Raw genomic sequence first — 144,179 nt, forward strand, 5'->3', positions numbered from 1 at the left:
ACCAGCTTCTTTCTATTCAAAATGTTGTGGTTTTTTTTTATGTATTTATAAAAAGGATTTCTACAATTCATTTTAGATATTGTACAACCTCACGACTGCAAACAACTTGCACTTGCACTTTCTTCAAATCCATCTTTGCTTCTAACTTGTCCATAACCAGACCTTTCAGAGTACGTCCACCGAACAAAAAGCGACGGCTGTAATCAAATTCTTTGAGATGTGGCTGTCTGAAATTAGAAATGAAAGTTTTTCAAGTTTTCCGAGAGAGAGTTCACTGTTGAAAGCTAACTGCTGTGTGGTTATTTTACTGTATGACACAGGCAGACAAATGGATCCCCTTTGTCTGTCCAACATTTTAACAAAGTTTCTATGAAGCTGTGTCTCTCAGTGAATATACTATCGTCTCTGATGTGTAAGATGATTTTTCCTCCTTTGTTGCCTGCTGTATAGAGACAGGTTTAAGTGCCTTGGTGGAACTCACATTCACCTCCATGTTCGGCACTCTCCCATGGCCTCTTCTCCATTTTCGGCAGCCAGAAAAAAGCATGTCATTGTGAACCCTGACCCTACCCTGATCCACATCCACTCTCCACCAGGAAGCCAAACACATGCCTGAACAATTAACTCCTGCACTGCCATCAATTTAGCCTAGAGGGAAGAAAAGATTGAGTCACCCAGGTTCAGGCACAAAAAATGGGTAAAAACATATGGATAAAAGGGTTTTCTTGATAAAGAGCGAGTGAAAAATGTTTTTCAGTTTGCTGCAAAGTAACTGTCACTGGAGTGACAAGGAGACACTATTGAGAGCCTCCGTTCATTCAGCCAATTTGTCTGAACTGTTCAACAAAGAATTACAAGGAGTCACGGGGGTTATGTTTATCCTGAGACCAGAAGCTGCCTTAAAAGCCACAGTGAATTTAAGCGGCAAGTGCGTCTGCTTCATAAACTTGTGATGTTGGCTCTCCGTATTGATTCTTGCTCAATGCAGCAGCCGATGGTCAGCAGGAGGCCGATGGCAGCGTGACCCCGCTGTCTGTTCATGTCACACTGAATCAGCTCCAGCTCTTTAATGGGGCTCTGACTCGTAAATTACACCCTTGGATTAAAAAGGAAACGCCGGCACAGTCTTAACCGCTCATCAAACTAATTTCAATTTCACCGTGGTGGCTGAAGTAACTCATCACTTTGAGAATATACAACAGGGTCAACTCTCAAATATTAATGTGATCTACCAGTCACTAATGAGTCAAGGACGCTGAGATCCCCTCACAGGGATCAACTGGTTTCACTGTATAAACCACAGTCAATTTCCCAGTAGTTTTCAAAATGTAATTGCCATTAAATCTGTGTTTAATCACCTTGCTTTGTAAAAGTCCCCAGCATCAGTGTGAGCTGGCAACAGTCTCCTCCATGCAAGGACATTACACTAACCGCTGTTGGCAGAACACCTTTTTTTGGGGGGGCAGTCTCTGTTAAGGGATGGAGGGATGAAAATGTCACATAATGAGTAACAAACGATTGAAGCCAAAGTTCCACATGCCTGTACAGCTCAACAACGGGCAGCAAAACTTGTTTTGTGTGATTTTACGTTTAAAAAAACTGTTCAAATAAATGACATCTACAAACACCTTTTACAACAAAAAATTCCAGCAAAAAACAGGTTTAGCATTGCGCTGTGTAATACCGTTCATTCAATTAAATTGTGTTTAAGTATTTAGTTGAAGAAAAATAGTTTTTTCTCTAAATGTTAAGATTTCTAGGCAAAAAAACAATGAAGCCATAATTCGGGAATGAAGGCCCACGGACCGTCTTGGGTTTCAGCACCAACTATTTCAACATCCGGCTCTGTCCCTGGATGAATGATAGGGACTGATTTCAATGTATTATTATGTTATTTATTCTTTATTCACTGTTTTTTTTGTGTATTTTAGGAATATTGTTCATATTTTAATTGGGGAGATAATATCGTCTATATCAAAACAAAGAAGGATCGTTAGAATGCCATTGTACAAACTGAAATGTGTGAGCTCATGTATCTGGACTTCTTTATGTGTCAGAAATGAGCAAATAGTCTGGTTATGAATGTGGTTATAGGTTTAGGCTTAGAAAAAGATGATGATATGTCCTCTTAATGTTGTCCTGTTTGGTCTCACCCTGGTCTTGAATCGTGGTCTGAACGTCACTGCTCTGTAGAGGAGTTGGGGACGATGTTACTTTGAGGGACAATGAAAACGGTCACTTTGCAAATGTTGACGTGACAATTTGGTACATTTAAACATATTTTCTTTCAAATCCAACACTCACTTTTGTCTCTTGATGGTTTTCACTTCATTTCCTGGCACGCACTGATCGTTATATAATATCAACAGTGTTAACAGTGACAACACTGCTTGCGTTGAATGTCCACAGCCTGTGCACCTCCGCTCTCTGAATCCCTTTCAATTGCTTTCTCTTTTCTTCTCCTTTCCCCTTCAACTCCCCACCCTCTTTGTCTTCTGACCCCTTCCCCCACCGCCTGCCAATTAATGCCAATCAGGCCAGCGGTGGACTGATGTGGTGGGGGGGTTTGGGACTGGGACCACCTGGCTATCGCTCACAGCTGGCCTCTCCTCTCTACCTGTCAGGACCAGGCCTCTCAGCACCCAGGGTTCTACACTCTGGAGGAGCTGGAAGGCTGCGCCGCAGACGGAGTGTTGACTATGGTTTATTAATGACATTTTCTTTCACTGTGTGTGTGTGTGTGTGATCGTTTTTCTTTCAGGTTTCTCACTTTTCTTTCTGTCTTTCTTTTGACGTTTTTTGACAAGTGCCAGATTATTTTTGAGACAGTTCTGTTTTTAATACAGGATTACAATTAGGATAAATTGTACATGTTGTGTTGAATGTTTATTTTTCCTGTCACCAGCAGGGTCACTGATGTAAAAACACAGCAGAAGCTAGACCCAGAAACCCCTGTGTGTCCATATGAGGTGCACATTATTCTCTAGTCATACAATAGAATAGAATAGAATAGAATAGAATAGAATAGAATAGAATAGATCTTTATTGTCATTGCACACTAAATTGGATACAGTCCTACCAGTGCAATATCTGCTTTTATAAAAACACAGGGGTGTCAAACTTGCGGCCCGTGGGCCACATGCAGCCCTTCAATCGATTTCATGCGGCCCGGCCACTTAAATTATTGATTCACTTTGCATCATGAATGTTTTTTAGAGCGTGAACTTTATATATCATTCTGTGTGCAAACAAACACTTTTATTTTGAAATGATGCAACATATCGTCAAGATGGAATATTGTGGTTTCATTTTAAAGTTTATTTTGCCCACCCCTTCTAAACGGTTGTGGGGGGTTTTTGTTGACTTGCCCCCACCTGACCAGACATGAACCTCATGTGGCCCCCAGGCCATTTGTATTTGAGACCCCTGGTATAAGCTATGCTTAGAAAAAAAACACAAATCTCTAAAAACATTGTATTACAAAGTCCCTTTAAACAGCATTTAGGACACATTTGTAGAATGCAGAGTGAGGGGCGTGTCACATGCAGGGCGTCTTTTGTGTGTACAGAAAAACAATTTGGTCTCAGACGCACGCGCGCACACACAAATGACACCCGCGCGTTGCAACGTGTCTTTTTCTGGGTGTATCCTCATCGCGCTGTGATGAGTTGGAATGCAGCGACTGATAAGTAGGTGAAACTTTGTCTTCTGAAGTTTGTCTCCTGAATCTGTAGTGGTGAAAGTCAATTGTCTCCCAGATTGCGCTTGTTGTGTTTTCCATGCTTGTTTTTAGGCACTGCGTTCAAATGAGCCCTGACACAGTTCCTTTGTGTCATAAAAACATGAATCCTTCCAGGTCCAGGTGGCCAGAGAGTAACGTAGTGAAAACAAGGCTCAGAGAGGATCAATATAAACATGAACTGTGTCATTATTTCTTTCACAATTACACGCTATGATCACTAGGCAGCCATGTTCTTAGGAAGAGTAAGTGTTTGTGACTTGACACATGATGGGCTCTATGTGTGTGTGTGTGTGTAAGAGGGAGAGATGACAACTGAAGTTGTCCTAGCATAGTGCCTCGCAACTGTCTCACTGTCACCCGGGAGTCTCCTGCAGTCGTCCATTCTGAAAGTCAAGATCCTTGTAGAAATTGTGCCTGATCTCTGTGTTTAATAATGCATCTTCATTTCTTTCTTTTTTTTTCTGTAATGTAAAAAAGCTGGCTTTTAGTAGCGTTAGTGGGACAGTAATGCCACCTGACAATCACTCCCCACAGTCTTGACTGTGGCCTGCAGGAAGAGAGACAGACTCCTTGTGATTGACAAGGACAAAAAGAGGAGTCGTCCCACTTCTGTTTTTGAATTGTCAACCGCAGTCATGGGATTTGAGAATGAAGGATGAAACTGTGACTTTGACTAGAAGAAACAAAGGGCTTGAGCATGACATGTGTGATTACATTATCCAGGAAAGTCATTTAGGGCGCCAAGGTAAGAGGCAGTCTCAACAGGACTTTCAATTATTTATAACAGTGGAGAGAGTGGGTACCTTCAAGGCCAAACAGCTTACCGCCACTTCAAGGAAGATGTATTCTCAGATACTTCCACAACGTCAACCGGGTAGAGTCACAGTGAAATGCTTTAAAGGGAGAGTTCGGGGTATTTGAAGTGTGGTTTCATGAGACACTTGTACCCCATTCCTCATGGGTTTGCATATCCTGGGTATATGTTCAGTGTGAAAGGGGTTACAGTCAGTGCTGGCTGTGCAGTGTGTGTGCACAGACCGTCCTGAGACACAGACGCTCATTCTCAGCGAAACTAAAGGAAAACTGCAACTGGTTAAGTCACATATCCTAGAAATAGGTTTCATCCAGAGGTGGAGGGAGTACCGAAATATTCTACTCAAGTAAAAGTACCACTATTTTTGATAGTACTGGTCTAAAAATGTAGCTTGTTTAAAATGTACTCGGAGTAAAGGTTACTTAGTTACTTTTTTATCAAGGTTCTTTCTTGTGTCATGCAAAAAGGGCAAGGGGACACAAATTTGTCCTCACTTTGTCACTCACTCAGGGACCTTAATTAGCAACAATTCACCTGTCCTCTGTCCTCATCATTCACCTGTCACCTTTTTTTTTACTCAGTATCGGATGTGATTTAAAACGTAGCGATTTGATTTAAAGTCAATTTTTAAAATGTAAAATTGACTTTAAAAAGTACAAGTACACAAAAAAACCTACTCAATTTCAGTATAACAAGTAAATGTAATTCATTACTTTCCACCTCTGGTTTCATCTCACCCGAAGACAGCCTTTTCTGCCTGGAAACTGAAACGTGTGTAAGACACTCACTCACTCTCCCACACCAAAGTCTGCAGACAGAATCAACACTGTTGCCTTGTTTAGTGAGTTTGTGTCACTCAGGCAAATCTGAGTAAAAGAGTTCAAAATCACAAAATAACACATTTTAACTCTGTGGTATAGACACAGCACTGGATTGACCCCTCCTGTGAGCAGTGATGTGCAGGGAATATGTGCTTTACACAAACTTAACTTTCAGCCAGAAAAGGCCAGATATGTTCTCAGGGTATGGATAAGTGCTAGTGAGCCTCCATAATCTCAGGCTGGTTTTCAGCACAGGTGGCAGACGCAGGAAACCTCATACAGCCACAATTTTTAAGAAAAAACTGTACACGTCCAACTTCATAAGATTAAAACCCCACCTGATGTCGACCTATCACGACACTGACAGACCACAATGTTCCAATCAATAAAAGCGTAACACAGTCCCAATATGAAGCCTGTGGACACTTAACTACAGCAGCCTGACGTATTGTTGTTGTTGTTATTTTAAAAAAAACAGCCTATTACCTTTGAAATCCAGCACATTTTCAACACGTGGGTTTCATTCAATAGCTGCTGGGGAGGTGAATATGTACCCCGCTGCTTCCATTCTTAGCTCAATGATTAAGTCCCATGGTTATTATGCCTCACTTACACTGGGCAGGGGAAAAACACGCAGCTTGGGAGTAAAGTTCAGTATGGAGATGTAGTGGTGTAGCCTTACTAAGAATAAGAAATACACCCACACACACATACACAGTATACATGCTGCAAGGACCAACGCATTATCATTAAATGAACACAGTGAAAACATACAGTCATTTAAATGCGGGAGAAACAAACCCTTCACCTTTGCAGTTATATTTAATCTACATCATTCAATAATCCCAAATGGTCTGTTTGTGCACTGGAATTTACCTGGTATAATGATTATAACCCCATTTTGCCAAATTTTAATGATTAACCAAGTCAATAAGGGTTTAAAAATTACGAGCCAAACGCACAATTACACGCATACTGTCCTTAAGTGGTAATGCAGGCAGGATTGTATGCGGAGTATGTGAACTTCTGTCCTCTCGTCAGAGTGGGACCTCTGTCTCAGTGTTTTCAAACTAAAGCTGAACAAATCACACATTTTGTTAAATGCGTTTCTTCCTTTGGCGCCCACTGCTGTCAACATCTTTGCGATATGATATGATTACGATGCACTTTATTGTCCCTGATGGAATTTTTCTGTTTTGGGCTGAGCCGTGTTAACATACATCTCAATCAATACATGAAAGCTACACACGTCACGGTTAATAATTACATAAATGCAATAAGAACATCACAGCAGCATGCAGATCAGATCCCTCATCCTCCTCCTCCTCCTCCTCCTCCTCCTCCTCTGTGGCTCTTGCTGAGGTTTCCCTCATATTTTTCCCAATCAAAGGGTTTTTTGGTGGAGCTGTTCTTTACCCAAACTGAGGGTCTGTGGACAGAAGACGTCACTGCATGTAAAGATTGTCGTGAGGAAATCTATACACACAAGGCCACCAAAAGGCAAATCTGTGAATTTGGGCTTTACAGATAAAAAACAAAAAACAGATTTTTATTTCAGCTGATTAAAAACAACCCAGTATGGCTCTCATATTTATATTTGATTAATTAGTCAGATTATGAAAAAAATCCAATTTTAAATCTAATCACACTTGCCGTGGAATATTTTATTTGTTCTGATGAGATAAAATAAGGACAGATATCTTCTATTAGCACATCTGTAGTGTTTAAGATGCATGGCACAGAGACATACTGTCCCAAATATAAATACATCTATAACAGAAAAAGAGAATAACAGACGGCTGTGTATTTACTGTGAATCTTACTCACACTGGGTGAATACACAGCAGGAAGAGTGAGATTGTTTCGTGCCTATTTATCCCCAATTTACTTTCTTTTATTTGTATGATGTGATTTGTGTAACTGCTGGATGAATCCCGATGGGACACACGCACACTCTCACACACACACACACACACACTCTAAAGCCATGCTCGGTGGGCTGCAAATACAGTGTGAGCGGATGTGAAAAGTATCGCTGGCACAGTCGCACACTCTTACTGCGAGTAGCATCGCGGACAGACACCCATACCAGATGCCATGTTTGCCCTGAGCTCAGAGGCATCACCGCGAGGGGGGAAAAGCCAGTGCGGGGAAATAAGCACCTGTCATGTGCCAACTGAAGTGTTAAGTGCACAAATTGTGGAGGCGAGGGTGATGTTTCCGCAGGGGTGACAGCTCTGGGTCTGGGTGCCATGTCAGGCCCTGGCATATCATGCAGACCCCTTCATTTTCCCTCTAGCCCACCCTGGACCCCACCGCTTGCTGAGGGGCACAGTGGCAACTATTATTTACTGGATGTCTGCCTCATTTCCTCATATTCATCCTGGCTGGCCCTCACAGTGCCACGGGGGGTTTGTTGCACCCTCCTCCCTCTTGTGTCATTGCTGAGGGGCGACGGTGGCAAAACAATCTCTGGCGAAACATTTAGATCATTTATTCAGCGCGCCGGGTGTCAGCCGCAAACCAAATTGCCCACGTTTGTGTGCGCCGAGGTCCTCGCCGCGTGCCTCTCCCTTCAGGTTGAGCATGAATGCGAGCCATGCAAGGTGTATCGGGCTGGGTGTCAGAGGGCCTTTTCACAAACTAACACTAATGCCACGTGAAGGTCTTCCTGTGAACAGTGTGAAAGTGCAAAATGTATGATAAATTGAGCGTGCCGGGGGAGCTTTACGGCTGTGAGGCTCTGTGGCTGGTCGCAGGCATTGTTATGACTGTGGCTATTTAGGATCATGGGAGTTGACAGTGTGCTACTGGCAGCCATGTAAGCCAGATTTATCCAAACTGTGTGAGCAAGAGGGAGAAACACACAAGTTTCGAAAGAATTCAACGGAACTTCAAGGACACCAGAAAACACCAGTGACCCAGGTTACAAAAAAAGCCTTATCTGAAAAAGGTGACAGTGCCTCAGAAATGCCCTCTTTCATTCATCTGACCACCTGTTGTCAGAGGTTTGAATAAAGGAAGACGTGGAGCCTGTTCGCAGACAAATAGCACGAGAGACGGCAGGTAATCGTTTTAGGGCTAATGGTTTCCTGATGTTGAAATAGCAGGACATGACACTCGCTCAGCAGTCCACAAATATCTACAGGAGACAGATGAGGAACCCTCGTGCATTTGTCTTTGCCTTTGCTGCCACCCACTGTACAAACTCCTCTACCCAAAGCATCATCAAGATCATTTTTGAGATTGATAATTATACATATACAATATGTGAGAACAATGTGTTGTTCAAGCACTTTACATTACGTGATTGTATCTATCATTGCTGTACTTTTAACCATGTTTCCTATTTAACTGTTTTTATCTATCTATCTATCTATCTATCTATCTATCTATCTATCTATCGATTTTCTATCTATCTATCTATCTATCTATCTATCTATCTATCTATCTATCTATCTATCTATCTATCTACCTATCTATCTATCTATCTATCTATCTATCTATCTATCTATCTATCTATTTCTATCTATCTATCTATCTATCTATCTATCTATCTATCTATCTATCTATCTATCTATCTATATCTATCTATCTATCTATCTATCTATCTATCTATCTATCTATCTATCTATCTATCTAGCTATCTAGCTATCTATCTATGTCTCAAAACATGGCTAATACTAAATATGTTCATAAGCAATATAAATTTGTTTGCATGTATCACATCATTAAATTAAGTCATATATAATATGCTTGCTTAGTGTTTTAAGTGCTTTAATTACAGTTGTTAATGTTGTTATTTACTTAATTTTTGAATCTGTAAATTCTTTTTGCAGTATCACAATGGAATATTGTGTTATAATTCTTAATTTTATTTAGTTTTCCTCCTCCTGACCAGACTAGACGCTCGTTATTGGCCCTCAGATCATTTCAGTTTGAGGTTGACCCCTGCTTACCATTTTTCGTCATAGACTTCATGTGTGAAGTTTTGTGTTCGTGTGCCACCTACTGGAACACTGTGAAACTGCAAATAAGATTCTCCAAATAATACAAGACAGATTTAAAAAGTAAAACACAATATAATTGAATTTATAAGGTATATTATAGAGTGGCTATACTTGTTTAAAGGCCAAGTCCAGAAGAGATGGATATGTGTGGTTTAAACAAACATTTCAGGCCTAATGGCATTTTTGTTTTGCACTGGTAAAAATCAATCATAATAATACAGTAGTAATAATAATTTGTATTGTTATTAATAATAATTATTATTGAGAAATATGAACACTAGTTGGTTTTGGTTTTTTTTGGATTACGTCATAAATAGTAAATATAATAAACTATATAGGTCAGCATCATTTTCATTGTTTAATTCAAAGATCGGAAGTTAGATTTTTCAACACTAACAGGGTTTACGTTACAGGTAATGTTCAACTTTAGCCATTCTCGAAGACGTTTACACATGAATTTGTGCGTAAGCGGAGGGGGGGAGCGCTTCCAGGCCCCGTTTTCCGCTTTTTTCTTTTTTTTTTCTCTCTCTCGCTCTCTTTTTTAATTATTTATTTCCCGAGTAAACTGCAGTGTTGATATAAAAACACTGATGGTGGATAATTTACAGGGCCCCGGGGAGATTTCAGGATTATAAGGTCATCTTTCTCTCAGCTGCTGCTCTGAATCCAAAGACATGGCTCGACCACGGCCGCGGGAATACAAGGCGGGAGACCTGGTTTTCGCTAAGATGAAGGGATACCCGCACTGGCCAGCGAGGGTGAGTGCGAGCTGCGGCCGGGCTGTGAGCGCAGGGAGGCGGGGTTGATTTACACCACGCAGCCGCTGCTTCGCTGGAGGAGCGGGGGAAGAGATGCTGCCTGCCCGGGCTCCACGGCCACATTATTTCATCTGCGTGTTTGTTCCACGCTGTAATCTGCTGTGAGCCTTTGTTTCCCAGCAGGTGGAGTCTGAATGTAGACATTTTAAATCATAACTGTTATGACTAGTGTTATTATTAGTATTATTACAGCCACACTCTCGATTTATTCAGCTCTGATTTGAGTTGTAACGTCATTGTTATTTATTCATATTTGTTTTACTAAACAGGTCAGTGTGTGTGTGTGTGTTTGTGTGTGTGTGTGTTTCTGCATTTAGCTGTCAGTCATGGAATAAATGAGCCAGTGGTTGACCTCAAGTAACCCATCTGTCTGTATTTGCCATAAAAGATGCTACAGTACACTTACACCACAGCCCTTGACCTCTGTCATATTCTCTGTCATCGTCCACGAGCCATGTTAGATCAATTTAAACGTGTGGAATTAACAATTACAGATATCCACATCATAATCTCTACCAGTGGTGGACATACTCTTATCTATAATTCGTGTTTGACCAGGCAGAATGAAGGTTAAATTTATATATAAAGATGTCTATAACCTGATAATACATGTCTACAGTAAAATAATGACTATCCCTAATTACACGTTGAGATATCTATAGCTTCACATTGAATATAGTAAAAACAGATCATTTTACATATTGAAAAAGAACAATACAGATTTCTTGAGGTCATTTTAAGGTAACTCTAACTTAATGTATAGTCAATGTAGTGGCATCTGGAACTTAATTGTAGATATTTCAAACTGGAAGTATGGATAGTCATAGTTTAGATGACAAACCTGCATGTTCTCCCCGTGACGTGCATGTTCTCTGGGTTCTCCGGCTTCCTCCCATGGTCCAAAAAAACATGCAGAGGTTTATTGAACACTCACAGGTGTGAGTGTGAGAGTGAAGGATTTTTTGGGCTCTATACATTGGCCCCACGATGGACTGGCAAGGCGACCTGTCCAGGGTTGTGACCCTCACTTTTCGCCCCTATGTCTGCTGGGATTGGCACCAGCTGATGATGAATGAATGAGCACAAACCCCCGTGCTACGTCATCTAAAATGACAATTGTGGGTGGAAAGACTGACGCGTATCCGAAATGTCCGGAAAGCAGCCTGCCATAATGGATTTGCCATCATTGTTTAGTACATTATCTCAGGCCTGTATCATCCAGGGTAATGTACTGCAGGTCCGCAGCATTATATGTCGAGTGAGTAAGATGATAAATATTCATATCAATAACAGTTGGTATTTATGTTGTCCGTCCAGATTGATGAGCTTCCAGAGGGCGCAGTCAAACCACCTGCCAACAAGTACCCCATCTTCTTCTTCGGGACCCATGAAACGTAAGCACCTGTTTTTTTTTGTAGCAGCATGCTGTTGTTTACATGGGAAACAGCTGTTTATTGAAGGTTATACAGTCTCTGCTCTACTTGAAAAAAACTCATTTTAGCATTACACTTAAACACACTTATATATATATAAGTATATAGCAATAATAATGCATTTTATAGGTAGGTCTAGTGTGTAAGAATCTCTGTAAAGTACAAAATAAGGCTTATTCTAAGGCTACATAACAAATGAATTTATACTTATACAAACAGCATAGTCACTTTCTGTCAATAAAACCCTAAATGTTACACACCTTTTTCATAGTCTCAAAGATGCGTTACAGTTTAAAATCTCAAATATGAAAACTACACAACATTATTTACACATTAAAATACAGTGGAGTATCATGGCCACGCATTTTTTTTTGCAGTCCTCGAGATTATATTTGAAATTTGAGAACATTATTCACGAAACTTGGAGTTTAATCTCGACATGTCACGTTTAAAAAGGGGTGGGGGGTTGGTTATGCCGGACGTCACTCCAGGAGTTGGTCTCAACTGAAATAGTATGATTTGACCCTGGAGGTGAATGGATGAACTTCCTGTGGAAATGCAAGAGCCAATTCAAAAATGTGGACAAATGGATGAATTGATGGATAATTCTTCTCGGCACAATAAAAAAAAACATAGCGTGAATAAAAGTAAAGTCAAGAAATGTCATTGTCAAGAAAAATGTTGGTTTGACAGTGTTTACCTCAGCCGACATCATCCGCTCCAAATATTGATGAATACCTGAACTCGGAAAATGAAACATGACACTACCTCTGTGTGCGCAAATACGTTTTTTATATAATAAATGAATTGCCTAAAAGCAGTGCCCTCTCTTTGTGTGTTGCTCCGGTTTAGCAGAAGTGGTAAATGTCTCTTTCGCTTCTGTAGTGCATTCTTAGGCCCCAAGGATCTCCTGCCCTACAAAGAGTACAAAGACAAATTTGGCAAGTCCAACAAGAGGAAAGGCTTCAACGAGGGCCTGTGGGAGATCGAGAACAACCCCAGAGTCAAGTTCACGGGTTATCAGGTCAGTAGGTGTTATCGGGTCACGAAAGCTGCCGGTAAAGGACGGATCTGGGGACGTAGATAAAAGAAAATAAATGGTTAGGCTGTAGCAGCAGGTCCAGATCTTTTTAAAGACACAGTTGTTTATCTTGTCAGATGGGCTGTTTGAAGCAGATAATGCCTGACTATGAAAGCTGGAGTCATTTGTGTCAACTTTCAGTCTCACATGTATAAATTAGAGGTGAGACTTGCTGTGTAAGTCTCAGCATTTCCTTCTTTTAGTTCTTCAAAACAAATGTTTGACATATGTTTTTTTTTTTTTTCTGCCTTCACACAGGCCATCCAGCAGCAGAGTTCCTCAGAAACAGAGGAAGGGGGGAACGCGGCTGACGGCAGCAGTGAGGGCGAGGAAGGCGACTCTGTCGAGGAAGGAGACGACAAGGAAAAGCTGAAGGAAGACAAGACCGGATCCAAGCGGAAAAAGACGGCCTCCGCCAAGGTACTGTACTTCAGCGAGTGAGAATAAATCTATCAGGTTGACTTTACGATAAAGATTGACATCGTCAAGTAGCACGTGAAGGCCCACGCGATTGGTGGGGTGGTTAGCACTCAAGAAGACCCAGGTTCATGGCCTTTCTGCATGGAGTTTGCATGTTCTCCCCGTGTGTGTGGGTTTTGAAACATGCAGTATGGGGATTAGGTAAATTGGACACTCTAAATTGACCGTAAGTGTGGGAGTGAATGGTTGTTTGTCTCTATGTGTCCCTGTGATGGACTGTCCAGGGTGTCCACCTCTGCCTTTCTGCGACCCTCAGAAGATACAATGGATGGAAGTTGCACATGCACAACTTATCTTGGTGAACTCACTCTCAATATTCGCTTCACAGCAGTTGATGGACGCACATGAATGCGCGTTTCCTTCCAGACGTGGATCAGGATTCAGGATTTGTATTAATACACATGGTGTATTAAATTGAGGCGACTTTGACGGGCCGTATCTCGGTCATTTCTCCACCTTTTTGGACGGAATCAACGGTGTAGCGTTGCCCCGGACCTGAATTTTCCCCGTCCTTCCTGCTTTTTTCGGCCCTCGAAAAACCCTAGACGCGCTGGTTCTCGGGACTGGGCCGAGCGCCGACCATGGAGTGCAGTGCATTGACACTCTAGTGTGAAACTGAGCGAGCCAGTCAGCGTTATTTCCTCTCTGAGTGTTCTCTCTAGTTCATTTCGACTTCAAAGACACTGTATTGGTCGTAAACAGCAGGGTTGGGTTATCACCACTGACGGTTTGAGTCCGCGTCTGATGATGATTTGATACTGATACGGTTTTGGGATATTTCACTTCCAGTGTCAGCTTTGCTTTGGATGTAAATGAGATGATTGGAGAACTAAAATCTTCTTTCTTCATCATTTTAAATCAGAAATGAAATCAAACAGTTGCCCTTGGGCTTGGTGGTGCTCTCAGTAGAAGGTTTATGTTTAAATGTTTTTTTAAATAGGATAAAGCAGTCGATTTCTTTATTTTTTGTGCTATTTCTCCATATTGTGTGAACCCAGACTTGTCAGTTTCTCATATAAACTCTCTCCCACTCGTCTTTATTGATCATCAGTCACGTCTGGATCGTCTGTATTCACACGTCCTCAGAATTCAGTGTTTTGGGGAGGGCGCGCTGCAGAGCTGAGCACTGCTACACTGTGTTACTGTAATAGTGCAGAAGCCATCACTGCTGTAAATGGGAGCAGGTTGAAAGAGTCAAACGTGTCCTGCTCATCACTTAGCAACCACTGTTGCCTGGCAACTGGGCTCCATTACGCACAGCACATGTGGTGCATCTGAAGGAATGTGACGCCGTCCGGGGCGGTGTGTGTGTGTGTGTGTGTGTACATGTATCAATAGCTTTGTGAGGACCAGGTACAACACTACCTTTGTATGGTCATTTTGTCCGACTTCAGATAACGGTTAACGAATGTAATATGTCTATGATGTGTCCTCACTAAGAGATAAACACAAGTTTGTGTGTGTGTACTTGTGTGTGCATTTCTGTGAAGACCAAACATTGAATAAACCTTACAGAATGAGGACATTTTTGGAAAGTGGGGACATTTTGAGGGTTAATAACTGGTTTCAGAGTTAGGGTTAGAATTGGGTTTAGGTTAGGAATGGGCGTTTAGTTGTGATGGTTAAGGTCAGGGTAAAGGGATAGCGAAATCATTATGTCCATGAGGGTCCTCACTGTGAATGCTGTGCAAATGTATATGTGTGTGTGTGCAAGGAGTGCACAGTGGAACTGGATTAAACGTGATCATCACTGTTGATATAAGTGTTCATTGACAATCGCTCACTTGCCTTTCACCCCCAGCCTCCTCACACACATACACACATTCACTGCTGTGTCGAAGCAAAAAACTGCAGCTTTTCTACTACTTTACATAGTGTGGCCCACCAGCACAGATGTTAACAACCCCCTGGGTTGATATGTCTCTCCTTTCTGTCCCTGCATGTGTGATGGTTTGCAGGTGTATGGCTGTGGGTGTTTAGGTGGATCCTGGGAGCTGATTGGTCCTGCAGTATAAGAGGCCTGATCGTCCCTGCTCACAGTCAGACTGTCAGCAGATGTCTCATGCTTGTTTTAATAAACCTTTCAAATGGTTTGTTTCCTTTGTTGCTGGTAGTTTATTGGGAGTTTGGAAACGGTTGTGGTCATATATATGATATAGTCATTGAAAACATGGCCATCAGTGGGGGACACAAGGCATTTGGGCTAGTAACCGGAGGGTCACTGGTTCAAATCCCAGCACAGGTCAAGGCCTGGGATGCCCCTGAGCAAGGCATGCAATCCTCCACTGCTCCTGCACCCTGCTTGTGTGTGTTCACTTCACTATGTGTAATAAGAATGGTTTAAAAGCTCATTCTAATTCAAGGAAAAACCTTTAGCCCCTTAACTATAAACATGTTCTAAAAGTTGCATTACTTTGCCATCATCCACACGGCAGTGTAGTGGTTAGCACTTTCGCTTTGCAGCGAGAAGACCCGGGTTCGAGCCCCGGTTGGAACAAGGGCCTTTCTGCATGGAGTTTGCATGTTCTCCCTGTGTGTGCGTGGGTTCTCTCCGGGTACTCCGGCTTCCTCCCACAGTCCAAAAACATGCAATGTGGGGAATAGGTAAATTGGACACTCTAAATTGACCGTAGGAGTGAGTGTGAGAGTGAATGGTTGTTTGTCTCTATCTGTGTGTGGCCCTGCGATGGACTGGCGAACTGTCCAGGGTGTACCCCGCCTATCGCCCGATGTAGCTGAGATTGGCACAGCACCCCCCCGCGACCCTCTGGTGGAGGATAAAGCGGTTAGATGATGACTGACTGACTGACTTTGCCATCATAAGAAGTGTTACAGCCTTAATATATTTGTCATTTTTGTCCAGTAAATCCATTCACAGTACATTTTCTCCACACTGATTTCTGATCACCCCCTTCTCACTTTGTTTTGTTCGTTGCAACCGATATTTTTATTCTCTGTTAGAATCGAGAATCGTGGCAGCACGCGTTGCGGCATCTTGATCTGTGTGTGTCCGTTGCAGAAATCCTCCAAGCTGTCCAGGATCTCATCTGCAGAGGATGACATGGAGAAGGACAGCAAAGACGATGACCAGAGGAGTGGCTCAGAGGGAGGAGACCCCGACAATGACATCATCAAAAACACCACCGACTGTAAGGTGGGACTCAACCTGACTTTGTTTGTTCTCTACTAATGCATATATATATATATAGGAATACAGAAAAAAAATATTGGATGTCCCATAATCTGTCCCAAAATCTCACTTTTTAATTCAATTGCAGCCAAGAGGTACAGTAAATATTATTATATATTATATGACATATTAAACAAGGGACAATAGATTCAATATTCTGTCACTTATACAATAATATGTACTATATACATATATATGTATACTGTATGATTCTGATACGTGATCATTTAAAAAAATATATAAAAATAAACTATTTTCAGGGCCAATTATTGCATCATTTTCCTGCCTTCTTACCATTTCTTGTTTTACCATCGCTGTTGAATATATACAACAGAATATGAACTTGCTAGGAAAACTACTCTGACAGATTGATTTTTAATTAAAGGGATGGGTTGATGTTTGCCTTGGAGACAGCATCACTGTCTAAAAGACAGGAAGCTGAAGATGCGGAGTGACCAGGATGGCCTGGAGTAAAGATGAGGGACAGCTCAGACTGAAAAGTTTGGAAAAAATAGAGAGGGCAAGGTTGAGATGATTTGGTCACGGATAATGATTATATTGGATGATGAGGATGGAGCTGCTGGGCTGGAGGAAAAGAGGGGAAAGATCACAGAGAAGGTTCATGGATGTAACATTACAGTTACAGTTGGTGTAACAGAAGAGGACACAAGATGCAGGCAGATGATCCACTATCTGTTTAGCACCAGTTCTCCATACCCATTCCACTGATTCTAATAATAACTGTGTCTTTGTCGTTGTGTCTCCCCAGAACCAGCTGCTCATAGAAGAACACTGAGTGAAGAAAACATGAAAGGGAAATCCTTCCTTGTAGCTGCCATGTTGGAGAGATTAATCCACAACATGAACTCTCATCAGCACCGTGTTCTGGCTGCTGCCATCGTCACCCCCTCCTCTCTGTCCAACTCTTGAGTATGTACTTGTAAGAAAGATGCACCCATACTAATACTGATACCAGTGGATACCAGGGTAAAAAAGGGCATTATAACAATCTGTTGTTTTGTTCTGTGATTCTGAATCCTTGTTTATATTTTTAAAGGGCTGTTTCACCCATTTTTTTTTCCACTTGGTCAAATGAAGGATAAACTTAAAATCATTAGGATGCTGCTGTTTTTGTTTGTTTAATTCAACCATTTTTTTATTATTTATACTATATATATAAACATATATATAATTATATTATATTTGCTATTTATTTATTTTATTTTTTTACTCTTGTCAGAATCTTGGCAGTAAAGAGCAGCGTAGGGCTTTTATTTCCTTTGAAGGAAGTGATGTTCAGTTCCTCTGTTGTTGTGACCACTGTCTCATGATCAAATAACACATTTATCTCTGAAAATTAGTAAAAAAAAAAAGGGGTGGAGTGGCCCTTCAATTACATTTTACTGTTATTTAAGGTCCAAAACTCACAATTTCAGCCACAATGTCACTGGTATTCATCCACATGCCTGTCATCATCTTGTGTTATTATAGAACAGATTGATTATTGTTTGTGGGTCATTTTAACCGTAGTTTGTAAATCAAATCTGTGTTGTGGTAAGCCGTACAGTATTGGTGCACTTCTACCGTGTGTGACATGATATAACATCCTCATGATGACACGATGGTCATGTCGCACGTACATTGCACAGAGAAGAGGAGGTCGGTCGTTGGCAGCTCATCTTCTTCCCAACCCGCCATAAAAACCACAGTGTAGATAACATCAGTCAGTATTTATAACAATGCACACATTGATATCATGTCGCTCACGGTCACATGTCACTGTGTACAAACACATTTGATAAGAACTCCATATAAATATGTATTCATAAATATGCGTCCTCCTACTGTCTATGATACATGTTGGGTATTGCGGTGTACTGATGACTCTATAGTTGTAGCTTGAAATTTCTTTTTTTTTTTTTACGAGAATAATTACAGGGAGGGACTTCTGGAATAGATTGTAACCATTTATCGTTATCCATCACACTATGTTACCCTTTTATGTAACCACAAAAAGATGAATGGAAATACATAGATAGATGTGAAAGAAGTGTTGTGCACAACTGGGTTACAGGTTGTAACTAAATATTAACAATATATATGTATATTTTACTTTGGCTGTAGGATATAGGTCCACTATTCTACTTGAACTGCTCTAGGTAACGGAAAACGTGACACATCTGTTCTTCTGTGTATCTGTGAAATAGATCCTTTTTATATAGGCATGCTCTGCTGTTGTGCTCCATGTCATTCTTTTTTCTTCTTTTTTTTTGAAAGGGTCAGTGAAAGAATACACATTCCACTTTTTAGTTGCCTTGTCTCAGTGTTTAAAGTGATAGTCAAGGTTTTTTGAATTGTAGCTGTATGAGTGACTGACATAGTGCGGACTACAGTGTGCGCACATAGTACCTGATGTGCCCCTTTGCACTCAGGAAAATGAAGTTTGTTAAATGTTCACTCTACGGCACCAAAGCCCATAGAGAAAATCTGTGTTTTTAGCTTGAGGGGGACAACGGAGTTTCTGGTCTACTGCTGCCTTGTTGGTTAAGTGTGGGTCACTTGAGTATATCTGAACAAAGGATTTGAAAAACATAAATCACAAAATAATGCATTTGAATTATAGATGGAGGCAGCTGTGACTCAACAGCCTCTGCAGGGTGCAATGTAACATTGCTAGTTTTCTCTATGGACTTTGGTGTGGGAAGTAAGAGGATTATAAAACAAAGCAAACTTGGAAATGGCTGCTTAATAGCACAATAGAGTCCAACATAGTCAGAGGGTGTTATAGACTTACGTTGTATTTTATAGGGTGAGTGGCTAAAATCTGTGACGGTAAGAACCACACTTGTTTTGTAAGGACACTGCAGCCTGTGAAGACATCTCACAGTATCATCATGCAATGTTGCATTTTGCAGTTGACATAGATCGATAACACCGGACAACTTTGACAGTGGCCTTTACTTTGCTTCACTGTTGTCATGAGAATACTTTTTTTTTTCCTGATGACTGCTGAATAAGAATATGTAAAGTCATCTTTTACATGTGTTGTGTTCATGTTAGGATCTTATTTGCATTTTTAAGGTTTGTAACTTAAAGTAAAATGTTTTTGTTGTTTATGGATGAGACTTTTACAATAAACTACTTGGAATGCATACAAGGTTGTGCTGCTCATCACACACACATCTTATATCTCTACTGAGATACACATACAGTATAAAGGATTCCTGTGGGTGGTGCCAGGGAAAAGGCCTTTAGACAGTGGTTCCATGATCTTATACACATCACCTACAAAGCCACCAGCTCATAAACATTACTATGGTACCTGGTGTAGTCTTCTGCTGCTGTAGACCATGTTGTGTGTTCAGATGTGGCTACAATCTATGTATCATTTCAAACCACCCTGGATATTTCCCTCTGCCCTCTGGCATCAACAACCCATATTTATCAGGAGAACTGGATATTTCTCCTGTTTTGACAATTCTCTTGTTGTGCTTGAGAATCCCAGTAGATAAACAGTTTCTGAACTACTCGGTCCAGATGGCTCACCACCAACAACTATACCACATTCAAAATAAGGTAAATACATTTATATATATATATATGTATATATATATATATATATACATGTATGTGTATATATGTATATATAACGTCTTAGATATATGAAATTAGAGACAATCTACAATGACAAACCATATACACACGAATGGCAAAAGTGACATCATTCTGACTAGTCAAAACTGAATTGCAGATTTCTGAAACTGTAGTTTTGACTAGTAAGAATGACGTCACAGATATCTACAACTACAATTCACTCTAGTCACGATAATGAAATTACGACTAGTCACAAATGACGTCACACATCTGTAACGCTAATTCCAGATTGGCAATTAATGTTAAAAAGGCTTGCCATATGCGCAGTCTGCGCTGTCTAAGCGCAGCGTTGGTCCTCGTTGTTACTGCGCGCGCCCTGACGCCTGCGCAGTAGATACCGAGATATTGGGCGCTGAAAAGGAAGGACCCTTGTCCAGCGGGGAAACAACTACTCTACTACCAGCCAGAGCAGCAGCTGCAGCAGCAGCTTTAACTGGAATTCACGTGTATTTCGTTACTTTGCTCTCGAGCATCGTAACACAGTGCAGTGTGTGAAACATGGCTGATAAAGAGGGTAGGTTCACAGGAGCTATGAGCGTATACTGCGGTGGCCCGTGTTCCTCGCGTGTCGCTCTGTGTACTTAGCATCCTAACTCAGGCATGGGTGCTAGCAGGACATGCTACGTCCTGTCAGGAGGCTAACTTGCTTTTCTTCAGCGTGTTTGCTGCTGTGTAGTTTAACTGTTGTCGGAGAGCGTCGTGTTTGACCCAGTCTGTCTACGCCCCGTGCACATACCAGTATTTGCACTACACCAAATGTAACTTATTTCAACTTCGCACATTGTGTGTTGTTTCGCTGACACAGCCGTCTTCTCCTAAACACACCACAGTGGCTGGTGGCGAGAATTACATGCGCCCTCTGAACCCATGTGATGAAAACAGTCCTCCTGCTGCCAGTCTTTAGTAGTCTTTAATCACAAATGGCAGTAAATTAAATATTAAACCTTGCTTATATCCTAGCTTTAGATAGTTAGGTGTAAGGAGAGATTTTTAAGAGAAGCACCTGGCAGGACGTTGCTGTTTTTCATGACAGACATTTTGACAGGTGTTAATGATCAAATTAATATTGGCTGAGTTACATTTAGCTTCCTCACTTTCAGGTCTCCTGATGACTCGATGTCCTGGCTTGCATTCTTAACTGAGCAATGTACAACAAAACTTAAATGAAGTGTTCAAAAATAGTTTTTGATGCTATACGATTTGGGGAAATATACAAAAAATATCCAGTGTAATGCATTTAAAACGTAATAAAGCATTAACATAGCAGCAGTACAGATAGAAATACAATTCTCTTCACTATCAATATAATCAAGGTTCAATACATAATTGGACCTTGTCTCAGATTTGTGAATACATTTTTGCCATTTTCTGATTGTTAAATTTAAAACCACAGGTAACTGGTTTCTTCCACTTTCACTCGATAGTGAAAATGCATTTATGACAATTGCAAACCAAAAATTATTGCTGAACTTGAGATTGTGTGAATCACAACATTGGTAGCGATACCCAGCCTGACTCTAATTTGCAGATTTATTTTAAATTAACCATGTCGTTCTGTTCAAGTGTACGATGATGCGGTGGAAGAAAGGGTCATCAATGAAGAGTACAAGATCTGGAAGAAAAACACACCTTTCCTCTATGACCTGGTGATGACTCATGCTCTTGAGTGGCCCAGTCTCACTGTCCAGTGGCTCCCAGATGTCCGCAGGTATTTGCAATGTCTCCACTTCACTCACCCTCTAATGGCACTTTTCCATTATACACTTCTACGGCTCTACTCGGGTTATTACTCGTAATATAGTAAAAGTCTAATGACGTTAACAGGTGTTTATGTCCGTGCTTTTTAAAAGTATTGAGCACTGGGATGGGTATCATTCACTGAGGCTGATACTGGTATGGCCTATTCTGATACTCTGAAATTCTGGCACTATTACCTATATTCCTATAGAGTGCTCCACAATTTTGTCTGATATGAAGACTTACGTACGTACTAACGTAAATAAAGCAGCTCAGAGGTCAATCATAGCCACCTAATGCTGACAGATTCATCATCTCAAGCAGATTTTTGGGTGTCAGAAAATGCTACACAACATGAATTTCCATAGCATTGTTTATTATTGCTTATTGATATAAGCATTGTGTCAAGTTACAGTGACATGAAACATGTATTGTGTGAAGGATTACAAGCAAAAGTTAATTTGCAATTCCTGTCCCTGACTTTTCTATGTAAAAGGTCCTTCTATAAATATAAATAAGCACTTTGTGCTTGTTTTCTTTTACCAACCTGCTGCTTCTATAAGGCTGCTACTAACAGTGAGTTTTTAATATATGTACATGTACTATGTTGTCGTAGTATTAACTTTATCCTCTTATTCACATCTTGTGGATGTTTGCAGGCCGGAAGGGAAAGACTACGCTGTCCACAGGCTGGTTTTAGGGACCCATACATCAGATGAACAGAACCACCTTGTGATTGCCAGTGTCCAGGTGCCAAACGATGACGCCCAGTTTGATGCCTCGCACTATGACAGCGAAAAAGGAGGTAAATGCAACTTGTCATCCTGCAGTAGAATACGTTTATCATATATCACATGTTTGTTTGATCCCCCCCTGCTTTGCCAGTAAAGAAAAGAGGAAAAAACCTGAGAGACATAATATAGGTACCCATATTCCTCCTGTAACTGAAACTGTGTTATTCTGTCTTCCAGCAGGTATGTGGATGGATACCCTGCTGTGTATGTTTGTTGCCCTATGTGCAGTATGTATGTATGCATGTATGCATGTGCAGTAATGTGTCCACTCAACAATTTTAAGGTAAATTACAACCTATACCCTGATTATACTCAAATCACTAATAGTAATAGGTTTGAGTGATTAAAAAATACATTAATTTGGTCTTTCCCCTGAAAACGGGCTCACTTTTCTTTTCCTTGTGTGACAAAAGTCTGTTTGCTCAACCCTACACAATAATAGTCTCCACCTTCCTTAAAACCCTAACTTTATTTATACTGGATTTTATTCTCTTGTCAGAGTTTGGTGGATTTGGTTCAGTAAGCGGGAAAATAGAGATCGAGATCAAGATCAACCACGAGGGAGAGGTGAACCGAGCCCGCTACATGCCCCAGAACCCCTTCATCATCGCCACCAAGACTCCTACGTCTGACGTTCTGGTCTTTGACTACACTAAGCACCCGTCTAAGCCAGGTTGAGTCACTGCTGTGCTATGCGCAACACAATGGTCCCACTTCAGTGAATCATACAATAATAGGTCAATCTGAAATGATTTGTTCGTTGCAGACCCCAGTGGAGAATGTAGTCCTGACCTGAGGCTGAAAGGTCACCAAAAAGAAGGATATGGTCTTTCCTGGAATCCCAACCTCAGCGGAAACCTTCTCAGTGCCTCTGATGACCACGTAAGTGACCAGGCCTGGAAGGATTCAGGGTATTCATTCACTTTTTGTTTGTCCAGAGAAGATCTGAGCATCATAAACATGAGCTCAAACTAGGGCTGCAACTCGATGTTGTGTTGTAAGTGAGCAGAATGTAAGCATGCTTTTGCTCACATTCTCTCATGCTGTTTGTCACCTGTCTGGGTATTTGCTGAAATCAAAAATCTGCCATGGTAACATTAGTTTATGATTAACGGTTTATGAGAAACGGCTTTCGCAGTAATACCTGTACATGTATGAAATGATGTTTGTCAATGTTTTCACTTTTCTGCTGACGCCATATCAATCATATAATTGCACACAGTTGCCTGATCCAGATTGATAAAGCATTACACCCCTAGATGTTCAGCAATGCATCAGTTTCACAGATTATAGCCGCATGGTGATTTACAAGTGTTGCATTCTCCTCCAGACCATCTGTCTGTGGGACATTGGCGGTGGCCCAAAGGAAGGTAAGATACTGGATGCTAAGACCATCTTCACCGGACACACCGCAGTGGTAGAAGACGTTTCCTGGCATTTGCTCCATGAATCCCTGTTTGGCTCAGTGGCTGACGACCAGAAGCTCATGATGTAAGTGGTCGATACCATTACCGATAATCTGAAAATGTAAATGTAATAGTCGTAATGTAATATACATACATACATACATACATACATATTTATATATTTATTTATTTATGTACGTATGTTTGTTCATGAAAGCAGATTGAAACTTTTCCTTTTGTGATGTGATGCACTATCCTACAATTAAAGTGTACATATGTCCATACACTTAGATACCAACAGCAAAAGGAAAAAACAGAAGCAAAGCAAAAAGAAACATGTATCATATTAATAACCTATAAAAGGTCGTAGGCTGAAAGTGAGCTTATCAGCACCTACGCTTATCAGCGACAGCACTCTACCTCACAATTCTACAATGCTGATAGCAACTATAACCTTCTCAAGTAATATATAATTTCCTTTAAAAAAGTATAATATTTATCAAGTGTATTTTATCTATTGCTATGTTAAAACAGTGGATGATATTACATGTCCTGAATTCATCCTCAAAACTGAGGCACAGCTTCTCAATTTTAATACACAAAGTTTATGTTTGTTGTTTCATTCTACAAACTCTACATGCAAAAACTAAGGGGAATAAAAAAAGAAAAAGCCAAAAGAACAATCACAGTCTAAGGCACCAAGACATTTAACCACAGAAGTGAAGCTTGTGTTTGTGGAGGATGTACTATCCACGACAATGCTGCCACGTGATTGGCGTTTTAGATTGTGCAGCTCTTCCTAATGAAGTGCTGAGTGAGGTTATGTAATGCTACTCCTTTGTCCCCCACCAGATGGGACACTCGATCCAATAACACATCCAAAGCCAGCCATGCAGTAGATGCTCACACTGCTGAGGTCAACTGTCTGAGCTTCAACCCGTACAGCGAGTTCATTCTCGCCACCGGTTCTGCTGACAAGGTAGAGAAGGCACACAGAACAAACGCTCTCAGCTCTGAAAAGACAATAGCGATGTTCAATTTGTACATGGAAAAAAATAGATATATTTAATGCAATGCTGCTTTTGTGATTTCAGACGGTTGCATTGTGGGATCTAAGGAACCTGAAACTGAAGCTCCACTCCTTTGAGTCGCACAAAGATGAAATCTTCCAGGTAACATTTACTACTACTGCTGCCAAATGTTTTTCCAACATAGTATATCTGAACCTGTATATTTTTACACTTCGCACTAAGTATTTGGGCAGTGGATATATTAAATAAATAAAAATAACGTATACTCAATGCTGCTGAACATTACATTAACCTGCCATCATCACCACTGTGTTTTTCAGAGAATTGGGTAGAGACAGCCCGCCATTTCCTTTTTGTCTTTCCAAATATACTGTCCGTAATCAGGGTATTTTTTTTATTCCAAATAATAGTAGATATGAGCTTATTTAGGTCCTTTAAAAAAGGATTTAGAGATAAAGACTGGGATTGCTTGCAACAGAAATACAATTTTTTTACTGAGTTGATCCTTCCGGTAAGTGACAATGGGAGGGTTGACCATCTCTCCGTGTCCTGTTTGGCCTTGTTAAACACTATTTTGAAACTGCTGTCAAACAATTCCCTGTACTTGTAAGTGACACAAACACCCAAGTTAGTAAAGTTATCCTTACTAACAGAGAGTGGAGGGAAGTCCTGGACTGACATGGCTTTGTCATTTACGCCTTTAGTCAAATTATCGCCACTGTGTTTTTCCATCAGGTACAATGGTCTCCTCACAATGAGACAATCCTGGCCTCCAGCGGCACTGACCGACGCCTCAACGTCTGGGATCTCAGGTAAAGTCTTTTTTTATCCATAGGTTTCCATGAAACAGTGAAATCAGGACTTTTCAGAGATGTTGACTAATTGAACAGTAAATATATACTCTGAATAATATACTGGTATGAACAGCGGCCGTCAAAGTTATGTATTAATACAGAAAAATGATTGTGCCAATTAATCACACTCAACGATGACACTTATGTGTCATCCTTGGTGACAGTGACATGATGTATAGGTTCATTTTCAAAAGCAAAGAAATAAAGAGTCATTCCAGCCCTCCTCTGCCACTACACTACATTATTGCATATCATCCAAGCAACAATACAAAATGATGATTTACTTGTGTGATTTAAAAGGCTGTTGAATTGTGAGATTAGACTTGAGTACAGTAAAGATTGACTTTGAGAGTGGACTCTGTTTCTCTTTCTATAGTAAAATTGGGGAGGAGCAGTCAGCAGAAGATGCTGAGGACGGCCCACCAGAACTTCTGGTAAGTGTCATGATTAAAACTGAGATCACTGAGATATCCCCCTCCGACCATTCACGAGTCATCAGGTCCAAATAAACAGCTAAAACACTGTTCTTGGACTAATAACGATGATCTGGTTAGTCATTCTGCACCTGGTCAGGTAAGTTATTCTGGTAAAAAGCATCCACAATAAATATCATGTATCATATATATCATATAATGGTAAATAGAATAGAACTTGATCGGGATAATCGGGACATGGAATTTTCTTATTTGCGTCATTTTTAAAGCACCAAGCATTCTCTTACTGACTCGCCTGTTTTTCTGTCCTTCCATCAGTTCATCCATGGTGGCCACACCGCCAAGATCTCCGACTTCACCTGGAATCCCAACGAACCGTGGGTCATCTGCTCGGTGTCAGAGGACAACATCATGCAAGTCTGGCAGATGGTGAGTCGAGGGCAGCAGCCTTCCTCTTAAAGATGATCTATCTAGCTATGAGAGGGGGCACATGTGGCTAACCCTGTTGCCTCACAGCAAGAAGGTTGCGAGTTTGCATGTTCCGGGTTCTTTGGCTTCCGCCCGCAGTCCAAAAACATGCAGAGGTTAATCGAACACTCTAAATTGCCAGCAGGTGTGAGTGTGTGTGTGAGTTAATGGTTGTTGATACCTCACCCTTTGCCCTGTGTCAGCTGGGATTGGCACTGGCAGCCCCGTGACCCTCGTGTGACAGGTTATGGATGGTAATGAGAGACTCATTGCCTTCTCCTCTTTTAATGCTTGGTGGTATACTGGTTCATACCGAAACCAGTATTTGTTTTATGATATACATTTTTTCGCCTGTCTCCCCACACTAGCAGTACGCTTATGACATGATCTTTGTTGTACACGATGGTTAAAGGGGCGGTTTCATGCCACACGTCTCATTTGTGAACATGGGCGTAGAAATGAATTTGCGGCCCGTGACACATGCAGCATGAACCAGGCCTTAGATTCTCCTGCTGTTGTAAACTTGTACTAGTCAGTCAGTGTTGTTCCCCCACTACCCTCTCCAAACCACTTGTTTGAACCGTGTAAGCAGCCATATTAATATTCCATGTTTCCCCCTCCCCCTCCTCCTCCTCCCAGGCGGAGAACATCTACAACGACGAGGAACCGGACAACACGCCTGCATCAGAGCTGGAGGCTCAGGCATCATAAGCAGCCCTGCAAAAATCTGTCAGAACACCATCTCCCTCTTCTCTTTCCTGATCTCTAAGCCCTGCCCCTCCATGACTTGTCCCTCCTCTCTCATCTTCAGTCCAGTGCAAAATGTAAAATGTTCTCGCCACATGAATGAACAGCGTGGAGAGTCACAGATACGGTGTGGACGACAGGCCGCTGCTTTCAGGCTCTTCTTGCTTACTCTTCATCACCTCGGCCCAGGTACCTAAAGCACGCGAGCCCATGACTAGATACGATCTCAAATGTCGCTCCGCCTCCAGTGTCTGGGGGTTGGGAGCAGAGAAATAATCCTCCATTCATGTCAGAGAGTTTAAAGAAAAGATAAGTGTTCTTTTTCATTTGGACTCATGAGGAGACAGGAAACCAGTGAATAGGCTTCTGTGAAGACGTAAATATAGAAAGGAAACCTGCACAATTGAAATGTACCCGAACACTGCTTTAAAGATACCTGAACTGCCCTTCTACCTGATTAATTTTCCCACCTGTTGAGCTGGTACTGCCATATTTACTGCCGATCTTAAAGAAACATTCCCCGTCGTGTTGGTTCTTGGTCGTCAGGTACATTTAAAGAGTGGTTGTGTGAGGACCTGACACAGACATGTGACTGTTGTCTGCAGCAGGAATAGATCCAGTTAGCAGTCGAATGACTGCAATTTAAACATGTTTTATCAGCTCTGATTGGGAGAAATGTGAACATGCTAACTTCACCATCTATGACTTCATTTTGGCATGTTTGTTCTTTTCTTGCTGGAGGGAAAAAACATCCATCTCCTCTTCTGGTAATAGAGAGAAAAGTGTTTTACGTATATTTAACAGTATTCTCACATATAACTGAGAACCAGTCTGAGACAAAGATGCCTGATCATAATTATTTTAACTTTCACATTACACTCTTCCTGACTGGGGATCTATGTTTGTAAACCACTCGCTCTCCCGCAATTTAGTCCACAGAGATAATCTGTGTTATTAAACTCACAAGGAAACAGGAACTGCAGGATTATTACTACTGCCTCTTTTGGCAAGTTTGTGTTTTTTAGGTCAATTTAGGAATAGGGTGAGATGGAGGCAGATGATAGCAGTGTCCCTAAAACGGAGAAGCCAAAAGAGGTAAAAGAAGTGTTTTTTAGGTCAATTTAGGAATAGGGTGAGATGGAGGCAGATGATAGCAGTGTCCCTAAAAGGGAGAAGCCGAAAGAGGTAAAATAAGTGTTTTTTAGGTAAATGCATAAAGATTTCAAAGATCAGTGTCGCAAAGAAGGGGGAGTAGCAGTGTGAGTGTTTACAAAGCAACAGAAACCCTCACTGTCTAACGTTTTACCTACATGAGGGTCATGGGAGTCTGGAGCCAACCCCAGCTGACGTAGGGTGAAAGGCGCGGTACATGCAGGTCTCCAGTCCAGGCCATCACAGGGCAAACAACCATTTACTCTCACGATCACACTTACGCTTGTCCAATTAACGCGTGTGTGTTTTTGGACTGTGGGTGAAATCCCACATGCACACAGAAATGCCTTTGGTCGAGCCAGGATTCACACTGGTGACCTTCTTGTTGTGAGGCGGATTCACACTGGTGACCTTCTTGGTGTGAGGCAACAGTGCTAGGCACTTCTCTGGTGTGTGGCCTGCGACAGAAAGTCGGTGTCGCTTCTGTATCAGTACCTCACACAACCACACTTCATAAAACCATAATTATCTCTTTTTTTAACTCAGTATGTGGCTCAATTGAGGCGCGGGGCTCCGTTACTTTCTTCTTTTTCTCGTTACATGTTCTTGTTGAAAATGGCCTTGTATTGTGTCCTGCTCCACAATATACAATAAAACTTTTGTAACTTTTCAAAACTTAAGTTTGTCATTAATGTAAAACATTTAAGTTCTCCATAAGACATTACATTCACAAAAAAGAAATCCAAAGTAAAAATACAACTGCAAATTCTACAAAATGTTTATTGAAAAGAAAGACAGGGTTATAAGAACATTGTACAATCAAAGAGGGTGTGGGCCTTATTTTTTTGTTTTATATATATAAGTAAAAATAAAGCTTTCTGAAGCTGTGATGACTTGCTCCTCTTCTTTCACAGTTAGTCTCACCTACAGAGGTAGATTATGACATTACCTGAGAGTCAGTCTGGGACAACAAAGAGGGAACTAATGAGAGTGAGAGCGAGAGAAAGGTGTTTACTGCGGACACAAAAGCCGACCCGGTGTGCTCACATCTGCACACAAATGTGAAATCGAATGCATAAGTCTGTTAGTGTATACATTTGTTTCACAGAAAAATAATTAACCACCGTTTCTGTGTTTTCAAAGGAGTGACGCCATTAATCCCGAACAAGGTTCAGTCATCGCAGTAACAAGCATTTCTCTTTGTCTTACACGTCTTCTCATCACTGACCGCAAGTAACAGAGCAGCGATGAAGAATGAAATGAAACAAAAGGAGTGTGTGTGTGTTTCAGGCGAGCACTGAAGTCTGAACTTCGAGAGCACATGTCTGCAGAAGTCACTCCGAACATGTGTGGATGCAAATATCTGCAGAAGTGACTGGAGATGATCCTGCCAGCTGCCTGGTCTCGTCTGATAATGCTCTGACTGAGCTCATCTAAGAACGCAAGCAGCAGGATTATCCACAACAAGCGTCCTGCCTCCTGCATGCTCAAGCTAGGCTCCACCCCCTCGCCTGGATCCTCGTGAACACATCTCATCCAGACCTAAATCCCACTGCATTTATCATGAACTCTGGAGAATGTATGGACCCAATTCTCCAGACACTATCTCAACTGCTTCACAGTATCTGACCCCCGTCAAGGATCGACATCCTACATTCACCATCAACAGCAGCAGCAGTAGTAGTTTCTTAGAAGACAGTTCCTATTAATATCACAAGAAAACAAAATCAAACCCCCCCGTTCTTCCAGAAAGAGTTCATAAAGGTCCATTAACCTCATGTATGAATGTGTTAACATGATTTATATGAAATCATTAGAGCACTTCGCGCCTAAAAGTGATAGTTGAGACATTACACAATTATCGATAAACATTCACTGCATCTCTCGTCTCCAGAGGAAAAATAGGCAAAACAAAGTGTGACGAACACCTGCATCACAACTGTCATAATGACCAGGACTTATTCAAACTGATTAGATAGAAGGGGCTTTTGTTTGACAGTACCTATGAATGTCTGTCTGTATCCTAATGGCTTCACTTTCCACAGGTGCCTTTTTTCACCAGTGTTGGGATGAGAAATGCAAGAGACATCAGTATGCAGGCGATTGCCTCGATCATCCCTTGTGACTGAATGGAAATATTCTCATGTAATGAGAGGAGCTGTCGTTTCCCCCACCATGTGAGTATTTCAATTACCAGCAGATGAAACTCAACATAAAGCTTTTTCTCTAGCGATTCTGCCTACAGTACTGCAGCTTTACCACTTCTGTAGTGGTTCAAACTCATAACTAACCCACTGCACATATTACACCTTCATGTCACACTAGGTTTTTTCTCTCAGTGTCAACGTATGCTGGAAACCAATCCAATCGAAGATAATTTGATGCGAGTTAATCTCAGCGGTGCAATGTTCAACATGCTGCCTCATTTAAATATACTGTAGAATACTAATTTCTCAAGCACTGGTCACTCGAGCTGTTGCATTTCAGCACCAAATTAATTAAATTACGGTCGTTCACACGGTGTTTAGGAGACTCTACGCGCCATATTCACAACCTGTTAAGCACTTTGGTTTTCTCAAAGCTCCCAAATAGACAATCCAACCATCACACCAACTTTGCTCCCACGATTGGTCAGCTGTGAGGACACGACAAAGAAGACAGGGTTTGGACTTCACGCTCACTCTTAGCTCAATCGCTTCTGATGCTTTTCATACACACACACACACACACTACTTTATGCCACGGTCTCGTTTTCCCGCAGCAGCCAAATTGACATGTCCTAGCAGGAAAATGCACAGGTGTATAGTAATAACCATTAACGACAAATGACAGTGTTGACAGTGAGCCAGCATGCATCACCGAAGAGAGTCAGCTAAATGGAACGCGGCCATTTACTCGTGTACTTTTCCTACTGAGACACAACAAGACTGCCATGAGAAATGTCTATAAAATACAGAGTTAGTGTTATCTCAACGTGAATAGCAGCTTAGCAGTGGTCCAACACTTCAAAGGACCAGTGTGTAGGATTTAGTGGCATCTATGGGCAAAGTTGCATATTGCACCCTACTGAATATCTTTTGCCTCATGCTTTCAATCCGTGTATATATGTATGTATGGTGGCCAACTTGAAAAGCTTTCCAAAGAACCAGTGTTTAATTTGGAGAAGTTAATGAAAACACAACCGCTCTCAATTTTTAGGGAAAAGTAGATGAATGAAAATTGTTATTATTAATTTGTCTGTTCTTAGATTGCCCCAAATTTTACACACTGGACCTGTACAATGATGACTTATTGTACACACTAAGTCATCATTATTTATTTTATAAGGACATGCAGATTAGTCTTGACATTGGTGTATGAAAAAAATCCCTGCTGCCACCACAGACATTAAATGAACTAACATGACAGTCACACCAGGCGACCGTTCACTTCAGTTGATTGAGTTCAAATATCTGAATTGGCATTGAGATCCTTCCAACATCAGAGTGAGCTAGCAAGACCGGGCAAAGATGTCGAGGGCCTGTGAGAATTCTAAGAAATCTTTCTCCCACCAACTTCTGAAAATGTGTTAAGTCACTTGATTCAAGCTGTTAACTTAGACTAAGAACAGTTAACTCTAGCATTGTGGTGGTCCAGTTGTGTTTACTTAAGTCAAGCAAGTAAACACAAATGATCCGGCTACTTAAGTCATGCAAGTAACAACTTGAACGCATTGTAAGGCTTCACTGACATGTGAGATGTGACCACAGGGACCTAGTGTGTGATGGACAGTTATGAAAATACAGTTATGGTAGAAAATGGGAGTAGAAAGTGTTCGCCACAGAAACCAATCTTAAGAACCAATGCAAAATGAGGGCAATTTCTTAGAACAAAATCCTTGATAGAGTCACTTTATTCTTCTTAAATGATTACACAAAAGATATGGGCTCCGTTTCCTGGAGAGGCAAGTGTAGACTTAAAAAAAAGAAAGAAAATCTATATCTCCATTGAAGATGGTTTGTCTGGCTAGTTGTGGAACTAGGCTGGACGCATGTGGAGCCATCTGATCACATCCTTCTCACCTACACACACACACACACAGAGAGAGCGAGGGGTTGGCTCAGTCCTGCTGTGTGGTCGGGGTTTCTGCGAGCCGACTGCTCGTCGTAGCAGTCATGGGTTCGTCAGCGGCAGACGGTGAGGAGTCACATTCAGGTGGTCTGGGAGCTTGGTGGACACCCTCCGTCTCCTGTCCGTCTCCCTGTGTGAGGCCCTCCTCTTGCTCCTCTTGCTCCTCCTCCTCTGAGGGCTCTGGCTGCTGGGTCTCCTGAGCCACTGTGGTCCCTTTATCTCCCTCCTCCTGTAGGACGCTGAGCCGGTTGTTGAGGTCGTTCCTCTCCTTCTGCAGAGCTCTGCACAGCCTCTCCAGCAGCTCCAGCTTCCCCTGCAAGGCCTTGAAGTGGCCGTCACGCAGAGTTTTCTACAACACAAGTGTTTCATTAGCGTCAAAGATGATCTTTTTAGTGTTAGTGACATTTGTGTAGATCTGTCAGAAACAAAGATTTTGTCTGTAGAATAAGACGTGTATAGGTCAGGACAATATTTAATCTAATCTGGTAATTTGACACACATTTTGGCTTCAAGAAATACTGTGAAATTGTTTGAAAATTGCAGAGAAAAGAATGGTTAATGAACGTCACCTCCTCTGCCATCTGCAGCAGGGCCTGGTTGTTACTCTCCCACTTGGTCTTCCACTGTGTCGTTTCCTTCTCTAGCTTCTTGATCTTCTTGGTCATCTGCAGGTCAATACAGACACGTATGAATGAGACGTGGCGAGTTGAAATTTGAGGGCATCAAGTCTGTGACCCACAGCTGATTAATTCTCACCTTTTCCATCTCTTGTCTGAATGTGGTGAAGACCTCGTTGCTTTTAGCCAGAGTGCTCTGGAACTCCTCAAACTTGTCCATGTACAGTGAGAGCTAAGAGAAGAAACACATCATCATGTTCATGATCTTTTCACGACTCACCTGTCCGTGTGTGTGCATGTGGGTGTATATTCACCTGCTGTTTGAGCTGTGTCTCCTGCTCCTTCATCAGCTCACACTTGCGTCTGGACTCAGTGGCGTCCTTCAGAAGCTGCAGCATCAGCAACACACACACACACTCAGTACCAATATGATCCCACACACAGAAGACGTGTTGTGCTCTACTACAAATGGATGACTGTTGTTTGACGGCACAGCAATCAATGCAGAAAAGAAAAAACAAACACAGCAGATGAACTTACAAAGTCTCTCTCCCTCTGCTGCTTCTCCTCCACTTCTTTCATCATCTCAGTGATTCTCTGCAGCTTGGCGTCCATCAACTGCTGCTGCAGCTCCTTGTGCTTGAACACTTTGTCTATGTGCTGCAAGAGACACACACATGTCATCTCCATCAAGCTTTCACATGTGATGTAAAGATCTCTTCCCTACTTTTCTTTTCTTACCTCCTCTCTCAGCTCATACTGCTCGATGAGCTTCTTGAGCTTCTCAGCCAATTCCATGTTCTCCTGCCTCAGCTTGGTGTTGTGGGAGCTGTGCTGCTCCATCTGCACCTCAATGTCACTCAAGGTCATCTGGAAGTGCAGCATGGCCTCCTTCCGCTGCTCCTCATACTCCCTGGACCGCTGAGCGTTTTCCTCCTGTCAGGTGACAAAAAGAGAGATGAGGTGAAGACAGATGAATTTGAAAATTAATATCAGAATCTGGAGGCTAATTTGCCCAAGAGGGACTTTATGTTAGTGAAATAAATACCAACATGTAGCTTAATTACCATGTTCAGGATGCACACTGAATAGAGGGATGTTTAGTTGTATGAGAATGTATCTACTGCTCTTTAAAACACCATCTATAGAACACCTTTTAAAACAGAGTTTAGAAAGTGCTTTGACAGACCAGGGTGAGGAAATCACGACAACGTAAAGCCTAGTTTATACAAGCCACAGCTTGTCTAATGTAAAAGAATCACTCACCAGAAATGACATCCTCACAGGACTACTTTGCATTACACAAGCTTAAGCAAGTATTTATTTAAGCGAGACAAATATGAAACGCAGGGCTCCAATTATTGTTGTGGCAATCGTTTTTGCACCTAAAGAATTTTGAATTATCTTGGATTATAATCATGTGCCTGCAACATGCACAATTAACATGTCTGAGATGTCTCTATTGGACTGCAAAGACAATCACTGAGATGATTTTAAGGAGTAAATATCAAAGTCAAACAGTGACCATGTCAAAAACCAGTTGACACACAGAAAGTTGTTTGTGCAAAAAATGTGGTTCACTCATCTGTCTAAAACAGCATTAAATACTTCATAATTAACTCTTCAGATGCACTGACAGCAAATTTCTACTGAGACACTGCACCACCACCTGACAGCAAACATCTGAAATATAAGCTTTCATCTGATGCAACGTAATCCAGAATCATCTACAGCAGATGGTATTCCAGTAATGTGATGCTCAGAATGTACGACATGTAAAGAGGCCTGGCTAAAGACGACTGTGACACTGATGATTAATGGGCTGATGTTTACCTTCAGTGTTTTGTTGTGCCTCTGCAGCTCCCTACAGAGGCTCTCCAGCTTGCTACGTGCGAGGATGGCCTTGCTGTGCTCCCCTTGTAGATGGACCTTCTCTTTCACAATTTGAGCCTGCTTCTTCTGCAGGGCTTTTAGTCGCTTCTGCATGCAGCGGCTCTCTTCCAGCTGGACACATACAAAGAACGCTATAGTCTGATTTCAGGTACGTAACATCACTTCTGATACTTAACTAAAATGATTGGAGATCCTATTTGTTTTTAAATTAAATGCAGATATTACACTCACCAGGTCCGCATACTTCTTGCACAGAGCAGCCAGTTTCTCTTCCGGAGTGGCTAAAGAGTTCAGGGCCTGCATCAGCAGAACAACCTCCTTCCCTGGAACATCATCCAAACAAAGACACATTCAAGAAGACGCGTCGAAGCATATGTCAACAAAAATACCCGTCATCACATCTGTGCAATGCGAAGCTTGTCTCAGAGTTCTTACCAAAAGCTTTGTCCTCTACAGTCTTGGGGTCGCCACCGGGATCAAGCTCAGCTTCCACCAAGTCACTGGGACTGTCCTCTCTGCCTGGAGTTTCCCCCCTCTCCTCCTCAGCGCAGCACAAGCCCAAACCAAACTCAGCAACCTCCTCCTGATATGCACAAAACATGTGTCCAACTTTAAAACAGCTCAGAGGCTTTTTCAGACAAGTAGTAGTACAGGTTTCATGTATCTGTGGAGTGATGACATGTTAATGCTGCAGGCTTGAAAGGTTCTCATGGTTTCATCAGCACAACATTTTGTAAAAAGAAGCAGCATGCTCAGGGAGAGGACTGATCTATTTTTAATCTCTTCCAGGACTCTGATTTTAAATAGATATTTAGCTGTTTACAAACTGTTGATACTAAAAACATTGTACTGTAATTTTAAAATAATATATAAATAATTAGGAAGTAGCAATCAATCATAATGTCCCCACTGGCAGCCATGTTGGTATGCTGGGCATGGACATCTATGTTTGTAGGGTGGATCCCACCAAACACAAGCGACCACACACAATCAGACAAGGTGATAGGTTGTTTACCTGACTAGGGCTGTCCAGTTCGGGTGGAGATTCACTGCCTCCCACTATTCTTCTGGTCGCCACATCGATCTCACAAACTTCTGCTGTCTCCATTAGTCCTGATCACAAGCTACAGATCCACAGTAACTGTTAGATGATGTATAAAGGGACTACGGCAGTTAAAACATCATATACTACATCAAATGATAAGACACGGTAGCTGAATTGTCTGTCTAACTCCATGTACATTCAACAGGAGCCAGCAAAAGACTCCACCACGTGTGTATGGAGCGGCAGGAGCAGCGTGGACGTGCAGCCTGAGTGAAACATGTCAGTGCTGCGCAATCCCCCCATCATGAGAGCATTTAACGTCAACTAACATTGTACAATTTACCCTCGGTTTATGAACCCACTCGAAACAACATAAATGTAGTATATCGAGGCGGCTCCTACTGCCTCACGTTGTCATTTGTCTCAGGCCTACAAACACTTGACTTGTACCTTATTTTTGCGATAATTACTTAGCTTTAGCCTCGCACCAGCTCTCGTACTAGTTAAAAATTTCAACAGGTTGAAGAGACACTGCGCCACAATGGACTAGAGCAAACGATAACGAAAGTTATACGTAATGTAACTTGTTTGGGGGATTCACTAGTGTGTAAGGATACATGTTAATGTAACCGAAAGCAAAATTACGTACTGATGTTGGTGACTACGGGTTGTCACATACTAACAGAAGACTTCACTGTACGTTTATGTCAGTATTAGTATGTTACTGTAATGGACGCTGTATATCGAAGCACAAGTACGTAGTTGGCTCCTGTGTTACTTGTTGTTCAACCAATCTTAAAATCCGACAAAAAATTAAAACGCGTTCTCGTTACAAATGTAATGTCCCACCAGGCAGTTGTAGGACAAACGAGTTTAAATAAATGTTTCATGTCACATTTACGTTACCTTCCTGTTCTCTGGTGGCGCTACCGCTAGCTGTGGTTAGCCAACTTCAAAAAGTGGGGGGAAATACAGGTCTACGCACAGAGTGATGAACACCACTTGGGCCGAATGACAAACGCCTCGCTTTACAATTGCAAGTGTTTTCTGTAAGACATGTGCCTGCAACTGCGCTGGATATAATCAACGGAGCATTTGCTGTGACGTTCCCTCAACTCACGTCAGGTTAGCTAATTAGCTTTAGCACGGCAAGCACCCCATTGTTTACCCCCTATTCATAAACCACGACACGCATTTTCGGAACAGTCAGACAAGGCAATGCAAAGAATGACAGGGTTTGAAAGTAAAGTGCAACTGAGTAACACAGGCTGACATTTAGATTGATGTTGTTAGCAGGGCTTATCCCGTGCTAACTAGCTGATAGCTAGCCCTGTTGGATAACACCAGAAGTGAACTTTACTTCGTCAAATGCGGATTGTGTGCTGGGAGACGACACGGTGACACACGCGGCTCGTTTGGCAGCAGAAGGTCCCACACTGGGATATAATCGTCTGAAATCCCCACACGATACGAAACCAGTAAATGAAACGTGGAGATGGCATAAAGTGCTGCGTTTTACCTGTGTGTTTTCACTGTGGATGGGAACACGGTATCAAGCTAGCTGGCACCGAAAGAAAACGGGTCAGATATCCGGTTTAATTATTTCACAATAAAATATCAATATAGGATTATACTTGAAGTGTTACATTTTATTATTATTTTATTATATATTTTTATATATTATATATTTTTTAAACCACTTGTGGAATATACGCTTTTTTATTAATCTAGAGAACTTGTGTCAGGTCTGTGGACCTAATTTTACAGGTGTCACTGGATGATTTCATCTTAAATTAACAGTGGAACCTATCTCTTGTTATTGATTATTGATCAGACTTGGCTTTGATTAAAAGTTGTGGTGGCTCACAGAAGATTTACACTGGGCCAGACCATTCTTCAATTTGGCAATGGCTGATACAACAGTTTATTTATTTAGTTTTTGCTCCATTTCTATTTTGGGGGTTCTCGTAATTAGGTAATTTGTGGTATTAATATTTCTAAATTAAAAAGGTAAAATATCTGCTTCATAGATTCACTCTTGTCCTTGGATTTTATATGTATGTATATATATACATATACATACTGTATGTGTGTATATATATATTTACTGTATTTAATCCTCATCACATATCACTTTTATTTAAGCTTACTTTCCTCTCCATACGTTGTTAATATCCCACAGTCATCTTCAGTGGTTAGCTGTAGGCAACTGCATTAGCTTCAGTCAAAGTAAAGACTTTTGGGTAAGTTTAAAAATGTACATTTTAAAGCAAATACTGTACCCAATTGCACAAATTGAAGTGCACCATCACATGCCTCAGGCTTTAACGTTTTTTGGAACACTTTTAATTTGACGGCAGGATCCTCATAATTCTAGTCATTATTGGTGTGAGCTTGATGCAGCTGAAGTCAACAACGAAAACAAAGTCCTCTGAGCTCCTCTTTCACAGGAGACAGGGAAGTCAAAGACAGGAGAAAGAAAAACAGCCAGAGCATCATTTACAAAGCTAAATACTGCTAAGAATGAACAGCCATTTTATCATTTTAAGTCATGCAAAGGGAGAACGGTTGGGAGAGGTGTTAAAGAGTAAGGGAAGCAGGTAAGGAAAGGGAGAGGATTTTGTGTTTGGAATCCTTTCAATACCTTGTTGTTTATGTTTAACATGGTGAATAAACTTAATAATTCTCACTTTAAATGCTTAAGTATGTGTAATTTTCATACTCAATATGAAATGAAATATAGTCATTCTTTGCAGAGTTACTGGCACTTTTACTCAAGTGTGATTCTCCACTTCTCCACACAGCACTGGTCCTGCACCATATTATTTGTGTTTTAACATCTTTTGTGACTGACACTAGAATATAAAATATCACATAGTGGATGCTTTCACACAGTAAAGTAAAGTAAAAAAATATTTTATTTTTTTTACAATTTTTGCCAATAGACTATGACCTTTTTTTAAATCAGGCTTTCCTATAACTACAATCAGACACATCTACAAAATACTGACACATCCTATTTTACCCAAAGCCAGAAAAATTAGATGAGCACCTTCCTTTTTTTTAGAAATCAACCTTGGAGGTAGAATTAAACAACTTCCAGTTATCACACTATATGAATACATACAATACAAATTCGGGCTTCATTGGACTTTTTTTATCCATACACTCAATATTTGTCATAGTTATACATTAAAATTCATTGTCATTGTGCTTATCACGTAAACTACTTTGAGTTTGCAGCACAGTCACAAATTAAACAACTTATTTTTTAGATAGATAGATAGATAGATAAAATGGAAAATGTAATGAAGAGCAAGAGTGCAGAGTTGTTATTGAGTCTGATGTTTGTGGGGATGAAGGAGCTCCTGAACCAACTCAGTCCTGCAACGTCGTGATGGGAGACGTCGGCTGCGATTGCTTTTCTGTCGAGCCAGGATTCAGTGCAAGGGATGATTGTCACAGTCCAGGAGATGCTCTGTACGTTGGCATCGCTCCTCCACACTCCCTGAGGACATATTAAGACTTCAGGAAACTCTGTAAGTCAATAAAGCAAGACTGAGCTAAACTACAGGAGCTACTAAACGTAAAAGTTGGATCCTGCAGCACAAACATTCCAGTGCTTTTTTTTAACGATGGTTTCCAAGAATTCTTTCCGTCTAGTAGACAAGCTGTTTGTGAGTTTTTTCCTTTTTGAAACATGGGGATTATTACAAACACCGGACAAGACAGGCGCCCCTCCCAGATGTTGTTATAATCTAGATTTAAATTTGTATTTGTACAAATTTGACAAAGTTGTTTATTTGCATTTGTTGGTATAAGTACTGTGTTGTTCACACTTTTTGTTTTGCCATCAGAGGGCGCCAGTGATGTGTTTAGTTTTCTCAGCTGACAAAATCTTTTGAGATTGTGTTGTTATCAGCAGCAGGTGCCTGGTCTTTAGTTATCAAGGATGATCCAATCATATCTTTAGTTTAGGGTTTTCATCAGATTTGCTATTTTTTATTATACCATAATCAATGTAGGCTTGTGTCAGTGTCTTATTTTATTGTAGAAAAAGTGACTTAAATGGTATAAATGTAAATTTAAAAATGAGAAAGTTAAGGGAAGGTGCTCACTATCAAAATATCTGGATTTGTGATGCGATGATGTACCAAGTTAAAATGCAACTGTCGCCTTGGATAATGTAATTAATGAAGGCACAAAATAAATAAATAAAAGTTTTGTGGAATTTGATAAATCGGCAAAAGTCTGAGATTTAAATCTGGATTCTCAGTAAAAATATCAAAATTTGAAAGAAAAAAAAGAAAAAAATTGGAAGAATTAGGGCTGAAACTAATGATTATTTTCATAATTTGCTTTATATGTTGATTATTTATTATCAATTAGTCTGTAAATTGTCAGAAAATAATTCACAATATTCACATTTAAGAAGCAGAAAAATCAGAAAGCTTGTTTTACTCAGTGAAAAAACACTCAAACCGATTAATCGAATAATCATTGCAGCTCTAGTAAAAGTTCTAAAAGAAAAAATACACCAAATCTGGGCTATAAATCTGATTTTTAAAATATTGCTACAGTAAATCTACATTTTTTTCAAGTCACACAAATAAAAATAAGTCTGTCAAAACAATTCTGTCAAAAATGTTCTTTTTTTCTTCACTTGACCCAAATCATCGGCTGTAAATCATGAAAATAGCTTCGAGACTTAAAATAACACTTTTTAAATTTGGCTTTCCGTGGCAGCTGTAGTTGTAATTTTAACTGGGCGGTCTCTGCTCATTCAGCCTATCAGCGCATGGCTGTGTGCGGGCAGTGGCACCTGATTGGTTCAAAGCCGTCACTTGTTGTCATATCGACCGCTGATTGGTCGGTCGGATTGTCCAAACGCTGCAACGCCCGCCCATTTTCTCTCCTCTGCGAGAACGTCGCTCGTCATCCAGAGCAGAGGGAAGGGGAAAGAAGGAGAGAAAACAGCGGAAAGACAAGGGGGAGCTGGCGGAGGTTTGGTGAGAGAGAATAGGAAACTCCCGAGCTACTTCACCGGGAGAAAGACACACCGTCCAGGGGAGATACGTCCAGTCGTCGCCGGTGCTGCCTTCACGGTACGTTCGCCTGTGCTTCTGTTGAGCCTGTTAGTTTGACTGAGCTTCTGCTGTGAGACACACGGGTGTCATGTGGCACCGCGAAAATCATAACGTTCGTCTGTGTTTCAGCACGCGCACGATGCATTGGTATGTGTCTTTGTTTATGAGTAATATTTATAATACGGATATTTGTGAATGGCTGTTTACTTTGTTGTGGTGGTGTCTCGTGTTTGTCAGATGCCTTGTTGCTCCGTGCAGCCTCTGAAGTTTACACACCGTGGCTCTTCGTTTCTTTACTCGTTGACCCCCTTCTATGTGGAATATTGAACTCATTTTTGAGGATTATTAATTAACCTGCGTTGGGTGAATGTAGTCTGTAGTAGACGACGTGGACATTTTCTTGTCGAGACTATCCTGACCACGATAATTGCGATTCACAATATTATTGCCATCATTTGGGAAATCAATTCTGCGTTGAAACTTTTGAAATGGCTCTCAAATACTCTTTACATTGAGATATAAACCCTTTTTATATGTGGAAAGAAAATGAAGGTATTTGGTGGTTGTGGTGCATAATGACAGTGAGCATCCATAACGTTGTATTTCAGCTATTTCTGGATCTAATCATTCATTATGTCAAAAGATGTGCACAAAAATGTGGATGAATTCCACCCCTAGCTTGTAGTATATCTTAAAGTTAAGGAACCTGATTGATTCCTGCAAGTGCACACTGCATGTCATACTGTAGTTCCCTTATTCTACACACACTAAAAAGACAGATCTTTGCTTGAACTTTCATGTCACTGTTCTCATGATACTCTCATGTCTAACAGAAGCATGTCGTCAGAGCAGTGTGAACCGTGGATTGAAGCGTAGCCGCTGGAATCAGTTCCACCAAAAAATGCAGGAGATAAAAATGTGTTAATATGTGGAATGTGACACGTTCCCTCCCTGTGGAAGACAGCCCACCAATAAACTGAGTAAACCAACTTTGATGATTGGAAATGTGCTGAGGTGTTGACTTCACGGTTGAGGCGGTCCTGGATCGGCATCATGTGGGGTGTGTTGTCATATAAGACAGGGTTTTTGCCCCATTCTGTGCCCACACTGCAGTAAAACACACATTCTGCTACTTCCTTAATATAATTCAGAGTAAATTGAAAAATGTTTGCATTCTGGACTTTTGTTCCTTCAACGTTAGCCCCGCTTTGTACTTGACCTCATTTTGCACAGCCCTGTGTAAAAAAAGAAAAGAAAAAACGAGAAAGCACCACAGGAAGTCCTGCACTTCTCCTAAATAAATGCAATAATTAACCTCCCACTTCATAGAAATTCATGGCAAAAGAATCCCATCTGAAAAGACTTGAGATGTTTGTGCAGTGCATTCCAGCAGCAGGAGAGGAGCATTTGTCAGCATTTGGTTTTGATTTATGTGGTGGGTTATTCTGGGTGGCTGTATCCCAGTGAGGTACCACAGGTTTAGACGGATGCTGTCCTTTTGTTGCTGTCACTGAAACGGCTTCTAATTCTGATTAGATGCAGATTCCTTCACCCTGACACAGGCCCATCAGTCTCCGCTGGAGAGCTTATGTACATATTTGCACTCACGGAAAGAAAGACTTGACCTTTCAGCTGGAGTCACTTCCTGGGTGATCGGATTGCTTGTGGAAGACTACAGCTCTTAACATGCTGCTCATCCACTCTGCACACACTATGGAAGTGGTTAAAGGGATTTAAAGGGATTTGGTTTTTGTATTTCGTTCTGTGCCTATGCCTCCTTAAGATATACATTGTGAATATCGCTGTTGCTTTCTCTTATCATTAGACAGCCCTTTGTCAACTTAAAGTTCTATAGATTAAATTAGACATGGGACATAGAGCTGCTGGTCTACTGCTACCTTGTTTGGTAAGTTTGTGTCACTGAGACCTTGTTCAGATGGCCAGAACTATTATATATGTTTTTTAGTCTGAACTGCAAAAAACACAGAACACCCTTTATTGTTATTGTTGTTATTATTATTGTTGTTTTTGTGCCTGGAACACCTCACCAGGGAGTTGTCCAGGAGGCATCCTAACCAGATGCCCCAGCCACCTCATCTGGCTCCTCTTGATGCAGAGGACCTATCTCTAAGGGAGAGTCCAGACACCCTGGACACCGTTGTATCTGCAATCACGTTCTTTGGGTCACTACCCACAGCTCATGACCATAGGTGAGGGGAGGGACGTACATCGACAGAGGCGTCTCAGTCTGAATGCTCTGATTTGCCAATTTAGATTTCAAATTGTCTTGTGTCTTAACGTTGTGCACAATAATGACAACTCTAAACATGACTTCATGACAGAACTAGGGCTGCAACTGAGGATTTTTCTCACAATCTGTCCATTATTTTACCAATTAGTCGAGTACTCGTCTGGTTTGTAAAATGTCAGAAAATGTTGAAAAATGTTGATTGGTGTTTACCAAACACCGGAAATCATGAGAATCTCGAATATCTTGTTTTGTCAACAAAACAAAATTGGTCAGTTTTAAGGATTTCTTTGTTCTATGGAGCAAGAAAAACAGAAAATATTGAAGCTTTAGTTGACGATTCATTTAGTAATCATTGAATTGCATAATCCCAAGACAGAAGATTGCAAAATACTAGTTACCAGTCTTCTGGGTAGCATGAGGTACTAACTGTGTCAGTATGGTTCTGTGGGGTATGTACAACCACTCTTAAAAAAACATGAACTATCCCTTTTAATAATGTCTGAGCACTTGGAAAACACAAAGTCTGTGAATAGTCTGGATACCACAGAAATATTCTATTATATCTGAATATTTGATGATAAAGGTGTTCAGGATTATTGGGAAGTTCTCGGAGGGGAGGGGAGGGGGGCACACTGTCCTGAGATTTCCCGGAGCAGACAACACCATCTGTTTTGCTTCTTGTGGCTGTTTGCTTTGTCGGTGTGATGACCCGGCCAGTCTGCACACTGTTCTCTCTTCATCACCTCTCTCACACACACAACCCCTTCTCCATTTTATTCAGTTGAGTCTCCATTATTTATCTCTTGTCTCTTTTTTTTTTTTTGTAAATTAACACACAGGCGTGCGCACAGGCCTCAGATGGCTGTGTGACTTTGGTGTGTGGTTGTCATGGAAACAAAAGAGTTTCTGAGGCAATAGAAGAGGGAATGAGAGCCATGTGCTCCTTGTTCAGACACCACGTCTGATCTCTTTCCCTCTGTGCCGTGTCACAGACTGTTCTGCTGTTTGTTCACAATGGAACTCGGGCTCCTTCTGTCACAAATGTTATGATACGAGCAGATTTTCTTCAATAACTATGTACAGTCTGAAAGACAAAAAAACAACTGTACACAGATGTTTTTGTTTTTGTCAGCCAGGCCTCTGAACACTTGGGAAGAAAAGACCTGAAGTACTTTCCAAACGCTCCAGTAGTTTAAGCAAAAAATAGATAAGATAGTCCTTTATTAGTGCCATAATGGGGGAATTATGCAAAACATTGCATGTTCACTTCCATGAATATAGGAAATGGAATAGAATATACAATATCAACATTATCTAAGCAAAATCTGTATATTTACAGTATACACATTGCGAGATATTGCACTGATATGAAATTACAGTGGTTATATTGCACATAGGATGAGTAACGTGTGACATTTGGTCTACTGTGAGAGCAGTGGGGAGGAACGACCTGTGATATTGCACACATTAAGGATGTTTCAGTCTGTCACTGAAGGAGTTGCCCAGTGCTGTGATGGTGTCCTGCAGGGGGTGGGACATGTTGTCCATCAGAGATAATAGCTTGGCTATAATTCTCCTCTCTCCCCCAAAAAAGCCAGCTTGGTACTGGGATGCCCTTTTTTTTGTAGTGCCAGATAATAAGAGGCATCTTGACATGCTCGCGTGTCTGTAGTTAGCTCTAGCCCACATCCAGAGTGCTCTCTGTGCCGGTTCCAAGCCTGGATAAATGGAAGGGTTGCGTCAGGCAGGGAATCCGGCCTAAAATCTCTGCCAAATCAAATATGAGGTGGATCACTCTGGTGACCCCTAAAGAGAGGGAGAACCTAAAAAGAACCAGACCAGGCAATGTCAGATCCTTTATGGCAATGGTTTTCAAAGACCCTGGAAGACCCTGTTGCACGTTGCTAGTGAGTCTGAAAAGTTTCCAAATAATACCCTTACAAATGAATTTAGAGTACAACGAATTGTAAAAGAATGTTTCATTTGCAATCTCTCTTTTTTTTTAAAAAAATAGTTCATATTATTCAAGGTAAAATATGTGAGGGGGTTCTGAGATCAGCTGGCAGGGGAGAAATGTGCCTCCCCTTCCAGCATCACGTCGCTCGACCTGATCATCCTGACCGCACGTTTCGATTCCTACTCGAAGTGAGCACCTAACACTTGTTCAAAATAGTCAGGACACCGGCTTCAGTCATTTTTGCTGCCGAACACGATGTCGATACTGACCGAGAGGCTTTTCCACCATTACAAAAATGTGTCCAGCAGACCCTTTGTTTTGTCAGTCTTCCTGTGCGGAATATCAACATCCTCTTGTGTGTCACTCCACCCAACGAAACTCAGGCCAGAGCAGAGAGGTCAGGCCTTTCTTCTGCCTCTGTCTGCATCACTCTGGCCCGTCATTAATTTCGGTCTGCCCAGACAACCGTCTCTTCTACATCTGTTGAAGAAGGCAAAATTCTTACCGTAGAACCACATGAGACTCCCCGAGAACTAAACTCCTGAGCTGTGGTAAGAATGCAGTCCTATTTGCTCTGCTGCACTCAGAAGCATTTAGTATGTAACTGACAGCAGGTCTGCCAGGCTGACAGTGTACCTTCAGTCATTGCGCCTGCTTAAACACATTCCAATTCCCTCACATTTGTTTAGATTGCTCCCAGCATCTCCTGTCTCTCTGCAACGCTCTTCCTCTTTTGCTTTCTTAACACTCCCTAAGGCTCAGGACACACCGCCACGGTTTGCACGTGTCCGGTTAAAAAAAAAAAGATACACACACCACATCGACTGCAGCCGACAATCGTGTACAATCGAGTACAGCGCAAACCAGCTCGCCGTGACATTTCAACAGCTGCTTGCTGGTAATTCTGATATGTCAACACTGTGAGCGCCATAGGTGTTTTTATAGCAACAGATTGTTGCTTGTTGACGACACAGGTTTTAAACACATGCTGAAAGAGAGTCCTGTTTCAAAGTTGCTGCAAAAGCCATTCATAAACAGACACAAGCACGAGTTCACACAAATACAGGCATTTCTGCGCATGGTGTACATTATCTGTACATATTATTTTGTATTTCTTCTTGGACAATATTTTACATTGTAGTAGAAATGTTCTAAATGCTGCACGTTAATGGATATTTATTGGACTAAAATGAATATTTTTGATGACTATTTCATCAATATGCCATACTTTCAGTTTAGAAACGCCATAGTACGTGCAATTAAACGTGTTTAATTCAAAGGGAAAAGTTTTGGGGGAAAGCAGTTAAGAGTTTTACGATCCTGATTTTCTCTGTTCTGCCATTTACTTTATATCCGGAGTGAAGATTTGCCACATTTACCATTGTTGCTCTCGCTGGTCAACATATACTGTACATAGCCCAAAACATGACAATGATAATGCTGGCTTTGTATGGAATTTAACTTTGTCCAATATTTGAGCCAGTGAGTTTGACAAGTATCGGCTTACCCATCATAAAATATCTTAATCCCAGTACACCTTCCACCACCTCTCTCTCTCTCTCTGTCTCTCATGATTCATCAGACCAGGCTATGAAACCCATTATTGACCTGTGCATGTGTTTTATAGACCTTAACTGTTAAGGTCTGAGGGATGTGTTGTTTGAGTGCGTGTGCTGTGTTTTGCGCTAATGTAAATTGTTCCTAACACGTCTGCTCTTCTGTTTTGGTTCAGGGAGTTTAGTGTACAGAAAGCGCCTGTTTAGACTCAGCCGAGTGCTCTATTAGCCATTAAAGGAATGGGATTAAAGTAATTACAGTAACTTGTGAGGAAAAATGCTGCACTTTCAAACATCCCAGTGCTTTTAATAAAATGTCCCACATCCATGTGCACCTGACCTCACAATAAAAGGCATTCAAATTTGCACTATTTCGATGCACTCAACCAAATGTGTGTAACTCCTGTATTTCATGGCCGCATACAGCTCAATCTGATCCTAAGTGGTACAGACTAGTAAACCCACTGCATAATAACCCAGCGACAAATGTTTCCTGTTTTCCTGAAAACTCACATTTTAACAGCCTGAGGCATTTTGAGAGAAAGAAACACAATTTCACTTACAGAGTCCTCATAGAACTGTGTTGTGGTCAGAATACAAGCCAGTGAAGCAGCATTTCATATGATGTAAACTCTTTCTTTTACTTATTCCCGAAACCTGTCGCCTCATAGCTTTTAGAAATGCATCGATTTGTTTTAGGAAAAGTAACTGCAGCATTTTGAAGTGGACCAACGACAGTATTTTTCTGCCTTTTTCCAACGCTGACAGCATGAGTTTAGTCCACTCTGATCCTGACCAGCTCACCAGGGAGCATGAATGGCTTCGCCAACTCACCATTTAAAGTGTGTCTTTGAAGCTGATGTTATTTATTTTACAGAGAGGCAGCTAAACGGACTGCTGTTTCCTCAAAGCTGTCCACATTTCATTCATCTCTGCAGAAGCTGCTGCGCAAACACACACACACATACACAAGTGATAGAGATGTGTGATTTTTTTTTTGTCTTGAGCTCGAGTGAAGAAGAGTTTAGCAGTTCTGACAGCAGTAGTTGTAGGCATCTCGTCTCGGGTGTGACATGCCTTTTTGTTCCAAGGTCATCTGGGATTAGTTCTAGCTCTTGCTTGGTACCTGGCCAGAGCAGGTCCTAAAAAGTACCAGTTAACAGGTACGGTCACTAATGGAAAAGCAAAAAGAAAACGAGCCGAGTCGTGGTGGAACTGTGTAGTGAAAAAGCGACATTAGTGTCTGATACAAAAAACCCCCCACCAAACTATCCCTTTAACCTTCACACACACTTTTAGTGTAGTGGTTGTAGTAGTGAAGAGATCTGCACTGTGAGTGTAGGCAGTCTTTTATTCTTGGAGATAGTGTGTTTCCATCTGTGTGTGTGTGTGTGTGTCTATGTTTAGCTGTGTTTGTTTAGTATGTGGTAATTATGGCTGGAAGCAGAGTTAGAGTTGGGGCAAGCAGAGGAATGCCTTTGGTCTGCTCCTGTCACTGAGATTTAACGATGGGCTTTTGAAAAGCTCAAAGCAGCGTGTGGGTGTGTTTGGTGACGTACGTGTTTTGGTATGAGTGCACGTTTTTGGATCGATCACTTATGTGCGCGTGCGTGAGAAGGAAGCGCGGAGCACTGAGATCTTGACCTCGGAAGCTTCCTTTTACGAGGACACTAACACATACAACAGACACGCGCTCCTATAACACACACATACAGCCAGCCATCTTGTTTGGGTGCTGCTGGTGGCCTCAAGGTGATGCGTCTTCCAGATGTGGTGAATAGGAGCAGCAGATGGCCGTGGTGGGTGGAGTAAGGGGACTTATTTGATTCCTCTCGCTGACAGTTGGGGGTCACAGCCGTCCTGTTCTCAGGCCTAGTTTTCATCTGGAAGGAAAATATCTATCAATCCAAATTCTTGAGGGCTCTCAATAACTTTTTTTATATGATACCTAAAATGTATTTACATGGATATTAACAGTAAAGTATGATATTGTTTGTTTGTCTCTAGGATTACGCAAACTTTTGTAGGCGTGGGACGCGACCCATGGGCAAAACCATTTAATGTTGAAGTGGATCTTCTCTGTGTGATTTTTTTCTTTTCGGGGTCAAACCCGTGTTCAAAATCTCTGTGTAGTTTGACATCTGTTGTGCAGTGTCAGGGTTCTTACAGTAAATGTGGGAGAAAATATCACAATATCCCCACAACACTTGAAACAATCGGGGGCCTGTGAGGTTACGGTGAATAAATATACAGTCTGTGTCTGTGACTGCAGTGTCTGTGAGTATGTTTATGTGTGTTAGAACAGTGTTTTGTGGCATAAGTGACGGGAAGGGAGGCAGAAAAGAGAGTGGCAAGTTACCATCAATCAGTACACTGAAATTGTGATATTTTGCAGGTATTTTTTGATGTTACAACTGAATATTAAACTTTTTGTTGGTTAGCATAATAAAGTCAATCAATTCTTCAGTGCAGTGTTGTGATAATATCGTATCACGACTTAAATAGCGCGTTAATATTTTATCATGGTTGTCTCTGGCGATTCCCACAACAGAGTAAACCTCTCCGCACGGCTCATGCTTCTGCAACATTCAAGCATTAGAAAATGTGGCGTTCGAGAATATGTTCAGTTCACTTTCACTATCAGCTGACATGGTCTGGCTTTGATGTGTGTGTCTGTGGAGACATTGCATTGACACATGCGAATGTGGCCACATGTGTCCTCAAACCTCTGAATGTGTAAGATTCTGGACTCGCTGTCCAGAGGAAGATGTAAACTATGTCTAAATGGGGTCCTAAAGTGTCCCAAATATGGTGACTGATTGTTTAAGTAAAATAAGTAGTAGTCTCTTTTTCCATAGACTGAGCTTCCCCTTTGATGGCTATTCATTAATATATTTTTTTTACTTCCTATCTGGATACAGGCGGATCCTGGAATGCTTTGTCCATAGTTTTATATACAGTCTCAGTGCTCTCCTTATCTAGTATGAGCACACAGTGGTAATGGGTGTGACGGCATCCCCACCCAGTGTGGTCACAAATTGACTTGTGGCTTTAATGCTCAATTGCCTCTTTTGTTACTTCACAACACCAAGTACCACAAGCATTAACTATCTGTCTCAGAAATCATATAAAAGGGTTCTCTCTCAGGTTCCCTAATCTTACTCTGCTCCCACAATATCTCATTCATCATGGCTTGCACCATAAGTTTTTTACTTTCTTTTTTGTTTACTCCGCAACAGAACTAGGGGTGGAGTGGCGCAGTGGTTAAGACCGGTACCCTGTGCGTGAAAGACGTCATTATCGCAATGGTCGCAAGTTCGACTCCACCCCTGGCTGATTGTACTCAGTTCCATTAGAAATGGAATAATAAATAAAAGTGTCCACGAAATGACATGTAATGTAATGTAACTACTGTTGCTGCTGTGTAGTCATTAAATGGTTAATAAACATCACATCTGCTTTGCACCGGGACAGGACTGTTGTTGCTTAATGTAGTTTTAAATTTGAACCAGTGGAATACTTGTGTGGATCAGCATAAAATATTAAATCAGATTGTGAAAGTGGCATAGCTTCAATTTAAATATGTGAATGTAGTACATATTATATGTGCATAAAGTCATCAAAGTTTGTGTGGCATGGGTTTGGTATATTGTGAGGTGATGGGACTGTTTTTTAAAATATAATAAGTAGCATAGCCATTATTATAGTACCTGGTACTTAAATGTCCTGGTATTTTGCTGTGCAATCGTGACTAAAGCAAATTAAAAGTACCTGAACTGTTGGATTTAATGCGATGAGACTTTATGAGCTGTTGTGGAGACTGGTCGGCTGAAATAAAATGCTGGAGCACATCCAGGTATGTTGAGCCCGGCAAGCCCAACTGGGAAGGTTCTAGTATTTTCACAGAGCACTATCTCCAAAGCAGTAAACTTTCTAGAGCTAAAGAATTGACCTGGGATTTCCAGTTCCTGGTTGCTGTGGTGGAAACGAAATAGTTCTGAATGCCGGCTCTTGTTATCTGGTCCTAGTTCTTCTTGTGGTGTGTTCCATGCAAATGTTGCAGCTGAAATCTGCCAATGCAGTGGTCAGCTTTAATTGCTGTTAGTTTTTGGCCTGGCGTGTCCCAGACTCTAGATATAATTAAGAGACCTTTTTAAAACAAAGAGAGTGATTAATATGTCCGTCCAGCCGTGAGGATCCATAATGGCAGTGGGATTGAATGGTAATTGAAAAGCCTGCTGCGTGCAGAGCAAGCAAGACGGCGTGTGCTGTCATTTTTTCGACAGAGTGCAGAGACCTGTTTGAAATCTAGTCCTATTGCGATGGCAGTCTGATGTGATGTGAACGTTGGCAGCAGGTGAAGGGCGGAGAGACAGTGATGTATGGCCTCAGCCCTGACCTTTCTGCCCCACCTGCCCAAAATGCTTCATTAATCTGAAAGCAGTGGGTAATTGATTGCCCCTCAGAGGGCCCTTGCACACTCATCTGCATGCTCCGCTTGACATCTGTGTTTACAGCTCGACACTACTTAAGACTATTAAACTCGCTCTAGTGGAAACTCCCCCGTTTTGTTGTGCCTTTTTTATGCAGCCTTTTCAAGGTGGGAATGAGCTACATCAATGCACTCCATGGAATTGTTTTGGATTCTGAAAAGTGGGGATTGCAAGTAGGGGGGCGGGTTGTTAGGGTTTCATCAATACTGCTTATCGATACAAATACTTGTCAATACTCGCATTGGTGCGTCTCTTTATTTTTGTGCTGAGGATGCCTGAATGAAGAGGAAGAGTGTCCTCCCTGCCTCACCACCACAGGGGCAGACTCTTGGGTTAAAACCACATGACTCCACTGTGGTGAAGCTGCTGTAAAAACCTTAACATTAAGCGTCCCTGTGACATCAGCTGTTTTTCTTCCCTGGAGTGATTTTTCCCTCCTTTTAGCGATGGCTAAGGGGGTGGACTGACTTCTGTGGCTGCTGTTTTACTGACATTGTCAATGGGATTATTCAGCAGAAACACAAGTTCTTAAAAGTGATGCTGGGGTGCTGTACGGTCTCACTTTTATCGAGTAATTGAGTGTTTTGTGGGGTTGCAAGTTATTAGTTGCTCATTTTGAGTGAGCCTGAACCTTTTAGAGATGGCCTGACACGGTGGCTGGAGACTAAACAATGCAGTGCAATCTCAAATGTAATCACCTGACACTGGCAGCTTCACTGTCATTGGGGGGCACTTGGAAATCTAAAGTGAGATACCTCAGGAACCAGTAGCAAGTTAGTACTGTTTCTTGACACCCGTCCCTAATGAGAAGATGATATCATTATTTTATCATTGCACACATGGACACAGTTCACTAGTTCACTGTCATGAGTCCGGTGACAGGTGCACAGTGTGAAAGAGAGCTTCTTCCATATCCCTTGCACACTGCTGCAGCCAGGTAATACAACTCTGGCTGTTTCTGTGTGTGCTAATAATTTAATTAATGAATTAACAATTAACAGCGTAATGGCACGCAAGCCACTGTGCATGCATCTGTCACACAGCACTGGAGCAAAATGCTACGCTATGATCTCAATGGGAACTGTAAAGGATGTTTCGGTCCATTTTGAAGCTGTACTGGGACAAATTAGACAATGATGGGAAAGTGTAATAAACTTTGCAGGTTTTAGTAGTTTTTCAAGATGTGCCATGACAGCAGTTTTGTGTATCTATATGTTGTCCATTTTCTCTCTCCATCCAGCTGATGGAGGAGAAGGTACAGGAGAAGAGTAGTGCACATTTGAGGTGGTGGCCCAGTTTGGAAGTTTTTAAACTGACTGCATAAGCTCCCATGTGTCCACGTGTTGCAGTGTAAGCTTTTTTTTTTTTGCCTGATTTGATTGCATTACTAAGTGCTTTGATCCCCATTAGAGGACGGTAAGCCCCTCCACCTTTCTGTGTCCAGTTTGCCCCTTAGCGTTATATCACAGACTGTGAACGCCTGCTTCCCCGGGGAGAAAAGATTAGAACCAGACAAATTCCTGGTCATCTCAGAGTCTTCAGTCAAATAAAACCTATACTGACGCAATGTTTGGCCGACTTTGGCTGTTTTGTTTTTTGCGCAGACATCTTAAACTGCTAAATGCTGTGTCTCAGTCCCGTGTTTATGTTGTTGATCAAGATCATCTTCCACCCATGATGCTGTTTATACATGATGTCATCTCATCACAGGCTTCTGGATGTGTGGCTAATCTGAAGAAAGCACACTTTTAAGGAGGATGTTTTTGGGGAGGCTGTTTCAGTCGGACACACAAGTGCAGCGCAGCATCAGATAAATTAGGACTTCATTGATTTGGAACGCGGCTCTAGAGGAACCTCAGAATAAAAACTTAAAGCTGTAAATTTGTACAAAAGGCTCCTTTTTAATGTATTATTTGGAGAGAGATGGACGCAGGGAGGGAGGGAGAGAAAAATGCAGATTTTGACTGCAAATCATTCATTGATTCAAACAATATTTACTGCAGTGGTTCTGTGGTATCTAAATAATATGTATTAAAGCATTTTGTTGCATCAGCACAAGCAAGCAGAAGCAAAGCACTTACTGATTGTTCAGCAATGATTCAAAATCATCCTAGAGAGAATTATGATGCATCTAAGGATTCAGTGCTCACACGTGTCAGTATAGAGTTAACCTGTTCTCAATCTTCCCAAAGATGCTATTTGCTCCACCTGTTCCTGAAGTCTCACATACATGTACAAGTGACAGTGAGAGTAGTGAAACTGTCCTTTTGTTCCTGTATCTTCTCCTCCTTTGTCACTCGACTTCACATATATTCATCCTCTCTCCACTGCTCGGTGCTTCTCACTTTTGGTGAATAAATCATGGAAATGTTACCCTGCAGCGTCAGCCTTGGCAACCAGAAGAATTTCAAATGGGTCCTTGAAGTCGTTTGCTCCGATGCCTTGGACACTGATGGTGCTTTTACACCGGCCAGCGCTGGCATGGCTTCTGTTTGTGCTCTAGTCCAGTTTTTAGGAAACCTTGGTGCTCCCAAACTAAACCGAGCAAAAGTTCCACCGCTCTACATTATCAATGAGAGGTTTTGCTCTATGCACAACACAAGGAGACGTAAACAAGACGTTGTCAACATCGCAGTGAGCTTCTGTGTGCTGAAATTCAGGGGTTCCCAAAATCGCCACTAAACATTCTGCCGCTGTGGAAACCGCTGCATGGTCTTCGTTTTCTCTGCCTTTTCTTTTTATGATGTTTCTCACATCGACAGCTTACATTGACACACCCTCTAATGACTGAATAAAGGTTTGCAAGGAAAAACAAAGTACATTTTGGTCCCCACTTGGAAACAACTTTAAAGGCTCCGAACCAATTTGTTCTTGGTGTGGAAGCACCAGCCGGTTCAGAATTTGGTTTGGGAATGGGAACTGTGCCAGAGCTATGCCGCTTAATCCTTTGTAGCAGCAGTATAAGTTGACCATGTGTGTTTTTATGTGTGTTTGTAACCTCTTTAGGACCAGCCCTGGTATAAACACTGACCTTGTCAGGACCGGTAGACCAAAGCCTGGTCGTAATGAGGCAGAACCTCATTTCTGAGGAAGTGGTTGAGTTGAGGGCTTAGATATGAATTGTGGTTTGGGTTAAGTTTAAGGTTAGAGTTAGGGGTAATACTTTGTTTCTGGGCTGTCCAAGTGAGTGGAAATGAATGCGGTGTTCTAAGAAGAAAAGCTGCGCTAACCTGTGTGTGTGTTTGTGTGAGAGAGGAAAAAAGAGGGAGAGCCAGAAAGAGAGGAAGAGTCATCATTCAGGAATGTAGTGTATAATTTGCCATAGTGGAGTCCTCTGCTTCAACAACACCTGGGGCCCCATATATTCAGTGTGTGCACACTGTTAGTATGAGTGTTGAAGTTAGAGCAGAGAGCAGCAGGTCCCTTTTTTATTTTTGTGGATGAGCTTGTCCTGCCACTGTTTCACATTGAGTGTGATTTTTCATTGTAGCATCAAAGCTCTCTTGTATTGTTTCCACCCTTGTTTGGCTGCAGACCTGCACACTTTGCATCCACATGCATGGTCTCTGCTGCAGCTGTATGTGCATGTCAGCTCCCTCAACGTGCATTAGAATGTGTCAATCAATCCTCCCTGTGTGGGCTACTAACACAAACACGACTGCCGCCACTGAATGCTCAATGTCAAACCTGTTGAGCTGGCTTAATTGTTAATATAAAATGATATGGTTGCAAAGAGCGACTTTTTTTTAACTTTAAAACTCTGAAATCTTTATTAACCTGCTAACAAGCAGACTGCACTCTTTATTGTGGTTGTGCATATGGTCTGGGTGAATGTGGCCCATGTGATCATGTGATTGATAGCTACAATAAAACTCGCTAGTCTTGGCAGATGACACCAAGTGTTTTTTTTGCATGTCTTACCATTGTGTTGCTGCTTTGTTTGATTTTCATTGCTTGGCAGCTGTTAGCCACGAGCTACAGAGAATAGAGCATGTAACGTTCTATCAATCTAAGACAAAAAACGAGACGTTATTGGACAGACTGCATAACTACATAACTCACTGAGCTCTCTCCAAACAGTCTCCGCAGAATTGCGCACTAAAAATTTGGACTCCACTTCGACCTTGGGTTTAAATACGTCTCATACTTTTACTGCACTCTTGTACTTCAAAATTGTGTATAGCCAGGATTTCTTTTAAAACAGGCAAAACCACTGCAAGACTATTTACACCAGGTAGAAGCAGACGCTGAACTCAAATGTGCACACAGATCATGGGAGGTTTTATTTTTTTCTTAACCTGCCTCAAACCAGCAATTTGGATTCAGACTGAACAAAGACGCATGCAGGAGAAGAACTGAAGCCTGAAACGCCTCTGGCTCACAATACTGCTTTTAGCTCAGGGAGCATTTATGAATCTGGTTATTGAGCCAGTCTTGGAGCTGTACAGTCGCTCATAGAGCTGCATCAAGAACGAGATGATGTGGATGAAACGGCAGCTCATGGAAACACCTCAGTTGTGATGTAGGCATGGGCTTTTAAACATTTTAAAGTTATAACCCAGTAATCGAACAGCAAAGGTACCAAAACTCTTAAAATGTTCTATTGTGTATGATATACTGTATGATTTGGATCATGGATTATTTGGTGGTGATTCATGTGCTTTAATCCCCGTGCAGTCGAATGACCACCTCATCCCACTGTGTTTATGTCTATCTGATTACATCTTTTATATCTAAATGTTCTTTAATTTACAAACGATGAATATACCCCTTATTTTGCACGTTGTGATTGAGGACATTTGAATCATGACTTTAAATCTGTTACATGTCTCGTTCTTGCAGTTCAAATATCTCTGATCTTTCAGTTTCATCGTATAACTAGAGATAATTCAGCCCAATGAGTCGCCTCACAGAGCCAAGTGTTTACAAGTCTACATATTTTAGTTAAGGGGATGAAAAACTCTCTCGCTGTGCTTTGAAGTTTGTAAATCTGTGCCTTGGAAAGGAAAGAGGTTTGATGTAGAGGTTTTGGAGCCAAACCTGACATGATTAGACTTATGGAGAAGTACTGGTGAATCGTATTTTTCATTATAATGGGAGGTCTTTGGTTAAAAAGAAAACAAAACAAACCTTTTGTATGTATATCAGAAGATGTATCAGTCAATTAATCCTGTAAATACGTCAGAATCTAGCTATTATCTTACGGTAAGGAGTTTACAAAGCTGAAGACAGAGAGTGACTGCATTAATGAGAGATAATATAATATGTCAGTTGCCCCATGAACCACGTGATGTCTGCATGTGAGTGTCTCCACTCTCCACTTAGACGACTTTGGTTTGAGCATCATGGACGAGTTAGTTGTCCAACACTACGTCACTGCTGTGGAAACATGCTGATTTAGTCCAAGTGAAAAATAACTCGGAGGGGGAGCTTTGCAATATTTGCCAAAAAAATAAGGCATACAGTGAACAGAAGGCAATTAGATTATTTTTATCAATTTGGTTTTAGTTAATTGTCCGCCAGATTTCCCTGATTGTGACCTAGTTCTCTAGGGTTCCTAAGTCTGAGCGGGGCAGAGTGCCCAGCATGTAAAAGAGTGTGGAATCACAGGCGCAGTTCATGAACTTCTGAAGTAAGGCTTTGATGCAGATCATGTGACATATGTTTCATATTTCTATGGTGTGTGATGTTAGTGTAGACGGCTACAGATTAATCCAAGGGACTAACTCGATCGTGGTCCAAAATCAGTTGGAAAGGATATGTGTTTGTGTTAGACTGGAACATTTGATGAAAGGCCAAACTCTAACTGAAGTGTATCTGTCAGATCAGTGTAACGCTGAGTTATCACATTCCTAATGTAGAATTTCTCAACTTCCACTACAGGTATTACACTTAAAGATGAAATGATGATAAAGTAGCTTTGATTTTAAAAACTGTTAAAATAGTAGTACTTCACAGACTTATACTAAAGGGATAATTCAGTTTTTTTCAAGTGTGGTGGTATGAGACACTGACACGTTTTCAGTACTGACCATTGAGACATGGGGGCTTGCTCTAGATGAAATTTGGGACATAAGGAAAAACTGATTTTTAGCAACTTATAAGAAGCCTAATATCTAGAATAGAATAGACGTACTTTATTAATCCCAAACTGGGAAATTATATCGTAGCAGCAGCAAGACACACAATATATATATATATATATATATATATATATATATATATATATATATATAGGGAGGCGTTCCTTTGTTCATTCTATTTGTTCAACAGCCTGATGAAAAAGGATCTAATCTTATCAAGTCTTTTAGTGTCATTGGTTCTGATGCTGTTCCCCCAGCACACGGCAGCGAAGAAGATGGTACTAGCAACCACAGACTGGTAAAAGATCTCCAGCATCTTGTTGCATGCATTTATCTATGCCTGCTTAAAGCTTAAAGTCTGCTTACCAACAAATGGTATAAAAGAAGTAACGAAGAATGCCAACAAACGGTGGTGAGAGCAGTCTGAGCTATGAAAACTCCTTTCTCTCTCCAGGAGCTGTTGAGATATTTCTGCCTCTGGCTTCACATGGAGTGAAACAACAACACACCTCAGTAGAGGCCTTCTCTTCACTAACGCACTACATCACTACCACTCCTGTTCTCATCCCCTTGTCCCTTTTACTGCTCCCTGACTTGAGACGTGCATTCCCCGCTCCTTGTATCATCTGCACTGATGTAATTCACTCAGCAGCCTTCAGACCTCCATCACATGGGGGTGGGGAGGGGGAAGCCAGAGGAGGGGAGGACTTGATTCATGTTTCACACAGGCTCCCTACGGGATACATATAGCTGCCGTTGGATAAAAAGCTTTCATCTCCACGAAGTGAGCTGACAAAGGGAGTCACATTTACCTTGTAACAGCCGTTTAGAGTTGCAATCACAGCAGGGTTATGCGCAAGCGTCTAGGGATGAACAGAGAAATAAGAATAACCACGATGGGAGTAGTGTTTCATACAACAAATGCACAGCATCATGCGTTTTTTGACAACTGAATGCCGTCTGCAGATTTAACTGAGGTCTTGTAGATGTACTTCAGTATCAGTATTAACTCTCGTCCTCTTGGACACGCCCATTCCAGATAGTCCTAGATTAATTATGTTTCTATTTTAATGTGTAACGAGCTACGAGGTGGTTAACGTCAAATTAACGGAGTATGAGTATATTTACTTAAAAAAGTATATTTGTTTATTATTTAAAAGTATAACTTTTAAATAATGTAGTAGAGTAAAAGAAAAAACTCAAGTTAAGTACAGATCCTCAAAAAAACTACCTAAGTAGTGTACATCTGCTTCATTACTATCCACCTCTAAAAACTCAGCAGTCAGCTGTTTACCAGCTGTTTACCAGCTGCATTTTGCTCATAGCGGATAGTTGACTCGCAGCTGATGGGAACCAATCACGTAACGGCAACTGTGTTTCTACCATTTAAGACAATAAAAAAAATTACTCCATGGTTTTAAAACCAAAACTGAGGCCAAAGCATTTTCAAACTTCTGGGTTTTTTTTTGTGTTTTGTTGAAAAGGTGGCCGTGTGAACTACAGGGAGAGCCTGGAGCAAAGTGAATGTAGCCCTAGAGAGAACAACACATGTTGATGAACACACGTTAGGGTGCACACACACACGCACTAGAGCAGTGGCGAAATCCTTTAGTATCAGGATGCTGTATCTCTTAACGGTCACAGTCACGTAAATCTGTGACATGAACACACAAGCCCCCTGTGGTGTGTTTGTGTTGTTGACCGTGACCATTCTGTTCAGACCCACTGACTGATGCTCAGTCCAAAAAAATAAGGTGTTTGCATTGACTAGTGAAATAAATAGTTGTGTGTGTGTGTGTGTGTGTGTGTGTGTGTGGGGCTGACTGATGAGCTACAACTACAAATGTTGAATCTATGAGTTGAAGTGGAACATTATTCATTGTTTGGGCTGTATAACATATGGTCAGTGAGGGCAGATGTTCTGTCAAAGAGTTTATTACCCCCACGGCCTGATCCACTGGTTGGCTGAGCAGTTAATGGGCTCTGTGATGATGACAGAGGGTGGGGTTCATGTGGAGGTTGGGCAAATAAAGGAGAGAACGGGCAGAGAGACGGAGGAACAATGAAAGTAAAAGTCGAGTCTACAGAAAAGTGATACGGGCCGAGGAGAAAACGAGTTGTGCTTTGTGATTTATCTATTTATTTACACTGAGACATTTACACGCTGATCTGGTTTCCCAAATATGCACCGACATCGTGACTGTTTACAAAAATAAAATTGTGTTTTTAACAAGTCTGGCTGTACAGACGTGTCTGCTCACAGTGTGCTTGTGTTTGAGCTTGAATGAATCAAAGCCCAGATCACGCTGCTGTAACATCTGTTTTTAAATCATTTGGAAAAATGAATCATCATTTTGGTGTGTCGATGGCTAAACATGAATTAACATATGTGAGTGCTGGGAAGTGTAAAAAAAGAGTGTTTAACTACTGCTGGTGAGAAGGAGGTTTAGAATTCATCTTGAGGACAGATTGGGCTCATGAATGAAGCCACGTGTCCTTAAATCATCTCTGAATCGTGTTGTTCAGGATGCATTTGGAGTATTCTGACCTGTACTTGGCACAATGTGGCTTTTATATTGTCAGTCTTAGTTGGAAAAGGCAGATAAATTGGTAAACATACTGTATTCATCAGATTGTGTAGGTGTGTAATGTTTATTAGGTGTGTGTTGACCTTTGAGATGCTCATTTCTACTCGAATCATTGGAATCAATAATCAAAAAGATTTGTTCACTGAATCGTTCAGTACTTCCTTCTGATACAGTCACTGAACTGAAATACGGCGGACTCATCTGTTAAATATTGAGATTTTAGACAAGATTTCCTTGCCTAATGTTGGAGATTAACACGTTTTCAGGATTTTTCAGTCTTTTTAACTGATCTACAGTTCGGCATTGTTCTGTTTGACCCGTGTGTCGGACGTCACTATGACCAATCAGTCTGTTGACGTCACATTTTACTATCGGCTCCGCTCGCTCCGAACCTTGCTTGAGCAGGTATCAAAAAAAGGTACTATCTCCCCGAGCTGAGCTGAGTAGTGCGGGAACTGTATGATGGAAAAGTGCCATATGCTCTGCTGCTGCCAGTGGGTGTGTGTGTTTTTTTGAGGTATGAGGAGTTGACGAGCCAGTGCTGCTGCACACCATTTAAGCCCGACCTCTGTCTCACTCCTGCCGGCGCTCCCAGTTCATCTTTCATATATTTGTTTTCTTCTTCACTTACATAACACCATATTTCCACACACACTTGCACTACTGATATTATAGATGAATCCAACTCCATTCAATACATTTATTTATAACTTTTTTTTTTTCAAATGAATTATTGTCATATTGAAACTTTTCCCATTCTTTGTTGTTGCCTTTGAGTCGGATTATGACACTGTATTCAAACACACTTCAAAGTTTGGATTCTCTCTATGAGAGAGTCATATTTCTGGTGTTGTGACTTTGTTTATCAGTTTTTGCACTGTGGTTAGTTGTTGTTTTACTTGTTGTGTTTTCCTCCTGTGTATATTCTTTGTTTGCTTCCTGTTTTCATTTCTGTAGTTTTCACGTCGAGGGTCTTTCCCGTAGCTTTGCTTCCTGCCCTCATGTGATCATCACCTTTGTCCTGTTAGGTTCCCCCTCCATTGTGTGTTTAATGTTGTTAAAGTGTTAATTACATCTTTTTAAGTCTTGGTGCAGAACTCTAAACTCCATGAGACTGGTATAATAGGACACTGGTATATACTGTATTGCAGTGATCCATGCTAGAGTCACTGCCAGCTTCTTTCAGTGGTTTTAATGTTGTAGTTGTGTGTTTTGTTAAGAGTGACGCAATAGACTGTTTGAAAGCAAAATCCAGTTAGAGAAGCCTAGCGTAGACACATCTGTTGAAATCTAATTTGAATCACATTTCAAATCACCTCCAAATGTGGCTTGAGTCAAATTTGGAAAAACTCACGTTCTATGTTTCTTGTTTTGTTTTTCTTTTCTTTTCTTTTTTTTTTTGCTTTCCAGACAAAAAAAAACAACCTAGATACAAATCTGGAAATGAAACTGCTGGTCAAGGCCTTTGTGTCCAGATTCTGTGCTGGATATTTGGGTCTTGTTCTTGTAAAGAAACATCACAGAGAGTGTGGACTTGTAGTAATCGGTGTTTCTTCATTTGAAATGTCAGTGTATGTAACGCAAAATAATTTTTTCATTTATTTTGTGCTTTGGGATTCCACTTTCTTTCACTTATTTGTGATATTTCATGCTTCAAATGATGCACACAGGAAGTATGGAGCTGCTCTGCGTGGGGAATCTGTGGGTCCATGCCATCAACACAATCATGATGGCATGGGACTTCCCCAGATCAGTCAGTTAATGAGATCACGTTGTGGCTGCTGCAACTACGTGACTCAGTGGAGCTCAGGTCTTTATCTGTTTTATTTAATTTCTAGAAGTTTAAATTGTATATAAATAGGATTTATCACATGGTATCACGTTTTCAATCATATGACTGAATGACAGAGGCCAAGAAGAGCAATGTGTCAGGCTTGATTGAGATCTTTGTAGATGTGTTTGGCATTATTTTTTTTTGATTAAGAAGATTAACTTGCTTTCATTAAGTGATACAGAAATCTTTATTAATAAATTATAGAGTGTCAGAGGACACTGTGAAGTATATTAAAACAAGTGCAAAATAGAACAAAGAACAAAATATAAGCCATAATAAATGCAAAATAAACAAAGCTGAAGTCAGTTACATTCCGAAGTGTCTGACGTAACGGTATAAAAGACATTCACTCCAGCGTTCAGCAGCTTTATTGACGATAGGAATGAATGACTTACAGTGATTGTTTGTCTTCCTGTGAGTCTGCAGGTAACACCACACTGAGACGGCATCATCATGATTAATAATTCATTTTCAAGTCACACAGTTTCTGTCCTTCATGGCCAAACAATTCAACAAATAAATTAACAAGTGAGCAAGCTCTCAATGTCCCCCCCCCCAGGGATCAATAAAGTATCTCTGATTCTGATGTGTGACCAGTAGACTGTACACAGAATTGATTTAGAAATACCAAAGGAACTGATCTTAAGTAACAAACTGATTCGATGTTGGACCCCTTTTTATAACTGACTCATTGTTGAATTTGAGATGCAAGTCAAACATGCTGCCCAGGTACTTGTAGTCCACAAGTTCAATTTGGAATAAACCTTATCCTTTCTAAAATAAATCGCTCCTTAAGTTCCTTAGTTTTGGACACAACTACATACTGTTTACCGTACATAGAAAGAGGTGAGTATGTCATCCTCTCCTGCCATCAGCTGCTTATGCTAAACCTGCTTCATTTCCTCTATTTTCTCCGGGTTCCCTGCAAGTGGTTCCCACAGTTGCAAAGCTCCCCTGCCTCTTCTGGAGGGAAGGAGGGAGGAGACGGCAGGGGGAGGGGGAGGGGGAGGGGAACAGGAAGGACCTGAGCTTTTCTTGGCCCAGAGAGTTTGAGGCCAGATGCACCACAACCAGAAATGGGATTTTTATTTTCCTTGAATGTCTCAACCCAGACCTGGCTCTGACCAGGGGCATAAGATCAAAGTTTGCCCACACATCCCGGCGGGGGAATTCAGTCGTTAAAACACACATGGGTTTTATTAAGGAAAACATAAACAGAAAGGCGATATGTCACCAGAGATTATTCTAACACTGTAGAGTATTATGAAGAAACATGTAAAAAAATCAAATGTATGAAACACAAGTGATCGCCACTTCTATTACTTAAGAGGCCGTTAAGCAATAGAAATAGTTGTGAGTCTTGCTCATCAGCTCCAGCTTTCAAATATGTATGAACTCCACCAAGGAAGTTATGTTTTTGGCCATTTGTGAACAGCAGTACTCCAAAAGCAAAGGCTGAGTTTGGATGACATTTTCCGGGGATGTAGGTTACGGCCAAAGGAAGAAATGATCAACATTTGGTGGTTAGGATTCTTTTTGTCGCCACTGTGGGACCTGAGCAGCCTTGGCAGAGGTTTGCTCTCTTGTCTAACGTTGGAGCTGCAATGATATTCACTTCATCAATTGATTCACCAACTGTTCAATGGATTCATTAGAGTGTTTTTAAATTATAACCATCTGCCAAACATACAATTTTTATATTGTTGGTTTTTGTATAAAACAAGACGGATAAATTGGCAGATAATTAATTATGAATTAGCCCTAGTTTACACACAGTGGTCGGAGTGCAGAGCATCTTAAATTTTAGATTATTTATTCCAATCGTGACTGTAGGCCTGCAACGATTAATCAATTATTAACTGATTTACTTAATTGATCGCCAACTATTTTGATCAGTGTATTTCTTTAAAAAAAGAGAGAGGTTCTGAGATTCCAGCCTCCTAAATGTGTTCAAGTTTCTTTGCTCCACTATAACAACTAAATAGTTAATTTTCACCAGATTAATTGAAAATGAAAATACATTTATTGCACATTTGTTTTCGTCTCCAGTATGGCTGATTGTCAGGTCACATGACGGTAACCTACAGTATGTACATAAATGTGTTAAGTTTTATTTTCTTCTATTTTCTTATGTTTCTTCTTTTTTTCTTTTTCTCCAGGCTGATCTGTGCCTGAAGAGGACGAGGATGCTCTCCTGAATATTCCCCCACTCACTGCCATTCTTTCATCCTATTTGACCACTGCCTTCATCATGAACCACACTCCGAGCCCCCACCTGTCCGATGGTGGGAAGTCGACTGGAGGGGCGCTGCTGTGCAGCCTGGGTCTGGGGTCCGACAGAGGGATCCGCTCCCCGGACAGCCTTGCCCACACCCCCAGCCCCACAGGAGGAACCCCCAGCTCCAGTCCTCCGCTGCTGCTGTCGCCTGGGCTCGGAGGCTTTGGGATGGGATCCCTCGGGGCCATGGGTGACGGAGCTGGAGCCGACTGGGAGAGCAGGGAGGAGCTAAGGCTCAGGGAGCTGGAGGAGGCTCGGGCCCGAGCGGCCCAGATGGAGAAGACTATGAGATGGTGGTCAGACTGTACTGCCAACTGGAGAGAGAAGTGGAGCAAGGTACGCTGCCGGTTATTACGGCACGGAGAGGAAATGCTGAACAGCTGTGTGTTACTGCACCGGTGTCACATTCGGATAATATAGCACAAAACTCAGTCACTACACTACACCCCCACCCCCCTTATCTCACAAAAAAATCCATGTCTGGATCACCAACAAAATCTAATAACTTCTGAACCCAGGAAATTTCATCCAAATCCGTTCTTTACTTTGAGTGATGAAAACAGACAAACGCTGCAAAACACACAACATCCTCGGTGGAGAGAATTACTAGTTAAATATCAATGAGTTGACACACTGACAAGTGTCTTTGGGAGTAATTTCTGGTGTCATACTGTATATGAGGGGCGCAGTAGGACATTGTCTTGATGAGTTTCCTGCATAACAGCAGAAGAATCTCCCTGGAGGAGGGAGTGGAGCCTGGCGTGAACTTACAAGGGGCAGGACTCTCACTTATTCCCTTGGTTGTGGATTATCCAGAGTTACTCCTGACGTGTTCTCACATATAAACTCACTCAGACATTATGTGGAGATTTGACAGTAGAATATCTGGAGTGACTTCTGTGGAGATTTGAATTCACACGGAATATAATACAGCCCCTTTGTTCGTATGTCTTTAAGCAGAGAGAATAATCCCTCTCTACTTCTTCATTACATGCTCTTGTATGTCATCCAAACTACTTTAAAGTAAACGTAATACGTGAGATTATGTGTGTGAGAATGATTCATTGCCTTGGTATCGCCTTGTCTGATCCACATAAACTCAGAATTGTCGTATTTCTACCAATAGGGAACTGTTAATCAACGATCATGTCCTTTCTGAATCATTACTCACTCGTTCCTTAGTAACTAAACACACAATTTATTGTCAACAGTTTTCATTTCTGGAAAATCAAGTGTAATGGACATTTATATATATGGTTTGGTTCTAGTGAAATTACAGCAGCACAGTTAGTTGAGTTCTGGAAAATATGCTGGTTTTGGTTTACTACAGACAACGTCAACAAACACTTCAGGTATCAAAGAGGAACATGTTGAAGATGCTCGTCTTCGGACCGGTTGTGTGTCCTGTAATGATTGGTGCGACTGTCTACTCAACAGGTTCGTGCGGAGCGCAACCGAGCACGAGACGAGGTTCGCCAGCTCAGACAGCGGCTGGACACCCTCACCAAAGAGCTGACCAGTGTGCGGCGGGAGCGGCAGGAGCTGGCCTCTGAGAATGAAACTCTGAAGCAGCAGACACTGTGTCTCCATGGTGACCACACGGCTCCACCGCCATCCACCACTTCTCCCTCTTACTCCCCTGCACATCAATGTGGTGCGTCCTCCTCTCCATCTATTCCTCTCTCCTCTCCGGCGTCCTCCTCCTCTTCCTCTCAGGTTCACAGTGACGGCAAGCTGGACAGGGTGGGTGAGGCTCCACCGGGGTCTCCAGAACCAGAACCAGTACGGGATGTGGACTTGGAGAGAGAACGGCTAGGTCAGCAACAGGTGAGTCTGCCCTGCTGTGTACATTTATATTAGAATTACTGAGTGTGTAATTGTGAGGAAATGACACAACTCGGTTGTTTTGCGTATTTGTTTAATCTCTGCTGTTAGAAAGGTGAGGCTGTCGAGATAAGCATGGTGGGCTTAACGCGAGTAAAGTTCAAAACAGAAGTGATCAGGTCCGAGTTGTAGATTAAAACATTTGCACAGGGAACAAGAGACCTTGACCCTTGCGTCGCTAACGGACGCTGTGACCCGAGGCTCGCTGAATCTAGGACAGCTGTGTGCTGATAAAAGCACGAAGAGTAGGTGTGAGATGGAGGGTGGGGGGGTTGTCCTATTTAAGAGACGCCGGTGCTATCGCTTCCCAGGTACACACACTTATCATGTTGGCATGTCCCTGAGGGATCAGTGTTACTGCAGTGTGCTTCCTTCTCTGTCGGCTAAACCTGAAGCATATCTGGTTCTTCACGATCTAACCGGGCCTGAGCTATTGAGACTGTTAATGTAGCATAAATATTAAAGCTGCAGCGTGTAACTTTTAAATATGAATTAGTGCCCATAACATTTTAGCCGCCGTCCAATGGGAGTATCGGCTCCACACGACTCTCGGTATAGAGTCGTTTGTCAGCTGGCGACGTTCCTGCGCCGTGCACAGGAAGTGTGTTTCACCTCACAGCGCACGGTGGAGGAAGCGCAACAGCTACAGTACACCTTGCTCGTAAATCTAGACTCTGGGACGTTTGCGTGAAAACACCCGGAAGTTTCCACGAAAAGTTTCACAAGTGGATTTTACTGCTAAAAATAAACGGGGACATTCAGCAGTGTGACATGATAAATGTGTCTCTTGCAACTGGGTAGCAGATGGGTGAAGTGAGGGTGGTGCATGATCACCTAGATATACTTCATGCAGAGATGTTGGTTTGTTTTGGTATTCACTCAGAAATAATGAATAAAGGGGAAATGGGAAAGGAGAAAAATGCACCCTTCTCCTATGTGCTCTCTTGTCAAAGCTCTGTCCTCAAAACACATGAACCCGCACTACATGACAAGTGCACGAGGCAGAGCGGAGGAGAGAGAGTGCTGTTACTGAGAGTTTCACTGATACTGACTACATCATGTCTGAGTCACTATGTAGGAAAACATAAAACATTATCATAAAGAATCGCACAGGTGAGCAGTTCACTTTGTACCAGGTACACCAGGTTAATCCCATCTGTTCACTCCATGTTTATTACAAAATTGCAAGGACTATTGATGGAGATCGATCGAAGTGGAGTTCAACAAATAAAGATAAGGTGTGTTTAATGATGCTTTTCCAGCTACACACTCGACTCTGCTCGGTTGTTGTTTTTTTTTTTTGCTTTCCCATTAGCGGGTTTCCCAGTACCTGGTACTCTTTTAGTACCTGTTCTGATGAGGTTCCATGTCAGCTGAGCCGATACTAAATGAGACATCGACAGACCACCAGCCACTGATTGGCAGATTGTCGTCTCTGGACTGTCATGAGCGTGACGTCCAACACGGGAATCAAACCGAACAATGCCGAGATGAAATGATAGAAATCCTGTACATGCTTTTTTGGAAATTTCCAAAATCTCTGTATTTAACAGAAGAGTCTGGTGTATTTTTGACAGCACTGCAGAAAGCCAGCGATCGCGAGCCTATCAGACGGAGTCATGCACAGTACAAGTACTGAACTACAAGTCACTCGTTTGTGTGTGTGTGTGTCACGTCGTGTATATAAAACGAGGTTGCGGCAGTTCCGTGCTATGATGACTCCGCCCACGCTGAGGTGGTACCAGAGTAATGATACCAAACCAAGAAGAGTCGTGCGTGGGTGGGAACTGTGTTGTGGAAAAGCACCATTAGAAACTAATTTGGCTCCACCACTGCCTGTTAGTTGGCAGTTGCAACACACACACACACACACACACATAAAAACACACACCCATGTGTATATGAGCTTTGTCGTGTAACCTCATAATGAAAGTGCCCTTGATTAAAATGGCATCTTTGCCTGTCAAACTTGACCTTCAGCTAGCACTGGCATGGCTACCATGGTAACGTATATACAGTACAGGCAGTATGTGTTCACACACACACACACACGTGTCTCTCGACACTGGTTAGGTCATTCATAGACATAATGTATTCTCTAGCGCCTTAGTCTAACCTTAAACCTAATTATAACCCTCAAAAAGCCCGTAAGATATTTGAGGACCTGCTGGAATGTCCTTATAAAGTCAAAATGTCCTCGCAACAGTGGGTTTGAGCCAAAGTGATGTCCTCACAGTGTAAGAAAGACATGTACACACGCACATGGCGGCATGTGGTGTTCTCAGTGTGTGTGTGTGTGTGTGTGTGTGTGTGTGTGTGTGTGTGTGTGTGTGTGTGTGTGTGTGTGTGTGTGTGTCAGTGGCAGCAGAGGTGGTCTTGTTGGACGGGAAGCAAACTGTTGCTCACACACGACACAGTCTCATTTCCTGTCTCGCTCCATTGTTCTGGTTCTCACACACATTGAGTGCTTCCACATGTGGCTCGCTGGATGCTGTGCTCTGTTGTCACCACCACCAGTTAAACGCTGGGTCCCTCTGCTGGGGGATCCTTGAAATGACAGCAGCACCCTCACTTCCCAGGTTTCCATATGGGATGCAGTCACTCGACGCGTCCGTTGCACTGATGAGAATTCATGTTGAGCCATCCTGATGATTTTCACATGATTTTTCGTCGTTTTCTGTGTTGGAAAACATGTTGTACGCCTGCTTTGTAGTAAATTCTGAAAGGTTGTTTTCATCCCAAAGCATTCAGAACATTCTGGAACCACAGGCTGCAGAATAAGCTAAAGCAATGCTTCACAGCCACGGGTCATCTGATTTTCATCATGTCAGACTCGATCCCTGTTGCTGCGTCTGTTGAGCAACATGTTGCACATTTCCTTGAAGAAGTGGAACCAAGTGTTCTCATGTTGTGTCGCCCAGATGAAAGTTGATGAAAAGTGTGAACTTTACTGTTATTGCAATAGGCCAGTGGCAGGTTTATTTTGTCTACACTTACTAGGTGTCTTTTTAAAAATCAATGTACTGTATTGTTTTTGCCATGCTGACTGTGCAGCTGATGGATGCCACAGTATATCTATTGAGCAACATGTTTACCACACAGCATCCCCTACTGGCTTTTAAAGCCTTAGAGAATTGACAAATTATATTTAAAATTAAAAATTAAAAAAAAAAGTCAACATTGGCAGAGATTTTTGAAATGGAATGTTTGCTTCACGTCATTTGTTGTGTATGAAGTGTATTAAAATTAGATTAATTTTTTTATCAATCGAAACACAAACTATTTTTCTCGCAGTCTGCCAACTTCTCCGTTTCATACCTGAAGAAATGACTGATATTAACACAAAGGCAGCACTAAAGAGCGCTGTGTTTCTCTTTAAGCATCAATCTTATTTTTCACCACAGATATCTGTCCAGCGCTCACTGACAGAACTTAATACATATGTAGGAGTCTTAAAGGCAGCATGATGATTATCTTAAAGAACGATTTGGAGCCTGTGGGAAGCAGACCTCACCGTTTCACATCTGGCAAACGCAATGAAAGATACGGGGCGGGAAAAGCATTTGGATTTGTGCTGTTGCCAAAGCAGACAGATTTACTGTGTGGACACAAGTAAATGTTCTCCATTTCCAATCTAATATCTATTAAGGCCATTGAATAAAATGGACCATGAGAATGTTTTGGTCATGACTCGAGAACCCACCCAAGAGTTTGAGGCTGCGCTGCCATGAAAGCTGTCTGGCAGAAACCTTAAATGGTCCACTCGGTGAAACGGTTTGATTTGCAGCCGTGGTTTGAGCAACCGAAAACGGTGACGACAAAGGAAAGAAATATTGATTCACAAGAGACAAAAGCATCTCATGAAGTGGTTTTGTTTGAGACGGATGAAAGGGAAGATTTCGTCCCTGCTCGTGTTTTGTAAGGATGTTTTATTGTTGTATTCTGGTCTCATTAGTCCTCACTCTGTCTGTCTCTGACAGGACATGGAGCTGCTGGAGTCTGTCCTGCGAACCAGGCCCCCAGCTGCCGACAGCGGCGGAGGTGTTCATGTGGCCAGCTCGCGCTCATCCTGCAGTCTGAGCCGACAGGAGCGCAACCGGCAACTATGGGAGGACGTCAGCACGGTGGAAGAAGACTCTGGCAAACTCAACGTCCTGCAGCTCCGCCTGGATGAGTCCCAGAAAGTCTTGCTGAAGGAGAGAGAGTAAGGGAGAGAACTATGTTTAACTGTGTCACATGTGAAGATGAAAATTTAGTCCATCCGACTTCTTTTGGCTAATGTTTTTTGTTTTTTCATTCACACGCCAGCCTGTTTGCAGCCATTTCACTAAACTAGTACAGTGTTGATATTGCCACTGTCTCTATTCACCTGAAACTCAGCATTCTGAGAAGTCATTTGACAGTGGTTTGAACCTAACAGCTCATAGATGTGAAAATAAAGCATCTACTTTACATTTTGGACACATTTAAGATCCAAATCATTTAGACAACATGAACTCACTGATGGTCTCTCTTACAGTTGTTCAGTGTTTCACAGAACAACAAACACAGACACTGATTTATGTTGAAATGTATATTATTGAAGGGATAGTTATGGTTGTTTTTTGTTTTTTTTAAGTGTAATTGTACAAGCTTCAGTCTAACAATGATAAAAAGTGGTAAACATGATAATGGATATTGCAGACGTAAGAAAACATGGGATTATTAGGTGACCCTTTTGTTAAGTGGCTAAAATCTGTTTTCCTTGTGTCCCCGCTGGCAGTTGTGTGACACACTGTCACAGTATGTCACACAACTGCACCTGAATAATACTCTTTTAATACCAGGCCCAGGACATAATGGCAGTTTGTAGAATCTGGCTGGTATTAAAGTTGTCAAGAGAAAAGTGTTTCTCTTAGGAACTGTACTACGATTCTTTAAGATCCTGTGAAAATCCAGTTGCTGACTTGGTATAATCACCGCTCAGGCACCAGAGCAGTTTGACTGAGGACCAGAAAATACTAATGTGTGCTGCTGCTGCTGCTGTGTCTTCCCCAGAGACAAGCTCGCTCTGAGTAAGAGCATCGAGAGGCTGGAGGGTGAACTCAGTCAGTGGAAACTTAAATATGAGGAGCTCAGCAAGAGCAGGCAGGAAGCCCTCAAGCAGGTGAGACATGTGTTTGCCACTCTCATACAATATGTTTATATCACTGAGAATACACACCACTGAGATTCACACTCTCACCCACTGGGACGTTTGTCTCATCAAATAAGACAGCCTGTTTGGTCCCTATGCTTATGCAGTAGGCCTCCACACCTTACATTCCAGGGAGTGCTATAATAAGTCAAAATGAATAGAAAGGTAACGGGGAACAAAGGTAGCAATGATGTAATGTGTTTTGTCGCTTGGTTTATTTTTAGGGCCTAGTTTATAATAACAGATGTGTCCGAGTAATGGGCTGTACTTCCTCCGCACCTGCGACGACATACTATTTTACTTTAACACACAGGTGTTTGGGATCTGGAGCACTCGCACTGCTTTGTTTGTATTTTATTGGTCTTGTAGATTTGGCGTGCATCTCGTAAACAAATCTGAAACTGGTTATAGCTCAAACGGAACATTGTCTATGTTAAAAGCTAATACATGCAACCACATCCACTCTTATTCAAAGAAAGATCTACAACCAGGAGTTCATTGCTGACAGTTTGCTCCACATGACTTCATACAGCACTCACTTATGTTTTACAGATGGGACAGAATGTCATTTGTTGCAAATTGCTCTCACAATAAGACGATCTTGGTGAATTTCTAGCATCAGGATTATCGTCAATGAGAGAAACTGTTTCACTTCAGGGACCTTAAAACGTGATTTTTGCATCAAGTTTCACAATTCAATCATATTGATCTTATGTATGATTTTTTTTATCACATTAAAGTAAGGTTTACGGGATTTCACTGTGTTTTTTTGTAGCCATTTTAAGAGATTAAAGCAGATTTTTTTGTAATCGCGATAATACGTCTTGGTCAGGACAATTTTCATATTGCCTGTCCAGGGGTAAAAGATCAATAGCTGCCCTGAGGTAAAAGTGTGAATGGTTCTTTCATTAGACCCTATATTTTTACGGTGTGATAGCACACACTATATATACACTCCTTTATCCGTCTTACTCTTTTGTCTTTGTCGCTACGATTGTCTCATTACCCACACTGAAGTGTTCAGACTGAAGACCTGGAGTGACAGAAATTGTTTTGGCAGAGTTTCTCCACTTGAGGGCAGTCCAGCCCTGTAAAGAGGGGTGATAATGAAAGGGCCTGCAGGATAACAAGATCAGTTTTGATAAAAACCAGCAATGGAATTGATGTGTGGATGGTGATAATGAGCGCTGTGAAGAAAAGCGGCATTGAGGAGGCGATGATTAACGCAAGGGTCAAGGGTCAAGTGCTGAGTGTTCAGAGCAGGGAGACGTGGAGATTCAATAACCGCAGGCAGAGGTTCTAGATACGTCAACATCAGCCTCATGTCTTTTCTGAGGCTAGAACAATAACAATAATAATCATTTATTGATGTCGCTCTTTTAACATCAATATACAAAGCAAAAAACAGGACACTTAAGGAGTGAAACAAAGCAAAGTCACAACATTCAGAAATAAAAAGCAAAACAGAAATAAAAAAAAAAAGTATATAATAATGATGATAATATATAATAAACAAGATAAAAGCCCAACATTGTCTGGAGTGTGTAGTTTACAACGGGAACATTTCCCGTGCCTTCAGGTGAGGAGCTGGCGTCTGGCCTGACCATGCAGGAGGCGGAACACTCACTGTGAATTATCCACTTGAGCTCCCTTTGGATATTTTCTGGAAACTAGACCAGGAAGCTGGCTGTCCCGAAAATGTCAATACCAACTCCTGCGGACATTTGTATTCTCACAAATGGCCTCAGTGGACGATCTCTGGAGAGAGAGAGTGGACTTTGGTGCTTGAATGAAAACATTTTCATGTTGTCTTTGATAAAAACAAAAACACCTGTGTCCTTCATTTTAAATACAAATGAAGGTTAATAGTTGTCCTGTTCATCTGTATGAATCAGTATTTGACACAGAGTTGAATTTCCATTATTGGGTTCATGATGAATGGAAAAAAATTTTTAGTATTTCATGTGAGAGACTTGAAAATGCTTTCTCGCTGTGGTCCTAGTGGTTTATTTTGAAATGCCACCAGGGGGAGCCTGTGTCTTTTCAGTCATTTTAGAACTGCAAGCTTCTTGGTTTTCACTTCATATGTTCCCAGAGATCATCACTACATAATTACACAAAGACTCGTCACTACGTTATATAACATGAGTGCTTCTTTCTAATCAAACTTATAATGCATCTATTATTTCCTTTTGTTATATGTGAAATAAATAAATAAAGACCCAAAAACCCAGTAGTACTGAGTGTTTCCGTGGGTTGTGTCACTTCAGCTCCACTAAACACCCGTGAAGGTCATGGTGACAAACTTTTGTCTTTTGTTTTTTGTCTTCCTCACGTTCCAGGTCAATCTGCTGAAGGAAATGCACCAGGATGAACTCGGCCGCATATCTGAAGACCTGGAGGACGAGCTGGGAGCGCGCACCAGCATGGACAAAAAACTAGCTGAACTGCGAGCTGAGGTGAGGAGAGCAGAGAAAGCAGTAGTTCAGGGGATGGTTCAGTGTGTGGTTGTATGAGGCTCTGACTCATTGACGCCACTTATTTTGCCAAGTATGATTCCAGCGTGCTGCCTCTGCCAAGAACCCTGCCTGAGACGCATATGCTTGCTCTCACTGAAAACATGACTGTCAGGGAAAAGAAACACAAACATTAGCCACTCCACAAAACAACGACCCAGTCTGTATTTGATTATTAGACAGCTTTTTTCTGAATGGAACCTGAAGTTTGTAAACCACATACACTCCTGGACCAAAGTCCATTGAGAAAATCAACATTTTTAGCACCCTTGTTGCTTTTACTCCTGCCTCATTTGGCAAATGTGTGTCCTTTATGTAAATGCTGATGAAATATTTTAAACACTGAAGTCACAAAATAACACGTTGAAATTCAGTGACAGGGGCAGCAGTGGATTAACAACTTCTGTGTGCTGTGAATTAAAATTAGCAAACAAATCTAAGTTCCTAGTCAAAGATGAAGCCACAAGCATTATCTCAAAAATATCGCAGACTATGGCAGGTGTACAGCTTATGATGTGAGTTTTTTTGCTAAATTGCTAAAAAACTATAACAAACCCGAACCGAGCCTTTAAGAGGTGTAGTTAACCTCTTAACCGCTTAACCAGAGGTGTTCATCACTGAGGGTGTCTGAGGGACCGCACTAACAGTCCCTTCCCCTCCTTCAGATGGAGAGGCTGCAGGTGGAGAATGCTGCAGAGTGGGGGCGCAGAGAGCGCCTCGAAACAGAGAAACTGGCCTTGGAGAGGGACAACAAGAAGCTGCGTGCGCAAGTCGAAGACCTGGAGGAGCAACTGGCTAAGAAGCGCCGGCAGGCTGCCTCTGCGCTCGACACAGATCTGAAGGCCATTCAGAGCGAGCTGTTTGAAAGAAACAAGGTGGGCGGGTCTACTTTCAGACATCCCAGTGCTTTCACTGTGTTTATGTTTCTAGCAAAAGCTGCTGCCTTCTTAAAAAAAAAGTTAAGTCCAGTCAATTTTATTTATAACATTACAACACTTACACAATTAGCCTTGAAGGGCTTTACAGTCACCCTATGTCCTTAGACCAGTAGGTGGTGTCACATGTCCAGAAACCAGTTCATCAGATAAACTAACTAAACATCACACTTACCAAGAGAGGAAAGTGAAGAAGAGAAAAAGAACAACCTTTAAGTTATGAAAGAACGCGTCGAATTTGATTAAAAACCTTCATCTTCTTGACATAGTCGACACCGACATGAAAACAATGAAATAGAAATGGACAGATTTAGTTTATTTTTTTCACTATAGTACAACAGCTGTGTGTGTGTTTGTGTGATAGTGAAGATAAATCTGTGTAGTGGCATAGTGATGCCTAAAAAAACCCTGGCTGCAGTTGAAGACGAGTCTGCTATCAATCAACCAAGTGTGCATCCAGTGTCTTAATCGCTTGTCCTGTTTCTCATTCTCTGTCCGGATCAATACCGTGGTTTTAACACTACACACGGAGCACAATCAATCTTTCCCTCTGTCTTGGCTCAAACACACAAACACACACGCACACAAAGTATACAATTCTGCTGTCTTTCACCCACCGTTTTCTTGAATTACTAATGACAGAAATGACAGATTTTGGACAGGTGTGTGTGTGTGTGTGCGTGCGGGACATTTTAGGGTTAGAATTGGGTTTTGGTTAGGGTACGGGTTTAGGTTAGGCACTTAGTTGTGATGGTTAAGTTTAGGGTAAGGGGCTAAGGAATGCATTACGTTAATGATGTGTCCTCACTAAGACATAAAAACAAGTTTGTGTGTGTGTGGTGGTCTCTCTTTCTTCTGACAGTACTAGCAAGGACAATATGTGTGTGTTATTGTTTGTTAATGTAAATGGCTCCATTACCATTTGCCCCATGGGGTTATTTATGAGGCTTTCAGGGTTTATTTAATGTTGCAATTAGCAACACACACACACACAGGAAACTCTCAGGGTGAGTTAGCTCAGAGGTAAGAAGATGATTAGGGTAAAAGGATGGAAGTTGAGGGGGATGAACTGGGAGTCATGTTCACCATGTTTGGGAGAAAAGTCCACATTTATCTCACTTTATCTCACTCCATAGAGAAATCAGCAGTTCTATATGACCGCTCACAGGAGTCGATCCTCTGTTGCTTCTGTCAGTAAGTTCAAATGATTTAAATGTTAAATTTACATCTCCGTAACTGACACAAACGTACCAAACGAGGTGAGAGAAGACCAGCAGCTCCTGTGGACTAAAAGCAATCTGTTTTTTTTTGTTGTGTGTGTCTTTGTTGGCAAACATATTTCAACTGAGAACAAGCCTTTTTGTCTCGGGCTGGTTCTCAGCACACAGCGGGCGCATGAACTACACCTTTTTAAGTGTTCTGTTTTTCTTAACTTTAACAACAGCTTTGTTGTTCAGCGACAAAGGAACTTAGTGTGCTGACTCAGATGAAAACATCATGACATAATATGCCACACATCACCACATGGGGGTGATAAAAAAAATTATCCACCACAATAGTCATTTCTTCTATAAAAAAATGTTAATGTGCAAGAGATAATTGTTACTATTGACTGATAAGAACCAGAGTTACATTGAAAGACTTAAGTCATTTGTCTGTATGGCTTCAGGAAGTCTGGGTAGGTAGTGTTTGTATGTGAGAACAGCGTGTGACGTGAGTCATGGAGAACATTTATTCATATTAACTAATATTAGCAGAATAATAATTTGTGCGCTTGTGTGTGTGTGTGAAAGAGTGTGTCTTTGTTTTAGTGGAACAGATGTAGTGGCAGACGTCAGGGTCTCTCTAGTCAAGGAGAAACATCGAACTGACAGTAGGAGAGACACACACACATGGTCACGCTCTCCCACTGCTACCATTTTTCTTCTTCTTCTCCTCCCCCCTCCGCCTCCCCCCCTCTCTCTCTCTCTCTCTATCTCTTCCCTCTTCATTCATTACACGGAGTCGAAGTTGTCTTCTAATAATGAAAGTGCAGGGGAAACTGTGGCTTCTGGCCTGAATGCTTGCGTTGAAGCCTGCAGTGGAGAGAGAGCTGCTTCATTTATCACACCTTTTGTCTCACAGATTACACACCAGAGACGGCAGCCAGCACTACATCAAGTGTCGAGTTCAAGCGGCTGCATTGGCATTAGCAAAATCATCTCCTGGCCAAAGCACATCAAAATTACGTATTTCCTATTACACTTTACCAGTGGTGTTTACATTTGCATTAAAAAGAAAATCTTGTGTGAGAAAAAGAAACATTAAACTCACTGGACATGAGTCTCCTGTGGATCTGTTAGTACCGCGAGTTGTCCACTTATCTCCACGTTGACGTTTGAGTCCCTCTCTGAATGCATTGATTGTCTTCTTTTCCAGGCCATTGCCTTGATGCTCCATTGCTTTTTGTGTGTGTGTCATCGTAGCAAAATAAAATAAAATAAAAAATATATTCAGGAGAAAGTGGATGTTTAGTGATCTCCTGTCAGCAAAAGTAGATCATACATTAAATCCGAGGTCTCAAACTCGCAGCCCCGCAATCAATTCCATGCAGCGCACGGCACTTAATATCAAGTTATGAGTTATTTCTGCGACATTTTGCTTCATAAATATGTTTATATTGCTAACTATTCATCAATCCATATGAAAACAAACACTTTTATTTTGAAGTTATGTGAAATATCATATATACATATACAGCATGTATATATATGTGTGTATATATGTATATGTATGTATATGTATGTATATATATATATGTATATATATATGTATATATATATATATATATGTATATGTATATATATATGTATATGTATATATATATATATGTATATATATATATATGTGTATATATGTATATATGTATATATATATATATATATATATATATATGTATATATGTATATATATATGTGTATATATATATATATGTATATATGTATATATATATATATATATATATGCCCCCAGGTCATTTGAGCTTGAGACTCATTCATCCATCCATTTTCTACCGCTTTATCCTCCACATGAGGCTGTCCCACTCTCAGCTGACATGGGGTGATAGGCGGGGTCACACCCTGAACACATGGCCAGTCCATCACAGGGACACACAGAGACGAACAACCACTCACTCTCACCCAAATCTGCATGTTTTCTGTCTGCTTTAAACCACGGGTCTCAAACTGAAATGATTAAATTCAACATTTGATAATATATAAGCTTGTCAAGACTTTTAATTACAATTGTCTGCATGTATATTTAGATTTAATGTTTTTAATTCTGTTTTTGTCACTTACAGAAGAACTTTTACTTGGAAATGGTGTGCTAAATATTTGTAATTGCAACATCATGATGGATGATCAAGGTGTAATTTTAATTTCTAATCACTAAACTGTTCATTTTTCCCCAATTGTTGGACTTTTTTTCACTTGACCTGGCCCCTCCTGACCAGATGAGTTCACTGGCCCCCGGGTCATTTTGAGTTTGAGGCCCCTGGTTTAAACTATTGAAAAAAAACACAACCATAAATTGTACTCATTCTCTGGCGTGAAGATTTGAACCCTAATTCACTGAACGTTATCCAGATTGCATATATCTCAAAAGTAATTTTATATTCCTTTCAAATCATAAAACGTTAGCCTGCATTAGCGTCTAAATATCGACCGACTTAATTTGTTGACCAGAAAGAATAATACATAAAATAGATATTAATGCTGAAAATGCAGACATAAATAGAAAGGTAAAGGGCATCACCCGTGCCTTGTTCCTGGCTCGGCTTTTATGGTTCCTGTAGATCTGTTTTCTATTGCCATATAAATTCAGAAAAGCTTCTTGGAAGCTGCGCTGTCTGGGGAGCGACTAAGTGTGAGACAGTTGAGAGGGAGGTGAATCCATGCCATGAAAGTGCAGTGAGTGACAATGGTGCATTATTGATAACGCCCATTAGCTCCAAGTGCATTCTTTGAAGGCAAACCTGTGGAGAAGAGCTTTTTGTTGGGTCAAACAGAACCATGACCACATTCACTTAGAATTAGAGCCCAATAAATCGATGAGAGAAGAAAAAAAAAAAAAAACTTTTTGAAACAGTTTGGAACACGGCCAAGTGGTAGCATTCAGACTTTTCCATTTAGAGGTCATTATTCACTTTTTCGTCCTCTTATTGTATCGGTGCCTCCTTCTGCACGGCCTTTTAAAGGGGCTATATGTACGAAAGGTATTATTTGAAGTCATAAAGTGACCATTGGGGAATAAGGTAACATGATGAAGTGAAACGCTGGATGCAGCCACTTGTTGGGACCATTACTCCAACGGGGGCTCTAATGATGTGAAAAAACACCTGAATTCAACGCATTAAATGAATAAATGAGGAAACATGGATATAGAAGCTGACTTGTCCATGTGTCCTCAGGAGCTGGCCGATCTCCGCCACATCCACGCCAAGGTGAAGAAGCAGTTTCAGGAGAAGACGGCGGAGCTCGCCCACGCCAACCGGCGAGTGGAGAGTCACGAGGCGGAAGTCAAAAAGCTACGACTGAGGGTGGAGGAGCTCAAGAAGGAGTTGGGACAAGCCGAGGACGAGGTAAGGACATGGCCGCATGCGTCAGAAACACTCGCACACCTCCATGCTGTTGCTTTACCAATATTTATTTATGACAAATGCATTGATTTATTTGTTACAATCATGTTGTGAAGAGGATTTTAAGCAATACAGTAAAAGCTCCAGAAAATGATCTTCAAACCTGCCTTTAAGTAAGGAGGGTACATTACAAATGAGTGTCTTCCTTTTTGTGTGTGTGTGTGTGTGTGTGTGTGTGTGTGTGTGTGTGTGTGTGTGTGTGTGTATGTGTATGTGTATGTGTATGTGTGTATGTGTGTGTGTGTGTGTGTGTGTGTGTGTGTGTGTGTGTGTGTGTGTGTTTAGTTGGATGAGTCTCATAACCAGACCAGGAAGCTGCAGAGGTCTCTGGATGAGCAGGTGGAGCAGACTGAAAACCTGCAGGTACAACTGGAACACTTACAGTCAAGGTAAGCTTCACTATGAAGTTGTAAACAGAGTTTGTTGGTACATAAATGCAGAATAAAAAGTGCACATTTAAGTATGTCATGTTATTACACCTCATCGTCCTGTGCATGATTACTTTTTATTTCTTTAATTTTCAAAATAGAATAATAATAAAATGCAACACAAAACATTTTCACCAGCATTGCAGTTTCCTGCTGCCCCTCCCACAGTGTCTTTGCCCCTCCCAGTACATATTCTCTACACGCTCGTTGCTCCCAACGACCAATTGCTGAGCTCCAACTCACAGGTCACCATAGTAACGGGGAGCCCTGTTGTTGCTTGGCATTGTGGGAGGAGTGACAGGTGTGTTGGCATGGTAACAGCTTCAGAGACTGACATAAATATGGTGTGTTCTGGTTATGGATGTAGTTTACACTTTTGTATGAATAATTGCATACATAGAATATTTACTATATAGGCACACATTAATCAACAATGCCCCAATTGATTTCATGTGGCCCACCCCTTGCATATTATATACTTAAGAATAAGAATATAGGGTTTGTATTTGGGTTATTTTGTGTTTCCTCAAACTTCTACACAGAAAATCATTTATGTTGCAACTAGTGAATGGTATATTGCAATCAGTGATTTCTGATTCATTAATTCAATTAGAGCTTTTTCTGTTTCATCAATTCTAAATTTGTTTTGATGCATGATATCCAAATGCAATGCATTTTCTTTACAAAAAGATCATTTATTAGAAACTAACTACTGTTTTATTGTCTACAATTCTCTCTGTACTGTATCCAGAATTTGAATGAAAATGAACCCCTCTACAAAACATAGTTGTGTCATTAATATACAAAATGAACAGCAATGGTCCAAGAACTGAACCCTGTGGGACACAAATGACTTTCAAAAGGCTTGAATATGAATGATTAATATTAACAAACTGATATTTGTCTAATCATAAAAAAATCCCTATAGTTTGTTCATTTCTCTCTCTGGTGTTAGTTATTTGTTCAACAAAATATATTATTTACTGGAAAAAGCCAGAACTTGTGTCTTGTGTCATCTAAAACACGCAGGGCAGTGATTCCCCATCAGGTCAGTGATTTATCACATCATTTTATGGATTTACATTCAACATTATCATTGTTTTTTGTTTATTACACGTGTCATTTTCATTCATTCATTCATTTTATGTCTGTTTTTGTAATGTATGGATTATAATATCTTTTTAATCATAAAGTACGTATTGATCAGTATTAAAATGAACACTCATTACCTGAAATATCTCCATGAATATTGTTATTTTTTAAGCTCATATTTCTCACCCCTACAGAACTGTTTTGTTTTGTTCTGTTTTTTCAAACCTGTTGGAGATACTCATTAGCCCCCAGTACATTTTAGTTTAACCCCCTGACCTTAAGATTATTTCCCCCCCTCCCTGTCCTCTATCTCTCCATCAGACTGCGGCGGCAGCAGCAGAGTCCAGGGTTGTTTGGGAAGATGCGATCGACTCGTTTCAGTCCTGAAAACCCAGACAGTCTCACCAGTGACGTGGACGAGGAGGAGGAGGAACTGCAGCTCCAGATCCCATGACACACACACATATACACACACACACACACACACACACACACACACACACACACACACACACACACACACACACACACACACACACACACACTGTTGCTCTGGAAGCATCCCCAAATATCTGCAACTGGAAGCAACACCGCGTTTCTGATTTCAACCAGTTGACCATGTTAATGATCAAATATAAATGTGTTGATAAAAACACACACACACACACACACCTTACTTGCACTCAGAACATAACAACATTCCTTTCACTATAAAACCGCATTTCCACTAAAAGTATCTGGAACTTTTTAAGTCCCAGGAACTTCTTTAAAAGGGACTAAAGGGCTCCTGCAGGACATTGTTTGCTTGTTTTTCCACCACAGTCAGAGATCATGGGATACTGACCTGAAGTTCTATGATGGCGTGTGAACGTCCCTGGGCCACAGCGAGCTGTTACATCTCAATCCACCAGGTGGCAGTAATGCAAAACACTATACACACAACGTCCGTCATATCCAGAGCTGCAACTAACGATTATTTTCATAATCGATTAATCTGTCGATTATTTTCTCGATTAATCGTTTGGTCCATATAATATCAGAAAACCTCGTCAAACGTTTGCCAAACCTGGAAATGATGAGGTTCTCAAATGTCTTCTGATGATTTCTTTGTTATCCAGAGCAAAGAAATGAAGAAAATATTCTTAAACAATCGGAAATCTTGTTCAAACTGATAAATCCATTATCAAATTAGTTGTCGATGAATTTAGTAATCGATTATTAATCGATTAATCATATCGCTATTGTTTACCAGAAATTTGACTCAAAATATTCTTCATTTATGGAGGAAAGAGTCCGAGAACAGCACAACAGTGCTGCTGTGTGCAGCTAATCTGTGACACAGAACCCTTATGTTCTCATTAAGTGATGAAAGTAACAGTTATTTAACTGTGTTGGGACAAATGACAACAACAGTTGAACATGAAGTAGATTCACATCGGCAGCAAAGAAATGAGATCCAGTGGCAACGCATATTAAAAACACCCGAACTGCTGGGATTATGATGAAAGGAGATTTTATAAGCTGTTCAGGTGATTAATCGTTCATTCATTTTCTACCACTTTGTCGTTCACATGACGGCCGTGGGGGCTTGGAGCCAATCCCAGCTGACACAGGGCGAAAGGCGGCTTCCTCAGTCCCCCAGATATTGAGCCTCTGAGGCTGAAACCCGTCTCAAGGGTTAAATTGAACAATGCCGTGTTGAGCTTTCTTCCTAAAAGGATCAACATTGACACACACAGAGCAACAACAGGGAAGTCCAACACCTGCACAATAGCAGACTGAAGAACCCTCATAAGTCTTCAACTTAGCTCAAACAGAGTCCAGTCCCCTCCAGCTGACCACAGAAGATCTAAACCCTAGTCTTAAATCTCTAATCTGTGAAGCGGCCGTGTCCGAGGGAGCTGTAGCATTGTTCTCTTCTTCTTTGGTAGGAATGCGTCCAGACTTGTACCGACACCCGATGGTGAAACGGGTCCGCGATATTCAACGCCATCTGTGAAAACAAAGGCCCTCAGTCGAAGCAGGATACAAACCAGTGACCTAACTGCTGTGAGGCAATAATGCGAGCCACAGCAACCACTGTGTACCTCCAAAACCACCCAAATGCTCCTAAAACATTTTCAGAAAGTACAATATTTACTGTGAACTCCCATTGAGGGCCCGTAGTTCCTGTGGTGGAAACACAACTTAAGACTCACCCATATTTGGACGTTCTTGTGTAGCGTGATTGTTGTCATACAACTTTTTTTTTTTGCAACTGTATCCTCATCCACGTCTGCTCAGTAGGTAGAATGTGCCGACACAGATTGAGATACATTAAAACTTTTCTGTTTCTCACGCAGACCCAGACATGACATATATAAGTATAACTGTGGGTTTATCATTCCCCTCAGCACCTTGGACAGCTGGTGAAGCAAAAAGAAAACTGTGACACTCAAATAAAGCTAGAAAGGTATTTCACAGATGCGAACGTCCGCAATCAGTAACATTTAAAAAAAAAACATTGGATTGTTGTTGAGTATTTTGAATCATAGTGATTCAGACAACAATCTACAACTTCATTTTCACCACACAAAAAAAAGAGCTGGAGAAACAACATTGATCTCATTATTATCACTTACAGCGTGATGTCGTGTCTGGGGCGCCGTAGCTTCTGTTGTCAGAAAGCAGAAATGAGTATGAAGCAGTGGCTCAAACGTGTCTGTCGACCAGGAGCCAAGTTTAGTGTGTCTGTGTGTGTCTGTGTGTGTTGGTAACAGTCAGTCATTGTTGTGATCCAGCCAGAAAACATTAGTAATTCATCCAAAGTTCTCCTCTGTGTTTGGATGTATGCAGGGATGATGTTTTATGTTTATATCTAGTATTTTTTACAATATTGTAATGATCTTGGAAGGAAGAGCCCGAATACTTTGTTCGTTCAATCACGTATGGTTTGTAATTCAGTCAGCTGCGTTTAAACCATAATGAGACAATTAAACAGCCATTAATAAAGAACAGGCCACTCAAAGTTCCTGTTTCCTTACTGTTCAACAGTGGGATTTTTCTGTTGTTTTTCATACACAGGGATACACAGAAAACAAGTATCTAATCACTAAGAATTTGTTCATTGTTTTATATTTACTATAAGCCCGACCAAACACGACACTGACTCCAAACTATCCCTTAAATAATGTTCAGCTTTGGTTAATTTGTCTGTGAATGAACTTCCGTCGATGGATCATTCATTCATTCATTCATCCATCCATTCATCCTTGTTACTCTCTGCCTTGGCCTCAGCTCTGACGTCAGGAGGAGGGAGGATATTTTTTATTGATCAGAATTCTGAACTATTTATGTTGTTGTTGTTGTTGTTGTTGTTGTTGTTTAGTTTTATAAATGATTAGTACCGCAGTGGTTTTGTATTAGCTCTATAAATGTCAACTGTACATACAAAGAGAAATGACTTGGTGTCTTCTTTCTCAGTACGACATCGTGTGGATCTTCTTTTAACCCTTAGAACACAGAGCATTTTACATGTCTATGTTAAAACGTACAGTATATATTACAAATGTGCAATATAGAGCGTCTTGTATCTTTGTTTATATACTATACTAGATATATATAAACACACCTGAGCAAAAAGTACTCAAAATGTTTAAGATTGTATGGAATTTATGAAATTTGGAAAATAAGCCACAGTTCAAAGTTCACTTGGCTCGTTTTTATGAACGTAAAGAGAAGAAAAATTTTATATTTTGTGGCTTGTGCACAATTGTTGCTACTTTTTGCTACTTAAAATGCGATATGAAATGAATGAAAAATATGTGACCGATAAACACACACACACTCTCCAGGATGTCCATATAAGGAGTTGCAGCACAGATCTGTGCCACGTGAACACGAAGGGTTAATTATTAAACCTTAGATTAAAACTACACATTTACCCTCACATATCAAATCAAATCTTTTATTTAAGATGAAAAGCAGCCTGAACAGATTGGCCGTTAGTGGATTAACCCGTAATTTAAACAACATTCTGCAGAGGTTTGCAGACTGAAGAGACACGTGAACATTTTTAGTTGAAACATCATAAAATCAAGCTTACAAACACACGAGTTGTCCCCTGAGATGAACCGACGACCTTGTTTTAACTTTCCAACAGTCCATCCGGCCGACTGTAGCCAAAGAGCTCAAAGTCCATCTCGTAGCGATTGTACAGTTTCCTCCTGGTATTCAGAGGCAGCGTCGTGTACCACTGCACCAAAGACTCATAGCTAGTCCGGATCACAGGGGACTGGGGCACACGAATTTCATTCCTCAGCTTTAACATTTCCAGCAGATCTTCAGAATCCTCGTTCATGTCCTCCTGGTGTCCAATGAAATCATATCTGAGAAGTATAAAATAATAAAAAGCACTCAACCAAGTGGTGGAAGTGACAATTAAGTGCATTTAAGTCAAACCTCATCCAAGGTTATTAGTTTTGGATTTTTGTTTATTAAATTAGTTTTTAGAGCAGGTTTGCTAGTTTTTATTTGTTTTCATGTGTTGTAAGTGCTTAGTTTTAGTTGAGTTTTTCATTAGTTTTAGTGTCCCAGAATCAAAAGTTTTCTTTTTTGACCTCATCTGGCCCTCTGACGCCCCAGACTTGGACAAACCAACTCAAGCCAATAACAAATATTATACGTTTAACTTGCGTCGCTGCATGTCCCACATTGCGAACAAACATTTTGTTATGAATGAAAACGCAACCTTTCAAACACTTCATATGAACCAGAGAGGATTATTTACGAAAATGACATTTTTACAAAGAAGAGAGCTAGGCTGACAAACATGATCTTACTGTATGTGGCAGGGGAAACACACTTTGTTCATCTGTTTCCAGTGTTCATCATCAGACTTTCCCTTGGTCTGTGGGTCCAGCAGGTATTGAATAAAGTTGTCAAACGAGACCTTCAGCTTTGATGCACGTGCCAGATTAAAGTCCGCGGGTGGATTAGGTTGGTTGCCATAGAGGCGCAGAATATTTCGGCTGTACCGCTCATAAAAGTACCTCTGAGGTACTTCAATCTTGTTTCTGTAGGCAGAGATGAGGCGGACAAACGGGTCCCGGACAAAAAGGAACTTGGTGTAGTGCTTTAGCTTTGCCTGTCGTCAACGAAAGAGAACACATGACTCAACTCAGATTTATTGGTTGACCAAACTGCTGTACAGAATTAAATAATATCAGTAAGAATAGAAAGCATAAAATCATAAAACACTTAAAACGTACAGAGCAAATTAAAACACATAAAAGCAAAAACAAACAAACAATGGGAATCCAGCTCGACCTGTGTTCAACGCCATGGAGTAATAATAGGTCTTAATTAGCCTTGTCATTCACCTGTCCTTGTTTTCACCTGTCCTCGTCATTCACCTGTCTTTGTCGTTCACCTGTCCTCATCTCTCACCTGTCCTTGTCATTCACCTGTCTTTGTCGTTCACCTGTCCTCATCTCTCACCTGTCCTTGTCATTCACCTGTCTTTGTCGTTCACCTGTCCTCATCTTTCAACTGTCCTCGTCATTCACCTGTCCTTGTCATTCACCTGTCTTTGTTATTCACCTGTCCTTGTCCTTCACCAGTCCTTGTCCTTCACCTGTCCTCATCATTACCTCTCCTCATCTCTCAGCTGTCCTGGTCATTCACCTGTCTTTGTCGTTCACCTGTCTTTGTCATTCACCTGTCCTCATCTTTCACCTGTCCTTGTCCTTCACCTGTCCTCATCAATACCTCTCCTCATCTCTCAGCTGTCCTGGTCATTCACCTGTCTTTGTCATTCACCTGTCTTTGTTCACCTGTCTTTGTCATTCACCTGTCCTCATCTTTCACCTGTCCTTGTCCTTCACCTGTCCTCGTCCTTCACCTGTCCTCATCTCTCAGCTGTCCTGTCACCTGTCCTCATCTCTCACCTGTCCTCATCATTACCTCTCCTCATCTCTCAGCTGTCCTGGTCATTCACCTGTCTTTGTCGTTCACCTGTCTTTGTCATTCACCTGTCCTCATCTTTCACCTGTCCTTGTCCTTCACCTGTCCTCATCAATACCTCTCCTCATCTCTCAGCTGTCCTGGTCATTCACCTGTCTTTGTCATTCACCTGTCTTTGTTCACCTGTCTTTGTCATTCACCTGTCCTCATCTTTCACCTGTCCTTGTCCTTCACCTGTCCTCGTCCTTCACCTGTCCTCATCTCTCAGCTGTCCTGGTCATTCACCTGTCCTTGTCATTCACCTGTCCTCATCTCTCACCTGTCCTCATCATTACCTCTCCTCATCTCTCAGCTGTCCTGGTCATTCACCTGTCTTTGTCGTTCACCTGTCTTTGTCATTCACCTGTCCTCATCTTTCACCTGTCCTTGTCCTTCACCTGTCCTCATCAATACCTCTCCTCATCTCTCAGCTGTCCATTCACCTGTCTTTGTCATTCACCTGTCTTTCGTTCACCTGTCTTTGCACCTGTCCTCATCTTTCACCTGTCCTCCTTGTCCTGTCCTCACCTCTCAGCTGTCCTTCTGTTCACCTGTCCTTGTCATTCACCTGTCCTCATCTCTCACCTGTCCATATCATTTACCTGTCTCCATCATTCACTTCTCCTCATCTTTCACCTGTCCTTGTCCTTCACCTGTCCTCATCATTACCTCTCCTCATCTCTCAACTGTCCAGGTCATTCAATGACAAAGTTTCCGGTAAATAAATTATATATATTCAGGCCAACATTTATTTACTCTGTAGCAGATGTGATTTAAAATGTAGTAAGGCACTTCCATAAAAACATACTTAAGTAAAAGTTAAATTACAAATTAAAGAAAACAATATGACTGACTTATAGCTAAGGGGACACAGCCGTGAGGTCAGTGAATGGACTTACCGTGATCTCATGTTTTGGGAGGTCCTTTAGGAAAGTGAGATTTTCGGAGTCGTGGACCGTGGTAGTTAATAAACTGGGGTCGCCATATGGTGGACCGGTTTTCAGTGTAACCATGATTTTCTTCAAGTTGGAACACGCCACCTGTAGAAAGAAACAAGACTCAGGGTCAACAGCCATGATGTGGTGCCGTGAGCCTGGACTTCACCAGTAAAGTGTTTGAAAAATGTACACACCGATTTCAGGGTGTGAAGAGAATTTTAATCAAAACAGAAATTAATGCTCCAGAAAATAATCCTCCACCCCACCTTTTAGGCAACTGATCTTATTCGAGGCAGTGTGTGTGTGTGTGTGTGTGTGTGTGTATCACCTTGGGGACGTAACAGTAGATGAGACAGTGTGCATCGTCCACGAGTAAGTGGTTCAGCAAGTCAGGATTTGGTTCCTCAAAAAATCTCTGTTTGTTAGAGTTGCATGTTTTGTTAATCTGCTGCCTCCTCTCCTCCTGCCTCTGACGCATCCTCCTTGCTGTGATTGACAAGTGAAAAACAAGAATAATGTAATGTCAGTGCTGTATTAATTGTGCTTTAAGTGATCACAATAAATAATCCAATTTAATTCACAGGAACACACACACACACACACACACACACACACACACACTGGCTGGTCTTCTCTTTTTGTCTATGTCTGACACCTGATGACGATTCCAACATAATCTTGTATTTTGTATTATTATAGTTTAATTCATGTTAATTTGGACCTCAGCAAAGGTAGAAAGACTACAGAAAGTAATAAAAGTAAAATGTACACAAGTTAAAGTAAAAAAGTCGCTTGTTTAAAACTTAGTAAAAGTTGTTTAGTTACCTTTTTATCAAGTTTGGGGTTCTTTCTTGTGTCATGCATAAAAGGACAAGGGGACACAAATCTCACATGAATTGCTTTTAATTAAAAACATACTTAAGTAAAATTACAAATTACAAATAAAAAAACCCTGCTCAAATACAGTAACGCGAGAAAATGTACATCATTACTTTCCACCTCTGTTCCTCAAATATTAGATTCATTATTATTATAATGTAATATATTATAATCAATTATTAAAAGATACACACACACACACACACACACTTTACCTTTCACCATCACTGACATGTCAGTTACATAAGAGATCAACATGATGAGACAAATGGACACAAAAAGTCCATGTGTGCACAGTCCCAGGAGTTGACCAGATAGTTTCATGGCGACTGGATTTATGTTTTCATCAGCCGTTGCTATTGAACAGGAACAAAGTAAAAGTACTGTTAGAACCCACAGACTTATCATAATTAATTACATGATTAACTAACGCACCCAAAGACCATTTATTTGGATTGTGGAGGTATTAAAGTCCACAAAAGTCCACAAAACAACCTCTATTTGTGGAGACTTCCATATGGACTTCCTGGATCCTATCAAATCAGAGCTGCAAATAACGTACTAATCGTATGAAGACTAATCGTTTGATCAGTGTTTGTCAAACCTGGAGATGATGACGTTCTCGAATGTCTTGTTTTTGTTTACAAACCAAAATGATTAACTTTTAATGATTTCTTTGTTATACGGAGCAAAGAAATGAAGAAAATATTCACATTTAAGAAGCTGAAACAATGAGAAATCGTGTGTTTAATCGACTGTCAAAATGGTTGAGGTTTTATTTAGTAAGCGAGTAATTGATCACGAGACTGTTTACATGTTTCAAAAGAAAGGTTTCATTCATTCAAACCCAACCTGCTACCAAAAGCTATCAGACCAAACAAAGAGATAAACAAATACACGAGACAATCAAATTGCAATTAAATAAACATATCAAGCGACTCACCTCCCACATTACCTGCAAAGAAAATCTAGATCCTAAAATTGTACATACTTCAGTGCTATTAACTCTTATTTGTCTCCCTGCTCGTCTCTGGACGCATTCCAGGTCTGCTTGTGCCGAAGCTGTGACAGGGGAAGTGTGAGCCCAACTCAAACCACCACAATTTCAAAAAACCTGAAAAGCTTGACGGGCGACTGCAAGGGAAGGTCAGGTGTAGCCGGTCCAGCCATATCACTCGTGTCCTCGGGCACTATTGTGAAACCCGCTGAACGAGATATAGTCACACTCCCAGGATTACTTTCAAAATAACGCAGAAAATGAGGGGAAAAAATAGTTACTTTAACTTACTTGAACTTTACGGGCGCTAATCTTTTTTTATTTTCAAGCCAAAACAATTTACAATTCCACATAAATAAATAAATAAATGGGAGCGGAGGCGGTATCAGATCCATGTTTGTATTTTCATAGAAAAAGACAACACAACAGCACAGTTAACAGGTATGTGACAGGTTTTACCTCATGCCCGACAGGAAAGTATGAAAAAGACGATCAAGGGGGACGCGGAAAAAACAAATCTGAAGAAGGAACACAAAAGAAAGAAATGTGTTATTTAAGGAAAGCAAAACAAGCGTTTGAACTGAACTTTGAAACTGTGACGTAGTTCCAAATTTCACAAATCCCATACGATTAGATTTTAGGTGTGTTTATACAGTTATTGAGCTGAAAAAAAGGGAGATAAGACACACTATAGTGCACATTCTTATAGCCTCTGTATATAATGGATTAAAACATCACTGAGCTCTAACATGGGGGAGCAGTGGGAGGCATTATACTGTACTGTAGGCCAGGGGTTCCTTGTAGCTTTGAATCATTTTCTTATTAAGAGTTTGAGGTGATAAATAAAAGTGTTTTAAATAAAAGAAAACTTTCCATGTCATATTATCTTGATTTTCTTTAGCTCTTTTCTTTCTAAAGGTTGCAGACCCCTGCTGTAGGCAGGAAATAGGAGTAGGCTGAGAGCCAATCCTGCTGCACAGAGAGTTTAGCTCATCTTTATCTCTCCAGGCTGACTGAAACGCCACCCTTACACTTTTTCTGCTGTAGTTTGACCTCCGGGCTTTTTCCTCCATGAGTCCACACACTCAGTTTGTGTCTGACAGTGTGTGACTGGTAAATCCTTCTCCTGATATCATCCACTAAACTGCAGCGTCATTGCTTGACCCCCCCGGGGTTTCTTCAGGTGATTTGGACATATAGTTCCTATTTTGACTTTCATTATTGTGTATGTTTTTTCTTTGTTCTTCCTGTGTGTTCTTTTCTTGTGGTTTGATTGTGCAGCCTTGCTCATGTCTTGTTTTAGTTCGTTTTACTTCTTGTTGAATTATCCCGGCCCTCCCTGGCGTATTTAATCTCTGTACTCCCCGGTCTCTTCTCTCTGTTGATTATTTTCTTACACTTACTTCTGTTGTGCTGTTGTACTTCTAGGTGTTTTGCTCTCTCCTCCTGCTCCTGCCACTGCAGTATTTATCACTACATTATTGATCTGATGCATTTTGGTTTTCTTAAAAGGACATTTGTGGCCTTATTGCTCAGTCCAAGCACTTTGCTCTTTGTTTCCACAAGTTTAAAAAATCTTGAGAAAAACCCTTTCAAGGTTTCTGGTCGTGAATCTTTGATCCACCATGTTTACCATGTGGTTTGTTGTGTGTCTGAGGACTTTTCCAAAGCAGTTCTCCATAGATATATATACACATAGCTATACATATACAGTACATACATATATATATATATACATATACATACATATATATAAATATATGTATATATATATATACATATATATGTATATATATATCCTTTCTAGATCATCAGGTGCTTTCCACGAGGAATGTCTTTGCTCAGCATGAAAGCACATCTTGAGTGTCCAGGCTGTTTATTGATTTCTCTGTAAGAGTGGCCTTGCTAATTCAAAATATGACTCTATGGCCGTCTGTGATTCCTTGAATTTGAATGGAATGATGTGACTTGAGAGGCCACAAGGTTGGTGTAATGGTTAGCACTCTTGCCTTTGCCTTTGCAGTAAGAAGACCCAGTGTAACAGGCCATAGTATACCCCCCAGTCCAGAGTAAACCTGGGATTAAAGCGGCCTATGCTAGATTATACTTGAGGAATAAACTGTCCTTGGCCAAACTATACCTGGAGGTATAGAGGTATATTCTGGCCTAGGTCAGACTTTTGATTGCATTTACACAGTATATTCACTCACTAATATTTATAAACGGGAACAGGAACATGTATTTACCCTGGAATAATCTGTATTTTATCTGTGTTCAGGGTTGTGGTCTATTTTCAACATTTAAATCTGTTAGCTTTTTCACTTACCTTGCATGACACAGCTGAAACCCCAATAAAACAATAAAGTAATTCTTGTGTAAATACAAGATGGGTATAGTCTGGCCTAGACTAATTCATACATACGCCATAATATACCTGGGGTATAATCTATCATAGGCTGCTTTAACCCCACGTTTATTCTGGACTGGGGCTTTACTATGGCCTCTTACACCAGGTTTCATGGAGTGGTGCGTGGGTTTTCTCCAGGTCCTCTGGTTTCCTCCCACAGTCCAAAAACATGCAGATTTGGGGATTAGGCAAATTGGACACTCTAAATTGACGGCATAGTGTCAATGCTGGCAGACTGGCGACCTGTCCAGGGTGTGACGCCAGCTTTCATGTGGAGGATAAAGCGGTAGAAGATAAATCCTGATGTCACATGGGTTCAACTTTTACAAAAAATACAGTTTTTAAAACACAGGTTTAACCAATGACATCAATTTAGTGAGGAACGCTGTTGTCTTAATTAAACATTCTATTGCAAAAAATGTTTGAAGCCTGCCGAGCGACTCGTTGGACAGTTATGTGATAAACATGCGGACAGGCGACTGGCATTTATAGATGGATTTTGTGGTTTACTGGTGAAAACCACCAAAAAAAGAAAAGATACCGTTCTTTTAATTCAGTCCTTGAAGAAAAGTTATATTATATTTGGTTCATTTTAAAACAACACTTTAATGCAGTCCTGGCATAGTCGTGTACATTAGTCTTTCACAATCCTGCTGACTGACGTTATGTCACTCCTGGCACCAACATTCCCATCCTACATCCTAATTTTATTGGCTTGTGACCACAAATCTAAATCTAAATGACACTGCGGAGGTTTTCAGTGCGGTCTGACATTGTGACATAGCTGTAGCACCAGCAGATAATCATCCGTCCTCTTCTACTACAAATCTTTGTCAAAATAGAACCCTTCTTTTCTTCACTTAAACCCTTTCCTTTCAACTCTTTAGGTGAGATGATTGATTCCATTCACATGTTTAGCATTCATACTTTTCCTCCACTAAACAGGATTTCTTTCAGGTGATCATCTCATTAGGACCTAATTATTTAGCGTGACGTGTATTTCTAAGAAAGACAGTGTTTCAGTACCATGGACATCCACTGTGGGGCGCATAGTCAAGCTGAGGATCCCGAAACCCAAGTGGGTTTGACTGTGGTTCCCGTGGTGGCCCAATGTGGGGAGTGTGTACCATTAGTATTTGGAATTGAGTTGAAGTTTGAAGTTCAGCCACTGAAATACTGGACACTATGTTTAGCTCCACATTTAAAAAGGTGTAAAAGACTCAGTCACACTGGTGTCCACTCATATCATCACATATCTTTGTGTTGATGGGAGCATCATTTATGAAAGTTGACTTTGTGTAAAATGTTTACTCGTGTTATAATCAAGTGAGACGTAGGCTACCAGCACGACTTGATATTCTCATTTTGTCCTCTCAGTTTCTTGAAGTCATCTAAGTCTAAAGTGTGTGTGTGATCCTGATCCAGTGCCACCTCTCTCTCCATCTGATCTTCTGTTTTATCACCTCTGTCATGTGCTATTTTTTTTTTGCAGAGCTCCACTAAATGAAAGCTCTGTGAACTAGCAGGTGGAAGCAGATATGTTCTTGCACATTAGGGAGCAGAAGATATCTGTAACATCTGTGAGAGAAGTGCTGGGACACATGGCTCCAATCCAGAGAAACATGAAAGCGCTTGCTCTCTATTTTATCATCAAGAGGACAATAATGCTTAAACTGTTTATCTATAAATCATTTGACTGGCTCTCCTTACATTTAGAATAACCTTTTATTTCGGTGTAATCATCTGGGGCCCTGGACGAACAAATCTAATTAGCCTGAGCTGTTGAGAGGAGCCTTGACACTCTGAGCCTGTTTTTGTTTTTGCGATCAATAGAAATTTAGTTTTCAAATCAAATATTTGCAGAAGGCAAATATTGTCTTTTTATGGTTGTGATGTTGGAAGTTGCAAATCAAAACTGACTTGACCTCTTTTATAGAATTGCTGTGTGAAAGTGGAATATTATTTTTATTTGAAAACAATATACTGGTCTGAAAATAAAAAATAAATTAAAAAAAAGGGAATGCACACTTTCAGGTTGCCAGGTTTGGCCAAAACAGAAGTAAAAATTTTTTTACTGAATATCTACCGTTAGAAACAGTTTATTAAAAAGAGTAGTTCAGTACTTCCTGCATGACCGGAGCATAGACTCCGTCTGAAATAAAATTTATGGATCAATATTCAGCGCAAGAAATAATTAACTTTTATTTCAATTGTTTTCAGAGAGACAAGGGGCTGGGGATAATTAAAGAGTTTAGTCCAGGACAGTGGTGGAAATGATCGTGTTTAAAGCCAGACGTATTCTTGTGTTGTACTGAGAACATTGTTTTAAATACTGTAGATATTACAGTGATAACGTAGTATATAAAACAATTCTATCTATCTATCTTGAAACGGGTGTAGTACGGACCGTAATGCAGTACAAAACAGTGCAGGACAGTTGGTAACAGTCTTTATTGAAACACAGCAGAGGATATGGCAGGAATGTGAAGGCACCCATTGACAGAGACGCACATGATTTCTTTGAGGGGGAAACAGCAATCAGGCAGGGAGGGAGGGAGGGAGGGAGGGGGGTCTATGTGGAGAGTTGAACCAAACGAAAAGCCCACCAGACAGTCCAGGGAACAGGCAGACAGAAGCAGAGACACTGAGGCTGAACCTCTGCCTGAACCTTGGATCTCACATCCAAGGTTCAGGCAGAGGTCGGCCATCAAAAGTCAGTCGGGAAATAAACGCTGGAGAGTCTCGCATGACGGCTGAAGGAGCGAGTGAGGAGCTGGAGTATGTAAGGAGGGCTGATTGCAGGCGATGAGGAGCAGCTGTGATCACAGGTGAGTGGTGTTTGCTTGATGAGGAGGCGTGTCTTAGCAGGTAGAGTGGGGGTGGAGCCAGGTGAGTGGAAAACGGCTGATTGAACTGTGACATATCTATCTATCTAGCTGTCTGTCTGTCTGTCTGTCTATCTGTCTACGCATCTATCTGTCTGTCTATCTATCTATCTGTCTGTCTATCTATCTGTCTACGCATCTATCTGTCTGTCTATCTATCTATGTATTTATGGATGAACGGATTGTGATTTGTCTCACAATCGAAATATTGCGATTTTAGCTTAGATTTGCTTCCTAACTGTTGGAGATTTTCACGTGTTTTTAACTGATCTACAGTTCCGTTATTGTTCGGTTTGATTTCTGTGACGGGACGTCGCGCTCATGACTCCTCCAGAGAGATGACACTCTCTGACCAATCAGTGGCCGGCAGAGTCTGACGACGTCACATTTTAGTATCGACTCAGCTCGCTTGGAACCTCGCCAGAGCAGGTACTAAAAAAGTACCAGGTACTATCTCTAATGGAAAAGTAAAACAAAAAATAATGCTACAACTGTATAATGGAAAAGTGCCACAGAAGGTAAACGTCTCTCAATCACCAGTTTGTTCCCATTTAGAGACAATTGGATGATAAAGCATGGCCCATGTAAGTGGACTCTAGTGTGTTTGACAGCTGTTATTGTCAAAACCTCAACACAGTGACAGTGGAATGAAATCGCTGACGGGCACGTAAACATGCAGAGATTTAGTCGCGACGGTGTCACATCCTTCACATTTACATGATTGAATTTGGAGAGTGTGGTTATGTTGATGGAATAAAGTGAGACATATTTGCACATCTTAGATAACGGCGCGGCACCTCGCTTTGTCTGCAAGGCACGCTCTAATCGTGTGTGTGTGTGTGTGTTCAGCTGGATCCCACGAGTACAGTAGAGAAGATAATTCTGAATAGTGTTGGCTAAGCAAACGATAATGTGCTGAGGCTGTGTGTGGTGTTCAATGTATATGCTGCTGTGCTGGAGCTGCTTGTCCCATTTCCAGATGTGTGTGTGTGCGTGTCTGCGTGTGCGTGCGCTCCAAGCTTGGAGCCAAGTTCATTATGTTAATTCTCTCACTGTCTTTCATTAGGCCACTAATGGCTGACAGCAGGAAGGCAGAACATTACATTGATCCTTCAATAATTATTCCACAGCTACCACAAGATCTCCACTTGTGTGTGTGTGTGTGTGTGTGTGTGTTACTACAAACTATAAAGCATGTGAAAATGTGTTGTTTTCTGAAGAATAATTGAATTGTGTCCTGCTTCGAGTGGAGCTGTCTCCTCCTGCCCCTCCATTCGTTTTATTGCCCTAAATTGCTGTCTGTCTCTTTTGCAATAAACCAATTTCAGCTCGGCTGCACATGAACAAGGCCAATAAACGATCCTGACTCGCACACAAGCACATACAGGTCATTAACACTGGTGCTGGCTGTGTGTGCGAGCGGAGAGACGCTAAAGAACAGTCTCTTATTTTCATCGTCAGTGTAAAAGGTCATTATTTACAGTGGAAACAGTTCACAGGCGACACACAAACAGGGTTCTCTCCTTCTATTAAGAAGGTTTTATGTGAACTTTGATACATTTCAAATAACTTTTGTTCCTGAAGAAGTCATTTAAATAAAAAAAAAACACAAGGAAAACACATTCATGAAGAAACAAAGGATGGTAACAGAATCAACAGTTCATTCTACCTCAAACAGTTGTATTGTTAGAAAATGTTTTATGGGATATGCAACATATTATACCTCCCTTAAATCCACCCCCTGCACTTTCAAACGTAAGTGAAGAACATTTTCTAATAATTCACTACTTCAATACTTTTTACTTTTACTAGGTTGTTAGACGAGTAATAAATGGTAGCACTTGCACTTTGTTCTCTATAGTTTAAATGTACCAAATAAACACAAACAATGAAACAAAATCCCAGGAAACACAAGTAAACAATTCAAACCGACAACACAAAGACTGTAAAGAGTCTCGTCATAAAAGAGCAACATCAGGAAGGAAATGAAACACCAGCAGCTTTTAGCTATTGCAACTCATTGTTTTTGACCAGATATCGATAAAAGACATAACAACCTTCGACTCAATACTTAAAATGCAACCAACAAATATGTCCATGTTCCATCCATTGGGATGATGATGATGATGATGATGATGATGATGATGATGATGTTGATTCCTGGCCGAGCCTGTCCAAGGGTTTTCTGCACCCTGGAGAAAATAGCTGTGACTTGATAAAGGGGCTGCCAACGACGACAAGATGTCCCTTAAACACACTTTTAATTGCCGAAACAAATGACCTTTACAGGTAATTAGCAGGTTTGTTTCCCCGATTAGAACATTTACATGTTTCCTTGGATGCTTAGGTGCCAGCTGCAACTCTGTTGCTACGGTAACAGCAACCACACCATCTTATTTGCGCTCGGCGGCCAACTGCCCTCGCAGTATTCAAGCATAGGACGAGATTATCATGTTACGAGTACTGAAATATTCTACTCAAGTAAAAGTACCACTGTTTTTATACATTCTTACTTAAGTACAAGTAAAAGTACTGGTCTAAAAAATGTACTCAAGTTAAGTAAAACAGTAGCTTGTTTGAAATTTATTCAGAGTAAAAGTTACTTCTATTATTATTATTATTTTTGTTGGCGAAATGCAAACTTTTCCGGAATCACATGTTGACCTTTGTCGCATGATACCCTTCTGCACTGCGTTTGGATGACCGTTTGATAAGTGTGTCGTCTTTGTCTGTCCATTGTCCTACAGCAGAGAGACAGAGAGAGACAGAGAGAGACAGAGACACAGAGAGAGGGAGATCCCATTAGAGTCTCTCTCAGCCTCAGCAGTAACAGATGGTGCTGATTGCCCCAATCAGTTCATTTGTAACGGAGCGAAATAAACAGATAAATTAAAAAAGAAAAGCGCATCTCACTACAGATGCCTGTGAGACCAACGCCATGTTTAAAGGTGCTCGGAGGGTGCTTGAAAGGTGTGTGTGATTCTGTGCTGGTGTGTGTGGGCAGCAGGATAATGGCTACGCGGAGCATTCAAAGCTCAGAGCAAACATCCAAAATGTAGCCTGGTGATTAAAGTGTACTGAGCAGCAATGGAGGGAGTCATGTATGATATTTATCTCCCTCTGTTGTAGGGAAAACATTATTTTTTATTTCATTTAATGTCTAAATTAATCTCGCGTGTCTCCTTTGATGCTAGCGTGTAGAAAATATGTTATATAAATGCTTTCGTGTGGTGAATCAAACACTAATACAGCTTATAATCCAAATTGAAAGTCTAGTAAATACATTTCTCATTGTCTTGGTTCCTCCTTGAATTGTAGAGAGATTCATTCACTCACTCACTTCCTAAACACATGTTGCTGTTAGTTTTCCTTGGAGGAAATGGCTGGATAATTTGGATCAGAAGGACCTGAGAAAGAATCTGACAACACACACAGTAACACAGTAGAAATCCCACTGCTAACCTGGTATTCTGTCATTTTCCCCGGAACTTATTCCTGGCGCTTTTCCACTATACAGTTCTGGTTCTGCACGGCTCGGCTCTGCTTGGTTTGGGTACCGTTTTTTTCCATTACTCCACAGTACCTCCTCAACGTCATAGCGCCGCTGCATGAAACTTCCGTGACGTTGTTTTATAAGCGTACTTATGACGTACTTCGTATGTACATGTGCGCGGAAGTGTTCCAGGACCATAAGGGAGTCGAGCCAAAAGAACCGAATCTTTGGAAATAGCCGGACCTCCTGTCACTAATGCCCTGAAAATACAGCAAGGGCTTGCTCAGTCTAAGTATAGACCAGTATAGAGCATGTGATAACATTTCAATTCATAAAAAAGCCAAGGGCATAAGTGAACCCATCCCCCTCACCTGTGAGAGCACTTTTAATAGAAAGGAGCCGAAAGTGCAGAGGACGCTGCAGACGAGATGAAACAAAGCAGTCGTGTAAACAGAAATGTTGGGCTGTTTATTCTGGAGCAATGCTGCCTCTGAAGGTTAATTACAACTCTAACCTTTCCATTCTCCGCCTCCACTTCCTCTTACTTCTCCGCTCACTTCTTTTATTTTGCTGACTCAGGACAAAGAACCCTCATCTTTCCTCACTCGTCCATACCTCCGTACGTTTTCTTTTTGCTTCTTCCCATCCCGCAGTTTCCTTGCGATTCCTGCGCGTCTTTGTTTGTCACTTCTTGACCTCTTTTGTCTTTTCACACTGACTCATCCTCATCCAGAGAGCAATATTCTGTGTACATGCGTGCGCGTGAATGAATTACTCACAGCGTTCTTTATTACTCCGTCTCAGTGCAGCACTTAAGTGCGGCAATTACTGCACTCTACAGTAGGAGGTTTCACTCTCGATCTTTCTCAATCCTGTTGTTCTTTTTAATCTAAAGTTTGGCCAGTGTTTTGTAAAAATAAAAAATAAATACCCCTTACAAACGTTTCTGTTTTTCCAATGGAGACTAACTAACTCATGGAGAGTCACATTATCTATTTGAGACGTAGATTAAACATGACAAAAGATAATGTCAGGTGAACATTAAACATATTGCCTAGCATTCAATATGATTTTGTTAAATTTATTGTGTATACATTAAAACAGCAGTTTAACTACATGTAATGGTGTCTTATTTCCATTGGGAAATATGTTTATACTATATATATATATATATCCATCTAAAATGAATGCAGTATGTTCTTTATAATTGAAGAGTTAAAAAGTACTTTTGTACCCTATCTCAAGAATCAGCTAAAATATACATCTGTTGTGAATATTAAATTATTAAAAGTATTTATTATTATTTTAAACACAATATCATGTAACTACAAGAACCTTCACTGCTGCTCCTGACTGACTTTACTTTTAACTTTAACTTTAATTTTCTTTTTCTCCCCTCTTTATTTTTCCTCTCTATTTAAATGTTTCTAATGTGCTTTGTATTTTGCCTTTTGTATCTTTTGCTGTATTTTCTCTTTATTTTTTATTGTAAAGCACTTTCAAATGCCTTGTTGTTAAAATAAACTCAAAAGCAGAGAATTTAAAATGGGCATTCCGCAGGGATCAGTCCTTGGACCGTTGTTAGGGTGAGAGGTTAGGGAATGCATTATGTCAATGAGTGTCCACATTTTGAATACTGTGCAAACATTGACTGTGACTTCACATTTATGCCATATCCAGTAGTATTTTCTGTTTTCTTTGTGTTCTCCTTTTTCCTCCCACAGTCCAAAAACATGCCGATTTGGAGATTAGGCAGATTGGATGCTCTGAATTGATCGGTTTGTCTCTATGTGGCCCTGTGCTGGACTGGTGACCTGTCCAGGGTGTACCCCACCTTTCACACTGTGTCAGCTGAGATTGGCACCAGCGCGTGTGTGAGTGGGTATTTTCTGTAATAAATACCCTATTTCACAGTAGTACAGTATATTACTGTGATTTCACTTTATCCCCCTTTATAAATACTGTGTTTAACTGTTGGAGGAGTTTCCTGTAATAGTCACACCTATATTGATTTCACAATAAAGCACCAAACCAGGCATCATATCATTCAAGTGCACATTGCACCATTAAATCGTGTGAAATCCTTGAAAACAAATGAACCGTGTAATTATTATCACAGGATAATTGGTGCTGTGAAGCGTCGACTATACACACCTGTACAAACTTACCCCTTTTGAATAAACCAATCAATTACACAATAAAACAGAATCATTCATAAAACCAGGCCACGTGACGGTGTTCTTTTGTCATCTGCAGGTGACAGACATGGAAAAAAGGAGGCGAGGGTGTGTGTGTGTGTGTGTGTGTGTATATGAAGCAGTCAGTGCCAGTAAGTGGATACTGCTCTACAGCCAAGAGCCTCTTAAATACATAATAGTGCCGAAGTAGCTCTCGTCCTCTCTCATCATCCATCATCTGTAAACTCACACTAAATTATACACCACACATGCCCTTATGATCACAAAAAGGAAGCCCCTGTCACAGAGACTCAAATTACCGACATAGACGCAGGGGTGTATGTGGAGGAAAGAGGAGTTTCCGGGGCCTGGCTGCAGTGCCCACTTCCATTTATATACAGCTGATGAGCTGAGGTGAATGTTACTTTATCACGACTGGCAGGAGGAGCCGAGTGTTTTTCCGCTGCCGCGCTGTCAGTACAAACCCTCCGGAAACCATCTTACACTTTCTGCCCCAACCCTTTCTCCGTTCTCTTTCTGCTGCTGCTGCTGTGTAGTTTCAGCCTCTGCATTGTGTTTCAGTTGATTATGGAGAGGGAGGATGAGCTAAATAATGATAAATCAAGATTGTCACACACAGGGATTAGATACAGGGATTAGACGAGTGTCATGATGCTGCTGCTAAGGACAATGAGCCGTTGCAAAACAGACATTTGAAAGACTAAAATTAGGAGGAAGAGGGCAGGTGTGGCTGATCACATTAACAATGGCTCTGTTCAGTTCATGGAGGACAGCGTGCATATCTGGAAACTGAAGAAGCGAAATGGAACTGTGCCATCATTAACATTTACACCTGTAGTTTCCCTACTGTGACCTGTCAAAATCTGGTTTGTACCTGTGAGATTATAGTTCCTTTGGTTTTCTACTTAGTTTGTTCAGTTCTTCTGTTTAATTCCTTTGTATTTTAGTTCCCTGTTTCACTCCTGGAGCTGGTATTCCGTTTCCCTCATCCTTTCTTCAGTATATTAGTATGTACTGTTTACTTCATGTCTCTAAATATTATGGTTAGATGTGTTTTCCTTTTTTTCTGCACTTACCTCGCTTTTTGTTTTTTTACTAAGTTCATGAAATAGTGATTCTTTGGTCCTCATTTCTAAATTTCCAGAAGAGTGTGATGTTTAGGAGGAAAGAAGAGTGAACTCAATCACTTCATTGCTTCAGGACAGATGTTGGAGCGTCTGTCAGATTATCTGAAGATTGGAGGAAGGTCCCGTTTTCAAACTGTGTGCTTGTGCTTCAAAAAAAAAAAAAAAATCATTAAAAGTGAAATCTCTGATCGGCCAGATGTTTATCTCTCTGAAGTGAAACTTAAAAAAAAAAAAATTTGAATTTTTCTTTGAACAGAAGAAAAGAGCAGCAGCAGCATGTGTGCAAAGGGCTTGTCATTGTCATGTATTTCTGGTTGTTGTAAGATCAGGCTGCTTGTTTTGTACTGTCAGCCTCGGTTTGAACAATAATAATAATGATCCTGCTATGTGAACTCAAGCAGCTTCCCTGTTGTTAGGACCAATTAAACACTGCTGCACATTTCATCGTGGGGACACGAGAGCTGCAGGTCACTGCTGCCTCATTTGGCAAATTTATCTTCCTTATAGAGAAATCCAAATGAAGATTTTCAAAACACCAAAGTCACATTGTTATTGCTTTACCGAATTAATCACTGATTGAGTGGTTTACAAACTTCAGTTTCCAGTCTAAAATGGCCTTTTCAACGTCTTAAAGCCGCAAACTCAACTTTTCTTTTATGACCCGCAACGCTTTCAACTGTGGACTCTCGTCTGTCGATCTCAGCAGCTCATCAAGACTAGAAAAGACATTACCAACTCTCCTTCTTTTATTTAGTCGTTACGAGTAACAAAGTTAGTTACAGGAAATGTAGTGGAGTAAAACTAAAAATTGCTAGAAATACAAATTACAATGTAAAGTACAGATACGTGAATTTTATACTTAAGTGCAATACAACAATATACAATATTTTTTTTCCCCCTTTTCTATTTATCTTTGTTCCACCGCATGCCTGGGTGCGTCTTTATTTCTGCATCCAAAATGATAATATACTGTAGAGCTCTAACATGCAAAGACCATGTGGAGAAACAGCATCTTTATCACTACAGGAGGCTTGAGTGTGTGTGTGTGTGTGCGCGTGTTAGCTCAGCAGCGTGTTAAAAGTGGAGCCAGAGGTGATATTTCTCCCAGACATACTCTGCTTCCAGCTATCCGACTTGGCCATATGGAGCCCATTACTTCCATTTATCCACGCGCTGCACTAGACACACGCACAAACACACACACACACACACACACACACACACACACACACACACACGCGTTGGTACTCGCATAAACAGACACGTATGATAGCACCATAGTGACAGCACAGAGGGAACGTATGTCGTGCAATAAATAAGAGTGTCAACATTTATCCCCAAGGAGTCATGTCCCCAAAAGTGTGTGTGTGTGTGTGTGTGTGTTTAATGTGTGTATGTTCATGAGGCCTGTCAGTGCCAATATTTATATTTGTGTTTTGTCTTGTGCACTGTGTCAGTAATATAACACCTTTATCAGCTCACTCCCTCCAAACCCCTCTCTCTCTCTCTCACACACACACACGCACACACACACACACACACACACCACAGTCTGTATGGGTTTGTTTTGTCTGTTGCCCCTGAATATGTCTGAGTGTGTGTGTGTGAGTGAGTGAGTGAGGAACACACATGAGCTCTTTACTGTGCCTACACACACACACACACACACACACACACACACATACAAGGCCTAACTGAAAACATCAGGGTTTGTTATTAACACAACCGTAACCCCTGTAATAAAGCACCCCTTTGATTTCAGCAGGACCCTTTTTTTAAAAACTTCCATGATATATGTATGAAAACACGTTTTGTGCTTTTATTTGAAAAAAAGGGCCTTTTAAAGTTGATAGTCTCAACAAACTTTTAAAAATCAGCTAAAATTTATCTTCATGCATCACTCACATTATGTTTTAAATGGTTTTCATACTAGGGAATAAGTTTCAGAGGTCAAACTCAACCAATAATGATCATTTTGATTTGACAATAAAAAATAGTAAATCATTTATTTTAATACTATAATACATTTTAGGTTTATTTGTAATCATTTTCCTCCTGTGAGTAATTTTTTTGACACCATACCTGCACCGTAAACCAACAACAGCGGCGTTTCTGTTACACGTTTATGCAAAATAAAAGTACATTTCCGTTTTTGAAGTAGAGTGTTTTGCGTATGAGCCGTAAGACTCCACTTTGAAGAAGATGGCTGAAAGCATTTTGCGTTTCCATGGTTTTGGAACAATGGTCTCAATTAAGTTTTAGAGCTTTTATTCTGAAAAAATATGAACTTATTCAAATAGATTCTGTTACTAGGACTGACAGTCCAAACTAACTGTTGAGTTTGAAAAATAAAAATAAAAACACTGCTGTTGTCATGGAGACAGCCAGGTTTGGGGAGTGAATGTCCGTAAAATAACCACTTGCATATGTCAGGCAGTAATTCTTAAAATTCAAATGATCCACAATAAATATCAACAGTACGTATTTCAGACACATTTGTCTTCGTAACGAGCTGGTGATTAAAGTCAACATCCACATTTTTGTTAGCTTAAGGCAGCAAATGTGTTTTTTTTAGTTTCTGACTGAAGACACTTTGCCTGATGAAGATACGTTGTTTTGGCCCAGTACTCAATTGCTTACAAACAAATTGGCCCCCGACCACATTTACTTGCTGATCCCTGACCTATTAGATAACTCAAGTGAGGGAAGAATAAGGCCAACACTTAAAAATAGATGACGAATACAGAGGGAATCAAGAGGCAGATATTCAGAAGGAGCCATACAGAACCAAAGGAGGAGACCAATGCCTGACGCAGAAGAACTCTAAAATAACTTCATCACTGTACCAGTTAGCAGCATTTGTCATCTGTGAAAGGTCCTGTCTGGAACAAGAAGTTGATGCATGAGTTTTGAGACACGAGGACAACTACCACGAGTCCACAGAGACTGAGGCATCTGTGGCTGATCTGCAGGTCCATCCGTCAACAGAACTGCAAAAGTGTCAAGGTAAGCAGTCTGACAGATGAACGCTGTTCCTCGGGGAACATTCCTGTTATTTTGTCGATCTTCCCTCAGACCAACATATCACTGGAGACCTTGCCTAATTGGGCTGTTGTATCAGGTGAACCCTTAAAGGTGGCAGACGTGAGCTGTTCAGTGCACAGCAGGTGTGTACACTCCCAGCGCCGCGGAACACAATGACGCTGTCGTGCATTTTTCACTCACGCTGTCACCTGATTGGCTGGCTAACTGATCGGCTGTCAGGTTAACTGATGGAGTTGGCCCCTGCATCCAGAATATCCAAGGTAACGCACTGACGCAACAACCAGAAGCTCTTCAATCAGCATTTCCCGGTGAGCGCAGCAAGCAGCAGAGCAGTATGTTCATCTATCATTCTGATATTAACTGGTGCAGCTCCCCGGAGTCTCACACTCGACCCCTGTCAAACTGTCTTTAAGTGAAACTGTTTCCTCACACAACTGATGTGGGAGCTTCTCTGACCTTCTCATGCAGGCTAATGGAACTCCATTAGAACCTGTACTATTATTATATGCTTGAATTCATATGAATTGAGTGACATATATCACCTTATTTCAGCAGTGGTGCTGACACTTAATGACCCTCACCAGTGTTAACTGTACATCCATTCATCTTCTAGGCATCACAGGGGGCTGAAGCAATCACAGGGCCAACACAAAGAGACGAACAACCGTTCCATTGTCCGATTAACCGCTGCATGTTTTGAGGAAACTGAAAACCCGGAGAAAACCCACGGACAAACGAGTGGAATATGCAAAAAGAAAAAGGAGTGGGAGTGAAGTATTGTATTTAGTGGCTGTCTGTTTGTGTGCCAATAGAGTGTGAATGGGGTAAAGTCTGCCATCTCTGATTGCCTTGTTTTAAAAATATTTTTTACACACATTAATAGTTTGTTTTTAATCATAGGTATCTAAAATAAGCATTGCAGTCTCCATTTCAAATCAACCCTATTGTTTGGCGTTGTACTTTAAAATGGACATATGAAAATGGATGGGCTTTTTTCTTTCTCAGAATTCCAACTTTCTGACTCAAAAATGTTTTTTACATGTGGCCTCAATACTAACTACTATTATCTGAACTTATCTGACTGTTAGGAGTATTACGGTAAAAGGCGGGTCCTAGTGGCGCGTGGCTGGCCGGCGGGGCGTGTCCTGCCTTTGTGTGTGTTTTTCTGTCGCGCTGCCTCTGACCGCTCCTGCATACAGTTCAACGCACCCCAGTACCGGAGGAGGGGGGACAGTCACAGACAGAGAGACAGACTGAGAGCGAGAGAGAGACAGACAGACAGACAGAGAGGGAGGGAGGGACACCGCTGTGTGTGAATCGCGTCGGCGCTGCCGTTGCGCACCAAACAAACCAGACGTGAACATCCAGACCCATAAACGCTCGCCACCTCCGGTTCAGCTGGATTTACTGCATGAGGCGTCATCTGCATCTGTAGCGGGATAAAACTGAGTCTGTGCGGCACGAAGGTCAACGACTGAGGCAGCGAGAGGAGGCGGGGGAACACGGGAGGCAGCACCGTCCGTCCGAACACCGGGACCCCGCCCGGCCGCAGGTTCCCCCCGCTGCGCTGGAGCTGAGCTGTCAAAGCTGCAGGTAACATCCACAGCTGAAGCCTGTGTCTCTGTCTGTCTCTGTCTGTCTCACTCATGCTTCTTCACACTTTCACTATAGTTACTTTTTACCTTACATCACTTGATATGAATTTATTTTTGGTTTCAAATCATTTCACCAATAAAGCATAACTATGTAACTGCCAGAATGTATTATATAAATAAGCAAACATATTCACACAATCAGAGACTACAAATAGGAAAGGGCAAATCTCTCCTAAACTGAATAAATGACCATCAAAAGAAAGTTGATTCATTTAGTCATAGATAAAAAATCAATTTATCGCTTCAGCCTTTGCTTAATTTTTTAAAATATATTCTGAATTTTCTGCTTGGGCTTTGAGAAATTGTTCTGGGTATACAAAATGGAAAAAGAATGTATAAAAAATATGCAGATTATCCAGTAAGAATATCTTACTGAGGCTCCCCCAATTAGTTCTTGAAGTGCATTTGGTGCCTCTCAGATTGACAGTGTCCAAGGATTTGGTGTTTAATTAGTTCTAAAAAACCTTATTGGACAGCATCTGCAGGGGGAAGTGGATCCTCATTAGGGAGCGTTTGTGTTCAGTGGTGCTGTAGAAAAGCCTAGAAAACAACCTGCCATCCAAATGTTCTATTTTTATCGGCCAAACACAAAGAAATAAGAGAATGCTTTTAATCTCATTTAATGGCATTTGTCACCCGCTTTCATCTAAATACTTACCAGTTTTATTGGAACTCACCTTAAACTGGTCACGTTGCTAAATGGCTCAGAATAAACCTTTTTCCAAGCAGCCATTTTTGCATGCAAGGGCAGTTACACAGGTGTCACTAATCACATTAATTAAAGCTCCGTATCTCAGGAGAACACAACCTTAATTTCAGTGTCATTATTCAATCCTGCGTTGAGGAGAAACTCTTTGTCGTACGATGCCTGAGGTCACTAATTGTCATCATTAGTTTGTGCTCAACACGTTGCTGGGATGTTGTTTTGCTTAAAGGGATAGTTGAGTTTTTTGTTGTTAAGGGATTCACGATTAATAGTTTATTGGAAATGGGGAATTTGAAACAGTGGAATGTGGCGGAGGCTGCTTATTCAAGTGTTACAGTACATTTTGGTTGGTTAATAGTTAATGTGTAGTTAATGTCATTTGTTAACGCTCCATAATGTATGAGACAAGAAAACAATTACCCCCTGTGCCAATAAGCAGCAGACAGTCTTAATTGACTGGAAAGTGAAGTTGGAGTTAATGCCTCGTAAACTGACCTCACACATCACCAGACTCCATAGGGAAAAATCAAACAATTCGCACCACAGAGGAGTTTGTTGATCTTTACCTAAGTGACACAAACTTGCCAAAAAAGGCACCAGTAGATGAGCAGCTCCTTGTGTCCTTGTGACGTAAAAACACTGAACTTTGGTGCGGGAGAGTGCGAAATGAACAAACTTCAGTTTACGCTCATGAAAGGCTGAGATAAAGCTACAGACATATTCAAAGACATCCTCCGTGTCATCTAACTGTCAGCACCTCATACAACCACACTTCAAAGAAACCTCAACTATTACTTTTTGATAAAGTCAGAAAAAATGTGATTAAATAACAGAACTGTTAATCTCTACATGATGAGACTGATTGAACAACAAACATCATGTCTGTTTGTGTTACTCTGATTACCTCAGTGACTGTGAGTCCACATAGCAACCCCATCGCCTCTGGGGAGATTCTGTCGAAGCAACAGCACCACAGAATCATTAAAGAGTCCATTAGTGTGTTTGACACATTCGGCACAGAACAGTGACTGTTTCCTGTCATTCTGTAGTCAGGCTGTATAATTCCTATCCCCCTGACGAAGACTTGCCAGAGCAACGTGTCCTCCGTAGCCTTCTCCCCGGCTCATGATAGAGCCCCTGTTTTAGTGCTGTTAATGAACCGCTGTCTCTGTTATCACAGCAGCCATAAAGTGATCCTGGTAATAACGGAGCGTGATAATACCGAGGTGGTGAAGAGGGTCGGGGGTGGGGAGAGGAGAGGAGAGGAGAGGAGAGGCGAGGAGTGAATTCAGGGTGAAGGAGGAGTCTTTGCAGGCTGTTACCACTGGGACACAGTAACTGAAGACATATGAGGATGTTGCACACAAGCCTGGTTCTGCAGTAAATATATTAGCACTAGTGTGTTTGTGTGTGTGTGCGCGATCAGTCATCACAATTAGGCATCAGAATTTCATGTCATAATTATACTGACCACAGTTATTGTGAAAATTGCTTGTATGTACTGCATTAGACGCGGCAACAGAAGCAAGCAGAGTCTTCTGTCTGAAATCTATTTTAATTTCCGTCAACTCTCAGAAGAGGTGTTAGACACATCATGAGTCATGTGCGCTATATATTAGGGGCGGAAAAAACTATCAATACACTAAAATATCACAGCATTTTATGGCATGGAATCAGTTCTATGAGTTTTCTGACAGTTGTTTTGTGTATTTAAACCTCCAATCAGAAGTGGGCAGCAGTATATTATTTGTACATAGTTTAAAATAGACTGTTTTGGAGTGAAAGAAATCATAATATCATCTTGATTATAGTATAACCAACATATCACGATTTAGTGTATCGTTACCCTGGTATTGGGATGTATTGTATCACCAGACCAGATTATTGCCAATAAACCACCCTGCTGTGGAATAACAGTCATAGTTTTTATCTCTGCTGCACACAGATCATTAATGTATGGAGGTTGTAAAAAAAAAATCATAATTCTGACATTTTCACATAATTCTGACATTTTCACATAATTCTGACTTTTTTTCCTCAGAAATCTGTCTTTTTCTCTCATAATTCTGACTTTAATCTCAGAATTCATGTTGTTCTATTTTTTACAATGAGTGATGATATGAATGAATATATATTATTATGTGTGTGTGTGTGTGTTCTTGTACAGGTATCTTTGTGTGAACCAAAATACATAAAAACCATAGGGATTGAGGACATTTTGGCTGGTCCTCATGTTCTGTCACCCCTTAAAATGGCTTTTTGATGGTTAAGACTTGGTTTTAGGGTTAGGGTTAGTCATTTAGTTGTGTTGGCTAAGGTAAGGGACTAGGGAATGCATTATATCTATGAGTGTCCTAACTGTGAACAAACGTGTGTGTGTGTGTGTGGCCCAGTCTCCGTGTGAAGTACAAGGTAATACAGTAGGGAGACAGAGGAAGGAGGGTATTGTGGTATGGATGGTAAAGGAAAAAGGGATTGTGAGGAGGACGAGGAGAAGGACATTGAGGAGGATGAGGAAAGTGTGGTGGAGGGGGGAGGAGGAGGACAGAGGAGTAGGAGAGACTTCTCTCCAGCCTCTACTCTAATTTGCTTTGACAGCAGCTCTATTGGCTCCGGCTCTGCACAAGCCTTTACCTTGTATAGGAGGAAAAGAGACACCAAATGCATTCTGCTGTCTCTGTAACATTAGGTTTAACTGGCAGTGCTGCACTCACACTGGTGTTGTACTATACGTTAACTATTGATTTACTGTTATAGTCTCTCCTCTGGCTAATTTATCACATTTTATTGTTAAATCCCCAGAATGTCACTCTGCATAAAATGAATCAAATTTACACTAGTTTAACACGATCACTGCACTTCTATTGTCTTTCAAATATTTATATGATTGTACAGCCAGCTAAAAGCATTATACCGTATCCACACACAGGTGTGTGATCTGTGATAAGCAGTAAGCTGCAAAGACAGACTGAACAGCTGTCCCACACCGTATGAGAAAGGAGTCCGACGATGTCAGATGAAGGACACTTCTGCTTGCAGCCTCCAAAATAAATAAACAGGTGGCTATGACATATGCTACTAAATTACTAAACCCCCCCCAAAAAGAGGCAGAAATTAGTACAACAAGGACACTGTCAGGAACATTTATGGCTTAATGCTTATTTAAATGCCCCATGAAGTAGTAAAATGTGTCAAACCAAGGTTTTGGAATGTTTGAGATTTGTTTACGTATTTGTTGGGAGGTGCCTTCCTGTCTCAAGGAGAGAATAACAATCCTGATATACCACCCCCTAGACTGACCTAGACTTCTTATCTGCTGCCTCCTGTATGCGATAACACTGCAATATTTTTGGTTTGGGCATCTGCATGTGAGCTCGTCCAGGAAACTTCTGCAGTGTTGTAACAGATCAGTGATTCTTAAAGTCAACACACACACACACACATTTATGCCTTATCTAGTAGGACAACAGGTGAGGAAATATTCAGATGCTTTTGTGGGTGAAGCAACACTGCACTGGACACAGTGTGTGGCGTTCGTGCACGGATACATTCTGACGCCCTGGAGAATCTTCTGCGACGCACTGTGTGCTGCATCGACAGGTGCAAAGAAACAGAACCAAACCTTCACTCTGTTTTCAACACAGCTGTGACTGTGGTTATTTCTGTGAAGGACAGTGCAGTTATGTCTCTTTCAACAAACCTTCCGAGGGAGATGGACAATGACGCACTGCTGTATCACTCAGAGGCAAGCAATGGCTCTCTTGGTACAGGTGGTGGAGCTATGCAGAGAGTCGACGGAATTTTTTATCTCAGCTCAGGGTAAAAATGGCCATTAAGCATATGCTTAAAGCAGCACTTCTGTTGAGTTTTGTCAGAGATGACGTTAATATTCTGCCTCTTTTTTTGTGTAACAATGCTGTGTCCTTCATCTGAAAATAGGCTCTGTCTAGAAATACTTTCAGACCTGAATGAGGGAGTGTTTGTGTGTGTGTATACAGCGGCAGTGCAGGGGTGGGTGGTGGCAAGAAACATTTTTGGTTCGAAGTAGAATTCACTTCCAAATTCACTTTAAACTGAGACTTAAACTTCTTTGGACTTCCTTAGTTTTCAACTTATTTCCAGAGTAAAGACAGTCAATGCGTTTACATGCATGTTAAAATTCAGATTTCAGTCAGACCAAGTCAATAATTGGGTTTTCTTATTCTACTCTAAATCAATCTGTCCGTTGCACATAGTGGTCCAACTGGGCCAAATGTCCTACACGGAAAGCAAAAAGTACTCCAAGTTTAGCTTGTGTGTGAGAAGCTGCAGAAAGATAATTTATCCCTTGAGGAAAGGCACACAGGGAAGTTGTATATGATTACTGTGCAGCACCTAGATCACAATGCAATAACCCAATATGAGCCCGAGAACAGGTCACATTAATATTCGTACCAGCACAAAAGTCTGGCCTGAACGGTTCCTCACTACAACTCTCCTCTGATGACCACTGCAGTTTTTGTAAGGAACACTTAACATCCATTAGGTTAAGGTGGTATTTCAGTCCAAGTGCAATTCTGTGAGGCATTCACACGCAGTCCGAAATTAGTTTGTATCAGTATGATATTTTAAGATTACTTCGACAAGATTGTCTCACCCTTACACATCCTTTTCTGACTTTAAACTCCAATTTGGCTGCTTTGTAAACCACTCACTCCCCAAAGTCCATGCAGAAATCCAGCAACCTGCAAATTCTGTCATTTTGATGTTTTAAATCCAGCATTGGGATTGACCTTTAAGCGATACAAACTTATCAAGATACAGCAGATGCAGCAGATTCCCCTCTATGGAGGGAGGTAGAGTTATCGGTTTACAAACTTGAACTGGAAAGGCTGTTTAAGATGGGACAGGTAGGTAAGTGAGATAAAGTGGTGGATATTAAAAAGAAAGCATAGTATAGATTTTATTGGATGAACCTTTCAAGTGGCTAAAATTGGTTTGTTTTTTTTAGTTTTTTGGTGTCAGCCATGTTTTCACGGAGCGTGTGAATGTTTGTCTTTTACAGGTTTTGGACGTAGGGGGCTGCACAGCGGTCAGTTTTTATGTGACTCTCTGACAGTAAGAAAACATGGATGAGATCAGGAAGTAAAATGCTTGTAGTCATAGGCTCACTCAGTGTAAAACAAAACAAGTCTAACTCTTCGGTGGTTGGAGTAATGTGCTGGACCAGTATTTTCACAAACTTTTTATACCAAGTACCACCTGAGAAAATTTTGAGCTCTTGATGTAACACCATTGTCACCAACGTTGAAATACAGGAGTCAAATTTATTCCCAATAAGATAATTTGCTCTCTCATCATCTGCCTCTAATTGTTATCATTTAATTTATTATTATTTTCTGCACACATTCCTTAGCTCCACTACGATCACATACCTAATACAGTAGAACGCTATCCCTGATTTTCCTCCAAGTACCACCAGAGGAAGCTTGTGTACCACTGGTGGTACAGGTACCACAGTTTGAGAACCACGGCCGCTGGACAATGCTGACACCCCTGTGAACAGAGTCGGAGAATGTGCTCGGTCACCTGCCTGTGATGATACATTACAAAGTGTGTGTTTGTCTTCCCTTACAAGCTATTATTTCAGCTTATTACATCCCACAGCCTGTTTTTACATGTACACTAAGTGACAGTTAGGCTTCAGACAGAGCTCTGCTGTGTGATGCTAAGTTGCCAGACTTGTGTTGACATGCACGCAAAAGTTCTCGGTGCAGTCCTAAAAAAGAAAGAAGAAGATATATTCAGTAGGTGTGACAAAAACAGCTGTGTCCTCTCCCTTTAGGTTGTGTTTAGCTTTGAGAAGACACCATGACTGCTGGTGTACTTTTGTTCATCCACAGTTATTGGCTGTGGGGTAATGACACACATCTGGAGCAGGTGGAGCACAGGAGGCTGCGAGTAAATGATGAGGAGAGGTGAATGACAAGAGCAGATGAGGCAATGGCAGCCTATTGTGATAGTGAAAGAAGATCATGTTGTTCCCTATGGGCATCATATGTCAGCTGTCAAAGCAGCAGTGCACTCTGTCCATGCTCTAAACTGTAATCCTTTTTTGCAGTCACCTCCTTTTCTTATTGAAATGAACCTTTTGAAACCTAATTTACATAACTAAAAATGAGGACAACAACAAAATTATACAATGATAAATTGTCACCGGTTGTGCTCATTTTACGTGCTTTTCATTCTTCTTCTTTTGACAATTTTGTCTGTGTTTTGGCAAGATTGTGTGTTTTTTAATTTAATCTTGTTATTTACAGCTCATCTCCTACAGTAAGGCTAAAATACACACTGTGTACAAATAAATGTTACGCTCATACCGCTAAGCGCCAAAAATGTGCCATTGAAACCCATTCAAACATTGCAATTTTTTTTTTTTTAATCACATCCATTAAAGCATAACACATGCATTTTATTTTTCATTCATTGTTTTAGCATATCATTTTTTAACTAATGCTACAAATAAACATGATTTTTTTTTGCGGATTAGGGAAAAAAATTCAATTGATGTGTTTGAGCTTAAGAAGACACAGGAGCTACTAATGTGCACCGTTGCCTCGTTTGGCAAGATAGTGGCGCCGTAGTAAATCCAGTGGCAAACGTATACTTAAGATATCGTTGAAATGAGCAGCACACTCATCATGTGTCAGAGCTGGAGAACAGAATGGTCATTTAAGTTTGACTGTACTTGATGAACTCTTGGCTTTGCAGCAAGAAGACGTGGGTTCATGACCCGGTCAGAACAAGGACCTATCTGCATGGAGTTTGTTCTCCAGTTTCTTCCTACAGTCCAAAAACATGCAGATTTAGGGATTAGGCAAATTGGACACTCTAAATTGACCGTAGGTGTGAATGTGAGCGTGAATAGTTGTTTGGCTCTATGAGTGTAGAGGGCAAAATTACAGATGTTAAACAGTATATGTCAGCATTTCATACAACCACACTTAAAAAAAAACCTGAAATATCACTTTAAATGAGTCAAATGTAAATGTATGTATTTTTAATCACTGACTTCAAAGTTCCTGCTAATTTCTGTCTCTGTCCTGATAGTGTTATCATGAAGGTCCCTGAAACATTGTGATATAATAAGAAGCTCATATTGTAGGTGCTGCTGCTTCCCTTTCTTTCATGTCTGCCTGATTTACTCCTTGCCATTCAGTGGCATTCAGCGGCAAAAGAGAAAACAAGCAGAGGTTTGTGTGTTTGATGAGCAAAATTGAGTCACAGTGGAGATAGTGCGGGGAGTTAATTTGCATATTCATGAGCCCACCAACACTAAATGAGGTGTAGCCCGACATCTAAGACATTGTAAGGCCATGAAGGGAATTTTCTTTTAAGTAGAAAACCTGTAAATATGCAAATGTGGGGAAACCAGAGATCACATGTGTTCAGTGTCAATGACAATTCATCGAAAACTGATTTTGAGTAAACTCAGAGACCAGCGAGCGCCTCATAATGTCGGCAACTGAATGAATTCACTTTGATAAACGTGACGTGCAGTATGACACGGCATTACACATGAAACCAACCAACATACATTCTCCTCATATTGAGTTTGACAGCTTTATTTTTTTTTTCTGTCACTCAATACAATCTGAAATGTGTTGCACTGTTTTCTGTGTCTGGGGACTGGAGCTTGGGCAAAGGATTGTGGGTGCAGTCTGGTTCTGGTTGACTTGCTTTGTGAGCTAGTGAGTTGGGGGGTGAGCGAGAGAGGGAGAGAGAGAGTCTGTAATTAGTTCTCAAGGCCAACCGACTGCCACATTCCACATCTGTAAATGACAGACTGCGGGATGCTCTCGCTCTCTCTTTGTGCCTGTATGTTCCTGTTGAATCTCTTTTTTATTTATTTATTTAAGACGGAGCTCCTTCATATATATATATATATATATATATATATATATATATATATTTTTACAGCACTGTTCCTTTATTTCACTGTCAGATTTTGCAACATTTTCCCTCAAAACTCTGCCCTCTCTCTCACACACAGACCCCTGCTCATGTGCAGATTTGCTCCAGTCCTGTTTGAACCTGTTTGTCTGCGCTCAGGTAAACTGTTGCTGAGTTTCGGTCTGCGTCGTTGTCCTCTCTCACACACACACACACACACACACACACACACACACACACACACACACACACACCTTCTACGCAGTCACTAAACTTCTCCTCTCTCTCTCTCTCGTGGATTCTGTGAAATGTTCCCTTAGAATGTAAGGCATGACGTCGACCCATGACATCATCATTGCTTTGACTGTGGTCACGCTCACTTTACTTCACCTTGCGTCCTTTGAGGACAGTTCTGCAGATCACTCATCACCAGCCAACATTTGTGGAGCAACACTATAATCTGACATTCTGAAATGAAGATGGAGCTGAATGGAATGAAACAAGAAAATAATCTTTCCTCAGTTCCACGTCATGGCGTCCGACAAGTCACGTTCCCCCACAACCAGTTTGTTTTTTGGCATCTCACAGTAACGACACAGTTTATTTGCGAATTATTTCAAGGGTGGGGGAGTAAATGTTGCAAAGATTGGGGTGTATTTTCTAAAGCCTGCCCCTCACTAGAGGATAATTGGCCAGATTTTGGTCCCGCAATAACCAATGAGAGCGAGTTGACTGGGAAACAGATGTTGTGTACTTTTGTTTAGAACCGTGAGTCCGCCTCCATGTCTGTTTATATTTTATTATAAGTTCCCGGTGAGATCCCAAATCCCTGGAATCTCCTCCCTGAAATGGTTTGATTAAACACCAAGTGTCTGTCTAGTCCGTGCTTTCTCAGATTTAAAACTTTGAAAATCGTTTACAGAGCTCATTGTGTCTGTGGTCAGGTTTGGAAAATCATCTCGTGTGGCTTAAGACTTTCAGTGTGTTTTAATGCTGCCACATATTGTGTTTTAACACCACTATGAGGCCATCCAATGTGTAAACCCTTGTTTATGTATTTAGTATAGAATAGAGACACTGAATCTTAATGAACATCAATGTATAAACATGCCAAATTGTAACCACTAGCTAATTTACACCTGTTGTCAGGTGGATAGTGTGAAACAAAATACGCAAATAGAAAAAAGTAATATTAGAGACAAGGAATAAGAGCATACACAGAAAAATAACAATATAAAATTCTGTGACTTGGCTATGAGGAGAAAAGGACTGTGATATTTTCGTAGACCCAATCAGGAATTTCACTGTATGTAGTTTAGTTTCAGAAAACATTGTGTGCTCCCACTGAAAGGTAACAAAGAATCTAGATTCCTTGTGTGTAAAAGTAAAAACGTATTTTGCTTCCAAACAACAGGAGCAATGAGATGAAGGTGTTTCTCCTCGTCGTCCACCTCGTGTGCCGTTAACCTTGCTCCAGAGTAGCAGAAGGTGACCACACCACCACTTCCACAGTAACGGTCGTTTGATGGATTGTTTCTGTTTGATGACCTCAGGGACGCAGCAGTGCTGTCAAGACCAACTGAATCAAGTCTCACTATAAAAAAAGAGAGGAATTTTGAAAAACAGCCTGTGCTTGACTTTACACCAGTGAAGGGAGAAGATTGCCGAGGTGATGAGAGACCTTCACACATCTACTGTACAGGAGCCACTTGATCAGAACAGTTGTGCCGACAAGATGATTTAAAAGCAGCAGTGTAATAATTAAAGGTAGTGTTGTCGCAATCATGAATCATTGGCAGAATACCCATTTAATTACCTTCTGTTCATTTTATGCATAATTACACTCTAATGATATGTAAGCTAATTAAGGTTGAACATTATTACACCTATAAAGAAGTAAAGCTGTGTGTTACGGTTACACATACGGCTTCAGTAAAACCTGTTTTGCTGGGAAAGACCTGGCGATTCTGTGCTTTTTTTACCATTTTAAATTGTGTTAAAAGATCATGTCAGGGGAACTTATGATGCTCTGGGACACTTATAATAATAGCATAGTTACCATATCTATCTATAAATGTAAAGAATGTTTCTCTGGTAATCGCAGAAACGTCCAACTAGGTGTTTTTTTTGACAGGTGACAAAAGCACTTACAGTGGTGTTAATCGCGATCAATTTTCGATGATCATGATTATTTTGCGTGTGTGACTTGAAAATCCTGTCTAATTCACCACGACAAACAGTCCTTGTGATTTAATTTGAAGTTTTTTTTACATTTGACCCTAGTCCTCGTCCGTAATACCCAACCTCTTATGAAGTGGAGAAAAAACACATTCCTTGTCTTTCCATTGTTTTTGTAAAATTAATAACATTAAACAATATTCGGATTTTATGTAGTTCATGTTTGAGAAAACCTGCCTGGCATAAATAAGTATGTGGATCCAAAGAGGGACAGGACTCCTAATGTGTACTTCCTCATGTACACATGACTTCATTCAAGTGTCGGGAAATGGTTTCCCAAATTTGACACTTTTATTTATCGCCTTGATCTCTAAATAAGAGGTGTTCACTTTGAAAGGAAATAAAAAAGAAAATAAAAATAAACTTTTTCTTCTTTTTTTTTCAAAAGCTACAAGGAGCCATTTGCTGAAGAGCCGTGGGTGAGATTTAGCACTTCTCTCGCCTCCATTATTGTTTTATTTTGCTGCACTTCATGTGTATATTGGCAAAAAGCCTCATGGATTCTGATATGAGAGTTCACATGGCATGGCCACTGATATATAGCTGATCTAGGAACACACACGTATCTGATGTGAACACCAAATCTGAAGATCAGATCTTTGTCCAGGCCCGTGTCCTCACATCTGAGTCACATGAAACAAAAACACTGAATATCTGAGTCACTACAGCCTGGAAATGAAAATGTATTGCATCTTGTTAAATCTTAAATTACCTGAATTTATTTATATATCAATCACTTTTACGCTTCACTTGGCCTTATGATTATTTTCATAATCAGTCAATCTGTCCATTATTTCCCAGATTGTGTAAAATGTCACAAAATGCTGAAAAATAAAATCTTTATCAGTGTTAACCAAACCTGGAAACAACTATTTTCACAAATGTCTTGTTTGGTCCACAAACCAAAATCAGTTCAATTCTTAATCATTTCTTTGTTATATGATGCAAAGAAACCAGAAAACATCAGAAAGTGATTATGAAAAGAGTTGACTCATTTAGTAATACATTAATAATCATTGCAGCACTACTCTTTGACATTTTTAGGCACACGAGAGAAAAAAGAGAGAGAGAGAGAGGGAAAAACAAAATGTCACATCAGTCAAGGTTGGAAGGCAATAATTAGCAAATTAGCTGCACAAGCCTAAAATCCACACAGTTTCCCTTCAGTATCTGTGCTCATTAGCTGTTTCCTCTGTGTTTCTCTGTAGGTGTGATCATGAGTGTGGGCATGATGCCCGGCTTTATTATGTTTGCTCAGTGCTGCTTCCCCTGCCTCCAAACAACAGTCCGTGCTGGTGTGTCACGCCTGTCACACGTTGACAGTTCGGATGAGTGGGAGGGAGGGAGTGAGGAAGGGGGGGAGGTGGCTCTCGCGTGTTTGCGTGATCGCTGACCTTTATCTCGGATTCCTTCCACCTCGTGTGTTTATGTCATGTAGAGCTGAAAAAGTCCCTGGAAATAATTGTCCTGATATACAATTTGCCGTAGTTGCCGTGCACAATTGTTTAATTGTTACACTGAAGAGTAGTTATAGCTTCTAATAGGCTCGTTTCATCCCTACAACCAGGATATTGATGAGATCCCACAGATGGACGCGTGATAAAGCAGCTGCTGCCTGTGTGTCTGAGTTTCTGCCGTTGCATGACTGCAGATAAAGAGTGGTATTTAAAGGAATGTTCAAACATTTCTGTAGGGGGAAAAGAAAAATGCTTATTTTCCTTTCAAGTCCAGAATCAGATGCGGGGAGATTAGTCAATGTTTTGTCTTCACTGCAGGACGTTTTGCCTGTTGCAAGAGTGAAATATGTTCGCCCTGCCGGTATGACAGTGTGTATCGTGAGATAATAGAGATTTGTGTCAGATATGGAGCAGTTTTTTGCATCAGTGTGTTGAAATACTTGTAATTTCATCTTCTTCTTTGTTACGCAATCTATTAGGGTGACATGGCCAAGAATATTTTTCAAATCAGTCGATATTGATACTTACAGTTAGGGATGGGACGATACCACATTTTTGTGTCTGATACGGATACCACACTCTCCATACAGTCATTTTAGACTCAGCTAAAATGCTCTTGCTGATTTTTATATGTCCGATCCAGTCATTTTGACTTACGTTGGACCGATTCTGTTACGGACCGATACCGATACCAATCCCTAGTTACATTGAATGTCAGATAATTAAAGATAACATTTGAGTTCCTGCTGTGAAAGTTGAAGAAATCAGAAAAATGACAGAACAAATCTAAGTATTTACTTCTAAAAAAAAGTGCATAAACATTGTATGGAAATTACATTTTGTAATATTTTAGTGTGTAGTGTTAGTATTTTCTTGCACCGCACGTCCACTCTGCTTTAGTGTAAGTTGAACATGCTGGGGCAGTATTTCAGTCTTGATGGGCAGAAATGGGAAGAGTTGCCGTCAATCACAATTTCAACTGTCAACTAAAATCTCCATTCGCTGTACTTTGAGTCTCAGTTTGACCTTGTGGACGGTTTCATACTAGAAATCTCTGCTCTGACTGACTCACCGTTGTCATTTCTCATTAGTGTGTATTTCTAAAACAAAGGAATGTACTTCCTGATAACGCAAGCACACGTGTTCGTGTGATATATGATGTGTTTATATATATATACGTTTTCAGGTGTGTTGGTATGGATCTTCTCCTATAGCGGGTCAGCTGTTGGCAAATCATTTTCAAATGTGTTAGTATTGATGTCGCCTCATTCTTTTTCTTCACAGGCTCATCTCAATTTAATTAAGTCTTTGTCTGAGACCAAAAACAAAACAACAAAAAGGAAAAATCTGGTCGCTCAAGTTTCAAGTGAGAGTTGGGGGATGTCAGAATCAATATGAATGTCATTACAGATAAAAAATGTTTGGAAAAAATTAAAAGTAAATGGGAGATGTGGGACGGACAGATAACACTGTCTCACACCTGTTACTCAAGCACCTGCAGTTGATATAATTGATCTGTCCTTTGTTTTCATCTCTCTCTCTGTGGCATCTTTGATCTCCAGCTTTATTCTGATCCAGCTACAGATGATAAATTATAGCTGTTTACTTAAACGTTGTCCAGAGAGGCTGCTTATGAGCAGGAGAACGATGTATTTTGTTAAACAATTTACATCGTACAGTTATTATTTATTAATCAGCCAGTGACACATGCTTAAGTTTAAGGTAATTGTATTAAAACCTGTGGGGATACTGCTTAACCATCCTCTGTTAGGAACCTAGAGTTAGGTGCACTGGTCAGTCACTGAGCTGCCCAGGGGAACAAGTCCAGATTTAATGTCGGTGCCTTGGTCAGAAGCTTTATCTTTACAAATGTGTTGATGATCCGAGGAAAACTGAAGAAAAACCCCCACAAGCACCTACACCGATACCTTCTTGCCGTGAAGGCAACAGTGCTAAGCACTCAAAATATGAAGCTATGCTGAGGCTTCCTTTAACACCAAACACATCCTCGTGTGCACTTTCTATTTTTATTGTGGGCATGATCACAGTCTGTCAATTTATTTTAAGACACTGGAAGAAAACAAAGGCTCCGCACTTAAAGGGTGAGGAAGTGCAATTATTTGAAAAAGCACCTTAATGTCACATCCTTGTTAGCTCATCTCTCTGAGGAGCCATCATTAACATACCCACCTACTCTTACCTTAACTACAGTGGTGGTTGCAGGTCTTAGAAGCAGGGGAAGCCCATTTCACTTATTTATACATAAATTCTGCAAACATATGAGTATATATTTGACGCCATTTTAGAGCCTTGTTTTAGAGCAACCATCCAACACGTTATTCTAAACCTAAACCAGTCTGGGGAGTTTGGCTAGTGTTCAGTATACACCTTGAAAAATGATGTGTGTAATTCATGGACTTTCTAGTGACGTTGTTGACGTAGGACACAAGTAGCAGTTAGCCACTGACTGACAAAAATAACTCTGTTAGAATGAAGGTCTATGGAAAAATGACCCTACTTCTTGTGTGATTTATAAAGTCAGAAAACATTTTCCTGAGGAGTAAAATGTTTCAGTAGCACATGATGTTAACCCTTAAAATACCTATTTTTGTGTTTAATTTCTAGAAGATTTTTTTTTTCATGCATATGGTAAAAAATGTATGCCAGGTTGTGCATTTTTGAGTGTTCTCCTTTTTTTATGTATCTTTTTTATTTGTAGTGTATTGTTAACAGCGTTACTAAAATACTCACACTCACACACCTACACACATAAATGTGCTAATTGAAACCCATACAAATCACTATTTTTGATGCATTATATGATAACACTTTGCAATTTAATGGTTAAAAACTTTAAAAACTCTACGTGTGGTAACCTTTTGGAAGGCGCATCTAAGGGTTAATTTTGTAACATATGATACCATTTAGAGGAAAATGAACAATGAAGTATGGCACATATGAGAGGACATGAGTGTGATTGACAGTTAGTATAGTCCACCTAGTTGAAACTGTTTCTAGCCTGATAACCTAGTGCTTGTTTAGGGTTAAATAATGTTCTTTTTGAGTTTGTGTGTGTGTGTGTGCTCGTGCCTGGCAGAAGCAGCATTGTTGTACCAGCATCACTTGAGGCTTCAGTTGAGGCAGAGGCAGATTTTCTTCGTACCTGCAGTACGTTACACTGTGGCACCTAATTTGTATTGACACATCTCTCTGGTTGGCTGCTCTGCCTGTTTCTGAGCAAGCGGTGTCAGGACATGCTGTGAAATGAACATAATTGGCACTTTGCTGTCAAAGTCACTGTACTCTGTGCTGCATGAAAATATAGGCTGTCATGTCGCCTCAGTCAGTGATGTTACACACACACACACACACAAAAAACCCATTTGTAATATGATGATTTACCTCTTTTTCTAACCAAATCACGTTATGCATTTTGCCATTGCTTAAATTCTCTCCATGTTTGCGATTCAGATTTAAACTACGAGTGGTTTGGCTTTAGATAAGAGTGTGTGTGTGTGTGTGTGTGTGTGTGTGTGTGTGTGTGTGTGTGTGTGTGTGTGTATTCATTCACAATCATCTGATATGAGGTTGGAGACGGACAGTCTTGTTGGTGTCTCCCTGCTGTCAAGGGACATGTTTGTGTTTGAGTGTGGGAGCGTATGTGTGTGTGTGTGTGTGTGTTTATCCCTTATCTGTGACAGATAGTTATGAGCAGACAGACTGACGCTTTCCCAAGTGTTAGCCTTGGGGCGGACTGGGAAGAAGTGCTTGTGTGTGTTCTGTGTGGGTGTTAGTCATGTTGTGGGGACCTAACGCTGTGTGAACACAGTCACTTTGTCAGGTCTTTTTGTCCCTTTGGGGACATAAGGTTAAGTTTGTCTTCTACTCCTTCATGACTTGCAGACAGTTTATTCAGTTGCCTTCCCACAGTTTTGTTCTGTATTCCCTATTCTGTATATATTTTCTTTTATACAGTATGTTATTCTTATGTTTACATGTATACTTTGTTTGTGTTTTCTATTTTTAATAGCTGTAAGGAGGCTGAAACTGCACAACATTTCTGTCTGTCTGTGTTTAATGACTACTGTGTGTGTTTGTGAGAAAGAGAGCGTTTTTATCTCAACTCCTCTTTGTTTTCTTACTTTTTATTGTTGCTCTCTCTCTCTCATCATTGCTAAAACACTCCTCTTGTTCAAGGCACAGTCTGCAATTTTGGGAAATATTGTCATTTGTTTTATGAATGAAAAGAAGTTATGAATGTTCCTTCTTTCTGCAAACTTGAGGGTGTGGCTTATTAGGTAAACCCAGTCCTGGCAGTGTACATTTTGACTGGTCATCACGATCAGAAAACCCATGTATACTGTAAAAATGTAGACTGTTACCAGATGATGTGTCCAAAAGTGCACTTAGGAATGTATAAAGGTCACAGCGCACACTCCAATAACTTCCATTCATTTGGAAAGCCTAAATAAATGCCTCAATTAACCATAACTAATTATGTCTAACCCTAACCTTAACCTAACCACAATTCAAATATTGGCCCTAAACTTAACCAGTGCCTCCGAAATGAGGTTCTGCCTCATTAGGACCAGGTTTTTGGTATCCATGAGGACTACTGATCCAGTGATTATTCCAGAAAATGTCCTAAAGAGGTGACAAATACAAGTTCACACACACACACACACACACAGATAGTCAGATTTTCATGACTTCAGAGGACATTACACTGACTTTTATTCATTTCCTGGAGTCTTACTGTAAAACCATACATTTTTTCCATAAATAAAAACACTATCATAGTTTCATTTCAGTTTTACAGTTGGAAATGTAGTGGTTACCAGATTTAGTTAAGATTCATATATCAGCAGTCTTTCTCACGCACAGACCAAGTGCCAGGTTAAGAAGTAACCATAACTTGCTTAATTAACTTTTATGAATACAAGTTAGAAATAAAAAATAAAAATAGAATGGTGCTCCAAATAGGACATTTGGGATTCTTAGCTCTTCATTCATTAGGGTTATAGAAATCAATGGCCCTCTTGGGGCAGCACAGCATGCTGTAAACACAACAGTGGAGTCACACTGAAGTGCAGAGGAGCAACCAACTCACCAATCCCTCGTGATCAGCAAGGAGCTCATGAGGGACCTTTTCATGTTACATGTAGATATTTTTCATATATATTATTGATCAGAGTAGCTTCAAATCGGATAAATAATGAATATATTAATATTACATATATATGTATATACATATATATATATTTTCACCATATATTTGTTGAAATCTGTATATGGGTCCCATGCTCTTGTATTTAGTCTCCATCTGTGTGTTTGTTTAAAGTTTAATGGCCTTTTAGCCACTAAGAATGATAATAAGTGTGTGTGTGTGTGTGTGTGTGTGTGTGTGTGTGTGTGTGTGTGTGTGTATGTGTATTAATGACCCCCCTTTTAAAGTTTAATGTCTCTGTTCCACTGTTGTCAGGGAGATTTACCACTGAGCCTGATGGGAAATGTCTGCCCTACGCTCCCACTCCCACACACGGCCATATGTACACACACGCACACACTTCAATTCAACTAGATGTGAATGTAATTGGACCAAATTTGTTTTGGATACTGTTACGTCCAAAATAAAAGCATATAATGAAATGTATTTATCTTCTGTTTTATCATTGGATTTACAGTATGTGTTTTAATTTAATTGGTTTAAATTGATGGTTCGGCTTTTTTGCCGTATTATTCTTCAAAACAAGCTGAAGCTAATTCTATTATATTCCCGGAAATGGCAATCATCATCCCTAAGATTTTTTTTAATTTAAGTACTTTCAACAGCAAGAATCGATGTGAATATTCAGTTCAGCGTCACATTTTAAACTATAGAGAATACAGGGGTTCTTTTGTATTTAATGTGGAAAATTATAGAATACATTACTGCAGCCTTTGAAAGTATATGGGGATGATTTGCATTTTTATTAAAGCTTCAGTGTTTAGGGTTTACTGCCATCCAGCAGTGAAGGTATAGACTACAACCACTACCCCTCTCTTTCCAAGCATCTAGGCCAGGGGTGGAGAACCTTATTTCTATCAAGGGCCATTTAAAATTTTATTGCTTCCCTTGTGGGCCATACTAAATTATTGAACACATATATTATATTTTGTGCTTGTTTTGTGTATCTTCCTAATTTGTTTTCTGCTGTGATTCCTCCTATTGCATAGGAATAATTTAACATTTGTTATTTTTTTTAAGATTAGCTTATACTGTGCTTTTTTTGTTCACGCAAAAATAGGATTGTTTTAGGACGACGTTAAACTGTAACATCTTTTATTTATTCAGTTTTCAATTTAAACATAAAACTTCTAAATATCAACACTCACGTAAGCATTTCTCCTTATTTTAAACATGTCAATCTAGTGGATTTGAACAAAGTTAAATGCATCTTGTTCAGATAAATGTATATCACTCCAACCTTTGTATCATAAGTGACTCTCTTTGGCTGGCGTCTGATGTGAGATGATAAAGATGATGTTGAAGTGAAGACATCCATTTAATTCAACTCTTTGTCTCTCACTAGCTTCAGACATTAATACAGTGCAGCGAAGAACAAAAAGCTCAGAGGCGTTGACGTAGGATTGCAGTGTAAAAGGTGATAAGTGCAGTTCAGGAGATACACAAACAGCAGATACATGTCTTCTGTAGCCTTTTATCCTTTTATCAGGAAGAACTGCACCAAAGCAAACGTTGAAATTAGTGGGTGACGAGAAACAGCGTGGATCATCTCAGAGTGATTAGAGAACAGGTTGAAGGCAACCTGAATACTTCTGTGCCACTGACATGAATAATGGATGATAATGTTGTGCTTCTTGCTCCTCGGTAAATTATATATTCATATTATTTATTTATGTACTGTATGTATATATGATTTTATTGTACAAATGTATCTCTTCTCCTGTCCATTTCTTAGAAATGCCAAACGGGAAGATGACGGAAGACCAGTCTAATGAAGAGTGAGTCAAAGGAGGACGCACTAAAGGATAAGCACAACAGTGAGAGACAGAGGAGTCGACAAACACAATAAACAAATGAGAGTGAACGGAAACGGAGGGAGTGGTAAAATGTATCAAAGAAACGTTAGGAGTTCTATGAAAGAGCAGAGACAGAAGTAAAGGTGTACAGAAGGAAATCCACGGATCCAAAGGTAGGAAGGATAAGCAAGAGTCTGGTTCAGGGAGGAAAGTTCTGGATGGTCACCACAACGGCCAGCTGGTTATCCCCCCTCGAAAGATGGCTTCCAACTTCAACGACATCGTCAAGCAAGGATACGTACGCATGCGGAGCCGCAAACTTGGGGTGAGTGTGTGTTCATACAGTAAATGTCTCTTTTGTCACATTGTCGCTGAATCGAAAACTCAGGATTGCCCACAGGTTGGTGAATCACAGAAGCGTTCAACCTGTTCAACCTGATTGATTTCATCATGTGTTTTTGAGGTATTACCACACATGCAGGAGAAGAATTCTGGAATTCTGGAATTATTGTGCAGGCCTCTGCTGATGGGTCAAATTTCACAATGATGTAATTGGATCTCTGCTGATTGAAATCCAGTGGTTTCTAAGATCCTGCGGTGACGCACGATAGCACATATTCACTTGTCTGCAGACGTTACCAAATATAGTTCTTTTTCCGGTAAAGGCTTTAATAAGCTTACTAAATAGTTAAGTTGAACGTACCACAACAAAATCTCAGCTAAGTAAACATTTAAACTGTTACAACAGCTTAAAGGAGCACAAGCTCAAAAAGGAAATCATTACCAGGTGCCCACTCCAGTGGGCCCACTTCTTGCTGTGGTTCACAATAGCATGAAGTCTAGCATCCATTAACAGCCCCTAGGGCCGGTAAAGATCACCTGACTCACCTGAGTTGTCAGCAACATCTGTCCCAAGGAGCAGATTAATCCTGGGGGAGCTGATCACCTGAGTGTGGATGAGCTTCAGACCAGCAACATCCATATCCCCTGTGCTGCCGGAAAGAAAAGACCATTAACAAAGTTCCATTTCACACTTGGCAGCACCTAGAAACCATCCATCACAAAGGAACCTGTGAAGAGTCTGGGAAAAGCCTCCCGTTGGCCCCTTTTGGTCTACAATGTCCCAATTTTCACAGTAAAGGGTATCAACCGAGCATTAGGCTGGGTATCGAACTTCTGTACCTTTATGGTATTGAACAAATTCCATCTGTATCACCTAATAATGTGTTGTCACTCAATGAGCTCTTTTACAACTGGCATTAGAATGTGTTTTCTGTGATCAGATAGCAATCTTGGTGTCACTACCAAGATCCGATCGCTTACCGATCACAGTCATTCCCCTGAGTCACCTCCCCCTCTGTGCGCTGTCATAACAGTAAGAACAACAACGTTCACTGCACATGAAGTAGTGCTGTTGTATAGACTCCTCTTTGCTTTTCGATGCAGGTGAAGAAGTCTTTGACAAACGGAAAACTGACAAATCCAGATGAGAATGTGCTGTTTTGTCGCCGCTTGTTGCCACTGAGTGCCTCGTCGACCACCTCCTGAAGTGATTTGGCAGATCTGATAACAATCGGGTGTATTTACACCCGTACTTACAAGTGGATAGGTGGTTGCACTCCGATCACAGTAGTTTAACAGTGCTCATGATTGGCTGTCCTGAGGTGTGTAGGAAGTTACAACCCGAGACTCATTCCCCAAAGGAGAAGAAGAAAATGGGTGTCTGTGTTTTGTTTTGAGAGGCTGGTGCTTGTTGAATGATGGAAGTTGTATTGAAAAGATCTAAGGTGACACAACAAATAAAATAAATCGTTCTCCTCTATTATATCAACAACTTCATCAAATCCATCCATTAGTGAAACCAAAAAAAAAGGAACAGGCATAGATGCAATTTAACAAACTGACAGTACCGATCAGAATGAAACAGTGGAAGATAAATCACTGTGTGATGACTGAAACCTTTTATCGAAGCATAAATTGAAAACATCAATGAGTATAAATCATGCATAAGGCTAGGTCAGCAAGTTCATACAGAAGTGGCTTGGACTACCAGAGAAGTAAAAGCCGAGGAAGAATTCATGCAGAACTTTGCTCGAGAGGGTGCTGCAATACCAAGTACAGGTTGACTGATAATGGATTGTTAAAAGTCGATAGAATACTGATTTAAGCATTTAAAAACCGATAGCCAATTAACCTGCCAATAGTCCCCCACTCCTGCTCCTCAAGGAAATATGTCAGTCAATGTCATGATATTCCAAGTAAAATTGCAATGGCAAAATTCAACATTAACAATCATAATGTTACTATATAATACTATATTAAAAATATTTAAAAATATTAAATAAAGGATTGCAGTGATTAAAAAAGGAGTGTTTCCATATTTCTCCAATGACTCTAACGCTGAGGTCTCACACTCATGGTACTTGATATTTTTTCAGAAATAGAAACATTTTGCATCATTGATACAATTTTATTGTGAAATATATATTGTTCCATCTCAACACAGGCTTTGTTCATTTGAAATTCTGTGAAATATCTAGGTTTTCACTTGACTGGCCCCCTACTGGGCAGACTCGATGCGAGGTGGCCCCATGGTCATTTGAGTTTGAGACACCTGCAGCATCAGCACTGCTTGTTTACTGGACTGCATGTGTGTTTGGAGGAAGTTCATTACGAGGTTCATTGAGTGCATCTCTAAGCTCAACACACTGAGGAACACCAAACGGGCTCTCATACCCTGGATCTGTCATGGCTCTATTAGAGGTTTGGTTTGTTTCATGGAGTCTGAACCAGTGATTTCAGAGAAGCAGGAGGGTGTTGGAGTTCAGTCAATGTGTCACCCAAATCAGCAGTTACCATGGTTACTATTAGTTAGCAGCTTCAGGTTAGGGGGAGGTAACGTGTAGTCATGCTACAATAGCTACAACCACAACACTGTTTTTTTTCCCCCTTTGGCAAGCCTGCAGGTCACACTGGGGGTGTCCTCGATTCTTCCTTTGCTTTTGGAGATTACGATGTCATTTCAATCAATATTCAATTTACAGTCGTGATCGTGATGCCCCTACCAGTGACCCTGCTACTGCTACTAGCCAGCTGCAACCATGGCGCTGGAGCTTCCTTGCAGAGTAGTAATCTGCATCTCCACATGTCGGCCAGAGGCGGTGAAGCCAGCGGTCGCTAGCAGAGCCACTGTCCTCCAATGCAAATGTGTTGTAAAAGCAGATTAATTATTTAAGCCAATTATTCAGATAATATTTGACCTTTAATACCAAGCACTCTGTGACCCAAGCATTTCCCAGGCTGCTATTGAGGTCAGGACAGGGTGGAATTGGAGGGCGGCAGAGATCTTTGATCAGACCGAGTCACAGATAAATCACAGGGGCCTGTAATGCCAGTGCATTATAGAATAAAATGTTGGCCAGAGTAGCAGCCTTACAACTCACTCGAACAAGGTTAAAGGGAGAACAGGAGGTCACTGTCCTTCCTCTGAAATAATGCTGAGCTGTACTTTTTTCTAAATTAAATTGTGTAATAATTAATGAAAAGCTAGTGAGGAAGTGTTTTAAAGGCCCCATTTACAAAAAGTAATGTATAATTCAACCAATATAGCAAGGTCCCTTACTGTACAAACTGTTGTTAGCAACATAACCAACAGCAGTGGCCACGTCACTCAACATTACTCTTGTTCCGGTGTCACAAGATGTTAGTATATTTTGTTTGACTTCTTGTTAAGCACATTAACCATCACCACCATCATGTCTGTGCCTATAGAAGCTGCTGCCGTGACTGGATGTGAGTCATGCTCAGATGGTGGAGGCTGGAGGCTTCAACTTTGCATTACTCACTTTATGGAAATGAAGAGAAATCAATTTGCGTCGGGTTGTGTTCAACAGCACACATCAAATAATGGTCTCCTCTGCTATCACTGCCTGCACAGTCGCATGATGGAAGACACTGTAATGAAATGTCTATTCCAGTGTGAACTCGCCAAAATAAAGTTGTAGCTCAGGTGCAGAAAAAACCTTGACCTGTGGCTGGTGATGTTCTTGAGTTTTACAGCTCAGCTTACATGGTGTCCTTGAAGTACCTTGGACGTGGACACATTTAAAAGAAAAAGTGAAAATTGTGTTTTCTATGTCCATACCTCTTCAGATGACATAGTTGGAAGCAGTTGGAACAGCCAGGCCTTTTCTTGTTTGACACTCTGCCTTTTCAAATATTCACAAAACAAAACAAACTATATATATATATAATTCTAATTCTTTAAAGGTACAAATGAAACAACACTAACACTATGTATATATATATATATACACACATACATATGTATGTATATATATATATATATATATATATATATACACATATATGTATACATACATATGTAAGTTTCTTTATAATCAATACATTAATTGCACAATGATAGGAGTTACATTTTCAGCTTCATCTTGAAGATGGAAATGTAATGTGACATTTTTAGTTTCTCATCAAGCTCATTCCAAATCTGCGGTTCTCTTCACAAAATACTAAAGTTGGTACATTTTAACCTTCGTGTCCCCTCCCCCAAAGAAAATTAGTTTTTTATTCCTGGTGGTATAGGTGTGTGTGTGTGTATCAGAAAGTGAGGGTTGGAATGAGTTCATACAGTTTATGGTTGAGTTTCTAATCTGCTACATTACACAGGCATTCTGGTAATGATACTGAGCACGGCTTAGAAGATGGTGGAAAAGTATGACTCTCTTTTTTTCTGGGTGAGTTAGAAATGAGTTACACCATATAAAATATGATCAAATAAAGTTTTATATGGAGTGAGAAGTGCAGAGAGTGGAAGAAAATGTCTCGAATTTAAAAACAAAGCAGCATATTTAGACTCATCAGTGACGATCCACAGGCGCTGACTGCAATATTCTGTCCATTTATTTTGGGACAAATTTGCTTGATATCTGTTTTGTTTTTTATAGGAACTGAAATACAATGTAGTTTGTCCTGCTCATATTGAGAGAGTGTATTGCGCAGGAACCAGGTGTCTATTTTCACAATAATAAGAAGGACCGTGTGTCCTCTTCTTCATCAGGAAGTTGGAGGATGACATGTTTGTCTTCTTTTCCTCGTTGGCCCATTTTGGTGTCTTCGTGAGTGTTAGCGAAATACTGTAGGTGAAAACAAACTGATTGTCCCATGAGTTGTGGTTCAAACACAGAGCAATATTGATACATTACAGTCACTGACTTGTGTGTCCCACCATCTACCAGAGGCACCATTACTGCGGGAAGCAGGCCACTGTAACTCACTGCCTGCTGACAGCAGCATGGAGAGGAGGATTAGACAGTGTCCCCTGTTACTGGTAGAGATATATTACGTCTGGCTATTATAACAACTTAGTCAACTGTTGTGACAATAGCCAGAAAATAGGTAGAACCTCACACATTGTTGGCCATTTCAGGGTTAGACATTTTTGGAAACATTTCAGCACAATGTTAAATTCACCGGACCGAAAAACAAATTTGGCCCTTACACAGTCAAAGAAAAACAGAAAACTGTCTCTCCCTCTCTTTGGGAAAATTGTCTTGTTTTGAGCACTAACTGCATCTCTTTTTTTGTCCCTGTTATTTTCTTGTCCTCTACTCACACTTCCCTTGTCATTTAATTGCTTTGTGCAATCTCCTCTTCCCTCTGTGGTTTTCTGCCAAGAGCACTGAGTCTTCACATCTCATTCTTCCTTTTTTGCCTCATTATCTGTATCCTTCCTCTGCATTCTTTCTGTATCGTCTATCTCTGCCTCTTTGCCGCTTTTCATTTCCTCTTTTGACCCCCTTGCCAGTTTTCCTAGTTTAGTTAAGTTCAGTGGAGGAAAAAAAAAAATAAAAGCAAACATGCTGTAGATATGAAAAACTCTTCACTGGCTTTACAGTTACAGAGAATAGTCATGAATGAAGAAACCCCTTGTATATCTTTGTTGATTTATAACATAATAACTTATTTTTCATTGCACAATCAACACTAGAACACAATCAAGTTCTCATGTTTGATTTATTGTGCTCCATCTGCATGTGCCATGTAATGATTTTGTTGTAATCGTGATTGAGTGACCACAGTTGTTTGACCAGTGCAAATAGAAACTGGCAGACTCACTTTCAGGTTAGCACTTGGAAGACATTCTATTCATTCCAAGTATAATTTTGACAAAAAAACATCACTATTAATAGCTATACATTTGTGGAATTGCCCCGATGGCTTTTCAAAAGAAAGACGTTTTCAGACTTTTATGCATTGCTTCAATTTGTGAACCAAGAAACGACATCTATTTTTGGAATACGGTGAATTTATCATTGTGTTTAGATCACAAATGAACTCAATTATTCTGTGACCAAAACAGTTAAAGGAGTCGCTCTCACCAAGTATTAAATATTGATTGGTTAGACTTCTAGTTTGAAAAAAAACAAACTTTCTACGATTTTCAAGATAGAGCAATATATTTGGTTTTCTGATATCATTAATAAAGCCCTAATCAGCCCCCAGGTTTGTCTTAGTGAAAGTTCTGGATACCCTGGAGTGTGAGGGAACACAGTTTCACAGTCGGTCCCAGGGGATGAATACAAAGAGCGGTGAAAAGACGATTATCTGAATAAGTCCTTTCATCCCAGGGCAAAGAGGACTTGCACAGCTGAGCTCCTCCTCGAGGCTGGGTAGGTACACTGACAAAGTCATGAGTAATTCAGCTCAGTCAGAATTAGAATTTGCTATTTTTACACACACACACCAATTAGTGATAGTGAATTTGACCTCTGCATTTAACCCATTCTTTTACACACCAGTGGTGAACACACACAAGCCCAGGAGCAGGAGCTATGGGGCAGCAATTATCTGGGAAGCAATGGGGGATTGGGTCCTTGAACCATACTGGGATTTGAGCCGACGACCCTCTCGTTATAAGCCCAGTTCCTCTTCTCTTTTCCATGTGGAACAACACAACTAAAGGGAAAAACATCGAGACATGTAAAGTGGTAATAGTGGTTGCTCCTAGAGTGGGAGGTCAGAGGTCTAAACCCCAACTATGACAGTTTTAAGGTACATGGAGATACTCTGTGATAAACTTGCATCCCATCCAGGGAATACTCTTTCCCTTTGCTTAGAGTTAAGCATTGGCTGGACACGCCTCCATTAAATGTATGTTTTTTTATTGATGATTACACAAATGTGTTTTGTTGTTCATTGTTTAGCCCTCTTATGATCATCATGATGATCAGGCCACCTTTTGTGGCTGTAGAATTGTCAAAAATGTTCACTGAGTGGGTGCTTCTGCCCCTTTTTCCAAGATAACTTTACCTATCGATATCTGGAGGTTATTCAACCGGTACTGAGAAGCTGACATCACAAACATGTGACTCGCTGGTGAATCTCTTCTGTGATTGGACGGTCGTTCCACAGAAGTCCAGACGGGCTACTGTAATGACAAAGTATATGACGCAAAGCTCTCTTTTTCTGCTTTCAGGTATGGACGGTCGTTCCACAGAAGTCCAGACGGGCTACTGTAATGACGCAAAGCTCTCGCTTTCAGGTATCCATCCATCCCTCTTCTATTGCTTCTACCCCCACAAACCCTCATGTGGAGGATACATGAGGGTTTGTGGGGGTTGCTGTGCCAATCTCAATTTTGTAGATATCACGGTCTTGGAGTTACGGTAATGAGAAGTACGTACTTATCATTACCGTAACTCTTGGTAACAGAAGGGTTAACCTGACATGAATGCATGTGGAACTTTTGTTTAAGTTGCTTGTTTTCCTTTGCTTTGTTCATTTTGGTTGGTGCCCCTTGTATTAGGGTGTCTTCTGCATTACCTCTTCCCTTTCTGCTTTATACATATTGGATTTTTTGTTCTACGTCGTTATCTTTATTATTGCATTTGTCTAGCTGCTTCCTACAACAAATGCACTGTGTTAAGCCACCGATTACATTTGACCTAGTCATTCAACCAAGTACCTTCTTGGTAAAAATAGAGGCACAGCATCTGTGACCTGGCACAGTCTCTGTTTATGGTACGCTTGCATGCGTCTGTACATCTGCCCCTTAGTGCCCAAGCATCCAGCATAGTTTTCTAGTCTGTGTGCAGTCACACACATACACAGAAAACTATGAACACATACACACAGAATTATCATAGCTATGATAATTGTGAGCAAAAATATTATTGTATCATGATTACAGCTTTGAAATGTCACCTCCTTCAACCATCATATCATCGAAAACACAGCTGTTTCTTGACACCACACACACACCTGAAAGATTCCTGCTTTTCTTTTTGACAAGTCATTAAAAACACATCATACCTTAGGCCAGACATGTCCAAAGTCCTCGGTCAGATTTTGTACTTCAGTGTAATGTATTTTTTATGGCCAGGGACGGATTGGGACAGAAAATCTGCCCCAGTAGCTTTTCTGGTAAGGAATTGCCCAAAATGCCCAAAATTTCCCCAGAGCTCAAGTGGACATGAGTTCACGAATTATCACAAATTTCCAGTTAATTGACATTAATTCCCATAATTTCCATGGAAAGTTTCCATTTGCAATATTTCCAAAATTTCCAATCTAAAGTTTCCATGGAAAGTTCCTGGAAATGTACTGGAAATTTTCCAGGAATTTTCCGCTCCTTTGCAACCCTATTTGAATGTAACTTTTACTGTTCCATTTGACTTTTAATACCTTAAAAGCCTATATATCTGCACACACAATGCAATACTCTATGGCTATCCCTATACTATTCCTATACTTCATGTCACATTCCCTGGGCAGTGATGACCGGCGGTACATCTGTGATCAGCACTTTCTTCACTGTCTCCTGCAGACTGATGACACTTCTGTTAATAAGGTATTAGCTGTTGTTCAGCGGCGCGCGGCAAACTGCGAACACCCACACATGAGGAAATAATTATGGGACATATTGTAATGACTTTTGCTTTTGTTTACTCCTCCACTTTGATGAGAGAAACACCCAGAGGATTCCTCACAATCATTATCTTGGTAGCTGTTAGTGCTGACCTTGCCTTTTATGAGAAAAGCAGGCCAATGTCACTGCCAAAAATAGCAGCTCGACGAATACAGAGCCACTGTTTGCTGAAAGGAATCATATGCTGGAGGTTTTAAGATAGCACAGCGGAGGTGACTGGCCAAAGGTTAATGAAGCAGGCAAGGTAAAATCAGATCAAACTTTAATGATGCCTGTAGGCGGATTGGGCAGAGAGAGACACAGAGAGAGAAAGAGCATTCTCAGAGGCTCTTCAGCAGCAGGTCGATCGATTGGCTGTGCTCAGAACTGATTGGGTTCCTGAGAAAAGATGTGGCTGATTGGATAGGAATAGGTTGCATTTGTTTGTTTGGCCTCCTTCCGTGTGGGGGGATTAATGATTGGCAGGTGCTGATGAGAAACAGGATTCTTGTGTGTGCTTCAACAATTACTGTCAAGCTGCGAGAGCACAATCAGAAGTGAGTGACACCGGGCTGTTGGCACGAGTCCGTAGTCAGTGCTCCCTCTGATGTTAGTGATTTAAGCTCCATACTACTGTGTTTTTGTTTGGAACGCAAAAAGTGGATAAAGGACACAATATTAAAATACTTTTTCTATTGTTTATTGTTCTTCACATAGTCTTTAATAAAACTAGTAACTTTGATGACCTCACCTTTAACATGACCAGGTAGTACTGGTTTTAACAGGAAGCCGATTTTCTCCTCTGCAGTTATTTGCTACGTTGCAGAAAGTACTGGTAATGAAAAACAACAACGATGAAAAGTTTAACATGTTCACGGCTGACTGTTGCCAATCAGAAAGAGATTGTGGGTAATGCATCTTTTCTAATGGTGTGTTTCCATCATGGTACAGTACGTTTGAAACAGTAAAGCCCTAGGTCAGGCTTGCATTTGACTGAGAACAGTACCTTTAATTGGTAGACGGGATGGGACACTTTTCTGTTGCCCATTCAGCTGGTTGTTGCGGGTCTAGCTCCACATGTGTAAGAGAAAAGCATATTATTCGGACTTCTTTAAATGAGCAACTCACATTCCTAAAGAAAACAAGCCTAACAAACTCAGGACAAGGCCAGCTGCAACTCCGTGTAATCCTGGCACCCATAATTTGTCTATAGACTGTGCCTCATTATATCTTTGTTGAACCTAACTGGGGCAGAGGACCGATAACTACACAGTCCTCCCCAAGGTCGACTCTAGGTATCAGCAGAGGAAGGCGCCAGACATCTTGACCTGATGTCTTTCCCCTCTCCCCCTTTTCTCCAAAACCTTAGATATATCATAACTCTGGGATTCACAGGCAGACTGACTTCATGTTTGGCATTGTTTAAGTTCTCCTCACAGAAACTCTATCCTTGGTCGTCTCACCTGATAATCAGATCTCCACAACAACCCATACCATACTATATCATTACTCTGGTACCCCAAGGGACGGGTGCTGAAAAATGGAACGGTTGGGGACATTTATTTTGCGAGTATTTCTAATGGAAACACAAAAACCACCCCAAAACATACCAAACTGAACAGTTTCACTAAATGGAAACGCGCCATAAAGGTCTCAGTTTCTGCTCCATCCAGATTAAAATGCAGCCCCAGAGTTTTCAAACTAAAATGAAGCCATCACAGGCCATCACATCATAGACAATCAAAACTACCAGGGTAGTGTGGGTAGCCTGGAAATTCTTCTGAGTTTAAGAAATCAATAAAACATTGTGCGGGTCAGATACATTGACAGTGGAATCCAGGTGGAACAACATCTACAGATTTGCTTGCTCTGCATTTTCAGTAGTCTTACCTGCTGAATTCCTGCATATAGGCTCACTTGGGGCATTTTCTAGAATTTGGACTAAGAGACTGGTGGGAAATGATCTGCAAAATGTCTGAAGCATAATTTGGGGGATATTTGTTGTCTCACTGAAATATTTCATGTCTGAAGTGCGCTGCTTAGCACAGCAGTAAACGCGGGCTCTGCAGTAAATGAATGTATAACATGAAGGAAAAAGGGAATAAGAAGGAGGCACTAATGCAACATTATGGATGCCAAGTGCCATAAAACACCACCACCAACCAACATTTGTATAATAACATGAGTAACTTCATTGGCTGCCTTTAAAGGAGGAAAATTCCAGTTCTCTTTTGTTTATGCAAACTCGGGTTTTTACAAGCATATAAACAAAAGTAATCTCTTTCCATTTTGGAAAGTGGTGCAGAAGCACCTTTATGGTTTTTTTTTTTTTAAATGTCCAGTAAACTTAAAACATGCAGTCATTTTGCAGCACTTACTTTTGTAATGTTTGTGCATGGAAAAATGCCTTTTTGGCATCACGTGAGCACAACATAAGGGGCGCTTCACATCTAGCACACAAAAACACCAGAGGTGTTAAACCGAGGTGGTTGAGGGTCTCACTTCTGTGGCGTTCATTGTTACTAAATAACCAAAACCTGGGAGCTGTTAGATGACCAGCCTCAGGGAATTAATTAACACATTAAACTAAGGAAAAGAAATGCACTGTATTAATAGCACCACATTTTCCCCTCACAGCAGCTCGTGTGGAAATAAATCCTGTCCTTCATGGATGATGGAGGTTCGGAGTTTATTTCAGATTTGACAAAAAAATCACTTTGACCTTTTCCTTCTTGGCCAGAGGAGCAAAAGAAAACGCTTGCTGTGTTGCAAAAAGTTGAGATATTTTATTTCATTTTTACAGGAAAAACATCAGTCTCGTTAAATAAAAACTAATGTGTTTGTGTGCACAAAAGACATGTAGGGGATCGTTTTTCAACATCGGATCAGCACCTATTGTTTTGTGTGCGTGATTTATGGACTGTGTTGGATTAAAACGGAAAAATCTGAATGACTGTCAGGTTTTGGTTGAGTCGGATTTGTTGGATTCGAATGGGAAAAATGGGGCCAGAGCTGCACTCTGGTCCATGTACACTGCTGGTTAAAGGTTATTTTAGAAGGCATAGCATGTGTTCATTATATGGCAATTGTCAACGATAATTGCAGCATGAGCTTTTTCACCACGTCTTGCAGACTTGCAGACACAGTGAAGGTCTCCTCCGTCACTGCAGGTCACAACTGGAGGTGAACTGCACTGCTGTCTCCCCGTGTTTCCTCTGACATTCTGAGGACACTCTGGTTGTAAACATGTGTGCAGTTTAAAAATAACAAATAACATAACCCTTGAACAGTACTTGAACCCTGCTATTGTTCAAATGGAACCCCAATTAATGTAAAAACTGTTTGTCCTACTATTTGATTTTGAAAAATATCTGCTGTGAAGTCGGTCTCTTTAGCCCGGGTTTCTTTGAGATATCTTGCTTATGTATTAGACCAACTTTTAATCGTGTCATTTCCAATAAAAATCTCTATGATCAAAGAATTTGACATAAAAACAGCAAAGCTGATGGTGCTCTGAGACTTTTGCACAGTACATGAATGTTTATTGAGATTTTAATGGCTGTGTCATTGCTATAATGCCTTTTTTTATATAGTTGTAGTGATTAAATGTCTACTATGTGAAAATGGGAAAGATATCACTCACAGCCACTCTCACAGAATTATCACTCAACTCCAGTGCTGCATCCCCCAGCTGGCATATTTCACATTTTAGGGGTTATCGTCTCGAGCTTCGCTGATTTTTGGTTGGGTCCCTGCTGTAATTAGCATCATTTCAGCCCACTGAAAATGACATTTCTTAGAGATTAGTATGAAACGTAATATTTGATGTAATTTGGACTCACCCATCCTTTATCACTAAGTCTTTCCCGTTCTTTCTTTATGGACCCCAATTTCTAAGAAGAGCTTTATAATCCGAGGCATCGCCTCCCAATTGTACGTTCCAAAAAAAAAATTAGATTAAAGGTGTCAATGATGCAAAGGTGCAGCAAAGAGAACATCCTTTCAGAAAGCTCTGCAGGCCGAGGCATGGGGGTTGGTAGCGACACTAGCAGTTAAAAGTCGGATTTTAGTCAACATTCTGCTATTTTTGTAGAACAGATGGTAATATTTATCATTGTATTTGTCATTTAACAGTATATTTATCCGAAGCTGTTCAGACCACATGGCAAACAATGCATCAATCTGCCAATTTCCGAAAGAAGTCCCGTAAATCTGCCAAAATCTCAGCAACAACTGTTGTCTAACATTGTGTGAAACTAAGTAGGGCTGCAACTAATGATTATTTTCATAATCTTGATTCTATTTTTATTTCGTATACACTTAGTATGTCTACTAATGTGCACAGTTTAAAATAATATTAGTTATATAATGAATGCTGGGGAACATTCTGGAAACCAAAAGAGAATGTTCTATAAAGGTTGTATGAAGGTTGTGACAAAGTAACATTCTGGGAACCAAATGTGCAAACAAAACAACATTAGGGAAACGTTCCATATCAACCACAGGAGAACCTAGGGGGTAACCTTCAGGGAACGTTCCCGCAACCAAATGGTAACATTCCCAGAATGTTCTGAGAACCAAAAATTGTTAGTTGGGTGATCTGTCGATGAATCTAGTACTTGTTTGGTCTGTAAAATGTGTTTTTATGATTTCTTTTTATTACATGGAGCAAAGAAACCAGAAAATAATTGAAATAGTTGAAAAAAATCGTCACAGCCCTAAACTGCAGAGTAGAAAACCTATTTTCAGCAGCAAATCCATGCCCAGAGTAAGTGAATGGCGGTTCCACTGAAATGACATCCTCTCCGTCGATCAACTAACTGTGAGGAGTGAAGTTAAAGAAAGTGAGAGTGAAGCGGAGGATGCTTTGATGAGATGCTAATTGCTTTGCTTACTGTTACTCCAGAGGGGTTTGCTCACATGAAAGCACAAGAAAATGATGTTATTAAGACAGACATGGCATTACGGTGACCTTAAAACGCTGCACTGGCAGCAGACTTCAATGGAATACATAGCTATTTTTTCTCTCTATCACAAAATGTTGTTTTATTTTAAGCAAATGGGCTTATTAGTCATTTTTAACGGTCCACAGATTTGGAAATATGTCGTTTTTACAAAAGCAGGGACTTCTTTAAGACATTAGAAGGATGACACATGATGCATTAGTGCTGTTTTGTGTATTTCTACTTCAGCAACCGTCCATTCTTTCATATTCAGTTTAAATAACTATGATCCATTATGATCCTTCACTGTGCAGCAGAAGTTACTCATTGGTACTAATCACATCTTACCAAATGAGAAAGTTCTGTGGTGTTCATCCCATATCCTCTGTGCTGCAACAAATATCTTTTTATAATTAAGTTATTTTGAAATGCAGCCGCTTCCCACAACTTTTCATAAAACTATATTAAACACGGAAAAACAACTGAACTGAGGTTATCAACGGAAGTAGAAGGAGAAGAGACAGATCTCTGGTGAACTGTAAGCGCCATATTCTGTATTATTATTGTTTAACTCTGCGGCGCATGTCTGGATTGTTTTGCTTCTCATAAATTGCACAGGTATGTTTTGGTTGTGTGCAAACAGTTTGTGGAGACAAACAGCTTTTGAGTGTAGCTGAGAAATGACTTACACAACAGACTTTATGGCCACGTCCAGACGGAAACGGCACGAAACGTAAACAGTCTTTTTGAAGTTCTCGAAGTTCCCCATAAAGGCGTCATTTCCAGAAATATCTCCGTCCACACAGAACCACCTGAGATGACTCAAACACATGCAGTATGCCAGGACTTTTAACTGTCCACACACCACACTCCAAACATTCACAAGCAAATGAGTCAAGGTTGAAGAAAGGTGTCTTGGTGTTGACATTGTATCGCTGTGTTCAGTGACAGTGGCCGTTCCCTGTCTTAAGTAAATAGGACTGGAATAAAAGGTTTCCTTTCAACTCCTTTTTTTGTTTTCTTATTAGATCTATAGGCGCTGCTGGCTGGTGTTTAAGAAGTCGAGCAGCAAAGGACCGCGCCGCTTGGAGAAATACCCTGATGAGAAGTCTGCCTACATCAGAGCCTGTCCCAAGGTGAGAGAGACAGAGAGAGACGAAAGAGACGAGAAGAAGAAAGCTAAAGTTTGCAAATGTGAAAACAGAGTCTTTTTTAAGTGGCCCACTTTAAACCACAATCAATCAGGTTTTTTTGCTGTTTTCTATTTATTGAGAAAGACAAATTTCCATTACAAACAATAGATTGTCCATAATTCCCTTCCAGGATATTTACTTATATATGTATATACATATATACTACCCATTACTTGGAAAAGAGGGCACAAGTATTGTTAAATCAGATGTAATCACTTTTATATACTCAGTCCGTTTGGTCCAGATCCTATAGAATGTTTCTTTTTCAACAGAGAAAGTGATATCTTCTCCATAATGTGAACCTCATATATTATACCAATCCATTCGTCGATTGTGGGCGGTTCCACTTCTCTGGTGATGGATTTCTCGCTGGCTACTAACAATAATAGCCAATCGTTTTTTGTCATTAATATTCCAAGTTTCAAACTGTATATTGGCCCAAATGCGTAGTTTCACATTTAAATGGAATATCGACACAAAATGCATTTGTAATATGTTTCTGGATCTTTATCACCTGGCCGTCCCAAAATACCCACAAAGTCTCCAACAAGAATCCCCCGCTACCTTGAACCCCTCTCTTTAATGAAACTATTATATTTCCCACCTCATTTCACGATGTGATGTCTAAAGTTTCAGCAACTTTTATTATCTCTGTTCAGCTCGTGGACTTAAGTGCATTAGGGCTGAGGAGACGAATGTGCTTGTGTGTGAGGTGATGATCACACAGCAAAAACCTTCACTGAGGTGAGGGACATGTACATGGTCTTTGGCTGGTGGACCTTCTGTCTCAGCAAAGATTTGAGGTGAAACATTTTCATTTGTCTTAACAATCAGATCAAATAGAGTTTGTTTCAGTTTGAAGACCATGAAACACAACACTTGGTCTTATTATCTTCTGAACTACATTTTAAGTCGAGCGACAGCCCAACAGCTGAGCTGATAATAATATATATATATATATATATATATGATAATAATGTTAATGTTTGTGCACTTTAACGAACATGGACATGGCTTGCTGGATGACTCGTCTCCAAATGCTGCTTCAGATTCGTTGTTTTTTATTCCCACCTGGGTTTTGTCTTCCGTTAACATTGTACGCAAAATTCGACCATATGTCGTCTCTTTTCTTTTCTCGTGTATTCCGGGTAGATCAATCTGACCGCCGTACCTCGCAAAGAGATAAGTCTGATTAAATCTCTTCTTGTTCTTCTGATTGATTCTCTTTTATTCACTGACGAAAGTATTTCGTCATAGTTTTTGTCAAATCGACTTTATTTTTGTTTACTTAATATCACATTTATGTGTAGGTATGATCAGGTATTTGTTGGTTATTAGCGCAGTGGTGTTCTGCTGCCTCAGGATAGCAATGAAGGAAACAGTGCACCTAAACACACCTCACTTTAAGACCAGCGCACCCACGGGCACACTGACGATCTCAGTGTGAAAATAAAAAACTGCGTCGGTTGGAAACTGCCCTGTTTTGTAAGATAAAACCCTGTGAATTTAAAACTTTGAGTTTCCTCAGTCTGCTCACACTTGTTTTGACAACGCACGGACATAAAGCGCACAACCACGTCCAATGCGATGAAATTACTCAAGCGACAACATGTTGCAACTTCATTAACTGTTTTACTCTCAACCTGTCGTCTAGGTGACCGAGATTAGCAATGTCAAGAACGTCACACGGTTGCCGCGGGACACCAAGCGGCAGGCTGTAGCCATTGTGTTCACGGATGACACGTCGCGCACATTCACTTGTGAATCAGGTAATGTGGACAAAACAAATGCATCATGGTATAGTGTGAACGTGCTTATTTTCTGCTGGTGCTGAGTGAGCGTTGAGATGAGAAATGAGACATTGATAATTGTAGATCAGTGTTGTTTATGTTTTATTTTAGCCTTTCACCCTATGTCAGCTGGGATTGGCACCAGCAGCCCCACAATCCCTCATGTGGAGGACAAAGCAGTAGAAGATGGATGGATGTTTGTACAGTGCTCCCCAGGAGAAACTGGATGCATTACATTTGCTCCTTCAGAAACTAAACAACACTCAGGAAAAAGAAAGATACGGTATTAGATTATCAAAGCACAATATAAGCATGGATAAATATTTGACATTTGATATGGGAAACAATCCAATGCACAGGCTTTTAAAAATGTAAATAAAAATCAGCAAAAAGCATTTTAACCGAGTTATGTTTGGGCTGTTTGTTTCTTCTTTTTGGGAGAATAATATTTGTTACACAGTTGCAGAATTATGTCTTTAAAATGACTCAGCACAAATGTGTTCTTAACAGCTTCTAATATCGTTTTCGTATAGTTTGTTGGTATCAGACACTAAAAAGTGGTATCGTCCCATCCCTATTTAAAATATAATTTCACTGTCAAACCCACAGAGTTTATAAGAGTTTCTAATTATACACAGAAGCAGCAGAGAATTGTGCCACATGGATTATTGTGCCAAGATGCTAAAAATAGAGGAGGCAGCTTGGAGTTTAACTATACACATCTCACTGTTGTGTCTTTGTTTGAGTCTATCCTTTAACAGCATGTAAAGGATAATGTAAGTCAGAGTGGGATATAAGGGTCAGTTCCACTAGAGCCATTTCATAACATAACATTATGTGTTATGTTTGTTGTTGGCCCAGCATTTCTGTGCAGTTTTCCAGCGCTATGGTTGACCTCTGTAGAAGAACAATGACACACCTGGCAACATCGCTATGATGACGAGACAACACGAGCACAGGGAGTCGGTCCAGCGCTCCCTCTTTCTCTGACTCTCCATCTCTATCTGTCTCTCTCTTTCTGTCTGTCTCAGAGCTGGAGGCAGAGGATTGGTTCAAGACGCTGTCGATTGAGTGTCTGGGCATGCGGCTCAATGACATCAGTATGGGGGAGCCTGACTTGCTGGCTGCTGGGGTTCAGTGTGAACACACAGGTAGTGCTGGTTTTGCATTCTTTGTGTGGACTCTCATAGACATAATGCAT

The 144,179-nt window shown here is 40.8% G+C and overlaps 6 protein-coding genes and 1 long non-coding RNA gene across 13 annotated transcripts in view; 4 read left to right on the forward strand and 3 right to left on the reverse strand.

The window, feature by feature from the left end:
* Positions 1 to 6,528: 6,528 nt before the first annotated feature.
* Positions 6,529 to 11,076, reverse strand: LOC122760581. The gene is made up of 2 exons (XR_006358442.1): positions 11,047 to 11,076; positions 6,529 to 6,806 (listed from the first exon to the last, which is right to left on the reverse strand). It is a non-coding gene; the product is annotated as an uncharacterized LOC122760581 (long non-coding RNA).
* On the forward strand, positions 9,905 to 17,450 carry hdgfl3 (HDGF like 3). Of its 2 annotated transcripts, none has more exons than XM_044015693.1 (6): positions 9,905 to 10,145; positions 11,523 to 11,599; positions 12,524 to 12,662; positions 12,978 to 13,139; positions 16,219 to 16,353; positions 17,159 to 17,450. In XM_044015693.1, exons 1-6 carry the CDS (start codon positions 10,062 to 10,064, stop codon positions 17,183 to 17,185), a joined length of 624 nt encoding a protein of 207 aa, XP_043871628.1. In that variant the 5' UTR covers positions 9,905 to 10,061; the 3' UTR covers positions 17,186 to 17,450. The 2 variants fall into 2 exon arrangements, with proteins under 2 accessions (XP_043871628.1, XP_043871629.1); XM_044015694.1 differs by having other exon boundaries at positions 16,219 to 16,348.
* Positions 17,451 to 20,385: 2,935 nt separating this feature from the next.
* LOC122760584 (histone-binding protein RBBP7) lies at positions 20,386 to 29,341 on the forward strand. 3 transcript variants are annotated; one of them, XR_006358443.1, is made up of 13 exons: positions 20,386 to 20,557; positions 21,607 to 21,751; positions 22,440 to 22,585; positions 23,071 to 23,247; positions 23,341 to 23,456; positions 23,905 to 24,065; positions 24,833 to 24,959; positions 25,075 to 25,152; positions 25,747 to 25,823; positions 26,242 to 26,299; positions 26,618 to 26,728; positions 27,407 to 28,539; positions 28,630 to 29,341. XR_006358443.1 is itself a non-coding variant. In XM_044015698.1 (12 exons), the coding sequence occupies exons 1-12, from the start codon at positions 20,542 to 20,544 to the stop codon at positions 27,476 to 27,478; spliced, it is 1,284 nt and encodes a 427-aa protein (XP_043871633.1). In that variant the 5' UTR covers positions 20,386 to 20,541; the 3' UTR covers positions 27,479 to 29,341. The 3 variants fall into 3 exon arrangements, 2 of the variants coding, with proteins under 2 accessions (XP_043871633.1, XP_043871634.1); XM_044015698.1 differs by having other exon boundaries at positions 27,407 to 29,341; XM_044015699.1 differs by having other exon boundaries at positions 23,074 to 23,247; positions 27,407 to 29,341.
* An 85-nt stretch (positions 29,342 to 29,426) lies between these two features.
* txlng (taxilin gamma) lies at positions 29,427 to 37,844 on the reverse strand. Its single transcript, XM_044015697.1, has 11 exons — positions 37,692 to 37,844; positions 36,302 to 36,410; positions 35,722 to 35,869; positions 35,518 to 35,609; positions 35,227 to 35,397; positions 34,135 to 34,329; positions 33,934 to 34,053; positions 33,708 to 33,782; positions 33,533 to 33,625; positions 33,346 to 33,441; positions 29,427 to 33,125 (listed from the first exon to the last, which is right to left on the reverse strand). Exons 2-11 carry the CDS (start codon positions 36,392 to 36,394, stop codon positions 32,766 to 32,768), a joined length of 1,443 nt encoding a protein of 480 aa, XP_043871632.1. The 5' UTR covers positions 36,395 to 36,410; positions 37,692 to 37,844; the 3' UTR covers positions 29,427 to 32,765.
* Positions 37,845 to 41,260: 3,416 nt separating this feature from the next.
* Positions 41,261 to 81,643, forward strand: ccdc102a (coiled-coil domain containing 102A). Of its 2 annotated transcripts, none has more exons than XM_044015702.1 (10): positions 41,261 to 41,436; positions 64,340 to 64,794; positions 65,896 to 66,285; positions 70,323 to 70,546; positions 71,380 to 71,488; positions 73,861 to 73,977; positions 74,700 to 74,909; positions 79,420 to 79,590; positions 79,933 to 80,036; positions 81,489 to 81,643. In XM_044015702.1, exons 2-10 carry the CDS (start codon positions 64,432 to 64,434, stop codon positions 81,619 to 81,621), a joined length of 1,821 nt encoding a protein of 606 aa, XP_043871637.1. In that variant the 5' UTR covers positions 41,261 to 41,436; positions 64,340 to 64,431; the 3' UTR covers positions 81,622 to 81,643. The 2 variants fall into 2 exon arrangements, with proteins under 2 accessions (XP_043871637.1, XP_043871638.1); XM_044015703.1 differs by lacking the exon at positions 41,261 to 41,436 and adding an exon at positions 43,494 to 43,628 and having other exon boundaries at positions 81,489 to 81,632.
* A 3,650-nt stretch (positions 81,644 to 85,293) lies between these two features.
* Positions 85,294 to 89,245, reverse strand: LOC122760582 (carbohydrate sulfotransferase 12-like). Its single transcript, XM_044015695.1, has 5 exons — positions 89,182 to 89,245; positions 88,416 to 88,573; positions 88,049 to 88,189; positions 85,988 to 86,292; positions 85,294 to 85,534 (listed from the first exon to the last, which is right to left on the reverse strand). The coding sequence occupies exons 1-5, from the start codon at positions 89,222 to 89,224 to the stop codon at positions 85,294 to 85,296; spliced, it is 888 nt and encodes a 295-aa protein (XP_043871630.1). The 5' UTR covers positions 89,225 to 89,245.
* A 17,056-nt stretch (positions 89,246 to 106,301) lies between these two features.
* dok4 (docking protein 4) overlaps positions 106,302 to 144,179 on the forward strand; it is a 43,503-nt gene continuing 5,625 nt past the window's right edge. For 2 of the 3 annotated variants that reach the window (XM_044015690.1, XM_044015692.1), the window contains exons 1-5: positions 106,302 to 106,711; positions 126,069 to 126,454; positions 141,024 to 141,131; positions 142,843 to 142,957; positions 144,010 to 144,129. In XM_044015690.1, coding sequence (XP_043871625.1) covers positions 126,389 to 126,454; positions 141,024 to 141,131; positions 142,843 to 142,957; positions 144,010 to 144,129 — 409 coding nt within the window. In that variant the 5' untranslated portion in view covers positions 106,302 to 106,711; positions 126,069 to 126,388. Of the gene's footprint in view, positions 106,712 to 115,512; positions 115,571 to 126,068; positions 126,455 to 141,023; positions 141,132 to 142,842; positions 142,958 to 144,009; positions 144,130 to 144,179 lie in introns of those variants that run through there. The other variant, XM_044015691.1, reaches the window with a different exon arrangement.

The sequence above is a fragment of the Solea senegalensis genome, unplaced genomic scaffold (genome assembly GCF_019176455.1).
Source record: "Solea senegalensis isolate Sse05_10M unplaced genomic scaffold, IFAPA_SoseM_1 scf7180000013762, whole genome shotgun sequence".
NCBI lineage: Eukaryota > Metazoa > Chordata > Actinopteri > Pleuronectiformes > Soleidae > Solea > Solea senegalensis.

Bases quoted from the DNA above. Each gene is read 5' to 3' on its own strand.
- ccdc102a (XM_044015702.1), top strand. From the start codon at position 64,432: ATGAACCACACTCCGAGCCCCCACCTGTCCGATGGTGGGAAGTCGACT. The intron at 71,489-73,860 runs GTGAGACATGTG...CTCACGTTCCAG, and splicing joins GGCAGGAAGCCCTCAAGCAG to GTCAATCTGCTGAAGGAAAT. The intron at 79,591-79,932 runs GTAAGGACATGG...GTGTGTGTTTAG, and splicing joins TGGGACAAGCCGAGGACGAG to TTGGATGAGTCTCATAACCA.
- txlng (XM_044015697.1), bottom strand. From the start codon at position 36,394: ATGGAGACAGCAGAAGTTTGTGAGATCGATGTGGCGACCAGAAGAATA. The intron at 35,870-36,301 runs GTAAACAACCTA...TGTGCATATCAG, and splicing joins AACTGGACAGCCCTAGTCAG to GAGGAGGTTGCTGAGTTTGG. The intron at 33,442-33,532 runs GTGAGAATTAAT...ATTGACCTGCAG, and splicing joins TCAGACAAGAGATGGAAAAG to ATGACCAAGAAGATCAAGAA.
- hdgfl3 (XM_044015693.1), top strand. From the start codon at position 10,062: ATGGCTCGACCACGGCCGCGGGAATACAAGGCGGGAGACCTGGTTTTC. The intron at 12,663-12,977 runs GTCAGTAGGTGT...GCCTTCACACAG, and splicing joins TCAAGTTCACGGGTTATCAG to GCCATCCAGCAGCAGAGTTC. The intron at 13,140-16,218 runs GTACTGTACTTC...TGTCCGTTGCAG, and splicing joins AAAAGACGGCCTCCGCCAAG to AAATCCTCCAAGCTGTCCAG.
- LOC122760582 (XM_044015695.1), bottom strand. From the start codon at position 89,224: ATGTTGATCTCTTATGTAACTGACATGTCAGTGATGGTGAAAG. The intron at 88,574-89,181 runs GTAAAGTGTGTG...TGTCAATCACAG, and splicing joins CATGTCAGTGATGGTGAAAG to CAAGGAGGATGCGTCAGAGG. The intron at 86,293-88,048 runs GTAAGTCCATTC...CGTTGACGACAG, and splicing joins TCCCAAAACATGAGATCACG to GCAAAGCTAAAGCACTACAC.
- LOC122760584 (XM_044015698.1), top strand. The intron at 24,960-25,074 runs GTAGAGAAGGCA...TTGTGATTTCAG, and splicing joins CCACCGGTTCTGCTGACAAG to ACGGTTGCATTGTGGGATCT. The intron at 26,300-26,617 runs GTAAGTGTCATG...TCCTTCCATCAG, and splicing joins ACGGCCCACCAGAACTTCTG to TTCATCCATGGTGGCCACAC.